The sequence below is a fragment of the Acinonyx jubatus genome, chromosome A3 (genome assembly GCF_027475565.1).
Source record: "Acinonyx jubatus isolate Ajub_Pintada_27869175 chromosome A3, VMU_Ajub_asm_v1.0, whole genome shotgun sequence".
Taxonomy (NCBI): domain Eukaryota; kingdom Metazoa; phylum Chordata; class Mammalia; order Carnivora; family Felidae; genus Acinonyx; species Acinonyx jubatus.
The window spans coordinates 11,992,803-12,127,470 of NC_069388.1; the positions used below are offsets into that span (position 1 = coordinate 11,992,803).

At 46.7% G+C, this 134,668-nt stretch overlaps 1 protein-coding gene and 1 long non-coding RNA gene across 2 annotated transcripts; both read left to right on the top strand.

Annotated features, from left to right (window-relative positions):
* Nucleotides 1–11,630: 11,630 nt before the first annotated feature.
* On the top strand, nt 11,631–82,755 carry B4GALT5 (beta-1,4-galactosyltransferase 5). Its single transcript, XM_027046825.2, has 9 exons — nt 11,631–11,925; nt 65,209–65,343; nt 75,067–75,180; nt 75,815–75,939; nt 76,922–77,038; nt 77,630–77,817; nt 78,531–78,653; nt 80,854–80,955; nt 81,911–82,755. Exons 1-9 carry the CDS (start codon nt 11,811–11,813, stop codon nt 82,056–82,058), a joined length of 1,167 nt encoding a protein of 388 aa, XP_026902626.1. The 5' UTR covers nt 11,631–11,810; the 3' UTR covers nt 82,059–82,755.
* On the top strand, nt 65,350–70,654 carry LOC128311100 (uncharacterized). Its single transcript, XR_008289057.1, has 2 exons — nt 65,350–65,977; nt 66,040–70,654. It is a non-coding gene; the product is annotated as an uncharacterized LOC128311100 (long non-coding RNA).
* Nucleotides 82,756–134,668: the final 51,913 nt, after the last annotated feature.

The following is a 134,668-nucleotide window of genomic DNA, read 5'->3' on the forward strand; positions in this document are numbered from 1 at the left end:
ATCTCTTGGGAGAGTCCCAGCCTTGGAATGTCAGTGTCCTGTTCAGGAATGAGGCCGGACAGGGGCAGCAGGTGGCTTGGAGAGTCCTCTGACCTTCCCACATGAACTTTCCAGCCCCTTCCAAGTCTAGGGCCATTTTAGGATCTTCCTGGGCTTCTGTCTTGAGTTTTTAAGGCCCACCCATGTCCTATTAAGCATAAGAAAATGTACCCCAATGGCCCACTAGATACATGAGATGTAATCACGTGAGTTCAGAGGCCGTTGATTAGTTGATTTACTATTTTGTAGACATTTTAATTAAACATCAATTAATTTCAACTTTTGGAGCTTCCTTTTTATATTCTGGAGTCAATATTGTTTTTTAGGTCTAACACGTTTTTATGTGCACTTGAAACAATTGGAGACTCTGGCCTGTGGCCTCTGGCCTCTCGTGTCCTTTGGTAAAACTGCCCAGCCCCCAGCTTTCCTTCATAAGACCAGATGTGCCAAGCCCACTAGAGCCCACAAAATCCCCGAGATTTTGCCAAGCACCCTCCTGTGTATTAAATCATGACCTGCTTCCAAATCATCTTACAGGTAACACCAAGGGATATTTGCAGAGATTCTTGGTCCTCTTGGTAGAGGACCAAATACTCCTTAAGGAGTATTTGCTGGACCCCCTACACCTGTGTAAGATCTGGGACTGTGTTGAGCTCTCTCCTATGTATAGAATCGTAAGAGTTATTTGCAGAATACCATTTTGTTTAGTCATGGCCTATATTCCCTGCCCCTCCTCTGTGTGAAAACAAGAACTCTTTACACAGGGGCACCTGGGTGGCTCAGTCGGTGAAGTGTCCGACTCCTGATTTTGGCTCAGGTCACGATCTCACAGTTTGTGGGTTCGAGCCCCGCATGGGGATCTGCGCTGAAAGCATCAAGACCGCTTGAGATTCTCTCCCTCCTTTTCTCTCTGGCCCTCCCCCTCTTGTTCTCTCTCTCTGTCTCTCTCTCAAAATAAATAAATTTAAAAAAAATTAAAAGAAGAAATATTCACAGAATGCTGTCCTATCTGTACTATCACTAACCGCAGGCAGAGTTTCCTATTGTTTAGGACCATGGAATCTTTATCAACCATAGGAATCTACCTAGAAAGCCTGTTCAGGGAATAAACACTCTCCTCCATGTAGAATTATCGTCTGCAGAGCCCTCTCAAGGGTCGCTAACTATCTGCAAAGCACATTGGAAAATCAAGGAAGATTACAGAGCCTTATTCTCTCTATGGAATTAAGTAATATTTGTAGTCTCCTCCTGGGTAGAAAATCACAAATTGCTTACAGAACACTCCCTGTATATGGAATTTGAAGGTGTTTGAACATCTTTTCCTTCCTGTTTATAAAATTATGAACTGTCTTTGAGGAACACCCTCAGGTCCACAGAACCATGGAATGCTTGCAAAGACACTTGTTGTGGCTTGAATCTTATATTACTTATAGGATGCCTGTCTCTACAAAATCATCAAGTGTTTGCAGAGCCTCTTTGCTAATCATTATGGAATGTCTATAGAGCTTCCTTATCTGTACAGACTTAAGGAATGTTAGCTGAACCCCCTTCTTCTGTGTAGAATCCTGGAATGTTGACTGAGTGCCCTATGGTCTACAGTCATAGAACGTTACTAACCACACTCCCCACTATAAAACTTGAGATGTTTACACCCCCACTTACCTGTTGGAGAGAAGTAAGAGTTGCAAAGGGTCACGACCAGATCGTGGAGGGGTCTTAAAAGTCAAAGGAAGAGTAGCCATTTTCTATAAGCTATAGGGAGCCACTAAAGTTTTTTGATTAATACAGTGACATGATGGAAAGTATGTTCTAGGAAGCTTAATATAGTGAAGGAAGTAAATGGGATAAACTGGAAGGCAGTGGCTTAAAAATAATTTTTTAACGCAAAGCAAAAATCAGGGTACTGATTGATTTTACTAACTGCAATAATCGACAGCGAATATTTCGATAAAATAAAGACTCATTCTCTAGAGCAGGAGTTAGCAAACTACAACCCAAGGGTCAAATCTGGCCCACTGCCTGTCTTTGAAAGTAAAATTCAATTGGAACACAGCCACATTAGCTGTTGTACAATAGCAGAATTAAGTGGTTGCGACCGAGAACGTAAGGCCTGCAAAAACAAAAGCATTTACTATCTGGCTCTTTACTAAAGAAATTTGCTTGGAGAAGAAATACCCTGGAGTCTTTTTTAAATATTTGGATTTTTTTGGGTATTTCAAAGTTTTCTCACAGCAGACTCAGTTGAATTCATAAAGTTTCTTTCTTTCATTCATTCATCATTCATTCGTTCAGCCAATATTTACCAAAGATCTACATTATGCCAGGCCCTGATTTAGGTACTGGGGGTGCAAAGATGGAAAAGAGACAGCTCTTGCCCTCAAGGAAATGTGTTACTTAGCCATAACTGTCATATGATTTATAAGAAACTGGCTGTGTGAGGGGCACATGGGTGGATCAGTAGGTTGAGTGTCCTACTCTTGATTTTGTCTCAGGCCATGATCCCAGGGTTGTGGGATTGAACCCTGCGTCAGACTCCATGATCAGTGTGGAGCCTGCTTGAGATTCTCTCTCTCTGTCTCTCTCTCTCTCTCTCTCTCTCTCTCTGTCTCTCTCTCTCTGTCTCTCTCCCTCTCTCCCTGCTTCTGCCCCTCTTTCTGCTCATGCTCTTGAGCTCTGTCTCTAAAACAAAACAAAATAAAACAAAACAAAAAACCCACCTCTTTATTGATTAAGAAAATTTTTTTTAATGTTTGTATATTTTTGAAAGAGAGAGAGACAGAGTGTGAGCGGGGGAAGGGCAGACAGAAAGGGAGACACAGAATCCGAAGCAGGCTCCAGGCCCTGAGCTGTCAGCACAGAACCCGACACGGGGCTCAAACCCTCAAACCATGAGATCATGACCTGAGCTGAAGTCAGATGCTTAACCCACTGAGCCACCCAGGCACCCCAAAAACCCACCTCTTTAAAAAAAAAAGGAAAGAAAGAAACCAGCTCTGTGACTTTGGTCACGTTCCTTAATCTTTCTAGATTTCAGTTTCTCTGCCAATGAGGATGATTGTACCTCCCTCAAGATGTTTTTGTAAGGTAACTGTGTATAAAGTGCTTAGAACAGTGCCTGACACCGAGTAAGTACTATTTAAGTGCTTCTTTAAATATGTACATACACTTGAACTTACATCCTTGTGCACATATGCACATATGAAGCACTGTGACTAGTGCTCTGCTAGAGGGGTCTACGGTCACCCTATGTAGGAGAGCTATATGTCGGTGATACGCATATGTTTCTGTATTTATGTTATACTTCAGTTAAAACAAAACAGGAAAACCTCAGCAGGTACAAAGTGGGGGTAAAATGATGGCCACCAGGGCTAAGTAGATTCAGGACTCAAATTATGTCATCAGGCTCCAATTTCTCCTTGTTGCTTACATCAGTCTCTTTGCATACACCAGCTTCATTTCCAGGTTTCACATGCTGACAAAATGGCTGCCGTTGCTCCAGGCTTACAACGCTTCATATTAAAGTCTAGTGTGAAAGACATGGTTGGCTTCTCCAAAGGCACAAATTTAAATTTCTGGGAGTTGAGTCTCATTGGTTCTGACCAGTCTGCCCAACTCCAAACCAGTCACTATTACCAGAGGAATACGATGTTATGACTGACCAGGCTGGTTCACATAACAAGTCTGAAGGTAGAAATGGAGTCAGCAACCCCAAAGCACCACCCAGAATGAAAGCAAGAGGTGAAGGCAATCGGAGCTGTTGCAGAAGGTGAATGAATGTTAAGTGACCATAAAAGGTCAATAAATGCCTGGTACCAGGACGACATCATCATCATCATCATCATCATCATCATCATCTTTTCCAGTTAGCATTTATAAAAATGCCTGGCACATAGTTTGGTACTTGATAAATATTTGTTGAATGAGAAAATTACTTCTATCAGCTAATACTCCCTGGCCGCAACCCTGTTATGCCTTTGGCCTACCTGTCCAGGATAGAAAGACAGTGGCAGAATTTTTAAAAGGGATGTTCCTCATATCTTTGTCTCTATAGAGGCGTTTCATGGCCGAGGGACAGAACCTTGGAAAAGTCTGATCATAGCAATTGTGGGTGAGGCAGGAAGTCACGGGAACCCTCATTCACTGCAGCCGGGAGTTTAAATGGGTACACCCATTTTGAAAAGCAATTCAGAAACAGTTAAGCAGATGTGCAAATCCACTCTTGCATGTACGTGCTCTGGAGAAACTCTTGCCCATATGCATAGGATTGCACAGAAGGGTGGCGTTAGAGTTACTGCTGCTGTGTAGCAAACCAGACTTGTGTGTAAATGGTAACTATTTTATTATGCTCATGGATTTGGGAAGGGCACAGTGGGGACAACATGTCGGGGGGCTTCAGCTGAGAAGACCGGAAGGTCACAGACAGGGGCTGGAATATCTAAAGGTTTGCTCTCGGGGCGCCCGGGTGGCTCAGTCGGTTAAGCGTCCGACTTCAGCTCAGGTCATGATCTCGCGGTCTGTGAGTTCGAGCCCCGCGTCGGGCTCTGTGCTGACAGCTTGGAGCCTGGAGCCTGTTTCAGATTCTGTGTCTCCCTCTCTCTCTGACCCTCCCCTGTTCATGCACTGTCTCTCTCTGTCTCAAAAATAAATAAACGCTAAAAAAAAAAAAATTAAAGGTTTGTTCTCTCTCACGTCTGGTGATTGATGCCCGCCGTGGGCTGGGATCCCCACTGGGGCCGTTGACCAGAGCACCCATAGGTGGCCCCTCCGTGTGGCTTCCTCACGCATGGTGGCCAGAGGTTCCAGAGATGTGTGTCCCCACCAACAAGTCAGAAGCTGCATAGTGTCACTTTCCAAGCGTTTTTATTGGCTATAAATGACTCACAACCCCACCCAGCTGCAAAGAAGGGAGGAATGAAGAAAGTTCTAGAAGAGCAGGAGGATGGAAAATATTTTTGAGACCATCTTTGGAAAATGCATTCTGTCGCAGTTGTTCCTTGCAACACTGTGTGAATTGGGTCCACATCCCCTTCCCAAATCCCTCGGGGCCAGATGTGTTTTGAAATTTTGAAAATCACAGAATTTTGAAAGATAATATGAAAATAAAAACGATAATATGAGACATACACTGAATATTTACAGAACACCTCTTGAGAGGGATGGGGGTTACTCTGTAAAGGAAGATCTACATGTTTCCTCAGGGGAACATGCAGATATTCACAGTGAGATAAAGATTATAGACAGCTTTCTGTCTACTGAGGTCAAGTTTTGCCACTAAAGATGTTCAGGTCAGGTCAGGTCTTGCTGCGAAATAAACTATGAAAAAGCTTTTAAGTTTTAGGTTTCTTGGATTTTGAACTTTAGCTAAGAATCTATGGACCAGTAGTAGCAAAAAAGAGGAAACGACCTAAATAGACATCATCAGGAAAAAGGACTTAAAAACAGGCCTCAGTATATGGTGAAATGCTACACAGCCGTGAAAATGAATAAACTCAAGCTACATGCTTCACTGTGGACATGTCTTATAAAAATAATGTTGAGAGAAAGCATGTTGCAGAGAAGTGTATGCGAGCAGGGGAGGGGCAGAGAGAGAGGGCGACACAGAATCCAAAGCAGGCTCCAGGCTCCGAGCTGTCAGCACAGAGCCCGACGCAGGGCTCGAACTCAGGAATCGCAAGATTGTGACCTGAACTGAAGTCAGATGCTTAACTGAGCCCCCCAGGCGCCCCTTATTTCTTGATCATGATGGGGTGAGGGGAGTTTCCTCCTCACTCTGGAAGTCAGCTTGTGGGGCCTCAGCTCTGCAGAACATCGTTCATTATTACGGCAGAGGGAAAAGAGTGGCAAAGGACGCTGGCTCCGTGAGCTGCTGGCAGGAAGTGATAGTCACTTCTGCTCTGAGCCTCAGTTTCTCTGAAAGGGGCTGATTAACTACTGCCTGGCTAAAGCTTACCAGGGTGAGCCACCTAGTCGATGCTCGGCCAATAGGCATCTCTGGCGTCGGAAGGACTCAATGCCAGGGCTCCTTGGACATAGAGAGCAGTTATGCACAAGTCAATGATATTTATCTGCTCATGCCTCTGGGAGTTTGACCTGAGATAGTTTGAAGTGTATGATGTTATCACACTACTGGTGATTATTGTCCATGGATTATGCAATGTCTTCCTCAGGGCGGGTTCCTGGAATCTTTCCCAGTAAAGTATGAGGGGGTAGGAGGGGCATGGTATCTTTCACTTTAGGCTGTGGAGCCTCTTTATGTGTTTGCTTTGGGCAAGCCTGTTAATTAGGTGTTGACGAGCAGACATGAGGGCCAACTTGTGCTTTCTGGGATTTCTCCAGGGGCCTTCCTTTCTTTAGGTCACTCCCCTCCTCCAAAACCTTCAAGGGCTCCCTATGGCCCACAGGAAAAAGTGTGAGAATACCAACAGTGATTGAGTATTGCTACATCCAGACACTTTATAGGTACTATCTCAAATCCTCCCAGAAACCCTGGAAGAAGGAACCAGATGTGGAAATGGAGGTTCAGAGAGGTGAAAAGACTTGCCCAGATCACAGGGAGAGAACAAGGAAGAGGCAGGCCTGGCTGGCCTCCAGGTCTTTTCGATTCAATTCAGGGGCCCCTGCTGAGCCATGGGGTCAAGCCACACCCCTCGTCTTTTCCTTGTCCTTGGACTGAGCGGCTGTTCCAATCAGGCAGGCAGCAAGCCTGTCTCAACTCCCTTTCAAAGACCATCTAGAGGGGCGCCTGGATGGCTCAGTTGGCTGAGTGACCGACTTCGGCTCGGGTCATGATCTCATGGTCCGTGAGTTCGAGCCCCACATTGGGCTCTGTGATGACAGCTCAGAGCCTGGAGCCTGCTTGGGATTCTGTGTCTCCCTCTCTCTCTGCCCCTCCCCTGCTCATGCTCTGTCTCTCAAAAATAAATAAAATGTTAAAAAAAAAAAAAAAAAGACCATCTAGAATCTCACAGAACAGCTCCCCTGACTGCTAGCCCAGGGGTCCTGTCCTTACACCTCATACCGGTTACCCAGTTTCCTGTCAGTGCTGCCCCTGGGCTGCAAAAACCCCTGGATACCTGCCCATCATGCTTAGTGCACACCTGCTATTCCTTCACCTTTCCTCCAACAATTATTGAGCACCTGCTGGATGCGGGGCACCATGCTAGATGCAAGGATGTAGCAGAGAATGAAACAGAATCTCTGAGATCACAGAGCTTATGTTCTGATAGGGGAGGCAGAAAATGAACGAACACACACACACGTGTATAATGTAATGTCGGGAATGAAAAGTACTATGAAGAGAAATAGAGCTGGGTAAGGGGAGAGAGAGTCCTGGGGTGGGGAAGAAGATATTTTAGAGGGAAGGTCTCTTAGAAGAGGTGACATTTGAGCAGAGACCAGAATGCAGTGAGCTTGTTTGAGCGGCTGAATAGGAAATTAATAATGAATGAATGAATGTGTATTTGAGTGAGTTGGAAGCCTAACTCAGAAATGAGAAGGTTGAAACACACACACACGTACATGCACACACAAATACCCCACGGGCGCTTGGGTGGCTCAGTCTGTTAAACTTTAGAATCCTGATTTCTTGATTTTGGTTCAGGCCATGATCTCACGGTTTGTAAGATCGAGCCCCGCGTCTGGCTCAGCGCTGGTGGCGCGAAGCCTGCTTGGGATTCTCTGTCTCCCTCTCTCTCTGCCCCTCCCCTGTGCTCTCCCTTTCTCTCTCTCAAAATAAAGAAATAAACTTAAAAAAGTGTCAAGCTCCAAAAAAAAAAATCAAAGAAAGAAGTTGAAAAAAAAAAACCCAATCTTTTTCAAGATCTTGTTATTTCAGATGGAGTAGTAGGGGTAGAGATTGGTCATCAGAACCTAGGCCAGGGGTAGGGAGGCTTTCCTGTCTCTTTCACAGTGGAACAGCTGAACTCCTTGCCCACCCAGGTGAGGGTGGGGGTGGATGGTAAGGGAATCCAATTGTAGAGACATTTGGTTCAAGCAGGCTGGGTCTCCACCAGCCTTTTCCTAATTGAAGCCCGTTTTGTGTCATCCAAGGGGGTTGGACCCTCTTTCTCCCTGCCGCAGCGTGGTCAGAAGTGCACAAGTTGGCCTACTCACAGGGACAGAGGCACCGAGCGCTCAGCCTCCCGGCTTTGCTCCTCCTACTCCGTCAGCTTGACAGCCTCACTTTCCTACTACTCTGCCCTTTGAAGCGCCCTCAAGCCTTGGCTGTAAGCTGTCCCTCCCTTGCTCAGAACCAGCGGCCCACACACGCTATGGAGGTGTGGATTTCCTCTGCTTTTTTCAGAGCTTTAAGCACCTTTTCATATGCTTATTAGCCATTTAGATACCTTCCTTTATAAAATGCCTGTTCAAGTCTTCCCCCACCCACCCCTATTTGGTTGTCAGTCTTGTTTCTATACATGTGTGGGTTTTTAAAAAATTCTGGGGGCGCCTGGGTGGCTCAGTCGGTTAACTGTCCGACTTCAGCTCAGGTCATGATCTCGTGGTTTGTGAGTTCGAGCCCTGCTTCCGGCTCTGTGCTCACAGCTCAGAGCCTGGAGCCCGCTTCAGATTCTGTGTCTCCATCTCTCCCCCACTCACCCCTGCGTGTGTGTGTGTGTGTGCGTGTGTGTGTGTGTGTGTGTGTGTGTCTGAAAAAATAAATAAACATTAAAACAAATTTTTTTTAATTCTGTATATGAGTTCTCTATAAGCTACGTATTTCTGTTTCTTTTACTGTACTGCCTATCATTTCTCTTACTGGTGTCTTTTGATGAAGAGAATTTTTTATTTTAATGCAGCCTCATTTATCACAATTTTCCCTCCTGGTTGGTGTTTGTGTCCTCTGACACATTTCTGCCCACGTCAAGGACATGAAGATAGTCTTTGTTTTCATCTAAAAGCTTTTTTGTGATCGTTCACATTTAGATTTACAATCCATCTTGAACTGATTTTGTGGATAGTGTGAAGTAGGAGTGAAGAGTCTTTTTTCCCCCCATGGAAATCCAACGGATCCAGCACTGGTTCGGTTAAACAAAACGTTGCATGGTAATATCTGGGTGTTTCCTGTATCATTTGCTCAACTTCCCTATAGGTTTAAAAATGTTTTAAATAAAATATTGGGAGAAATGATGAAAAAAGGTACAGAGACGGTTGTAGGTAAGTAAGTACATACTATGGAAATAATTCCAAATGCGATCTGTAAGTCTTGATTTGATGCTGTTGAAAAAAATAACAGCTATAAAAGACATTCCTTAAACAATTGGGGAAATTTGGGAAATTTGGGAATGTACTGGCTATTACAGCATATTACAGTATGATTGTTCACTTTCTTTTAAAAAATTTTAAAGTTTATTTATTTATTTTGAGAGAGAGAGAGAAAGAGAAAGAGAGCACAGGCAGGGTAGGGGCAGAGAGAGAGACGGAGAGAGAGAATCCCAAGGAGGCTCTGCGCTGACAGAGCAGAGCCCGATGCAGGCTCCAACCCTTGAACCGTGAGGTCACCACCTGAGCCAAAGGCAGATGCCCAACCGACTGAGCCACCCAGGTGCCCCGATTGTTCATTTTTTTTTATGTCTATTTATTTTTGAGAGAGAGACAGAGTGAGAGTGGGAAGGGACAGAAAGAGAGAGAGAGAGAGAGAGAGAGAGAGAGAGAGAGGGAGACACAGAATCCGAAGTAGGTTCCAAGCTCTGAGCTGTCAGCCCAGAGCCCTATGTGGGGCTCGAACTCACAAACTGCGAGATCATGGTGGGGCAGGGGCCGTGGTGTGGGCCAAACAAAAAGGAGTTACAGGTCAGATTATTCCAGCCAGTTTGAGATTTCTGGTCTAAGGCCTCAGCTCATCTCTCACTTACTCTGAATCACGTCCCTGTAGAGGTGGGCAACACTGGGTCCATTTTGTAGGCAATGAATAGAATCTGAGGGGTAAACGACTTGTTTATGGTCACACAGCTAGCTGAGACCAAGCCAAGATTTGAACCCAAATCCGAGTCAAAATTCCCTGCCGAGAAAAGCAGAGAAATTTTGTTGTTTAAGCTTCTTCTGCCCCATCCCATTTTCCAGGGGTGTTGGTTAGGTGAGAGCTGTGTGCATTTACCACGTGCCTGGTTTGGCATGGATTACTCAAATCCTCGCAACAACTGGTGCAATTGTTACTAATAATATCTGCCATTTTACTGAGAGGCACAGAGAGGTTAAGCAACTTGCCTGAAGTCACTCAGCTAAGAATGGAAGAGATAGGAGCCATGGAACCTAGACAGTCTTGCTCTAGAGCCCTCACTTACAGGCTCAGACACTGCAAAAAGTATAAATTACCTTAGGAATAGAAAGTGGGATTATTGTTGACTCTCAAAGAATCCCTCCTGATTGCTTCTGGCATTCCAAGACAGCCTCACAGTTCCTGGGAGATGTATCTACACCAGGAAGGCTTTCCTCTCCAATTCAGCTGGAAGGCTCTTGAAGCTGGGCTGGTTCTTCTGACCTGGGGCTGATCTTAAAGCATTCTTTTGGTTATGGTCACACACACTATCCTACGGAGTAGGATACCAACTTGCAGGGTGCGAATTAGTAGCCAGATGTAATGTTGAGGTAAGTTACCACCTAGTGGTCACAGGTCTGCCTTGGGAGACAGGTCAGTTTTGATTTGAACCCTTACTGCAAGGCTTGGGGGAATTGCTTCCCCTAGGAGCCTCAGTTTCCTCATTTGTGTAATAGCAATAATGAGAGCACAGACTGCAGGGCTGCGGGGGCAGTTTAACGACATAAGTAAAGCCCAGCGTCTCTCAACCCAAGTCCTCACGTTGATAATTGTTATCATTACACTCCTTATGATTCTGTGGGATGTGGACCCTGCCTAGAGATCTAACCTTTATCCTGGGTTTGGATAACCTGGGGAGAGAGGAAGCTTTCTGACCTCAGGGCCTTTGTGCCTGCTGTTCACCCTTTTATGTCTCATCCCACGTCACCTGGTCAATGAGGCCTTCCTTAACCACACTAGCCTGCCGCCAATACGTTCTCGTGTTTTATTCTGTTCATATCATTTATCAGTACCCGATACTACGAACTGATTTGTCTCCTTTTCTCCTCGCTTTCGAGCCTGAGTTCACGAAGACAGATTTTGTCTGTTTTGTTCTCTGTAGCGTGCCCAACACCAACAACAGCGTCTGGCCTATGGCCTATGTCTGGCTTTTAATAAATGGTGAGGTGAATTAATGAATGAATGAGTGAAGGTGTATGCCGAGCCCTTATGCCTATAATCCCCGCTCCACTGTCGCAGTAGGCGACCAGCAGCGTCAGACATTGCAGACGGCCCCTTGGCTCCCGGGCTAGGGGCGCCCTTGCGCGGAGCCCACCGGCACTTGAGCGACGCTCCCCGAAAGCCTGGGCGGTGGCCGCGCCAGGAGAGGGGCTGTCGCCATTTAGCGACGTTCCCTGCGGGCCGCCGCTCCGCCGCGGGAGCCGAACCGGGGGGTCGGGCGGCGAGGGAGCGCGCGCCGGTCTTTTGCGACGGTGCCCGGCGGCGCTGGCCCCGCCCCCGGCCCGCCTCCCGCGGCCCGCCCCGCCCCGTCTCCGCCGCTGCGCTCGCTCCGGGCCGCTCAGGCCCCCGCCCGCTCTATGTGGCCCGGCCCGCGGCGGCCGGCGGCTGGGAGCGGCGAGGCGGCGGCGGCGAGCGGCGGCCCGCGAGGCCCGGGAGGTGGTGGCCGAGGCCCAGGCGGCGGCGGCAGCCCAGGAGGCGGCGGACGGGGAGCGGCGGGAGCAGGCTCGGCTGCAGAATGCGCGTCCGCCGGGGGCTGCTGCGGCTGCCGCGCCGCTCGCTGCTCGCCGCACTCTTCTTCTTCTCGCTGTCGTCCTCCCTGCTCTACTTCGTCTATGTGGCGCCCGGCATAGGTAGGAAGGAAGCCTGGGGTCCTGGGGGGGGGGGGGGAGGCGCCGCTCCGGCCTCGGGGAGCGGGGGAAAATCTCGGGAACCCCTCGCCCCACCCTGACGGCGCGCCGACCCTTGGAAGACCCCGGCCAGAGGCCGCCCGGAGCCTGGCCGCGGAAGATTGCGGGGACCCCGGCCCGACCCTCGGGAGACCCCACGCCCGGCCTTCGGGGGACGCCAGGACGTTCCCGCCCTCTGCACCCCGACGGGCCCCGGAACCCACTGCCCCCGCCTGCCTCCCGCGCACCCCCGGCCCTCCTTACTCCATCCCCTGGCGAGCCCGACGATACCTTCGCCCCCAGCCCCCGGGCCGGGACGCCCCCTTTCCCGCCCTTGCCTCTCTCGAGCCCCCCCCTTCCCGCCGCTCGGCTCGAGAACTCCCGCTCCTCCTCCCCCGGGGTCTCCCGAGGCCCCGGTTCCCGGCATTCCGCGGACCCCGAACCCTTTCGGCCCTCCCGCCCCTCCTAGCCGAGCCTCGGTGGTGGGGTCTCGAGGCGCCCCACCTTCCCGGTTCCCATCCATCCTTCCCCTCTCTCCTCCCGGGTGAGTCCACCGTTTCCTGCTCCCCCTCCCTACCCTTTCTTCCCTCCACTTTCCTGTTATATCCACCTCCAGGTTCTCCTCCCCAGCGCACACATTCTCCTCCTCCAAGTGACCCCTTTCCTCTCCGGGTGGCACCCCCCCCCCCCCACCTTATGGCGGTCCACCCCCCCCCCCCATTCAATCTGTTAAACCCCGAGCGTCCCACGCCTCCTCCCTGTCTCCATCTCCCCACCCCCCACCCCCAAGGGCACACCCTTGTTACTCCGCCCCGTACCTCTTTTCCTTCCCCAAATTCCCCCCCCCCCTCCGGTCCTCGGCCGCAGTTTCTTCCTGAATGAAGACTTAGGCAGAGGGGCTGTCTGGACCCTTCCACCCTTTTACTTCTCTCTCGTAGCCTTGAGGGTAGAAGGTGGCCCTTCAGTATCCTGTGGTGCCTGCTCAGGGACCGAGAGGACACGTAAATTGGCCCTAGAGGAGGAGATGTGATAAGAGCCTTGGGGGAAATGGTGCCAGGTGGGAAGGAGGAGCATGGAGAAAAAATGGAATGGGTACTCATTCTTCTGGAAGGCATGTCCTTTAAAGGCAAGACAGCCCCAGGAGAAACTGAACACTGCCCAAGCATAGACTTTGTAAGACCACAGAGCAGACAGACATAAAGGACATGAAGAAAGAGATTGGAAGGAAATACAGCATGAGGGTTAAGGTCAGAGGACACCGAGGTCGGACTCGAATTCAAATCCCTGCCCTTTATGACCTTGGGCAAGTTACTGAGCCTCAGCTTTTCTCCTCTGTAAAATGGGAGTACTAAACCTAGCCTCATAGGGTTTTAAGGATGGAAGTAGATACATTCTTTTTTAAAGCACTTACCATGCACAGGGAGTTTTTGTACGTGTTTTTTTAAAAAACAGTTACATGCAACTTTGGAGAAAGAAGGGAGTAGATGGAAGGTTTAAAGAATGTATTTGACTGACAGGGTGTCACCACACGCTCCAGAGAAAACTTTAGTTCAGGGTGAAAAATGACCAGAAGATGCTGTTGGGGCTGGGGCAAGGAGAGTAGATTCTGCTATAAAAAGTCTGGGTCATTTGGATGTTAGGAAAGGGTTGATGGGTTCACTATAGGGGCATGCCCTTTAGGACTGTAGTAATGCCTAGTGCCATTCTCTGTTGACCTGTCAACACTGAACTAGCTGAATAGAGAAATTTCCAGATAGAGCAGGAGATTCTCTCCTGATTTTTTTTTTTTTTTAAGAGCGTATTTCACTTGCTGGTTAATATTGATGCTGTATACTATAAATGAAACCTGGAAAGATAGAACAGGCACCATCTGATTGTCCTACCAGTTTATGAAGTATCTTAGGGAAAAAACATCCCTCTGGGAGAGTATAGTATGTGGTCTGATGGATCAGATTAGGAGAGAGGAATTTTGGCAGAATGAGAACAGGTGAGTAATTAGTGGAATTAATTGAGAAAAGAGGTCATTAGCATATTAGTTATTAGACTTACTAACAATGGGTGTGAGATGATAGATTTAGACCTAGATGTATTCTTGCAGCCATAACCGCTTTCCGTGACAGGTTATTTCTGTTGTTTGTACATAAATCAACCATATCCAAATAGCAGAATAATCCCACTGGGATGGTGATCACCCTTGAGATTAGAAAGGTTAGAAGGCACATTCTCCAGCAGAACTCACCAACTCAGTTAGAATTCCTCAACAATAAATTTTTAGGTCAGTGGAACCCCAGTGTAAAATGATGAACATTTACCATGCTTAGATTCCTGTATCATTGAAAACTGAAAAAGATGCGGTGCACTTACATTTTCACTAGTTTTTTCTTAAATGGAAGTCTTCTAAAGGGCCGATCTTCTCAGGATTCAACTTCTGTTAGTGGAGAATGTGAACTGCACAAAAGATGTGGAATGGCTTTAGGGTTCTTGTAGGCACAGTTATATTCAGCTGTTTGGTGGGATTTTTGGTCTCGTTTTTGTTTTTGTTTTGTTTTGTTTTTTAAATCTTGGCTTTCCTGTTAATACACTTAATTTCTCAAATGGCCAGCTTTGGACAGTGGGGTGGCAAATCTTTCCAAAGGTTAAGGCAATCTAGAGAAATAGAAGGTTTTATGTGCCTTGGGTTGTCAACACCTTAATTTGAGACAGTTATTAAAATGAGCTTAGAAAATAACATTAGGTTGAACCATATGAAATTTCTGTTTTTGCAGGTCAAAAACAGTTGTATGTTGGCAGTGTGATAATAGCTTAACCTGATTCATTTCCAAATAATGACATTTCTCACTTCTGGCATAATGGAAAGTGTTAGTGACTTACATTTCCTTCCGGGTTTAATTTTTTCCAGTCCTGCTTTTGATTTGCTTTATATACCCAGTGATCACGTTTTGCTCAAAGGCCTACAGAGAAATCATCAGTTCAAAAAGTGTGTTACAACTATATTCAGAAATAAGTAGACTTGAATTGAAATTGAGGTAAGAGAAAATTAATGTTAGTTATAAATATTTTAAAGTTGTTCATATATGATAGAATCCAGCCACAATTTTAGCCTGCCCACTAACTTAGTATTTTTGAGTTCTCATGCCAGCTTTTAATATTGGTGACCTATCGTCCGAGAGCAAAGGGCAATATCCTGGACTTGAGGATCATCTGAAATAGGGGTAATGGCACCATTCGACTCGGAAAATTGGATGTGAGGACTGTTGCTTGCTAGATATGAGTACACTGTGCTTGTAATAAGTACAAAGAGTTCCCAGCTGCTTTAATACCCCTATCCCAGTCCAGTTAGTGATTTCAAAATATGGCTTCACTGCATATTACATTTTTGTTATTAATTCAAAGGTAGTGTTTTATATCAGCAGGTTGAAAGTAGAAATGAAAAGGATGGGGCAGAAAATGTGATGAAGATGGTGGGTTTGAAATGTCTGAAGCAGCAGCTGATCTGGTGATAAAAATGTGTAGGAGCCTCTCTAGCCCTGCCCCAGCCCCAGCCTGACCGATTCTTGTGTATTTAATCGCTGCTTCACCCGTCCTGGTGAAATATCCCTATTCCTTTCAGAGTTCTGAAGAAAACTTTGAACTTATTTATGATCCTTTAACTTCAAGAAAAAAAAATCTAACAGCTCAGAGTACATCTATATATTGCAGTCTGACCAGATCTTTTAGAAGATAAGAGAAGTGAACTATTTATAGATGTACATAGGAAAGGCTGATTTAAAAGCATCTTAGTAAGTTTATGGGGCTGTTAGATGGGAAGGTTGTATAGAGGTTACTGACCTTTGCAAATTGGTAAAATAGTTACTAATTTTGAGAGAGGTGCCGTGCATGGTTGGAGGTAATAATCTATGTATTGACGAAACTTTATTAATTGAAGTTCTGCCATTGAAACTAATTTTTCTTTTGTCCTTGGGTTACCGAGGAGAGGAAATGGGGAATGATTTTTCCCTTTTGGCTTGCTTAGTTTCAAGAAAAGTTTGATTTTTGGTTGGCTTTTGGAAGGCAGGAACCAGTAATGCTAATCCCACCTGATTTGACCAAATGACCTTGAGCAAGTCACTTGATTCTCTCTGATCTTATACTTGACAAAACCCCAAAGCTGTTTGAAAAACCAGAACTTCATCTTAACCAACTTTTTTTTTTTAAATTTTTTTTTTTAACGTTTATTTTTGAGACAGAGAGAGACAGAGCATGAACAGGGGAGGGTCAGAGAGAGGGGGACACAGAATCTGAAACAGGCTCCAGGCTCTGAGCTGTCAGCACAGAGCCCGATGCAGGGCTCGCACTCACGGACCGTGAGATCATAACCTGAGCCGAAGTCGCCGCTTAACTGACTGAGCCCCCCAGGCGCCCCAGTTATTCCTTAGTTTCTAATGCCAGCTAAGTAAGCGTGCTTGCCTTTGCACAGTAGGTGTATTTTTGTAGAAATATGTGAGAAAATGAAAGGAATTTAAGATCCATGGGTCAGTAATGAGTATTTCAGTATCTACCTTGTTATGTTACCAGCTGTGGGAGATATTTGAATTCTAAGCTTCTTTTTAAACATTTTTAAATACAAAAGATGTTTTATTTTAGAGAGAGTGTGCGCACGCTTGAGAAGGATAGAGGGACAGAGGGAGGGAGAGAGAGAATCCCCAGCAGCTTCCACGCTGAGTGTGGATCCACACAAGGCTTGATCCCACGACCCTGGGATCATGACCTGAGCCGAAATCAAGAGTCAGATGCTCCTCCAGCTAAGCCACCCAGGCACCCCTGAATTCCAGACCGACTGCTTCTTTCACTTTCTAGATGATTGTATAAGCCCAAGTTGAGTCATTAACTTGCCCAAAGTGAGAATTATAAGATATCCCTGAGGCACATGCAGGATGGTTGAAAAGATAAGATTAATCACAAGAAACAACTAGGGAAAAGTAGAATAAAGGCGTTCATTCCTTTATGCAACTGGTGGTTCCTTTGAGAGCCTCCTCTGGTCTGATGCTCTTTTGGGTATTGGGTAGTCTAGAAATGAATAAGGCAGAACGTTTTGCCATCTTGGCGCTTTTATTTCAGTGAGAGGTTTTTGCCCTTATGGTGCTTTTATCCTAATAAGGAGACAACCAATGTACAAGAAGATTTCAGATAGCTGTAGGAGTGACGGAGTATCTGTTGTATTTTATTTGTTTATTTTTTTAAGTTTAGCTATTTTTTTTTTAATTTTTAAAAATTTTTTTAATGTTTATTTATTTTCGAGAGAGACAGAGACAGAATGTGAGTGGGTTAGGGGCAGAGAGAGAGGGAGACACAGAATCCCAAGCAGGCTCCAGGCTCCGAGCTGTCCGCACAGAGCCCAACGTGGGGCTCGAACTCACGGACTGCGAGATCATGACCTGAGCCGAAGTTGGATGCCCAACTGACTGAGCCCCCCGGGGGGCCCGACTGGATTTTTTTAAGTGATGGGAGAGTGGTAGGAGATGAATTCAGAAATATAGGAGGGGTCAGGCTGTGTAGGACCCTGTAGCTGTGGTAAGGACTGGAGAATAGGACTGAACGTTAGCTTAGAAGTCAGCCAGACCTAGGTTTTGAATCAACACACTGAATGTGCACATTGTTTCTTCCCTCCCTCCCTCTCCTCCCCTCCTCTCCCCTCCCTCCCTCCCTCCCTCCCTCCCTCCCTTCCCTCCTTTTCCTCCTTGCTCAGAGCGGGGCTCTAACTCACAGTCCTGAGATCAAGAGTCACAAGCTCTATGCAATGAGCCAGCCAGGTCCCCCGGGCAAATTATTTTCAATTTTCTTATCTACCAAGTGGAAGATACTATCTTTCTCATGGTTGTGGTGGGAATTAAGTAGAGCATGTATGTAAAAGGGCTTAGCACAGAGCTTGACACCAAGCTCCCTAGGTTTGTAACGATTATTTGTAAGTGGGAGACGTCCTCCAGGGTCTGATGCTAGCACCACACGGAGCTGGAAGGACCGCGGCTCTAGTTGGGCATCACCAGTGACTAGACAGGAAGCGTTATTCAGTCTTCACGTCTGTAAACTGAGGGCACGGATGGTGGTACAGAGTCTAGGGATGCTGTCAGATCTGAGGTTACAGGATTCTGGGCGAGTGTGGATGGCACCCTGATGTGGAAGAAGGAATAATGGCTTGTGTTGCGTAAAGGCACCCATCTTTTAAAATTTGGGTTTCCCGCTTCTTAACCCTCGGTGAGGTGCTGAGCCGTGGCTTCTGTGGCACTGCTGGGGTGGCGAAGTGTTTGCGCAGGTTCCCCCTTTGGGGTGATGGAGAAGTTCACTGTGTGCAGTGCTGTTGTGTTCGGACAGTTTTTGCCCTAAAAAGAAGAATTTTTGCACTCAAGTCTGTATCTTTGAAATTACTATGACAAGGAAAAGAAAAAACATTTGTGTGTTGTCTTGGGCAAGGGAAAAAACTAAAACGAATTTTATGGGGAATATCTTGGGGATGTGAAAACCTCCCCGCCCCCCCCCCCCCCCCCGCTCTTTTTTTTTTTTTTTTTTGTCCTTGGGGAAATCCTTTTAAGTTTTAATCTGCTAAATCAGTCCTTTCCCTAGTATCGCACTTTTGCTTTCAAGCGTGAGATAGCCCCGGACCCATTAGCTCCTGCTCGGTCCTCCGTCCTCTAGGTAATTGGATGCTAAATGAAAATGAATATTGCATTTTGACCCAGTAAATTCTTTTTTATGTTGTGGCTTTATCCTGAAGAACATTCATACCTCCTGCCGATCCCCTGAATTCAGTGTTTTCCCAGGCACGGGAGTCACCCTGAATCATTTAAAGTGCTGTCTCCTCTCCAGTGTCCCTCCCTCCCCTCCCTTTGCTGGTTTGAGTAAGCAATTATTAGACGGTAGGCATTGTTCCTGCTCCTTCCCAGGTTACAGATACCCAGGTAGTTTGCAGCGACTAGAAGGCAACCTGGTCGTTGTTTCTGAGTTACCTTAGTTACCGTCATCAATTATGAACAGTTCTCTGAGGCGATTAGTGGCCTAATTATGGTGATGAAAATGCTGTGGAGCGTCAGGTACCAGCAGGCGTGGGTCGTAGGACAGCTCAGTGTTGTGCTTTAAAACTTAAATTAATCTAGGCTATGCTAGTGAGCACGACTGTGTATTATTTTTTATTAAAGAGCTGTAAAACATTTAAATATCATAAAGGGGAAACTGTTTTCTTCACCCTCCAGGTGGTCCCAAAACTATGATTCATAGTCATTTAAACCTTTTGCTTAGTTCTCATTGCTGAACAGCCATGCGCTTGGAAAGATGGGAAAACAAGAGTTTTTTTGTTTGTTTGTTTGTTTGTTTTTTTCCCTCATAGAACTGCTAATTATCCCATCTTGAGGAGTTCTGCTTTTAGGCACCACGCCTAAATTATACTCAGGATTGTGATGTATATATATATTTTCCGACTGGTAGCCCATTGGCTTGTGAAGGTCAGAAAATAGTATTTTCTTAAATGCTGTGCTGTGATCATGTTTGGGTTGTTAAGGAAAGGAAAGGAAAGGAAGGAAGGAAGGAAGGAAGGAAGGAAAGAAAGAAAGAAAGAAAGAAAGAAAGAAAGAAAGAAAGAAAGAAAGAAAGAAGGAAAGGTCCTTTATTCCAGTTTAGAAAGTGACAAATTGGCAACTTCAATTAAACCACGTGGGCCAAAGATGGTAACAGACTGGTTTTAGGAGTTTTGATGTACTTATTTTGAAACTGTGTATTTTAAATAAAAGCATTTAATCTTTTAACTTGTTAAGAAAAACTCACTTTATCCATATCATCATAATCTGTAGAGTCCTGATCGGGAAGTTTTCTGGATTGTGATTTTTTTGGGGGGTCTAGGATAGTGCCTAGCACGTTGTATGCACTTCAGCATTTGATGGCATGAATGAAGAAACTGTCATCCGGGTAAATCAGCCTTTCGTTGTGGGATTGCATTCACTCTGGGGGAAGGACTGCTTCTTCCGTTAATCCTGGTTTTGAAGTGGCTTTGCATTCATTTTGCCCCAAACTACTTTGTACTTGTTTTCTTTGGGGTAGAAAAATATATATCATAAAGTTTGCCTTGTATTTTAGTAATTTAAATGTGTAATTCTGTGGCTTTCATTACCTTCACAAGTTTTGCACCCATCACCGTTTCCAAAAATGTCATCACCTCAAGCAGAAACTCTGTTCCCAGTAAACAGTAATTCCTCATTCTCCTCTTTCCTCAGCCCCAGGTACCATCTAATCTCTCTGTCTCTATGAATTTGCCTTTTCTAGATGCTTCACATAAGTGGAATCCTAGAATACTGTCTTTTTGTACCTGGTTTGTTTCAGCTCATGTAGTGGTTTCAAGGCTCATCCATGTGATGGCATGATCAGAAGTTTGTTCCTTTTATGACTGAAGAATATTCCACTGTATGTATTCACCACATTTGGTTTTTTCATCTTTGACGAGCACTTGAATTATTTCCACCTTTTGGGTATGTGAATAATGCCACTGGGAACTTTAGTGTACAAATATCTGCTTGAGTCTCTGTTTTTAATTCTTTGAGGTATATGTTTAGGATTGGAATTGCTGAGCGATGTGGTCATTCTAGTTAATTTTTTGAGGAACGGCCAGACTTTTCCACGGTGGGTGCAGCATTTTACATTCCTACCAGCGGTGTATGAGGGTTCCAGTTTGCCACATCCTGGCGGCCCTTCTTATTCTCCATTTTTGGGTGGTTTTTTTTTTTTTTTTTTTTTTTGAGTATAAACGTCTTAGGTGTGAAATGATGGCTCATTGTGGTTTTGCTTTGTATTTCCTTAATGATGAATAATGAGCATCTTTTCATGGGTTTATTGGCCGTTTGTGTATCTTGTTTGGAGAAATGTCTGTTCTGGTCCTTTGCCCATTTTTTAATTGGATTGTCTGTTGAGTTGTGAGAAGCTCTCTCTATTTTCTGAATATTAAGCTGTTATCAGATCTGTGGTTTGCAAATATCTTCTCCCATTCTGTGGGCTGCTTTTCACTCTTGATAGCAACCTTTGGTGTGCAAAAGTTTTTAATTTTAATGAGGTTCAATTTGTCTCTTTTTTTTCTTTTGTTTGCACTTTAAAAAAATGTACTGCTAACTTTTGCTCTCTTCAGCGTGCCCATTCCTTTTTCTGCCTGTGAAGGTCTGATAGGCGTTTGTAATGCTTAAGTTACCAGAAGGCATTTCGTGCATTTCCTGCACAAGCTACTACTGGTCTGGTTACTGAGAAAGGAGGAGTCACAGGTTTTTGGTTTATTTTGCTCTTAACCTCTTTAAATGTGATGCTGCTTGCTTGATTTCTGACTCTGTCTTTAAAATAGTTACTCTTTTTGCTAAACTTGACACACTGTGCGGATTGTGTTAAGTATTTCAAGTGTTAGAAGAGTCCTGTGACTTTTTCTGATGGAAGGGGGACTATCCACGTCTTATTTGATGTTTTTTGTTTATTGGTTATTTTGTCCAGCGGGACTGAAGTATAACTTAAATGTTTTCTGCTTCGAGTCGCCGTTCTTTGAAAGTCCGTGTAAAGGCCAGATGTTGACATTACCACATTTTTGGTGGTGGGGACAATACAGTTTACTGATTGAACATCTGCTACAGAAGAGAAATTTGGAAAATATTATAGATTGGTGAACATAGTTAATGAAACACTGGGCTCATTGTTTTCCATACAGAAATGAAAGGGGCTGATGACTTCTAAGATAGGGAAAAGTAAATTTTACTTGGCATTTGGTTGACCCCAAATCTCCGTTAACCAGCGCCTTATACATTTTGTTATTATTTTTTTTAATGCTTATTTATTTTTGAGAGAGATTGAGAGAGCAGAGTGCGGGAGAGAGGGAGACACAGAATCCAAAGCAGGATCCAGGCTCTGAGCTGTCAGCACGGAGCCTGATGCGGGGCTCAAACCCACCAACCGGGAAATCATGACCTGAGCCAAAGTCAACCGACTGAGCCACCACCCAGAGGCCCCTACATTTGGTTATTTAATAATAGGTGCTGGTGGTTAGAATGAAGACAATGGAGGCGTGGTTTTGAGTTTGGTATGAAATGTGGGGTCTTTTTGTTTGTTTTTGTTTTGTCTTCTGATTCGTTGAAAATTGGTAATTCCTTATTCACCAGAGCGTTCTGTTTCCCCATGCCTCCCGGTCAACGGCACAGGCCAGGCTGGCAGGTGGAGGTGAGGCACACGCTGCCAGGATGGTCCCTGCATGATGAGGAGGGGTGTGGTGTGAACACAGGATTTTTTATTTTTCATCCTGTTTCCTTCGTAACATTATCAGAATATGAACAGAGTCTAAAGAATGAGCAAAAAGGAAAACCTAATATGTAAAACCTGCTGAACTCCTGCACCTCTGACAAGGTGAAATTTGGCAATTTTATTGTTTTGTGCCCGGCTGCAGATGTATTTATCTAAACATGAGTGATAATGGTGGTGATTAAAGACAGGTGGGTCCTTAGAAAATTTTTTTTCTGTAATGAAAGAAAAAGTACATAAACTTGGCTTTTCATTTGCCTACTTTGGCTACTAGAGCTATAACTTCATTAATTTAATCTCCGTGTTGCACCCTTGCAGTGTGCTGGGCTTTGGGGTTCGGTAATGAATGAGGCAGGCACCATAGCTCTGTTACTTTTTTAAGTATTCGGCTAGGGACTACAGCTCCCCTGTAGTAAAAATTTTCAGTTTTGAGTGATTTGATACTCCTGGATGGATGTGTTTAATTGAAGATCAGTTTCAACTGCTGTTCAGTTGGTGTTAACATTCCTTAATTGCCAGAAATAATAGTGCATATAATTTAAGACATTTAAGACCGTGGTATTTAAGGCAGCAGAAAAGTTAAATTCTTGAAAACACATTTGATTTCCTACCCCACTGGGCTCATTGGTTGTGCCTGGTTTTGGTTGGTGGTCACATTTACAGGGAATGTGGCTGCTGTGTGTCTCCTGAATGGAGTCATGGTGATGGTGGTAAGCAATGACTTGATGTGTCTTAATAAGAACAGTGCTCTCTGGACCAGTGGAGGAGGGACGCATTTACATGCCGAGGCCTCTTCTCTTCCACCTGGAAGAGTGTCGGTTTCAGAATACAAGTCTGGCACCGAGTAGGTGCTCAGGAGGCATTTGTCCGACATGATGAATTTGTCTCCTACCCTTCGGTGACTTTGATTACTCTTGGAATAAAGTTGAGACTCCCTATCGTAACTTGTAAGGCCCTCTGTCTTACCTGATTCTACCTCCCTCTCCAGCCTCATTTATGCCACTCTTCTTCTGTCCCTCCAGCATAGACTAGACTCTTTCCTTTTCCTTTTCACTGGCTGACTTCTGTGCTCCTGCCCATCTTCAGACCTTTCTCTCATTCAGAGTTAAATGGATGGGACTTACCTTTCTTGTTCATTGTTGTATTCCTGCCTACAACACTGTCTTGTCACACAGAAGGTGTGCAGTCAATATGTATTTATGTTTTTTTAATGTTTATTTTTTTGAGAGAGACAGAGAGAGACAGAGAGAGAGATAGAGGGAGAATGAGCAGGGGAGGAACAGAGAGAGAGGGAAACACAGAATCCGAAGTAGGCTCTGTGCTGACAGCTTAGAGCCTGACATGGAGCTCGAACTCACGAACTGCGAGATCATGACCTGAGCTGAAGTCGGAGGCTTCACCCAGCCACCCAGGCACCCCACTATTTATTTGTTAAGTTAGGGAAGTAAAGGAGAGGTGGACAGATCTGAGGTGCTGAAAAGTACAACTAGCTAGTTCCCTGCTCATATGGGAATGTTAAAGGTTGCCGTGCTAACCAAGAAAACTTCAGGGTGAGGAACTAAAAGAATCAAATAAAAACATGATGGATTTGTTAAAATGTTCATTATAATTGAACTATGACACAGAGCACGGTTTTATATTAATTATGCCCAGAAAAGTTAGATGTTTGGTTTTATGTGGGCCTGGTGTGTGGGCAGCTCACAAGTGGTAGTTTTAGGTTTTGCCCATTTTGTATTCAATAAGGATTTTAACCCTTGTAAGCATTTTGTGTCTTACCTAGTCTGTGTGTGATAATGCTTTGAAATTGGAAGTCGCAGATGAATTTATTAATGGTTTGTCTTGTGCGTAAACTTGACATGTCGATGAAAAACAGTCCTGATTGATTTAGGATGGGGCAGCTACGATGATTCTCATATATTGCTAGGAACATTGTTTCTAATTTTTTTTTAAGTTTATTCATTTTGAGAGAGTGCAAGAACAAGAGTGGGGGAGGGGCAGAGAGAGGGAGGGAGAGAGAGAGAGATGAAGAGAGAGAGAGAGGGAGAGAGAGAATTCCATTTAGGCTCTGTGCTGTCAGCGCAGAGCCTGATGTAAGGCTTGATGTCATGTACCGTGAGATTGTGACTTGAGCCGAAATCAAGAGTTGGATGCTCAACTGACAGAACCACCCAGGCGCCCCATTTCTAATTTTTTAATTAGAAAAGTATCTAGGTTAATGACTTTGGTGTTTTTAAACTTACAAAAGTTATGCCTTTATGTCTTGGCTCTGCTTGCCAGTCTTTCATTTTGAGAGGTAGTTTTTGCGTAGGAAATGAGAAACTGTTTTGTATTTTACTTGATCCAAGGAGAGATGAGGACGAAGTGTCTTCTGAGACTGGACCATACGGATGGCATGAAGCACAAGTCTGTGATTGAGAAGTAGCTAGTCTCTTGTGCTCTGTGCATGGAAAGCGGGAATAACCTTGCCTCTGTTGCTAAGGTTATGCTTTCGATAAAAACTTGAGCTGATTGTGCTAGGCTGGCACCCATCATTTGCTTTGTCTGGAAGGGGCAACTGGAATCCTTCATTCTTTTTTTCTTTTTTAAAAAAATTTTTCTTTAATGTTTATTTATTTTTGAAGGAAAGAGACAGAGCGTGAGCAGGGGAGGAGCAGAGAGAGAGGGAGACACAGAATCTGAAACAGGCTCCAGGCTTGGAGCTGTCAGCACAGAGCCTGATGCAGGGCTCGAACTCATGGACTGTGAGATCATGACCTGAGCCGAAGTCGGATGCCCAAGTGACTGAGCCACCCAGGCGCCCCTGGAATCCTTCATTCTTCTGTGTGTGTGTGTGTGTGTGTGTGTGTGTGTGTGTGTGTGTGTGTGTGTGTGTCAGAGAGAGAGAGAGAGAGAGAGAGAGAGAGAGAGAGAGAGAATGTATGTGGCACAGGGCAAGTGAGATGTTTTGTTTTGGTGTTGGCCTGATTTTCTTTTTTATTGTTGACTTGGCTTATCTTCATTCTGGTTTTAAGTATTGAGAAATCTTAAGATTTGTGTGGGTTAGAAGATTGGCATTTATTCAAACTTCATTTGGCAGTTAACTGTAGGTAAGAAGCTACTTTTTTGGTTGCTTTATGTTTGAGATAGTTTTTTCCCCTTAATTATTTGATTGCAGAAAATTTCAAACCTATACAAAAGCAGTGTGAATAGTATACTGGACCGCCATGAACAAAGGTAATTTTTTGATGTGACCTTTGTATTTCTGAAAACTATAAAGGTAAAAGGGCCCAAAGACTCCAAAAAACAAAAACAAACAACCAAAACAAAACATAAGGACAGGCTGATTTTTAAAGCTTTTGGATAATTCGATTTCATTTTTGTTTAGATGTCTTGCTGATCCAGGTGCCCAAATGAGTGTTTCTTAATATGTAAAAACGGGAGATGAGCGGTACATAAATGCAGGATTATTGTGACGATAAAGGAGGGATATCATCACATGTTTGCAAGTCTTGGTACCAGTTAGGTGTTCAACAAATCACTGTTCCCACCTCTTCCCCAGCCCCTTGATCACAGTGCTCTATTGGAGTAGAGAGGGGAAGGGAAAGTGGGGAACTTCCTGCTAGGGTTACCAATTCCCGTGAAGGGGTACGTAGTAGACCAGGGCTGAAGCAGTTGGTTGCAGCAAAGTTTCCGGAGGGTCTCATTTTTTCTGTTACCCAGTTCTTATTTGAACCCTCAGAATTTAAAGCTAGAAGGACAAGGGTCACTACGTTTGCAAAGGATAAATCTTTTCATCCTGTGATGTTGTCTGGAAGGTTCTGCTGAGCTTGAGAAGCAGGTGCTATGGCTGAGGATGATGAAGGCCCCTAGGGTCCCCTGGGAGCACACCATTAACTGCTAGCCTGTCTTCCACCTGTGTTCTCTTGGTTCGGTGGCCTTATTTTCTGAGGCTGTGTTGCTGATTTCTGTAGCTATTTATGTCAGCTTTGACCAAGGCGAAGTACCAAGCTTACAAGGGAAAGTGGGAAAAATACCTCTTTTAGGACTAGTTTTGGCATAGGTTTTGTGGTTTGCGTTCAGTAACATTCCCCAGTATCCACAAATTAAACATCACTGCCACCAATTTAATTTTAATATTATTTTATTAATTTAATTGTTCTATAAATAAAATAGTAAAACAGTGTGCATAGATGGAAGCTACAGTTTGGGGTTGTTTTGTATGTGTGAAAAACAGACTCTCTTCATTGTGATATCTGAATAAACGTACCAGTAGATTATTTATGTAAGTTTGTGTCACCGGAAACATTCCAGAATGAATCATATTTAATTAGGGTCTCACAAATGTTACCACCCTTGTGCTGTTGAACAACACTTTTAAACTATTAAACCCACTTGAACAATGCAGGAAGGAAATTACAATAATTTATTCATAATCTTTTCCTCACAAATGTTTTCATCTCTTGGTTTTCTTTCTCATCTTTATACACACAGATATTTGAAAATTTTGCACCTTAGGAGTTGTTAGTCTGAGAGAATTGATTGTAGAGAAGGGTAGCAATTCAGTAAATGCTATTTTGTGCTGGATTACCCTTCTGCAGTTTCTTTGCTGGAACATCTTTTCCTGGTTAGTTCTGTCTCTCCCTCACTCTAACTAAATGTAACGTCTCGCTATAAGATTGTTTCTGGGGGTGCCTGGGTGGCTCAGTCGGTTGAGCATCGGTTAAGCGCCCGACTTTGTTCGGCTCAGGTCATGATCTCACAGTCATGAGTTCAAGCCCCACATCAGGCTCTGTGCTGACAGCTCCGAGCCTGGAGCCTGCTTGGGATTCTGTTTCTGCCCCTCCCCCACTCGTGCTCTCTCTTTCTCTCTCAAAAATAAACAAACATTAAAAAAAAAAAAGATCTTTTTCTGGCAAGGAGTTCTTAAAAGGAGAGCTATAAAGAAAATATACTCGCTGTGTTTACTGATATACGGAAAACCAGATAGGAAATTGTAGCCCCTTTGGTGTCAGGTTGATTTAATCTCATTCCTAAATATTACGAATAAAAATTAAGCGGAAGAATTTTATATTTCATTAACTCATATACCAGTGTGGCTAATTTAATGCGAAAGTGTAGCATTCAATCTGGCTCCTACTTTGATGGGATTCTACAAAGCAGAAAGAAAGGCTTTCTCAGAAAGCTGTTGTACTTAGTGATTATTTTTCTCCGGCCTGGTATTGTTTTCTCCAGCTTGTCAGGAGTAACTAAACTTGAAATGATCGAGAAGGCACTCAAAGGTAGGTCAGAGCGGCTTAAAACGAAGGGGGTAGGGTGGGTTGCTGCGATCACATTAAACATTCACATACTTTACTGCCGTTATTTCCTTTGTTTTTTCAAATGTAGTTTTGTGACACAGCGTGCCCTCTAAATCTGTAGTTAAAGGAATTAGGTATGTAGTTAAAGTTAACTTGTGTGGCCTTCTCTAGGCTGACCGGGCTTCCCTAGCCTGTTGGAAGATCCCATGTGGAACCATTAGACAGCATGAAAACCCAGGATATTCCTTTGCTTCCGAGTTGTTGGAAATTTAGGTTGCAACTAAACGGCATGTTTTCTTTTTCCATCCTCTTTGTTTCTTTTTAACGTCAATAGGTACAGAATAGGGATACCATTGATGTCATGCAATTTATTCTTCTTTGTTAAGGTGGTTATATTAAATACAGTTAGTTCTGCTATAACATGACTTAAGCGTTCCTAAAAAACACAATGCTACACAAAATTGTTGAATAAAAGCCATAGAACTTATGGGGAAAAAAATGAAGTTAGGTACACAACAATCAAAAACTGTTGGGGGCGCCTGGGTGGCTCATTCAGTTAAGCGTCTGACTTCGGCTTGGGTCATGATCTCACGGTTTGTGGGTTCGAACCCCGCGTCGTGCTCTGTGCTGACAGCTCAGAGCCTGGGAGCCTGCTTGGGATTCTGTCTCCTTCTCTCTCTGCCCCTTCCCCACTTGCGGTGTGTCTGTCTCTCTCTCAAAAATAAATAAGCATTAAAAAAAAATTGACATTGATACTTCATGGCCATCTAATCCCTCAGTTCCCATCAGAGTGTTGCCAGTTGCCCCAATAATGTCTTTTATATAAAAATAATTAACAGTTCAGTTCATGGGGTGCCTGGGTGGCTCAGTCGATTACGTGTTCGACTTCGGCTCAGGCCATGATCTCTGGGTTTGTGGGTTCGAGCCCCGCGTCGGGCTCTGTGCTGGCAGCTCGGAGCCTGGAGCCTGCTTCGGATTCCGTGTCTCCTTCTCTCTCTACCCCTCCCCTGCTCACACTCTGTCCTCTCTCTCTCTTTCTCTCTCTCTCAAAAATAAATAAACATAAAAAATTAAAAAAATAGTTCAGCTCAGAATCACTGCTTTTACTTTCTGGCATGACAACATGTTCTAGGCACATTTGTGCCTTCCTTATCCCAGATCTGGAATCAGCTCTTTCCCCAAAGAATCCTGATTCTTTTTGGTGGAGGATGGATATGTAGAAGCGAAGATCCAGGTCCTTTGTGCCCTCACTGCTATTGGAGTGTCCAGGCTTCTTGCCTCAGTGCATAAATCGATGGGATATATGTATGTGGATACATACCCACATTGACATCTGTATTTCTACATGCATGTAAATGGAAAGTTGTGACTTCACATCACTACCTGCCATTTAAAGCTAACACCTCAGGGTTCATTCTAGTTTTCTCCCTCTCCATATTTGTAATTCCTTCCTTTGGCAGTGAGAATCCCAGCTCCCGTTTTTCTTAATATATTTACTTAATTGATCAATTCTTTGTATGTACCTTGCTGCTTTATCCCCAGTCCCTGTTTGGACATCCTTCTTACCCCAAACAGTTCAGTTCTCTTTGCTGGGCTTTCCTCCTCCGTCCTTATCCCACTTAAGCTCTCATGCTCTGGACCAGCCTCTCTGCCAGCATGGATGCCCTCTTTGTCCCACGTGGGTTCTGACACCGTGGACTAGACTGCTTGCTCCTCCCTGGGCAGACACTCCTCTCAGCCCTGCTTGGGCTGTGGCACCCCAACTCTGGCATCCCCCTCTTTCTGCTGAGTGCCCTCTTCACCCTTCCTGGTTCTGACACTGCATTCAGGACAGCCCTCGTCCCGCAGTGCTCAGGCCTCCATCTGTGGCCCGTTGTGTTCCCCTCACCCCCAGACACCTCAGCACAGACCCCTCCCTAGCTCAGACCCACCTAACGGCTTTAGGACTGAAGTGTTTTGGAAGAAAAGGATTGAATTGTTTCAGAAGGGGTCTATATAAAACTTTTTGCTAAGTAAATTCACATTTTGGGGGGAAAATTGTTCACCCAGGGCCATGTCACCTAGATTATATTCTGTGTCTCTCGGTGCACAGGATCATTCTTGATTTCTTCCTACGGGCTGCCCGTTTTTAACTAACCAGAGGGTGAAGTCTGTAGCCCACGTAATTCTGATGAGTCTTTTTTTTTTTTTTTCCTCCCCTCTTCAGACTTCCCCGTGATATAGATGGGGACTGTGGTGTTTGAGAAAGCCTGCTTTTGCAGAAGTGACGGTCTTGTTGCGTAGTTCGCATTTCTGTGTCTCCCCTTCTAGCTCAGTGGCCCATCCTCCCCTCTCCCACCATGACAGTGGCAGCAGGTGCTGTCCCCTTTGGCTGAGCCCTCTCTGTAGGTGTTTTGCATGTGTTACCCTATTAAAACACCCTACCTCTGTGAGATGTACGGGTTTTACAGGTGAGGAAACCAAGGCTGGGAGGGGTTAAATAATTTGTTCAAGGTCACATAACTTGTAAGAGGTTAGCGGTATAATTTGAATCCAAGCCTGCTTTCTTCCTAGAGCCTGTCCTCGTGACCGTGTGATGCTGCCTCTGTAGGATTAGGATAAATTTGAGGAGGCTGAATTTTTCAATCCCTGTTTTTGATTCCTTTTGAGTGAGGAAGAGGAAGCATAAGCTCTTGAGAGTTATAGTTGGAAGAAGAAAAATAGACGCCATTAGCTGCCTGGAAACAGTGCCACTTAAACGCTGGCGTTCCTGGAATGGGCCGAAGAGAGTGGTAGGTGTGAACCCCGGATAAGCCTGCTTCTTCTCTGATCTGGCCACAGCTCCGTGCTCTTCGCGCAGAGGGGCACTTCGAAGAATGAGGATCGCAGCTTTTCTAACTTCTCTTTGGAAACGAATGTGAATATTAAGGTCCTTTACAAAGACCTGATGCTTTTAAGGAAGAGCAGCTTAGAGGTTACTCAGTTTATCAGCCCATCTCAGTCTTGTTATTATCCTGTGAGTGGAGTGATGTGGCTCATCGTTAATAACAGTTGAAAGTGGGTGTCTGTCATGTGGCTTTGAATTATTTTCTAGGTGCAGGGATGAATTGTTTTGTGCCTTTGTCCCCCATCGTGACAGCTCTCCCTTGTGACTGGTGTCAGGCCTTTGTGAGGTAGCTGTTTGGGGACCGGGAGCTTCCCCCAGGCTACTCCTTACGCACAGAGTTGTTCTTTATGAAAAGCTGCAGGCCTGCCCTGGAGTCGAATTGGCACCGTAACCTCATTTGCACTGCTCTCTAACCGTGGAGCTGAGCTAATCGTATCTGAGAATAAACATACTGTCAGCCAGGCTTCTTGAAAGTGGTGAGGAAAAGTAAGCTTGTTTTTTAATGACGTGTAACCATGAGAATAGTAAGGATATTTATACTCACTTCCTAGACTCCTTGAAACAGAGATGTAGAAAGCTAGCTAGCTAGCTTTCTCTCTCTCTCTACTCTCCTTATGTATCTGTTTGTCGGTCTCCCAATCATCTGGCTTGCAGACCTTCAGAGACACCCAAGTTACCCACGTACTGTGTCTGCTTTGTTCAGGATGGAGGGAATTTGCCTGCACGTAGGAGATAAAAACTGCGTGGAGCTCCAGAGCCACACCTTCTGAGCTCATGTCCCAACTCTGCAATTTGCTGGAGTTGTGACTTGGGGCAAATTCCCGAACTATTCACTATTCTGTTCGTGTGTGCATCAGCATTCTCACGGGATGGTAATAGTTCCTACCTCATAGTGAAGTCCTTAGCAAGGTTCCTGCCAGTGGTGTACCCAGTGAATGTTGGCTACAACTGTGATTGGTAGTCTGCATTTTGGGAGATTCTGATCTTAGATGTGTTTTTCGGACCAGGCTACATATACAGAACATAACAGGATGGAAGAATTACAACATAAAAGAGTGGGAGAGGATATTCAAGATTACAGGAATGACCCCTGTATGTTACAGGTGGGGAAATGGAATTTTAGAGATGGTGAAGGATTTATGCAGTCTCCCAGGCAATACCAAGACTAGAAGTCATTTCTTGTCCAGTTATTGAACCAAGGATTTTCATAAAGGTGGCATTGGATGATGATGATATGACAATAGCAGGATTTTTTTTTTTTTTTTTTTTTGGTGGGGGCGAGGCTGAGAGAGGCTTGTGTATAAATAGAAAAAGCACACTCAACACACCTATTGTTTTTATAGTGCAGACTACAGTGAATAAGTTTAAAAAAAAAAAAAACTTGGCAGATGGGAATACACCGAAGATAGTGAGAAAGCATGATTGTAGGGGCATAGGTTTAAAACAGTTCAAGTACCATGTGCCGTCCTTACGGACATGGGGTATGTGGGATGTCAGGGTGTTTTGCTGTTATGAAAACCAGTTATGTGCATCTTTGGGGGGAGCGGCAGAGATAAAACAGGTACAAAGGGCATTGTAGCTCCATAATCAGAATAGGATGGGGATCGTTACAGGTTAGTTACTGCTAGGGTTTTGGGGTTTTTCCCCAGTAGTTCTTATTTACTTTGGATTTTAAAAGTAATGCACTGAAAGTATAAAATTTGGAAAATACAGCCAAGCATAAAGACAAGAAAGACAGCACAAAATCTCATAACCCAAAGTTAATTTACTATTCACATTTTGGGGCTTGTCTTATCTCTCTCTTTTTTTTTTTTTTTTTTTTTTTTTGGTATGTGTGTAATTGTTCAGAAACATAATTGAGCTCATATTGTATGTATGATTTTATATATTAACTTAAAATGTTAAAGTATAATTTGGAGGCAGAGTGTCAGGTTTTCAGTCCCGTATGAAAATGTGGACTTTGTCATATGCCATGGAAGGACATTTTTGGTATGTTTTTATATAGTAGTAATGTCTGAAGCTACACCTTGGTTTTATCAGAATGGCTCATATTTCCTCATCTGTAAATAGTCTCAGAAGTTGAAATAATAAATTAATCCTCAAAGAAGTTTTGCCTGACTCAGCAAGCCCTGTTTTGATCAGTTATAGCTCTTACCTGCTGTTAAATAATATTCTAGGACCAGAGCACAAGCAGTCTGCAAATGTATGTTAAATTAACTGGTTGCTGGATAAGGCCAGGTAACTATAGTTCACAGCAGAGAGAACAATCCATTCTTGCCAAGCAAGATTTGTTTTGGTCATATGCAGAGAGGAAATCCAAGTATTCAAGGAATGTAAATTATGGATAAAATTGAAACCCGTGGCTGAGGATTCTTCCCTAGACTATTTTGTGCTTCCATGAATTAATAAAAATAGAATTTCAGCAAACAAGAATAGTTGTTAAATAAAGGCTACATATGTTGGCATACCAATCAGTGTGCCTTCTTGGGAGCTAAATATTATTACATTGAAAGATACTGGCAGCAACTTGGCTGTTAGATTAATATCACTTAACATGGAATTTAAAGGTATTTAAATGTAAAGGAATTACAGGAATTTAGAGAGGTTACTTTTTCCTAACTTTACATATATAAGCATATAAATTTACTTCAGGAATGTGCTTTCATCTAATATTTTATCATTAAAATGGCGTTTTTAAACATTGCTTTTCTAAGATTGATTCCTCACCCCATAGACTTGAAGATTGTTCAAAATACATTTCTGAAAAAGGATGGGTTAGAAATAACACTTGTTCCAGAAGGGGGAAATGGACATTGGGATTGACCAGAAAGGAACTAGGAAACTTTGAGAGGTGATGGTATGTTTCCTATCTTGATAGGGATTTGGATTACACAGGTGTGCATTCATAAAAACTCAGCAAATGGACACTCATTTCATGAAACTTTATATCCAAAGGGGAAAAATTATGCAAATATTGAACTCTTACTAATGACACCCTCAAGTATTTAGAGAGCAGTTTGCTGATCTCTGCAATTTACTGGGAAATACATGGAAAAAATAAGATGAATTGATGGATGGCTAGATGGATATATTTGGTAAGAAAGGTAATAGAATCAAGATGGTGAGAAATGGGTTTACATATAAAATTCTTTCGATTTTGCTGTATTGTTTGAAATTTTTCATAATAAAATGTTGGTTTTAAAGATGTTGTAAGAGGGGCGCCTGGGTGGCTCAGTCGGTTAAGCGGCCGACTTCGGCTCAGGTCACGATCTCGCGGTCCGTGAGTTCGAGCCCCGCATCGGGCTCTGGGCTGATGGCTCGGAGCCTGGAGCCTGCTTCCGATTCTGTGTCCCCCTCTCTGTCTGCCCCTCCCCCGTTCATGCTCTGTCTCTCTCTGTCTCAAAAATAAATAAACGTTAAAAAAAAAAATTAAAAAAAAAATAAAGATGTTGTAAGATTCTGGTCACCATGGGGCAGAAATGGAGCCATTTGAATCTGACCACTGCCTTGATGTTTTTCACGTTGAGATTGATAGCGAAGAAAGAATCGTTGAATTCTTCATCTTTACTATGTTAGGGGTCCCTCAGTGTCTTTCTTCATTGAGTACAAAGATTACTGTTCTGGTTATTTTACTGTTCTAGAGATGACCAAGTAATGTAAGCCCTGTATAATCATCACAGTTAGCATCTGTGTTCATTTCTACATACCACATCCAACGGATACGTGTGTTTTGCCAAGACACTTTCTAAGGCTAACGCTCAGTACAAAGCTGTATGTTCCTCTTCTCTCCTATTCTCCAGACTTGAGTTTGGATATTTTTTATGCCCTGACTTCTAGTTCACTAATTTTCCTGTTTCGCTGCATCGAATCCGATGTTAAACCCATCTGTTAACTCCTTAATTTCAGTTGCTGTATTTCTTAGTTCTAGAATGTTTACTTGATACTTTTTTTGTAGATTCCAATTTTATGATGAAATTCTCCATTTTCTTCACATCTTTATTCTCTATTTTTTCTGTTTTCTTGAATGTAGTTTTTTTTTTTTTTTTTTTTAAGTTTATTTTGAGAGAGAGCATGCACACATACGCGTGTGTGCAGGAGGGACAGAGAAAGGGGGGAGAGAGAATCCCAAGCAGGATCCACGCTGTCAGCACCGAGCTGGACATGCGGCTTGATCACACGAACCTGTGAGATCGTGACCTGAGCCGAAACCCAAGAGTCAGACACTTAACTGACTGAGCCACGAGGCACCCCAGATGTAGTTATTGTTAAAGCCCAAGAGTAATTAACTCCAATATTTGTATCGCCTGTGGATCTTTTCCTGTTGTCTGGTTCTTCTTCTGTTATTCAGTCATTTGATCCTGTCTTTTGGCATGCTTGGTAATTTTGATTGAAAACTGGATGTTGTATATAAAAAATTACAGTGGTCCTGTGTGGTTTCATCATCCTCTAGAGTGGGCTCACTCCATTTGCCAGGCAAATAGTGTGGGGTCTGATCCCATTTCTCCTCTGAGGGCATGAGCCATCAAAGGCAGGGTGTGGCTTTGGGAAGGCTCAGTTTACCTCTGGTTTGCCTGTACTCTCAGGGAGTAGCCCTGCAGGCACTTTTGGTGCTTTGGGCTGGATAATCAATCCTTTGCTGTTGGGGGTTTTCCTGCCCCCCTGCAGATCGTCTAGCAGCGTCCCTGGCTTTTTACCCACTCGTCCCTGAGCTGTGACCACCAAAAATGTCTCCAAGTACTGCAACGTGTCCCCTGGGGATCAGAATCACCCCTGGTTGAAAAGCACTGACCTAAGAGGAGGGAGTCGTTTTCCTAATCGTGTATAGTGCCAGAGAAGTGGAGTGAACTCTGAGTTACTCAGGTCACTGTCTTTCATCATCGGATGGCTTTCCAGCCTCGCTCTTGCCTGATCATTTGATGGTAGATCCTGGGCTCTTCAAATGGCACTAAGAGTACGTGGGTTTGTTCACCACTCGCTTACCTGCTGTGAATGGAGAGTTTAGGTCACTGGTGCACCTGTCCTTGAGTTGAGAGGACAGATTCTCGATTTCTAGGTGGTGGGGACCGTCCCAGCCTATGTGTGGCATCTCCTCGGGCTTCTGCAGAGCAGAAGGTTGCAATCTCTTCTCACGGTGATCTGACGTAGCCGACAGGAGCAAATTAACACCGAGAAATCTGCCCAGAGAATATAAATAACCGTTTGGAGTTCAAGGTAGGAAGGACATAAAGGGATCCAAATTAGGGCTCCAGCTAAGGGTTACAAGAGAAAGAGCCTGCTTAAGAAGAGAACTGACTTGGAGTGGACATTTCTGAATGGTATGACACTCCCAAAAGCGATTTGAACTGCTGGCTACTCTTTCTTTACGCTGCAGACATTTTCCTGTTTTCCAAATGACTCTGCTTTAATGCCGAAGCTCGAATTAATAATGCATGGCTTTTTGTGGTGCTCCCTTCCCATGGTGCTTTTTAGGTGCTGAGTCAGAGAGGGTTCACCCCAGCGTCGGTGAAGAGCAGAAAAAGCCCTCCGCAGTGCTCAAACACAGCCGTTTTCCTTGCACCTGCATCTTGTAGCAAGCATTTCACACGAATTGCTTTAACGCTTCAATTCAGAGGATGCTTTCTTCTTACTCTTAAAGAACAAGGCTTTAAAAACTATCCAGCGAGGTCTATGACAGGAAGCTTTGGAGAGCTCTTCAAAGTGAGTCTACAAAAAGAAGAAAAAAAGTGGGTCTGAATGTCAGCGCCAATTGTGTTCGATTTCTGGGACAATAGCTGTTATTTTCCCACTTTTGTAGCTACTGTCTTGATATGTCTCTCCTGAGTCTGTAATTTCTATGTTGTAAAATATAAAATGATATTTTCACATTACCTTTATGATAGGCATCTGCTAGGAGTCAAACAGATATGAAGGAAAGGACCTGGTAATTAATTGTTCAGTGAACGCTGGGATCCAGGCTCAGATCCAACATTTTTCTCCCCTACCTTTGCCAGCCCACAGCACTCTGGATGGTCTGACCTTTGGGAGCCCAGTCACTGTTATCCCTGCCGCTTTCAAATACAGGCCTGTCTGGGCCATAGAGTTTTTCCTTTTCTGGTTGGTTAGGAAATACTGTGTTGTGATGGGCCCCGCGGGGCATATGAGGAGCTTTGGAAGCCACTGGCTTTGTGGCGTTAGCTGAGATACCCACCCCTCCATACCTGCGAAGCTCCTGTGGGAGTTGGTAGCCTGGGTAAGGTGTTGCTAGATCTGTGATGAGCATCGTAGCCTCTTACACACATCTGCCTTGAAACACATCTTATGATACATCTAAACATACTTGTTAAATCAGTCCGCTGATGTGGTCTGGTGTATTTATTTAAAGTGCTTAAATCAGAATTTTCCCAGAGTGTCAGTCTTCATTGCTGTCATTGGTTTTAAAAGTAGCATAGAGATGATTTCTGTGCCTATGATCAGAATAACAATGTGGATAGAAGTAATCATTGGGAACGCGTTGTAATGTAATCCTCTATTTGTGTAAATCTAAAGTTACTCTAAAATAGAAGGCATATGAAAAGAATAATAACTGTGACTTCCTGAAGGTCTACTCTATTCTAATCACTAACTTAGGGGTCTGACATCTGTTATTTCTAACCTCATGAGACTGTAAGAAGTTCAGGACCACGGGGTCCTGACTCAGACCTTCCTCTGAGCTGAGGGAAAGACTAATCACACCCCATTTAGCTTCCTGTCTGTCTCCTGGGGTGTAATTGTTTGAACAGGTGGCTCTTGAGCGTGGCGCTCAGGCCTGTACATATGCCTCGATTTCTGTTGTGGCACCAATAACAGTGCGTGGCACATACTGATGGTTACACTTCTGTTCTTCCTACGTGGCCTCCGTCAGTTCAGGGACCAGCTTGTTCTTTCTCTTCTTTCTTTCTTTTTTTTTCCTTCTTGATTTTTAAAAAGCTTTTACCTTTAAATTCCAGTTAGGTAACACGCAGCATAATACTAGTTTCAGGTGTGTAATTTAGTGATTTCTTTCCTTTCAGTCCATCTTGAACTAACACGAGTGTTAATCATATCCAAGGGCCTGTCTTGGCGCTTTGTATGTCTTCCTAGCCCAGGGAGATAGGTGTTATTATTCGCTTTGTTTTTTAGGTGAGGAAATTGAGGTACAGAGACTCTAAGTAACTTGACCACCAGGTTTACACAGTTAATATGTGGCGCAGCTTGCACTCGAGTCCACATAGTTTATTTGGGAGACTAGTTCTTACCCACTGAGCTGTGCTCCTGTTTTACTGCCGTTGGATCCTCCATTGCTTCATCGTAGACACTTCCATGTTGAAGGATGGTTAGTGTGGTGTCCGATGCGGGGTGACCCGGTCGGGGGGGAAGCCAGTGGTGATGGCAGTGAAAGGATTCACCTGAGGCCGAACAAAGGCGAGAGAAGTTTATTGAACACACTGCAAGGAAGCCACGGGCAGTACTGCTCAGCAAAGACTGTAAGGAGGCGGTGGCCAGGGGCTGTATTCCAAGCGGGAAGGGGAGCAGGTATGAGGGCATATGGAATATCCCCTTTTGGGAGCTGTGCCTGGATGTGTCCATTGGTCCTAGGGCCTATGGGTATTTTGGGGTGGGTCACCTGATGGACCAGTTTGTATTCAGTCAGGAGTCAACCGTGGGCCCTTTTGCCTCGATCAAGTTTCCATTGCTCAAGCCTGTTGCCTAAAAGCGGCCTCTACACTTATGTTAAGAAATGACTATGAAAGTAACTCCTTGGGGCGCCTGGGTAGCTCAGTCGGTTGAGCGTCCGACTTTGGCTCAGGTCATGATCTCACAGTTTGTGGGTTCAAGCCCTGTGTCAGGTGCTTGCTCAGAGCCTGGAGCCTGCTTCGGATTCTGTGTCTCCTTCTCTCTCTCTGCACTACCCCCCCGCTCATGCTTTGTCTCACTCTGTTTCTCAAAAGTAAATAAATGTAAAAAAAAAAAAATTTAAAAAAAACGAAAGTAACTCCTTGGAGGGTAGAAGCCATGAAATTCTGATTTTATAAAGTATTTTCCTTTTTCAGTCTAGATCAAAGGGCATAAATGGGGGATTAGGGCCAACTGAAAAGATTGTATTCTGTTAAAAGGAGACAGCCACTGGGCTCCTCAGCACCTGATGATTGATTGCATCAGGGAGGCAAGGTGGGAATTACATGCTTGTTTTTGCCAGATCTTCCAATATTTCAAGAGACTCTAGAAATCTGGCTTTCTAGATGAATAATAATAACAGCGAACATTGAAATAAATGTAGTCCTTATTATGTTCTAGGCTTTCTTCTTAGTGTTTTGCAAATATTACCTCATTTAATCCTAAATGAGGTACAAATATTGTTACCCCTATTTTTATGGGTAAAGAAACTGAGGCACGGAATGGTTAAGTAATTTGCCCAGGGTCCTTTGGCCAGCTAGGATTTAACCACAGGTAGTTTACATACAAAGTTGATACTGTTATGTATGTTATGTTATGTTATGTTATGTTAGAGGGAGTGAGTAGGGGAGAGGGGCAGAAGGGGAGAGAGAGAGAGAGAGAGAGAGAGAGAGAGAGAGCGAGCGAGAATCCCAAACAGGATTCTTGTGGAGCTTGATCCCACCACGACCCTGGGACCATGCCCTGAGCTGAAATCAAAAGTTGGGACACTCAACCCACTGAGCCATCCAGGCGCCCCCAAAGTTAATACTTTGAACCACCAAATTATTTATCTGGCAGCTAAGTCACAGTTTAAAGATGAAAGGAAACCGGAAGACACCTAATAGGCCGAACAGAACACCTTTGTGTGCAGCTACTATGTAGCTTCTCATCTGAACATTAACTATTTGTGAGATCAAAACAGTTTATTTGTAACATAACTGCTTCATTAATCATTGCTAGCTGGGAATTTTTATCTGCTGTATACAAGCTTCTTTCAGTCTTCTGTATTATTTCTATCTTTATTTTTCTCTTACAAAAGCATATGAAGGTATAGAAAATTAAAACATTACAGAAATGCCTAATCTTGGAAAATCAAAAGCCCTTCACAATCCCACCTACTCCTCCAAGTAAGTGCTGTTAAGCAGCCTGGTGCATATTCTTCTAAGCTTTTCTCTGAACATAAGCTAACGTATTATTAGTTTTTGGGTTCATTTCGGGTGTATTATTCTTGCTCTAAATATCAACATGGTATTTATTAAGCTATCTGTCCATAAGGCCAATTTCTTAACAGATTTCCTTGATGTTGTTGATTGTGGGACAAAGAATTTACTACCATTCTCCATCTTTCACTTTTTTTGCATGATCCGTTTTTCTTCTTTTAAATATTGCTCATAAAAACTAGAGTTGTCAGTTTTCTCAGCGCCGGGTTGGTTTGTGTAATTTGCTAACACCCCTCATCTTTAACCTCCTTCATCCAAACAGGATTTCCCCCCGCCCCCTAGTTCTGGTCATTTCGGCTCAGAAGGTGAAAGGCAAAGCAGTGTTAACAGGACATCGGAATAGAAGGATAGGATATGTATCAATGAAGATGTGGACTTTGAAGATTAAAAATACAGCTCAGTAGGAAATGAGTAAGTTGGAGAGGTAGAGCTTGAAACAGGTTTCAAATTATGAGCACATATGGTATTTATTACTTAATTGCAACTCTAGACTGGTGTTTGATTTTTTTTTTTTTTTGAGAAGTTTATCTTTAATTTTAGAGGTGTTTGTCTATATTTGGAAGGTAGCATAAGCCAAAATCGTGTCTTCAGATTCTTTTTAAGTACGAATCCTAGTTTTTCCCCTCTTCTGTTAATCATTTGACCCCTCCCCCCACTAGATAGAAATCATGAATTTTTGCCTTAGGCTTGCTAACTATACCACATGCTGTTTCAGCTATGAGTGTTTATTTATTTTGAGAGACGGACAGAGCGAGCACTTGCGCATGAGCAGGGGAGGGGCAGAGAGAGAGGGGGACAGAGAGAGTCCCAAGCGGTTCTGCACCGTCAGCGAGCAGCCCAACACGGGGCTCGATCTCTCGAATCGAGAGATCATGACCTGAGCGGAAATCAAGTCAGAGGCTCAAAACTGAGGTGCCACCCAGGTGCCCCGAGGGTTGCAATTTTAAACATTGTGTGGCCTGGGAGGGTCTCCGTGAGGTGACAACTGAATACTTTCAGAAGTGAAAAGTTGCGCCTGGAGGGTGGGTGGTTGTGGGGGGGGGGGGAGCCCCTTGGGCAGTGGCCTTGAGGTGGGCGCTTGCACAGGGTGTCTGGGAGCAGCAACATGACCCGTGTGGCTAGAGCAAAGTGAGTGAGTTGGAGAGGAAACGGAGCTGCCCTCAGAGGGGAGGCAGAGGCACAGATTTGTGGAGCCGGGCTGGGCAGACTCGACTGTTCCAGGCTGTGCAGTCCGTGCTGGCAACTACTTTACCTTGTAGCTTGGTGGTGGACGCAGCCCTGGACAACGCAGAATGCACGGGCGTGGCAGTGTTCCGATAATAGCATGTTACAAAAACAGGTGGGGGGCAGGATTTGGGCCCCCAAGTTTGCCGACTCTTGATGTAGGAGACCGGCTGTGGCCCAGAGTTGGACTTTACTCCCAGAGAAAATGAGGATTCATTGGAGGTTTTCGAATAGAGAGGGTTGAGATCAGTTGACTTAAAGGATGTGTCTTAAGGATGCCGCGGGGCGCCTGGTTGAGAATGGCTGTTGAGGGATGAGGTGACGGTACGGTTACCCTTAAACCAGGACAGGAAGGCGGGAGTAGGCAGAGCAGGTGGTAGGTGAGGACGGTGAGTTGCTTTTGGACAAGCTTGGGAAGACTGTCAGGCATCCAGGTGGGGCTGTCAAGGGGCAGTTGGCCTACAAGACCGGTCGGTGCCCAGGAGAGGTCAAGGCTGATCTCAGTCTGGGAGCCTTCAGTGTGCAAATGGCATTCAGGGTCATGAGACTGGATGGAGAAAGTAGGAGCCACTGTAGCTCTGTCTGGACTGCGTCACTACACTTGGAGTGGTGGTTCTTTTCATCCTGAAATGGATTTTAAGGATAGAACCTCCGTGCCCCTTGGGGTAGACATACTATCTGCCACCTCTAATCTCACTAACTCTAGTTCTCACATAGAGCTTTTTTCAGAAATTGTCATGAAATATACACAGCGTACAATTCACCGTTGTACACATGGTAAGCGTAGAGTCAAGTGGCATTAAATTCACTGAGAATGTTGTGCAGCCGTCACCATTGTCCGTCCCCGGAACTTTTTTCTCATCCCGAACAAAAACTCTGCACCTGTTCAACAGTTCCCTGCTCCTCCTTTCTTCTGGCCCTTGGTAATCCCATTTCTTCTTTCTGTCTCAATGAATTTGCCTGTTCTAGGTCCCTCATATGAGTGGAATCCTACAATATTTGCATTTATATCTGGCTTATTTCACTTAGCTTAAAAGGTCCTCAAGGTTCATCTATGTTGTAGCCTATCAGGGCCTTCATTCTTTTTTTTTTTTTTTTTTAACTCTTTTGAATAATTAACATAAACTTTTTGTTTGAGTCCTATTTCGAAAAGGGGTTCGAGAGGTCTCAATGACTCAGCCTTGTGTTCCAGAGCACTCCGGGTCTGTGGGTCTGGAAAGCTGTGCCCCATTGGCCCATGCAACCTCATTCTTATTGGTGCAGCTAGTAAGATAGTGACAGTGGTATCAAGTAGCTGGATGATTTATCCTCTAACTTGACTGGATGAATTTTTTGATATTATGTGGCATTTTTATTTTTACTTCATTTTTATTTTAAAAGTTGTTTTGTGTTTATTTATTTTTGAGAGACAGAGAGAGACAGAGCATGAGCAGGGGAGGGGCAGAGAGAGAAGGAGACACAGAATCCAAAGCAGGCTCCAGGCTCTGAGCTGTCAGCACAGAGCCCAACGCAGGGCTTGAACTCACAAATTGCGAGATCATGACCTGAGCTGAAGTCAGATGCTTAACCGACTGAGCCACTCAGGCGCCCCTTATGTGGCATTTTTAATCAAAGGATAAGCTTGTCTCATTTGAAATAGAAAACCTCAAAAAGTGACAGCTTAAAGGTAGCAATCATGGCAGAATAGATCCTTCTGGAACTGGGATGAGAAGTATTTTGGAGACCATAACTTTACAAGTTGCTCATTTAACAAATTGCTAAGATTGCGGGCAAGTCCTGTAATGTTCACCTGTTGCTTCCGGGCGTTTGTGGTGTTATTTGCCATATCCTAAATAACCTCTTGGCTCTGTGCTAGATAACAGCCGTATTCATGGCAGGGAGTGCATTGAGGGAGAACCTGGCCCTCCTTTGGGGTTCAGGAGTTAAGTCCACTGAAAGCTCAGTTGACGTGTTGAACAAGGCGTTGTTTGTTTAACCAACATTCAGTCTCCTAGACAAGGCTCAGTAATGTTCTTCCCTCTGGTGGCAAAGAATGATGGGGGGGGGTGGGGAGTGAAAATTAATTTCTAGCTTCACTTGCAGCCTGGCAATTGCAAAAAAAAAAAAAAAATCTTTGTGTGAAAAAAAAAATGAGAAGAAAATTAGAGGCAAGCGGTTGTTTTGAGGACACAGTCCTGGTTTAGTTGTTTCCGGTACAGCTTTCAGGTCATTTCCCAAAGCTCATCGAGTCAAGGAGTTGAAAAGGAAGATCAAAGTAGCCGTTGTTCTCTCCTTTTGAATTGTGGTTAGTCTTCGGGCTGGCCCTAGGTTTTACAATTTTTCTTTTCTTTTTTTATGGAATCATCTAGCGGGCAAGGAATGAAATTAATGTATCTGGGAGATTGGAGGGGACTTTGCTTTGGGCGCCATGAACCGTGAGAACTTTTCATTTTTGCCCGTTAGCTGTAATAGCAGTGACAATCTGTGTTGAAGTACTTCCGAAGGCCAAGGATCGCCATGGTCTTAGAGCAAGCTTAGGGGGAGCTTTTAGGCCGCATCAAAGCAATCATTGACTCTCAGCTGTTTTCCTATAAAATTAGGAAATCCTAATACTTCATTGAAATGAAATGAAACCCCTTAACTCTTAATTTGCTTCTTGATTAAGGCTTGAGCAAGGAGAAGTTTGAAAAGAACATGTCCTTGTTACCTGTCTGCCTCACTTTGTCCTCCCAGAGCCCTGGTGTGCCCCTGGATGGCTTCCAGGGCTCAGTGATCATGTATCTTATCAAGCATGCATTGCTAGACTTTTTCAAAACCTCATGACCAGCTGATAATAAGTCTTGCCTTTCAGAGCCAGTGTCCACACCATTGAGTGTGTCTGCTTAAGGACTCACGGCTGGTGCCCAGCTTGTGGCTACCATAGGAAGGCACCTACATTCTTTGAACAGTAGGTGAGTCAACTCAGGAAAAGGCCTAAACTCTTGTCCAGCCAAATTATTATCTACTTATTCTGGACTATAAATAATGCTTTGACATGCATTTAATTCTGTTTGAGTTCAGGGTTGCTTCTGGTTTTCTCTCTTGGTTCCCTTGGGCTGTTTCTGGGAAATTAGTAACCAAGTTGACCTTCATCTTTTAATTTAGCTCAGGAGCCCTAGGCTGTATCTGATTGGTGTTTCAGGAGCGGTGAGATCTAGGCTCACTTCCAATGTCATCTGATTCTCTACCTTGTCATTTTCCTTTGCTCTAAAGAAATAAAATTTGTTGACTCTGCCATAAGGTGGAAAAATAGCTTTAAAAACATTTGTTTATTTATTTGTTTTAATGTTTATTTATTTTTGAGAGCAAGAGACAGAGCGTGAGCAGGGGAGGAACAGAGAGAGAGGGAGGCACAGAATCCGAAGCAGGCTCCAGGCTCCGAGCCATCAGCACAGAGCCCGACGCGGGGCTCGAACTCACAAACCGCGAGATCATGACCTGAGCCGAAGTCAGATGCTTAACTGACTGAGCTGCCCAGGCGCCCCAGATGTTTATTCATTTATTTTTAAGTAATGTCTACTACATCCACTGTGGGACTTGAACTCACGACCCTGAGATTAAGAGTTGCATGCTCCTTCAGCTGAGCCAGCCAGGCTCCCTGTGATAGAAAATATCTTTTAGAGCACATGCTAACATATGACTTAGAAGATATTTCACTTATCACATTAACCAAATCTGTATGTAATTTTGGAGGGCGTAACTCTTACGCTGTATTGCGTTCTGCTTATATTTAAGCTTTGTTTCATCCGTTCAGCTGCATAATAAAACAGCACTCTCCCCTCTTTCCCTACGCAGACCGTTCCACTTTAGAAGTGAGAAAAAGATAGGATCAAAGAAGCCTCACTTTAACAGAATGCCAATAAGTGTATGGAGCTATAGCATTTGGGATCAGTGATCAGTGTTCACAGTGTAACTGGTGTGAAAGGGGATTAGAAAGTAGAAATAATAGTACACGTCGGCCACGGTTGAAGTTGCAGTGTCTTAAAGGGCGATGCTGTCCCGGAAGTGCTGCTTTGGAAAACCGGAGTGAGGTGCAGTGCCGGGGGGAGGGGGGGACGGGTGGAAGGAGGTGGCGCGCACTTTACCAGACTGTGCGTCTGTGGTGTTATCTTGGGGCCAGACTTTGGGGAGGGAGGTCACTTTAAGACTTCTCGTACTCAGGCAGAGCTAGCACTTGACTTGAGTGGGGGTCGTCTTCCCATGACAGCTGGTGTGGTTCTGATCATCTTTGAAGCCCTGTGGCTTTCTAGCCCATGCTCCCCACGTAACATCAGAAGGTTGCAGTGCCCTCTGGCCAGCACTCTAAGTTGCTTCCGAAAAGGCTGCACAAGGACCCCAGGGAGCAAAGAAGTCAGCACAGCTATGGCACCTCTTAGAAGAAAGGCACACACACTTCTTGGGAGGGGGTGTATTCAAATGCCCCAGTCCCATAACACAGAAGTAATTCTCTGCTCCTCAGAATGACTCCCCTTCATTACTCACCACATTGCTCACCAGAAGGCAGCAGGTCTAGTCATCGTAAACATGGAGTATGAATGCCGTTTAACCCTGTTCTTCTGAAGACTGAGACACTTGCTGGGCAGGGTTTTCCTTTTCCTCCCGCAAAACGGGCCAGGACAGCTGTTCACTGTCTTCTATCCAGTCGTGCCTCTCCTCCCTTCAGCCAGCTTCTTAGCGGTTTTGTTGAATGCCTGCGGTAGCCCTCCTACCGTAGGACCTCCGCAGACCTCACAGTCAAGGCACATCTGTCTGCCAGGTGCAAACCGTGTTGCCTGTAAGAGCAACGGGACCTCAGAGGGAGTTGATCATTTGGCAGCTACATCATGCTGGGTCTTAAGGTGCTCCTTTCATCCTCCTCTCTCCCTCTCTGTCTCTGTCTCTGTCTCTCTCTGTCTGACAAGGTTAGTATCTTCAGTCGATAGCTTAACTTGATCTCTGCTTATTACTGCTCCCAGAATAAGTTATTTGCACAGACACAGATATAATCTCATAAAATTACTTGGTATTAGTGGCCTGCTGTGAGCATCATTTTCTTGAGTTTGTTGTGCTCTCACCACGAATTAGCAAAAGACACTCCAAGAGAATCTTTTTGTGGATCCATTGAGAGGAGTCATTTGGGTAGAAGGTTGTAGTTGGGGTTATTTGATCATTTTTGTATCCTTCTAGGTGAATTTTCCGTCTATTCTTTAGTTCACAGCTTTCTTAGAACTTCTTGTTCTTGTTTTTGCTTTTTAGTTTTGCTTTTCACCTGGTATTATTTTTAACCCCTCAAAAATTTTGCAGTTACCCCATCAGTGGACTGGTCTTTTTATGAGCAGGGATCCAGAAAGTATGAAGCTTTGTTTGGGGAGCTGAATTTGGGGTTGGGGGAGCCTTCTCCAACCAGAAGACTCAGGACCTGCAGTTGTTTAAGAATTGGGTTTTTTTAGGGTGGCCTCATAGTACAGTGACCCCACTCTAAAGATGGAATCATTCACTTACCCCCTTAATGATTTGCCAGATTGTTGAAATAAAGTCTGGACTGAAGATTTTGTTCTTTTTTAACAGCGATCTAATTGTGAAAAGCACAGATGGCTACTGACAATTTATGAATGTTAGGCATTTGATGATTTTCAAAATAACTGTGGGAAAGAAAAATCCAAGGTGAGAAGAGAGACTAAAAGTCAACTAGCCACATTATTGGGTTTTGGGGTCTTCAGACAGCAAAAGAAGCAAAACAGAGTACAGGCACACGAAATCGGCTCACAAGGTTGTGATAGTTCAGGTTTGGGCTTCCTGTTCGTTGAGCCCCTAGAGCATCGATTGCAGTAGGTTATTGGTCAGAGGCCTCTGCAGAAAAACCCACAGGGCCCTAAAGCCGCTTTGAACGCCTAGGTGTTGGGCGTGGTGGGAAATGTTAATTGGCCTCTGAGTGAACTAGGATTCTTATCCCTGGATAAACTTACTCCCTCCGGCAGTCTTGTTAATATTTAAAAATAAAGTGCTGAATCTATTACAAAGCCCTGTAATTTAATTTTTCTGGCATTTCAGTGCTCTGTGGTTGTTAGCAGAGGGTCGTTTTTATAAAGTCTTTGGGCATACTGAGTTTTAATTCTTAACCGATAAAGTTTTTTTTTTTTTTTAAAGTTTATTTATTTTGAAAGAGGGAGACACAGCGGGGGAAGAGCAGAGAGAGAGGGAGAGATAGAATCCTGCTGCCAGCTTAGAGCCCGATGTGAGGCTCAAACTCACGAACCGTGAGATCATGACATGACATAAGCTGAAATCAAGAGTCAGATGCTTAATCAACTGAGCCACCCAGGCTTAAAATTTTTTTTTTTCTTTTTTGATTGTAGGGTGTGTAGTCCTAGGAATTTTTGCCTGAGAGTTAGGCCAACCTCAGGAATTAGTCACTTTTCTTTCTGTAAACCTGCAAATGTAATTTTGAAAAGGAGCTACAAACAAGCCAACTCGGGAATACTACTTGCAAAGAGTGAGGGAAGCACATCTGGGTTTGGTGTTCACTGGACTCTTCATTCCCCTTCCCTTCTCCTGAGCACTTGCTTTTGTTGTGATGGTTGGTTTGTCCTGGGAATTTTTGCTTTGTCTTCATCTTGGGTTTTGTGTCTCTGAGTTCTGGGCAAAAGGAGGGAGCGGCATTATCTGAGATCTTGGTTGGTTCCAGAGAGTCGCTGATGTCCGTCAAGGGTGGGATTGGGGAGTGGCAAGGGCTGAAATTGCAGACAGAGGCCAAGTTTCATGGATTCTCCTAAGTCATGCAATGCATGAGGAATCTGAACTTGACCTTGGAGGCAGTGGAAAGCCATTCAAATATAAATAGAGGAAGCAACAGGAAAATTTATTTGTAATTTCTCCTCAGCTCTCCTATGAAGTTATAGGTAAAGAGTAAATGCAATTATTGGTTTCAAAGACAAAATAAAGAATATTTTTTTTTTGTATAGAATAGATGCTGAATGTTTTCACTTCTTACATGAGCGTTACTTAGGTGTTTACCCCCTGTATTATAATTTTTTATCCATTTACAGGATTCTTCATATAGTATTAATATACTTTAATTTAGATCTTGTTGGCAATTTAGATATGTCCAGAATCAAACACCCCCCCCAAGCTTTTTATTCTGAAAAAATTAATACCTACAGAAAAATTAAAAGAATAATACAGTGAGGGGTGACTGGGTGGCTCGGTTGGTTAAGTGTCCAGCTTTGGCTCAGGTCCTGATCTCACGGTTCGTGAGTTTGAGCCCTGTGTCGGGCTCTGTGCTGACCGCTCAGAGCCTGGAGCCTGCTTTGGATTCTGATTCTCCCTCTCTCTCTGCCCCTCCTCTGCTCACGCCCTGTCTCTTTCTGTCTCTTTCAAAAATAAATAAACATTAAAAAAAATTTTTTTTTTTAAAGAATAATACAATGTATACATTACCCTTCATCTGGGGTCAACAGTTATTACCTTTTGTTTTATTTATTTTAACTCTGGCTTTTTTCTTTTTCCCTGAGCCCTGTGAAATTAAACTGTAGCTACATCAAGACATTTAACCTCTACATGCATCAGCATGGATCTCTTAAAAATGATAAGGATAGGGGTGCCTAGCTGGTTCAGTGGGTGGAGCATGTGACTCGATCTTGGGGCTGTAGGTTCAAGCCCCACGTTGGGTGTAGAGATTGTTTAAAAATCAAATCTTTAAAAAAATGATATTTTCAGGGTGCCTGGGTGGCTCAGTCGGTTGAGCTTCCAAATTCAGCTCGGGTCATGATTTCGCAGTTTGCAAGTTGGAGCCTTGCATCACAGCTCGGAGCCTGGAGCCTGTTTCAGATTCTGTGTCTCCCTCTGTCTCTGCCTTTCCCCCACTCATGCTCTGTGTCTGTCTCTGTCTCTCTCTCTCAAAAATAAAAGTATTTTTTTAAATAATATGTTCCTGTATACTATTATTTTCCTGTATATTTTTATTGCAATTAAGAAAATTAACAATACTTTGATAATATCTTTTGATATCCAGACCATATCCAGATTTCCCCAGTGGTGCTCAATTTATAGCCACCCTTCTTCAAATTGCATACTATATTTGATTATGTCTCTTTGGTCTCAGTCTGTAGCCGTCCCACCCCTCCCCATATCCCTTATTATAGTAACTTTGAAGAGTCCAGGCCACTGGTTTATAGAATGTTCTACATTCTGGAGTTGCTTGGTGTCCGTTTGATGTGTTTTTTAACCCCCTGATTTTTGTAAGCTGGAAGATAGTTCTGAAAGCTTGATTAGTTTTAGGTTATGAGTTTCTGCCAAGAATATTCTGAAGGTAATGTTGGCTTGTTCCAATGTTAGTAATGCCCGTTTCGATCCCTTGGTCAGGTGGTCCCTGTCTGAACTCTCCATTGTAGATGTACCTTTTGCCCTTTGTAATCAAGTAGTCTGTGGGAAGAATTTTTTAATGTTCCGGAGTAGTCTTACAAGTTTTGACCATGCATTCCTCTTTCCAGAGTATTCTTGGTTGGCCCTTCCATTTCTTTGGACTTTGTAGGTCTTGCATTGCTTAAGCACGTGAGCATCACTTACAGAAAGAAGTGCTAATGTCTGATCATTCTGGGTCAAGTGAAAGATAAAACAATATAATAGATGAGAGACCTGAGCCCAGCATTCTGCATGGCTCAGAGGACCCCTTTCTAGGACTACAATTTGATGTCTGCTAAAGACCGCCATCTGGTCTGGAGGAAGGTATCATACCCACAGGGTGTTAAGGGAAGATCTTTCTTTGCTAAGTGTTTATGCCTAGAGTCCAGACATTTTCAAGTGCTTTCTATGGTAATTTTTGCCTTTCTATGGAAATCATGGCTCTGACTTCATGTGTCTGACAATGTGAGTGTTAATGTCAGCTAGAATGATGCCTTTTGGAAACACTTAAATTCCTAAAGAGTGGGTAACCCTATTAGTCTGTTATAATCTTCCAGGCTAACAGTAATATGATTGTAATATATTATCCCCATAGGACATGGAGAATAATCTCCTTTCCAAAAGAGGATCAGGAGTGAGACCAAAGAAGAGTATGTGAAGAATACTTTGGGATTGTAGACTGAGTAGAAGAAGCTTGCTTGGTGAAGTTATAACTAGAAGGATCAGAAATTTTAGGATAATTAGGAATCACATGGGTGTAGGTGAAGGTGGAATAATGGTTTGGGGTTGGAGAAATCATTTGGGTCTGGAGCAGTAAAGAGAGGGGAGCAAAAGCTCAGCTGTGTTTTTGTGTCCCCTTTTCCCCATATTAAAATGCATGATTGTTTTTAAAAAACAATCACCTAGGTGCTTGTGGCTCAGTTGGTTAAGCGTTTGACTCTTGGTTTCAGCTCAGGTCATGATCTCAATGGTTCGTGGGTTCAAGCCCCTCATCGGGCTCTTTGCTGACAGCACAGAGCCTGCTTGGGGTTCATTCTCTCTCTCTCTCTCTCTCTCTCTCTCTCTCTCTCTCTCTCTCTCTCTCAAAATCAATAGATAAGAAAGAAAGAAAGAAAGAAAGAAAGAAAGAAAGAAAGAAAGAAACCACGTTCAAAGGCAGCATTCCTAGTGTGTTCATAGATATTCAATAGGTGCTATGTGAAAAAGACATTCTTCCTAATGAGAAGAAAAGCTAGTAAAAACAAGGTAAAAGGGGCCAGCCAGATGTCCACGGCGGATACTCCCTTGCATGCTTTTGGCTTCTGTAATCTTGCTTGCCTCCTGCCTGTACCACCCACCTGCATAGCACCACTGATAAGTGCCCCCTCCCCTTATTCTTTTGTCTCTCAACCCCCTACCATCCCAGCCATAGGAGAAGGCCAGTGCCGAGGTTCGGGCTCAGCCTTTGGAGGTGACACCACTCGGCTGGCACAGGTGTGAAATAAACCGTCTTTTCTGATTCCCCGCTTGTCTCTTCCTGGGTGCTGAGTATTTGCTGTAGCAGTAACTCTGGAAAACTTGAAATTTGCGGTCAAACAGATTTGGTTGCTGCAAGAACTTTCCCTGTTGGGGCAGAGAACTTCTTTGTTATATGAGGGTTTTTCTGACAGCCATGGGAATGCTGCATGGTGACAGAGAAAGGAAAGTGCTGATGACCCATAATTCTACTGAGCAGAGATGACACTGTGAACATTTGATGCGCAAATTGTAACACTGTTTTATGCATGTATTTTCCTGTGTTTCTTTTTCTTTAATACAAATGTGGTATCCTGCATACACTGTCCCACGGTATGATTGTTTAGGTGAAATAATGATTGCTCAGTTTTCCATGGCGTTGACTTGGCCATAATTTTTGTCCCCAGTCCCTTTTGTTGCACATTTAGGTAGGTTTGTGGTTTTGTTTTTATAGATAATACTGAGATAAATATCCTTGAACACACCTATTTGTCCAGTTTCTTATTTGCAAAAGGATAGAGGAAACTTAGGTGTAGGCAGATAGCATTTCAGAGGTGAAGAAATTCAATTCTTTGCTCTAGAATTGCATTCTTATAAATCACAACTAAAATATAATTTTTCAGTGTGGTAAGAAAGGGAGAAGAGAGAGAGAGAGAGAGAGAGAGAGAGAATTAGAAGCCCTTTTATGACCTTGTTCATTGTAGATAGCTCCAGTATAATTTCCTGACCTGTGTGTATGGGGAAGGAGGTGGCCCTGGGAATGTGCTTTCCCATCCGGTCGAGCACCCTCTCCAGCTTTACCATGAAGGGGGCTGAAGCACAATGTTCTGGAAATGAAGGCCAACAGTGTAGGACAGTCAAACCCTAACCAGCTCTGGGAAGGAAGAGGAGAGAAGGCAGAAAATGTAAGTCTGAGGTGTATGTGGGCCAGTTTTTCCAAAGTGAAGAAAGAAAACAACACACTTAACCATCGTGAGATTTGAAGGGTAAGGAGACTTAGCAGTTCAATGATTCTCAAGGTCCCAAGGGAAGGGAGAAGAATCAGAATTTCTCAGTATTATATAATTCCGTATTTTGAATGCATTTACTATAATTGTATCTGCATTTCTCCTGTGTATCAGTGATGGGGGTCGTGGCCTGGTTGGAAAGAGATTGAGAAAACTTCATACAGTTCAATACGAACATGATACAGATGGGACAGCCAAGGTCCAGAAAGCACAGAGCCAGCCAGGGACAGGACTCAAACCAGGATCCCCCAGTTCAGGAACTTCCCCTCCAGCTTTTCCGTTAGAAGGAAGATATTTATGAGGGGTTTCTAACCTTTCCCGTGATATCTGTTATTTGTGTGGTACACATATGCTGTACTCCCCAAAGACAGAAAGGTAGAACTCCTTGTCAGTATGTAAATTCTTGGTTTCTGCAGACATTTCTGGTTCTAAGAAGTTCTTCTGGGCTTCAAGGTAGGGAGCACTTGAGCAGCCGTGATTAACAACCTTTCTAGAACAGAATGTTGATATGGGGGTAATTCAATTATGACAGCTACATACTTTGTATGCTTGCTTCTCCACCCACCCCCCCCCCCCCCGCTCCCGCCAGCCTGACAACTAAAGAATGAAATTGTGTATATTTTGTTTATTAACGTCTCTTGTCAGATAAATTCACTCTGGCTGGAGGAATCCTTGATTTTTCCCCCCCATATTACACACACACACACACACGTTGTAGAGAAAAGTTGTAAAAATAGAAGGAAAAAATCAAATCACATACTGTTTACACCTAAGCCTGTTAGTAAAGTTGCTTTTAATCTTCTTTTGCCTCATGCATGTGCTCGTTCCTCAGCAGTAGTTACCTAATATAACAGAACTTTGTTTCATGTTAAGGGTGATAGTCTATGTTAGGTGTTCTACATTTGTTCTGCGTATAAGGTTTCATAGTTTGTACTTGTAAAGTTATAGGTTCTGCCAAGAGTACGTATCACAATTAACGTATCTGTTATTTTATTGTTGCTTTTGAGTTGTTTTCTAAGTTTTGCTTGGAGAAATAATTCAATAAAAGACTCTGTGTGTAGAATGCCCTCAGGTTTGGAATAGTTTGCTTGAAATTGCTAGAGCAGAGGATGGGAGCATTTTTATGGCTCTTCGTTGAGTCTGCAAATAGTTTTTCCAAAGGCTTATACCAATTTACACTTAAACCAGCAAAGTTAGTCAAGGATAAGTTTCACTGTGCCCTTTTCTGGCCGAATCTTTCTAGTGTGGCTGCAAAAAAAACAGCGTACATCTAGCTTTAGAAAACAGGTCACCTCCACCAAATGGCCATAACAGCATGCTCTGTGCCAAGCTGTAATTCATCAATTTAATAAATAGTGAAGTGTCTACTGTTTGTCAGACATTATAGATGGGAGGGGGTGGGAAGAGTAACACATACCCACAGCCTGCTGGAAGAGCCATGCTCACAGGTATGGGGTCATGGATAAGAGTTTATGTATCACTTGGGAAAGAGCCAAGACCATTCTAATCCTGGGGGTGGAATGATATCAGGAAACACTGTGAAAAGGGTCATTAAAGCTTAGTGTCACCAGAGCACATTCAGACAGGAGAGGTGGCAGCCTCAGCAGGAGGTGGAGTTCTGCCTGATCATCGGGGAGGTTAGGCCCAAGAGGTGGGCGGAGCCTTTGTCTGGCTGGAGTCAGCTGCTGACAGCAGTGTTGCTCTGTCGGTCCCCCCCCCCCCCCCCCCACCGCAGTGACATCTCCACCTTCTCTGCAACTTAACTCCCCAGGCAGAGCCAGGGTAGATGCAGGCATTCGATGGGAACAGTGCCAGATAGGTAATTTATAGTTTTCTCTGACCCAGGGTTCTGTGCAGGTTACACAGTGCAGGACTGGGGCTTCTGTGTTTGCTGAGCCCCTCTTGTGGGTCTGTACTTCTGAAGGTTGGTAATCGTGCTATTAGGAATTTGGGGGGAACAAAGCTGAAGCTTAAGTGATTGCCTTAGGCAGCTTGGCTAGTTAATATCTGTTTAGGCAGCATTTTCATTTCTAATCTCATGTACAGTTTAATAATTTAACAGCTAATACACTAGCAGGTCAGTGGAAACGTTAACAGAGTATTTCATAGTTGTTAATTTTTACCACTTGGGTTTTTTTTTTGCTCTTTTTTTTAATTGCTGGGAATAATAACCAGGGAGGGTGAAAAACGGAACTTATGATTGACTTGGTGGTTTTTCTGCCTCACATGGGAAGAACTAGGAAAGCAAAAGATTTGTGGACTGAAATTTTTCCTCCATAATTTTGGGGATTCCTAACTCTCTTAATGCTCCCCTCCCATAACACCCAGTTTTCTTTAAATACTTTTTGTGTGAAAATTGCCACACAGTTGCTCTGGAGCAGTAGAACAGATGTACCAAAGACTAAATTTATTTTCAAGAAATTCCTTGCATCTTAAAAAAAAAGTTTATATTTTCTTTCTTAGATATGTGCCACAGCGTACTTAGCCACCTTGGATCTTTCTGTCTCTCAATGTCTACTATAAGCCTTCAGTATTTAAGTAGATCTGAAACGCAAAGATTCAGGATTCACATTAGAGCCTCAAACTTAGTACATTCTTATAAAGCTTAATAAAATTTTAGGGACGTACCACACCATATCATGAGCACGGACACCCACTACTGAAGTGTAATATTGGGAGCCGATCAGGTGTAAGATATTGACCCTACGGATCCAGATGAAAGGAATCTGTAAGCAAAGCGTGGGAACAGTAAGTGTGCATTCAAGAGATTTCTAGGCATTTGAGAACTGGACAAAATGGAACATAGTATTTGTTAAAAGCTTGGACTCTGGCGACAGAGAAATCTTGGCTGCACACAGTTGAGTTACTTTTCCCAGCCTGAGTCCCCTTCAGTCTATAAAATGAGGGTAGTAACCGACCTTGGTTTAGTGTGAGGTGGAAATGAGGTGACAGACACAGGTATCCAGGAAAGTGCTGGCACACGGGCTCAACAAATGCTTGACTTTTCCTAGGAATCCATCTCTTTGCAAGGGCTTGTGTGTGTGTGTGTGTGTGTGTGTGTGTGTGTATTATATGGATATTATAACCAGAATAAGCGGGGGCGCCTGGGTGGCTCAGTTGGTTAAGTGTCTGACTTTGGCTCAGGTCATGATCTCACAGTTCGTGAGTTCAAGCCCCACCTCAGGCTCTGTGCTGACAGCTCGGAGCCTGGAGCCTGCCTTGGATTCTGTCTCCCTCTCTCTCTGCCCTCCCCCACTCGTGCTCTGTCTCTCTCAAAAATAAGTAAACATTAAAAACATTTTTAAAAAAGGAGAATAAGTGAATGCATTCTTTTACAGAACTCCTCTGTGCGGAGCAGTGAACCCTGGTAATCTCTGTTTTTGGTGGTAGAGATCAGTTATTTTTCAGGTTCTGGTTTTTCTCAGAAAATATTGGTCCAAAAAGGTGGCGCAGGTTTTGCGGATACTCTGGCAAAACTCAAAGTCCAAACTTCCTATGACACCTCTCTGTTCTTTGTTTCCCCTTAATTTTCACTGTTATCTTGTGTGTGTTGCTTACATATGGGGGAAGGGAAAGGAAGTGAGCAACCTTCCTGTTTTCCTGTCTTTAATTCCTTTTCTGCTTCTGTTCCCTTTCCCCAGCCTTCGTTTTATATTGAGAGCGTGGGCATCTGAGTGGGGTATAACCCTATTGGGGTTAGTGGGGTATAATCTGTTCATAGATTTGTCACCGTGTTTTCCTGGAATGTCCTTGACACTGTTATAAGTCACACATTTGTGTGGTCTGTAGGGTGGTCAGAGCAGAGATGCCCGGTGTGGGTAAATCCAGGGAAAGAACACGTGGTCCGACAGCCTGCTCCAGTGGGAAGTGGCACCTTTGCCTGTCAGGTGCCCGCCCCCCACGCCAGCTCTCCCTGGCTGTGGTTAGTGTTAGCAGTCCCCAGCTTTCCATCCTGACATCTTCACTCCATCTGCTGGCTTCCCAGATTTTGGCAGACAGGACATTCCCCCCGCTGCTTCACGTAGAGCAAAAATATGGCCTTTGGTAAGATTTAGACACCCAACTTTTTTTAGTTTTTTCAATGTTTATTTTTGAGAGAGAGAGAGAGAGCGTGCGCGCAAAGGAGGGTCAGAGAGAGAGGGAGACACAGAATCCGAAACAGGCTCCAGGCTCCAGGCTCCAGGCCCTGAGCTATCAGCACAGAGCCCGACGTGGGGCTCGAACCCACGAACCGTGAGATCATGACCGGAGCCAGAGTCGGACGCTTAACTGATTGAGTCACCCAGGTGCTCCTGGACACCCAGCTTTTAATAACCAAGTGGGATTCTGCACACAGAGCCCTAGTCAGTTCATCCAAAGAATTTCCTTCCTTTGATTAAGGAACTTAGGTTGTAGATGCTAAAAATACGAGTCCTTTTTCTGGAGCCATGAGTGAGTAAGGGCTAATTTATATGTTTGGATTTATACCTGCCAGTTGGCCCACCCGAAATCTGACCCTAGACCATTTCTTCAATGTCAAGCCCCTAAATATAGCACATAAAAAAGCCCTTTGTGATTTCACCCCCTTTGTTTTTCTGGCCTCCTCGCACGTTTTGCCATACACACCCTTCATTCCAGCCATACTGAGCTGCTCTTTGATCCTCAAACATATTTCTCCCCTGGTGCCCGTTCGTCCTCATGGGCCTCTTCCTGGCCTAGACCTATGCAGTGCTCTTCCAGACTCTCCTCTTCTTGAGACTGTTTTCCTGACCCTGCCCTCACAGAGGGATTTAGTGGCTGCTCTCCTGTCCCTTGGAAACGGGACTAGTTACAGGTTTCCTTGCCTGGGTCCTGCATTGCAGACAGTGACAAGGACTGTATCTTATTTATGGTGATCTGTTTATCTGCAGAGTGGAGGGCAGTTCTTGGCACATGATAGGTGTATAATGGCTTCCGTTTCATGTGTTTCTTTCTATAAAAATGTTAAGTGTATAAGTTTTACCTTATTACTTAAACAATCAGAAACAATCACACATGTGCACATGTGTATGCTGTTACTTCTCTTTGCTTTTTTTTTTTTTTTAATTTATTTAACAGGATATCCTGAAATTCAGTTCACGGATTGTCTTCATTCTTTTTTTTGGGGGGGGCGGGTACATTTAATGAAATCCACAAATAAGTGAAGCAATATAAGTGAACAGCTTGATAAAGTTTCACAAAATGAACACAGTATGTAAACAGTACCCAGGTCAAGAAATTAAAAAGTTACCAGAAGCCCCGTTCCAACCACACTGCCCACTCCAAGGATACCTGTTCTCCTGACTTCTTACTCAGTAGACTAGTCGTGCCTGTTTTTGACTTTGTACTTCACGTGCATGGAATGATATGTACGTTCTTTGGTTTCTCTGCTCCACGTGACGTATGAGAGACCCATCTGTGTGGTCGCACATAATTGTAGTTCATTCTGGTTGCTGTATAGATTCTGATTCAGATGAGCTACAGATTTTTAATCTGTTCTACTGCAGATAGACCTGTGGGTTCTTTCCAGTTTGGGGCTATTTTTAATGGTTCCTCACTCTTCTTTATGGCCTCCTAGTACTCCATCCACATAGGTGTATGGTCATGTATTCAACCAGTCTTTTTTGGATGCACATTTAGGTTCTTCCCAATGTTTTTCTATTACAAATAATGTATAAGGTTTTGATTAACTCGTGCGTTATATTAGGAGCATGAAAAAAATACCCAACTTCATGAGGAAGGAGAGTCCCAGAGAACGTTTTTGGGGGGAAGAACTAATCAATTTGGCAGCTCTGCTCAGTTGGTGAAAAGGAATTGCGGAACTTTTCCTAGGAACAGGTTAGTTTGGGGAACATTTTGGGTTTCTCTCATAAAGGAGTAAGGGCTAATATAAGAGAAGGGCTGAGAATCCCGTATGTGTACCTCCTTGGGCACAGCCTCATTCAGAAGATTCCTCTGTTTGTTGTCCTCATTTATTCACTTATTTACATTATTTGTTGTGCACCTTCCTTGTTCGAGACACGTTGTTCTAGCTAACCAGGGGCATAGCTCCCTGCCCTCAGGGAGCTCACGTTCTAGTGAGGGAAGTAGCCTAGACAAGACAAAGAAGAAAATGTGTAGTGTGTCAAGTAGGAAAATAAAGCTGGGAAGGCAGATTGGGCTGTGGGTGTGCACGTGTGTGTGTGTGTGTGTGTGTGTGTGTGTGTGTGTTGGGGTGTTTGGGTATTGGGGGTAAGACACAGGTTTCCAAGAGCGGTCAGGAAAAGAATGGCTTGCTTTTTCTACTTCTAGCTTACCAAGCCAGATGTAACCAACATTAAGGACACACATGTTTAGCCTAAAAAAATTATGAACTCTCTAAATGTGTAGAATTCTGTTATTTTGTCTTTTCCTTAAATTATTTTGCTCCTAATCTGGAATTTCAGATCTTGTAAGGAATTTTTATGAGTCACAGTCACTTATTAATGTGTGTGTTCAAGTGAAAATCATTTACCTGATTCATAAGGATGTGGAGGCTGATTGGAATTCTAATGGAGAGGAGAGAGTATGTCTTCCGGTTTAGGAGACCCAGTGCTTTGCTTCCGGAAACGCTCTAGTTAAAGCCATGGCCCAAGGCTGCTTACACTGGCATGGGGATGGAAATTTCCAATTGTGTGCACCCGAATGGGGCTCATTTTTCTCAACTGCTTTATGGTCATAAGAGATCCCTTAACCTAGATACTGGGGCTGGATGATAATTAGGGTTTCTTGTGAAAGTGTAAAAAAGTTAACAGTATGCCTGAATTTGTAGTAAATGTTATTTTGACATTTATCACACTGCATTATAATTGTTTAATTGTGTCTGTACCTTACTCTGTGTTGTCTTACTCATGCTTGGCCCCCAGTGACCTAGTACCGCCTGTCAAAAGCACCCAGGAAAGCAGGCGCTCAGTAGATACTTGTTAACACAATGGAGGACTCAACAACAGAGTGCCAGTTTAAATCAGGTTAAAAAAACAATACCAATAAATAAATTCATTTGTTTTTTGTTTGTTTGTTTCGTTTTGTTTTTAGTTGTGATTCAGCCGCTGTTGATCAAGGCCATATTATTGGGAAGGACTGTTTTCCCAAAAGCTTATCAAAATGTTACAGAATACCTAACCTCACCTGTCTCTGTTTTTTACTTCACTGATTGTATGACCTTGGGTAAATGACTTCTGGACGACTTGACTTCCTTATCTAAAATAAAAAATCAGGATGATATCTACTTCACGAAGATGTGAATTTTACCAGTGGGTAAAAGTGATTCGGAAACATTTTGGACCCAACTCAAAGCAGGATTTTCTTTGAAGATGGCTCTGTTTTACATACTGATTCAGTCTTCTTGGAAGGCACAGTTTTTGGGTTGGTGTGGAAGTATTAAGTGGTCTTGAAGAGTGTTTTTCTTTTCTTTTTTTTTTATAATTTTATTTTTTAAATTTACCTCCAAATTAGTTAGCATATAGTGCAACAATGATTTCAGGAGTAGATACCCTAATGCCCCCTACCCAATTAGCCCATCCTTCCTCCCACAACCCCTCCAGTAACCTCTCTTTGCTCTCCATATTTAAGAGTCTCCTATGTTTTGTCCCCCTCCCTGTTTTTAGATTATTTTTGCTTCCCTTCCCTTGTGTTCATCTGTTTTGTCTCTTAAAGTCCTCAAATGAGTGAAGTCCTATGATATTTGTCTTTCTCTGACTAATTTCGCATAATACCCTCTAGTTCCATCCATGTAGTTGCAAATGGCAAGATTTCATTCTTTTTGATTGCTGAGTAATACTCCATTGTATATATATACCACATCTTCTTTATACATTCATCCATCGATGGACATTTGGGCTCTTTCCATACTTTGGCTATTGTTGATAGTGCTGCCGTAAACATGGGGGTGCACGTGCCCCTTCAAAACAGCACACCTGTATCCCTTGGATAAATACCTAGTAGTGCAATTGCTGAGTTGTAGGTAGTTCCATTTTCAATTTTTTGAGGAACCTCCAGACTGTTTTCCAGAGTGGCTGCACCAGTGTGCATTCCCACCAACAGTGCAAAAGAGATCCTCTTTCTCTGCATCCTCGCCAACATCTGTTGTTGCCTGAGTTGTTCATGTTAGCCATTCTGACAGGTGTCAGGTGGTATCTCGTGGTTTTGATTTGTATTTCCCTGATGATAAGTGATGTTGAGCATTTTTTCATGTGTCAGTTGGCCATCTGGATGTCTTTGGAGAAGCTTCTATTCATGTCTTTTGCCCATTTCTTCACTAGATGATTTGTTTTTTGGGTGTTGAGTTTGATAAGTTCTTTATAGATTTTGGATACTAACCCTTTATCTGATATGTCGTTTGCAAATATCTTCTCCCATTCTGTCGATTGTCTTTTAGTTTTGCTGATGGTTTCCTTCACTGTGCAGAAATAGTTCATTTTGGCTTTTGTTTCCCTTGCCTCCAGAGATGTGTTGAGTTAAGAAGTTGCTGTGGGCAAGATCAAAGAGGTTTTTGCCAGCTTTCTTCTCCTCAAGGATTTTGATGGCTTCCAGTCTTACATTGAGGTCTTTCATCCATTTTGAGTTTATTTTTGTGTATGGTGTAAGAATGTGGTCCAGGTTCATTCTTCTGCATGTCGCTGTCCAGTTTTCCCAGCACCACTTGCTGAAGAGACTGTCTTTATTCCATTGGATACTCTTTCCTGCTTTGTCAAAGATTAGTTGGCCGTACGTTTGTGGGTCCATTTCTGGGTTCTCTGTTCGGTTCCATTGATCTGAGAGTCTGTTCTTATGCCAGTAGCATACTGTCTTGATGATTATAGCTTTGTAGTGTAGCTTGAAGTCTGGGATTGTGATGCCTCCTGCTTTGGTTTTCTTTTTCAAGATTGCTTTGGCTATTAGGGGTCTTTTCTGGTTCCATACAAATTTTAGGATTATTTGTTCTAGCTTTGTGAGGAATGCTGGTGTTACTTTGATAGGGATTGCATTGAATATGTAGATTGCTTGGGTAGCATGGACATTTTAACAATATTTGTTCTTCCTCTCCAGGAGAATGGAATCTTTTTCCATTTTTTGTGTCTTCTTCAATTTCTTTCATAAGCTTTCTCAGTGTATAGTTCTCAGTGTATAGATTTTTCACCTCTTTGGTTAGATTTATTCCTAGGTATTTTATGGTTTTTGGTGCAATTATAAATGGGATCGATTCCTTGATTTCTCTTTCTGTTGTTTCATTGTTGGTGTATAGGAATGCAACCGATTTCTATGCACTGATTTTATATACTGCCACTTTGCTGAATTCATAAGTCAGTTCTAGCAATTTTTTGGTGGAATTTTTGGGTTTTCCATATAGAGTATCATGTCATCTGCGAACAGTGAAAGGTTGACCTCCTCCTGGCAGATTTGGATGCCTTTTATTTCTTTGTGTTGTCTGATTGCTGAGGCTAAGACTTCCAATACTATGTTGAATAACAGTGGCGAGAGTGGACATCCCTGTCTTGTTCCTGACCTTAGGGGGAAAGCTCTCAGTTTTTCCCCATTGAGGATGATATTAGTGTTGGGTCTTTCGTATATGGCTTTTATGATCTCAAGGTATGCTCCTTCTATCCTTACTTTCTTGAGGGTTTTTATCAAGCAAGGATGCTGTATTTTGTCAAATGCTTTCTTTGCATCTATTGAGAGGATCGTATGGTTCTTGTCCTTTCTTTTATTGATGTGATGAATCACGTTAATTGTTTTGTGGATATTGAATCAGCTTTGCATCCCAGTTATAAATCCCACTTGGTCGTGGTGAATAATTTTTTTAATGTATTGGATCCGGTTGGCTATTATCTTGTTGAAGATTACTGCATCCATGTTCATTAGGGAAATTGGTCTATAGTTCTCCTTTTTAGTGGGGTCTCTTGTCTGGTTTTGGAATCAAGGTAATGCTGGCTTCATAGAAAGAGTTTGGAAGTTTTCCTTCCATTTCTATTTTTTAGAACAGCTTCAAGAGAATAGGTGTTAACTCTTCCTTAAATGTTTGGTAGAATTCCCTTGGAAAACCTCTGGCCCTGGACTCTTGTTTTTTGGGAGATTTTTGATTACTAATTCAATTTCTTTACTGGTTATGGGTCTGTTCAAATTTTCTATTTCTTCCTGTTTCAGTTTTGGTAGTTTGTGAGTTTCTAGGAATTTGTCCATTTCTTCCAGATTGCCCATTTTATTGGCATATAATCGCTCATAATATTCTCTTGTTATTGTTTTATTTCTGCTGTGTTGGTTGTGATCTCTCCTCTGTCATTCTTGATTTTATTTATTTGGGTCCTTTCCTTTTTCTTTTTGATCAAACTGGCTAGTGGTTTATCAATTTTGTTAATTCTTTCAAAGAACCAGCTTCTGGTTTCATTGATTGAGGAGTGTTTTTCAAAATCTCATCCAATCTTGAGTCTGTGAATTCGTGTTTATTTTCTTTTGTTTGGCAAAATGTATCTCCTCAGTCTTGTTTTTTTTCCCCCCAGCATTGTGCTAATTCCTGTAGATAATTAGAAAAAGCCTTAATAGGTGGTTTGAGTAAATTTGTTATTTGAATGGGAAGACCAACACATGAGACAGTTGTTAGGAAACTTAAGACGAAATATAAACAAAGGGCAGATTTTTGATAATCTGTAACAGTACCACAGAAATTCGAGGAGGACTAAAGAAGTGTGTAACTGGGAATTGAAGGATTAATGAGATTTGCATGGTAGACAGGAGCGCCAAAGCCCCCGGATGGAAGGCTTTTGAGCAGGAGCAGTGTGGATAAATCTGTAATTAAGAAAGATCCATCTGGCAGCTTTGTGTAGGAGATAAAGACTGGAAAGCCAGCTCCTTAACAGGAATCGTGTAAGCCACGTGGGTACCTGCAATCTTTGAGGGAGAGGTGTTGGCTAGAGCAAAGTCCTAAAGCTCAGTCCTCTGAGCATGGGTGCACCTGTGCGGGTCCGTGGCTCAGCTGACCTTGGTGAAGCTGCATAGAGAACCTGAAGTCTAGAAACTGACTGTAAGTTGAATAGTTCTTACTTGCCTCTTAGGATAATTATGAGGATTAAATGAGATAAAGAATTATGTAATGAAGTGCTCAGTGAATGCAACTTAACTATTTATTATGTAGCTGCACTTCCCTAGAGCCCTGGTTCTGGAAATGTCCTCAGACCCCCACACTGGTATCGCCTGTGAGGTTGCTACAAGTGCAAATTCATGGGCCCCACTCAGGCTCCAAGTAGCTCTGCAAGGTGGTGGGCAGGGAAAAGTTTGAGAACTGCCCCAGAGGAATCCTGCCCTTGGGATTCCAGAACAAAAAAGGGGAGAGAATTTAAAAGAGGGGCCAAGAACAGTGTCCTTTGCAGTGTAGGAGATAACAGGCACCGAGAAGATTGTGGAATTTAGGGAGAGGAAAGCAGTGATTTTTTGCAGTGCCCACGAACTAACAGCTTTACACACAAAGTTTAATTAATATTTGTTTCTATGTTATTGAAGACAGCTGGTTTAGTACTATGTTGGGGATGGAAGGAAGATTTCAGGGCAGTTATATATAATATGTATAATGTACATATTATAATCATAAAAGATACCATGAAACTACATTAGAAATTTATTACTGGATGGATTTTACATCTTCTGTTTAGGGATATTTCTAGACTCCCTACCTCCTGTGACTGGGCATTGTGCTGTCTACCTGCTGTAAAAAGAAAGTGGGATGTGACTCTTGCTTTCAGAGGCTTCACGGAATCACACTTTTTAAAGGATTTGAAGGCATCTTTTGCCGTAACTCCTCTGACTATAGAGAATAAACACTCTGATCTCCTCTCTGCTGATGCCAGAAGTTAACGTGTGGTTGTCTTCCTGTCGGTGCAAGGCCTACATTGAAACTACCTAATTTCTCCCGAAAGCATTCTGAACATCGACTTTATTTTTAATTTGTTTATTATTTTCTGGCTCCGGATATACCTTCGGGATCATTGAAATCTTTTGCAGTGTTTTATGTCCCTGTTTAACACGGGCCACCTGGGGTTTTTCATGGAGAGCTGTGCCCGATGGTCCGTCCCCATCCCCACCCCTGTCACCAGTGCAAGCAGCGAACACAGTAGCCTGAAATACAATAAATTGACTTCTCCGCTTCATCCATTTAGCCCTTATTTACGGCCCATTGTGTGCAGGACACTGAGATGATAATGGTGAAGCAGTGTCAACAAAACACGTCTAGTTTGAGAGCCAGGACAGAGAGCCAGGACAGCCCGAGGCCACGTGCATCGAGGCTGGCCGAGTGGCCCAGAAGTAGGGGACCTGCCTGGGGCTTGGTGGGAGGGCAGCCACGTGTTCAGAGGGTCTCCAGCGCAGGCCGGAGTTCAGATTTGCAAATGTGTGTCTTGAAACCTTACCATTTCTTGGAAACGGATGACTTGGTAGTTGAGATTGCACAGGGAATGCCGGCGCTGTGCTCGCGCGTAATTGTGACTCCCCAGTTTGACATCTCAGAGACACTTGCAGAAAACACAAGTGGAGCTCACTCCCCAGAGATGACGATGATTGGACAGTTAATGCGAATGATCGTGTGTCACGATTATGTTTTCTGCTTTGGTTTGGTCTTATTGAGGGTCATTGACATACGTGTCTCGGGCGTGCCGCACCGTAGCTCAGTACTCGTGTATAATACGAAGGGAGTGCGTTTCCTTTGCACGCGGACCAAGCAGCCTGCTTGTTTCCCATTTGCTTTGGACTTCGGGGCTGGGGTGGGTGGGTAGTCAGGCTGCTGGCAGTCTTTCACTGTCTTCTGTTTCTCTCCAAATCCCCCCAGAGAAAAGTAGCTGGACCTTAGTACACCACTTTCAGAAGGTTGCCAAGACCAGACCTGGACCTAAGTGTTTGCAGTAGGCAGAGCGGTCAGTGGTTTCCTTTCATAGCCAGTGAGCGTTGAGAAGGTGAACTTAAAGCGAGATGAGATCTTCTTTAAATTGAAGGTTTTGTGATCATCACAGCGCTAGAATACCGATTGGCTGTTTGAAGACCTGGTGGAATGTAATTTTTGTAATTTATGTGTTTGGGTTTTTTTCCTCAAGCTGCTGAATATTGACAGAAATGCCCCCTTAGTCCTACTCAGCTACCCAAGGAATGTTGGTGTCTTAGGAACATAGAGCCCAGGATGAAAAATAGAGTTAAGGCATTTGGGGGTTTCAGAGCTGAAAAAAGTGGTTTTTTTTTAATGTTTATTTGTTTATTTGTTTTTTTGTTGTTTTTTTTGAGAGAGAGATAGAGAGCGAGCAGGGGAGGGACAGAGAGAGAGGGAGACAGAATCCCAAGCAGGCTCTGTGCTGTCAGCACAGAGCCCGATGTGGGGCCCAAACCCATGAACCATGAAATCATGACCTGAGCTGAAAGCAAGAGTTGGATGCTTAACCAACTGAGCCACCCAGGCGCCCCTGAAAAAACTTTTTTAAAGAAGGAAAGCAAGTGAGCCAAAGTATGTGTGTTTATTTTGTTTTGTTTTCATGATGGCTTTTGAATTCACCTCTTTTCCCCTTCTCTTCTGTTTTCTGCAGTGAACACCTACCTCTTCATGATGCAGGCTCAAGGCATTCTGATCCGGGACAACATGAGAACCATCGGAGCTCAGGTTTATGAGCAGGTGGTTCGGAGTGCTTATGCCAAGAGGAACAGCAGCGTGAATGACTCAGGTATATTTTTAGTCAAGAGATGGTCTGATTAGAATGTCTCCTCCCCAGAGAGGTAAATTTGGTTCGAATAATTATTTTTGATGAGAAAAAGTGCATTGTAAAAGAGAGAAGGTTTGGCTGAGCCTTCCCTTCTTCCTAAAAAAGAGGTTCTTGCAAAATGAATCCTTGTTCGTGTTGCCAACACTATACTCAAGGTGACTGGATGACTCCAGTTTTGCTCCTGATACTTTTCAAGGTTGGGGGTGGGGGGGTAAAGAATATCTTTTAAGACCCCTTTTTTCAGCCTCTAAGAGGGGACTAAAATTAAGCTTATGTTTAGGACACCAGCAAAACAGTTGTTTCTGGAAAGAATTTGATTTCAAAAAATGTTCCATACAGCCAACGAGGAAAAACAGAACTTGGTTGGACTTCCTTACACTTGCTTATTTTATGGCTCAACGTTGTGGGGTTGGTTCGTTGGTTGGTTGGTTGGTGGGTTGGTTTTGTCTCGTTAGTTGCACGTAGTGGTGGTCCATGGTATTTTCAAAGTAAATCTGGCCGTGGTTGCCCAACAGGAAGGGTTGCTCCAACTCTGTTCTTCCTGTTGGACTGCGCTTGAATTTCGCCAGCCCCATAGGACTTGCTTACCTCGTTGGTTATGAGTGCTTTAATTGAGACTTAACAGATTTCCATTTCATAATAATCACGTCATCTGAGACAGCCTCCGCAAATTAACAGCCACTTCTGGAAGAAATGTTCAATAGTTTGCCTGGTTTATCTTCCCTAGTCAGGTGTGGTTTTCATCCTGTGGTTTAATTCCAGCTACGTGGCTGAGTTTGGCAGTCAGAATCCTTCAGCTTTGCAGAAAGCTTTTGAGACTATTCAGCTAAAGATAGCAGTGATGGACGCAAGAGTGAACATTTCTGCCTTCTCAATCTTTTGGAACTTTTACCTGTGGCTTTTATTATCTTACAAGCACTAATTATATAAAGAGGAAAAAAGAACACAGAGGTTAGATGGCTTGCCTAACATTATATGAAAAGAGCTTGTTCCTGAATCATGGTTTTGACTCTAACTATTTTTATAAAGGCTATACACAGCAAGTTCTTCACCTTTGAAAGCTGTCTTTTTGGTCTCTCTTTTTAACTCCTCCAAAAATTGAACATAGAAAGTATTTCCAGATGGTTAAATGGGACGGTCGTGAGGCGTCTCTTGCCTGGCCAGGGATGTATTTTATTTAAAAAATAGACACCCCCGAGATTTTATTTTGCTAAGCATTTATGATTTGCCTTTGTATTTCTTTAACTGAGACCCAGTGTGCTTTCCTGTGGCTTTGTTACCAATTTCACTCAAGCCTAGTGCAGTATCATAAAATGAGTATAGTTGAAGAAATATTCTTGCCTCTAAATCAGCCTTCTCTAAGTTCTGAGATTGTCCAGAGCTCACTGTAGAATGTGAAGTTGCTTTGCAAACACTGCAAATGAAAATTCTGTGGTGCTTGGGATCTCGGGAGAAAGCATTGCCTCTCAAAGGGAAGTGAAATCCTTAAAAGAATTGACCACATCCTTGTTTATCATCAGTCTGGACTACTGGCCAACTTAGCAACAAAGGACTACAGTTAGCAAACCAAAGCTTTAATACTTCCTTTCTTCTTGTTTGCAAAGAGCAAGTGATTGGCTTTTCAGGGCTTTTCGGCCAAATTGTGGTTTCATTAAACAATTGGCCTGAGCCCTGAACCAGATCTGGAAGAGGAATCCATACAGTTTTCTAAAGGCATGAGAGAAGGCTGAGCACACTTTCCTAATTCATCGTGTATGACATTAGATTTTGCAAATAATCTGCTCACACATCATCACCCTTGACTCAAGCATGGTCCTCTCAGGTGGACAGGATTTTATGTTACTTCCATTTTGCACAGGTAGCACAAATAATCTTGGAAGCGTTGGAGTGACTTGTTCAGGTGACTTTGCCCGAACCCTGCCCCAAACCTGCTTTTCGTTGTGTGATGAAACTAGGGAGTCCTTTGACTACTCATCAGCCTTCCCCCTGATGAATCAGTCAGGAAAAAAGGAACATTTGTACTGTCATGACATTTATCCAGTCCAAGTCTCCATGTCTCTCCAAAGTTAGATGATAGTGGGACGTCCATCTGGGCATTTGGTGAGTTAGTCTGTTCTCTCTCAGAAGTTAGAGGGCCACAGGCAGCTGCCCTCCCTACAAGCACAGGATCTCACTAATCACCCTAGGGGTGATTGTCCTTGAAAACCAAGTTGTGGCCTCGGAAGACGTATCCAGGGACCCATTGTGATTTGACTTTGCGTGTGTTTATTTTCAAATTGTCATAGACCAAAATAATTCTTCCCAGCATCCCTCTGGTGGGAATAATCACCCATTTTGTGTCCATGGTGTCTGTTTCCCTTAAAGATTGGAAGTCTTTAGCTGTCAGGGGCTGTGTTACTATGCGCTCAACACTTCACTTGCACTGCCTCATGGACTCGTCATAGGAACTCAGTAAGGCGACTGCCGTGTTCCCACTTTAGGGATGAGAAGGTAAAATACAGGGCTCGGTGTGGCTGTGGGGTAGGGCTTGCCGACCTCCGGATGCTGGCAGCCTTCGCGGCCTCTCTGGTCTGGTAGCCCCAGCACGCTGCACACCGCCTAGCACACAGAAGGCCCTCAGGAAGTGGTTTTTGAGTGTGTGAGTGAATAGATTTATTAACAAGAAGACATTTTAAGTGTTGTAACCTAATTCTGAGATTACCATCTTAATTGGCTTCCATGTTCCTGGCACATCCTTGGGGAGTGAGTATTAAAGAGGAAATATCATTTCATTGGAAAGGTATCCAGTGAAAACCCACCATTTTTATTCATTTCAAAGCAGTGCCAGGCAGAGAGGGCACTCTCGACCTGATCCTGCTGAGATAGTGGGTGACTGTCATTTCTGACCCGAACACTCCCACCACGGGCTTGACAAGGGTAGCAGGACGGAGGTGGCCCACGAGCTCCACTGCCCCACCCTGGACACAGTGCTGGGGCCCATGCCCATCTTCAAAGGCTTTCATTAGTCCAAGAAGTGTAGCTAAAAAGCTTAGTGTGGCATTTAAATAATGCTGGCTTTATCCTTGAAAGCCAAAGTGGTGATTGTCCAATAAGAATGCACTTGTCAGGGGCGCCTGGGTGGCTCAGTCGGTTGAGCGTCTGACTTTGGCTCAGGTCATGATCTCACAGCTTGTGAGTTCGAGCCCCACGTCAGGCTCTATGCTGACAGCTCAGGGCCTGGAGCCTGCTTCAGATTCTGTGTCCCCCTCTCTCTCCGCCCCAACCCACTCGCATTCTGTCTCTGTCTCTCTCAAAAATGAATAAGCATTAAAAAAAAAAAAATTAAAAAAAAAAAGAATGCACTTGTCAGGATCAGGACTGTGAGCCAGGAGATACACCTGAAGTAATAATAACCTGGAGAGGAGGCTTCTCGGTGCCATGTGTGTGTGTGACCTCAGGAATCCTGCAGAATTTACTGTGAGCAGTAGGGGAGATGCTCAGAGAACATTGACATCAGAATGGGTCATCTGGGTTCATCTCTTCTAGCCACTTAGGATTTTTTTTAAGTTTATTTATTACTTTTTTAGTGATCTCTATGCCCAATATGGGGGCTTAAACCCATGACTCTGAGATCAAGAGTCACACACTCCTCTGACTGAGTCAGCCAGGGTGTCCCCACCCTCTTAGTTTTATAAATGAGGCGAGTGGTTGGGGGACCAGGCCTTTCTCATCCTTAAATATGAGTTTGCAGGTGCCATTCTACTTAGTAACTTTTACCCAGAGGGAGATTTCTTGCCTCTGTACACGCGTGTGTCCGCACATGCACGCAAACCTTCCCACACTTACAGCCCCAATCCCTTTATAGTCATGTGCTCAGAAAAATGTTCTCTTGTCCACATCCTTGGAAACAGGTCTGTTGCCATAGGCAAATAAAGTGAATAAAGTCATTGCCAGGGCACTGTGTAATAGATTCAGTGAGCTAGATATCCTTAACCTCTTTGTCTCTGGTTGTTGTTTTTCTTTATTTTTTATGAAAAGAAAATTTTTTTAAGTTTGTTTATTTTGAGAGAGAGAGTGCACGCGCTCATGCGAGCAGGGGAGGGGCAGAGAGAGAACGAGAGAGAGAATCGCATGCAGGCTCCACACTGTCAGCATGGAGCCTGATGCGGGGCTCGAACTCATGAACCACGAGATAATGACCTGAGCTGAAATCAAGAGTCAGACGCTTAACCACCTGAGCCACCCAGGTGCCCCTCTTTCTGTCTGGGTTTTGGGTGCTCAGTCCATGGTCTTCCTTGTGTCTACTCACCCAGCAGGTGCAAGGTCATCCTTAGGCCTGTTAACTCGTGAAAAATGCTAATTCTTTGTATTTTACAGATATTTGTTCTGATGACATCTTTCTAGTATATACACATTTCCACATTTTTCAAGCAGAGAGGGAAGTGTTTGGTCTTTTCTCAAATGGAAGGGGAAAGTGGTGGTTCTTCCTGGAATCTCTTGGTCAGCGTTTCCCAGTCCCAGCTCAACTGGATTTGGCAAGATAAGGGAGAAGGCAGATGTTTGCCCCTCCTAAACACTGGGGTAGCCATGCCGACCTGAGTGCACATTGGAAACTCCCAGGGGTGACCAGTGCCTGCACCCCTCCCCCAGAGGTTCTTACTTCATCAGTCTGGGAAATAGCCCGTGTGTTATTAGGGTTTTTACAAGCTTCGTAGACGATTCTCATGTGCAGGCGTGGCTGCCGAAGCCCTGGTGGAAAGCAAAGTTGAGTAAGCAGGCCGTCTGAATTTGTAGGTACGAAGGCTATCTGCTGTTTTCCCGTCTTATAAATGCAAAACCAGTACCTTCTTTGCCTTTCTGTCTGCTTTGCTGGAAGAATGTGTCCTGATTTAAAACAGATTCGACTTAAAACACAAAGCCTCGGCCAGAGAGAGTCAGCCAGCTTGTTTTCCCGCCCAGCTGCTCCCTCCCTCATCCAGCAGAGAGGAAGAGGAAGAGGAAGAGGAAGGGGCTCCTGGCTGGCCCAGTCAGCACCGTGCGACCCTTCATCTCGGGGTTGTGAGTTCCAGCCCCACGTTGGGTGTAGAGGTCACTTAAAAATAAAGTCTTCAAAAAAAGAGAGAAAGAGGAAGAAGCTGTCATTTGGAAGCACCCGTTTCTGGGCAGCTGGAGAGGAGGACTGGGCACCCACGGTAACTACATAGTTTCACCAGGTCACGAGCAGCTAATTTCCTCTGCCTCTTCCACTTCTTTGAAAGGTTTCTACCGGTGAGAAAGCAAATTTTACTTAAATGTTTATGTAAAAAATTTAAAGTTAGAAATGAGGAAATGAAGGTTTTTGTGGGCCTTTTTTCCCCTCACGGTGTAGGGCAAGGTTACTTCTACTTAGGAGTTGTTTATTTGTGGGGGTTAAAAAAAATAGTTGATTAATATAGTAATCAGAAGGGAAAAAATGAGTGATGTTGATTTGGTCTTGTTTGTTTCATGCTCGTTGCCACTGGGTTTATTAGTGTTTGCAGAGAGTAGGAGGGGCTTTATAGGATCATTAGGTTTAGAAAGTGTCTTGTCTCTTCTCCTACATCATGGTAAGTTTTATCTTTTTTCTTCTTATTTCCTGTTTAGGCTGTAGTTCTAAAGCTTGGTTCTGTCATTGCCCAGAATTATTATTCTCTTCTGTGTGTGTGTTTTATTACTATTATTTGCTTATGAAAATGCTATTATGTTGCCCCTGGGAATTTCTTCTCCTTCAGAGAGGCAAATGTAATTACTGTGATGCTGTTTTGAAGAAGCTTCTCCCTCTGCACATGTCCATATCACAAAATACACATTTTCTAGTACACATGAAAACTTTTCTTAAAGAGAATCGTTTATAGATTTAAACACACACACGTATATCTACATATATCTACATGTATATACATGTAGATATATGTAGATATATATACATGATTAAGAAGTAAAACCAGGATTATCCAGAGTAATGATTAGTATTGGAGGTGCTTGACAGAGCTTTTTGAAATGTTAATACTTTCAAAAAGGATCAGTTTAGGACAGGTGTACATGTATGAGCTGAGGACTTTTGAACTCATTTCTGTTGTAAATGTGATTTTGCCTTTAGGGTTCGTGCTGGCTTTGTTTTTGGTGATATGATGCAGGCTTGGTGTTTTTCAGGAAAGCTGCTAGTGAAAAGGACAGAAAGCATTTTGTTCCTTTCCTCCCCTATTAAGAAATTTAATTCTCTTCAAGTCAACGCTCACTGAGTTGTGTCCTGTGAGCGCTTATGGAGTACATAGCCCTGTGCCTGTATGAAAGGATTCCCTGTACTTACTCACTGTTTGATTCTTGGAAACCATCTCACAGTGTTTTTAAAAAAAATATGAGTAGAAGATTGTATAATTCTCGGGTACAAAAGTGAGTTTGAGTAGAAAGTTTTAATTTCGTAGAAGCTGCATGAATCCCCAAGGATCGGTAAGAGAGATTTTAATACTCTGAAAAAATAGTACAGTGTAATGGAAGGATCACTAAGCCAGAGTTACCCATGTACTGGCCAGGTCTCCTTGTACCAGTTGTGTAGACACGGTTTCTTTTTCTGTAAAAAAAAAAATAAGAAGTTGGAGGGCCCCCTTCATACAGATCCCCAGGAAAGAGGCATCAACTCCACACTCCTAAAGCCTCACTAAAATGACAGTAAAGTGTGTGTGTGTGTGTGTGTGTGTGTGTGTGTGTGTGTGTGTGTGTGTGTGTGGAATGGCATAAACCCTGAAGAATGAGGAGAACAAGAAGGGAGACCACAGCAAAAAATTTTGGAAGTTGGAAAGCAGACAGACCAGTGATAAAGGGCTCAAAAGACCCAAGAAAACTGATAATGCGGCTGCAGGGAAAGCCGATAACGACCCCAGAATCCCCCAGAAGCTCAGGAATTAGCAATATTAAGTACTTTTGCAGATAAGACTAAAAGTGGCAGCCTAGGTAAAGATAGATTGAAAGCTATTTAAAAAGCAGTCAGAAACCCAGATTCTCCCCTATCCTGGCAAAGAACTAGAGACTTGATAACCCTCAGAGGTGGTAAGACAGAGGCCCCCCAACTTGAGGGCACCTGGCTTGGCTTAGGTGCCCTATTCTCCTCCTCAGTCCCAGTGTGCCTGTGGCAGGGACTGCGCCATTCTGCCAGGAGGTTAGCAGAGTCCTCTAGGGACACCTGGCTGGCTCAGTTGGTAAGTGTGTGCAACGCTTGATCTCAGGGTTGTGAGTTCGAGCCCCATGTTGGATATAGAGGTTGCTTTAAAAAAAATCTTTATAAAAGAACAGAGTTCTCTGGGGAATCTGATTGGACCAAGAAGAAAGCCCCTAAGGAACTGACACTGGAGGCTTCCAAACCAGACTTCTTGCCAGAACATTCTGCAACGCAGAAGCTCAGTCCAGGCCCTGCCAGGTAGCTGGTTAGTGCCCTCTGAAATACTAGCGGATAACCAAGGAAGACTGTGTTAGGAATCAAAACGGACAAGCAGCAGCAAATCAGGAGAAAACAGGCCATGCTGGGAGAAGAAAACTCAGAACACCTATCACATACGTTCTCCAGGGTGTGGGGAAAGGGATTGCAAACATGAAAAGAAGTATATTGTAAGAAATGGACATTCAGAAGTAAAAAGGACTTGTTAAAATAAGAAATAGCAGGAATGATAATTAAAAAGAAAGGTTGGGTAAAACGAGGAAACCTTTTAGAAGGCAGAGCAGAAAAGTGGCAAGATGGTGAGTTAGAAGAGTTGAGAGGGACACCCGGGGGGCTCAGTCGGTTAAGTGTCCAACTCCTGATTTCAGCTCAGGTCTTGATGTCACAGGTCATGGGTTCAAGCCCTGCATCAGGCTCTGATCTGACAGGGCAGAGCCTGCTTGGAATTCTCTCTCTCCTTCTCTCTGTCCCTCCCCCACTCACACATGCTCTCTAAGTAAATAAATAAACATTAAAAGGCCGGGGTGGGGGGTGCGGGGCACGTCTGGGTGGCTCAGTCTGTTAAGCATCTGACTTCAGCTCAGGTCACGACCTCGTGGTCCTTGAGTTTGAGCCCCGCGTCGGGCTCTGGGCTGATGGCTCAGAGCCTGGAGCCTGTTTCAGATTCTGTGTCTCCCTCTCTCTCTGCCCCTCCCCTGTTCATGCTCTGTCTCTCTCTGTCTCAAAAATAAATAAATGTTAAAAAAAAAAATACTAGTCTTCCTGCCCCCAAATTCTAGAACTGGAGGACATGAATTTCTACACGGTAAAGGTCCACCAAATGGTCAACACAGCGGGTGAGAATAGACCCCAAAATAGAAATGTAACATTTCCTGACCCCAGAGGAAGTTCATCACACTCTGGGAAAGCAATTCCCGGTCACCTTTCCAGGGACCCGGAATTGGAATGGCTCCAGGTTCAGCAGGGGGCGTGGAGTCGAGCACCTGCCCGGTTCCCCGGGAGTATTGTGTCCAGCCCGGAATTCTGTAAGCCCGGCCCGCCTATGGATCAAGGGAGAGAGACGAGAAACAGATGTACTTCCATCCCCCTGCTTAGGAAGCCAGAGGGAGATGTGTTCCAGCGAGAAAGAGGGAGAAATCGAGCCGAGGAAAAGTGAGGTTTCACACCTGCTGAGAGGGGAGGGGAGACCCCAGGCGGCATCTGCACAGCGGGCACAGCGGGAGCCAGTCCAGACTGGCCGGAAGGCGCAGGACCTCTTTGGGATGACAGAGTTGAGGGAGGACGTGAGGCTTGTGAATGTCTTAAGCAGGAATGTGGTGGCAAAGGGCATGGTGTCGGCTTAGTCGTGACATCACATGAAACTAAGCAAACGGGCACCTGGCAGCTCGGTTGGTTGGCTGTCCGACTCTGGCTCAGGTCATGATCTCACGGTTCATGAGTTCGAGCCCCAAGTCCAGCTCTGTGCTGACAGTGCAGAGCCTGCTTGGGATTCTCTCTCTCTCTCTCTCTCTCTCTCTCTCTCTCTCTCTCTCTCTCTCTCTTTCTGCCCCTCCCCCACTCACTTGCTCTCTCTGTCCCTCTCTTGAAATAAATAAACTTAAAAAAAAAAAAAACAAAAAAAAACAACAACTAAGCAAACAGAAACAGTCACTCCAGGAAAAAATTATACAGGAAAAGAAAAGGAATCCTAACCTTCCACATTTCTCAGCTACAAATAGTATCTGAGGAATAAATCCTTCCGTGTAAATACTAAGGATTTTGTGAACCACAGTGATCATATATGTTGGGGGATGGGAGGGTGAAAGAGTGTGTGTGTCGTGGGGGCAGGGAGGGAAGAGAGCAAAACCCACAGACCTAAAACAGAAGCTCCTGGAACAGCTGTCAGTGGAAGTGAATACCACAGTAGTTGTCTGAAAGAAGTGAAAATAGTTCCTGTAGAGAATAAGACATGGGAGGGGGACACTGTCATTTCTTTCTTTCTTTTTTTTTTTTTTTTTTAAATTATGTTCTAGAATTCTTTGGACACTGAGGTGCACATAAAACTGTAGTAACAATAAGAATAGAAACACCGGTTGGCAGAAGATTGTCTGTTAACCTGTTTATTGACGTGTTCGCATTTTTAGCTGCGGTAAACAGCTAGCCCAGAGTCCCAATTCTGCAAAACAAAAAAATGCTGTCTAAGAAAAATACTTCTCTGGTAGGCCTCTGAGAATTGCAGAATTGAGGACATGTGCCTTTTTTTCTTACCTCTCTAGATTATCCTCTTGACTTGAACCACAGCGAAACCTTCCTACAAACCACAACGTTTCTTCCCGAAGACTTCACCTACTTTGCAAACCATACCTGCCCTGAGAGGCTCCCTTCCATGAGTGAGTAGAGCCACCCTGGCTTTGCAGACTGACGGGTCTTTTTATCTGATTAAAATAAGAATGAGAGGTTTTTTTTTTTCCCCTAATGTTTTATTTTTGAGAGAGTGCAAGTGGGGGAGGGGCAGAGAGAGGGGGCTGCAGAGGATTGGACGATGTGGGGCTTGAACTCAGGAACCGAGAGATCACGACCTGAGCAGAAGATGAATGTTTTGAGTTTGGGCATGATCACTTGGGATCACCGATCGGTGGTGGGGCCGTGCGTGGGTGCTCGCCTCGGGAGCCCTCAGAGAGGCTTCAAGCACAGCCACTTTCCTCCTTCCTCTTTGAGACGTTCAGCTGCCATTCACTCAGTCTCAATTTCTTTCCACTCCATTGGCAGAGCCAAAGCTCTAAAGTCTTAACTTCTTGACTTACTGCTTTGCCCAGTAATAGTGATGAAGTGAAATACAGGGGGTTGCAAAGCAGAGGAAGGGCCTCCCAGCACTGTGAAAGACGGCAGTCAGCTGAAAAAGCATTGAACCTCCCTAGAGAGTGAAACCCTGGACATGGGGGGAGACTTCTGTCATTTTCTGGCCTCTTAATTCTGGCCTCTTAATTCTTTTTCTTCCCCCCCCCCACCCCTTTCTCTGTTCAGAGGGCCCAATAGACATAAACATGAGTGAAATCGCAATGGACGACATCCATGAAATCTTCTCCAAAGACCCAGCCATCAAGCTCGGAGGTCACTGGAAGCCTTCGGATTGCATGCCTCGATGGAAGGTAGGCTGTGAAGTCAGACCAGATGCTAGGAGGCCCACCTGGACTTGCCATCATCCCAGGTCGCCGTGGGATTCACGGACTGTGATAATCTGTGCTTTGCACCCTACTGCCCGATGCAAAGTATCTGCAGTTCATGGAAACGCTTCAGAGGTGTGGGTTTCCCTAAGGACAGGCTGCAGCCCCGGAAGTGTGTGTCGTCCGCATGGCTGAGCGGGACCCTTTGGTCTTCTTTATAGGCGTCTTGGCTAAGCAAGGGTTGGTAGGTCTGTTGCGCCATGTTAGCAAAAGCCGTCTTCACCAATCTGGGGCTGCGTGTGCCTCATTCGGCATCGTTACTCTGAGCTTAGTGCGACCAAGAGCGGAGTTCTCCAGCCTGACACTGAGAATTTCTGGTTGTTTCTCTGCATGACTGTAGTTAGGAGGCATCCGTGTGTGGATCTGGCTCATGACACCGGCCTAAGTCCAGTGTCTCAACAAGTATTTATTCAAGTGCTGTTTCTGTGCTGGTCCTGCAAGGAACAAGGCAGATCTGGAATAGATGGGCATTTCTAGCCCATCACTGGGCGTATGACCAGCACTAAGAGATGAGATAGATGTATATCTATCTATCTCAGCGTGCGCTGCACGCTCTAAGGGGAAGTACTGTTTTGTGGAGCGTGTTTTAGTTGTATGCCTCTGTATCCATGGACGTGTTTGTGGGACAGGTCTTGGTGGAGGATGAACGTCTTCCTCTGGGTTGTGGCCTAGAAAGAACTCACTCAGCAGGTGCACTATGTACACAGCATGGTGTGTGTGAGGACAGAGTCCCCTCACTTCCGAGGGTCCACCTGCCAACATAGCCGCTCCTTCAGCAGAGGCTGCGGACAAGGCAGCCTTCCAGAATAGCCCAAGAGCCGGTCCCCCGATTCTGCAGCAGCCTCGTGCCACAGAGCAGAAGTCGGGGGGACTCACGGGGCGGCTTCTCTCGTGTGACCCTCTCCAGGTGGCGATCCTCATCCCTTTCCGGAACCGCCACGAGCACCTCCCAGTCCTGCTCAGACACCTGATTCCCATGCTGCAGCGCCAGCGTCTGTGGTTTGCGTTTTATGTGGTTGAACAGGCGAGTGGCCCTTCCTTCCCTCTTCTCTCTGTTCCGAGGCAGCAGTTCAGATCCACCTTTGGAGTGCAGAGCCAGGGAAACAGAAATCTGATGATCGAGCCACCCAGAGGTGAAAGGGAGGGCAGAGAGAGCAGTTTGGGTTTGAGGTGTTACTCGAGACGGGCAGACCCGAGTCCAGGGTGGACCTGCGTGTGCCCTTCGACAAAGGCCCCTTGTGTGGGGGTTGAGTCAGAGCTGCCTTGGGTGGTGTCTTCAGTCTCCAGACCCAGGAAACTCCCCTTAAGATAAGGATAAGGAGCCGTGAGTAGAAGTGGCTGTATTGTTCTTTTCCTCCCTTTATGGGGCTTCCAAATGCTGTTATGGGCCGAATGTCTGCCTTTAGGACAGTCTTGGGAGAGAGTCACCACCCCTCTTATTTCTAAGGAGATCGGGGCGAGATGTCAAGTGGCTTGCGAGGCAGTGATGAGCGTGCTGGCCCGGCCCCCAGGGGTCCCTCCCCGTCGGGTTCAGTCAGCGCTCCTTTAGGCAGGGCTGGGACAGCAAAGAGTTTGCTCCGGGAGCAAAAGAAAAATAAAGTTCTGCTTCTTTTAGGTCGGCACGCAGCCTTTTAATCGAGCCATGCTTTTCAACGTCGGTTTTCAAGAAGCAATGAAGGATCTGGACTGGGACTGTCTTATTTTTCATGATGTGGATCACATACCAGAAAGCGATCGGAACTACTATGGATGCGGGCAGATGCCGAGACACTTTGCAACCAAGTTGGACAAGTATATGTACCTGTGAGTATCACGTCCCCGGGAAGAGGTCAAATCTGAAAGGATGCTGAGAGATGCAAAGGTGGCCAAAGCCAGTTAGCTCCACCCAGCGCGCATCGGCTGGCGAAGGGATGAACAAAATGGAGCACAGCCACAGCACGGTACGCTGTTAGGCAGCAAACAGGAAGGGAGTCCTGACACGCTGGCCGGTGGGTGAACCCTGAAAGCATTGGTGCGAGGCAGGAGCTACTTACCAGAGGCCATGTGTTGGCCTGATCGTATTTCCATGACTTGCCCAGAATTCGGCAAAGCCGCAGACACAGAAAGGACAGTGATGGTTAGGGTTGAGGGGAGGAGGGGGAACGGACAGTGGCCACTGATGGGTACAAGGCTTCTTTTTTGGGGTGATGAAAGGTGTTAGAATGGATTGGGGTCGTGGTGGCACGACTCCGTGAATATCCCAAAAACGACGAAGTTGTGTACTTTAAATGCGTGAATTATATGGAACGTCAGTTATGTGTCAATAAAGCTGTTATGAAAAAGACAATTAGAGAAGGATGCAGTTAGCTACGGAGGGCGACGTGCCTCAGCACAAGGAAACGGTAGCAGATGGGTCAGGACAGCAGTGCGGAGAGCGCTGTTTCACGTTGTGCTGTTCTCTGGTGAGATGGCGGCCTGTCCTGGGGACAAACCACCCTTGGACGCACAGATGACTGAAGCTGTACGTCTCCTTCCAGGCTTCCTTACACCGAGTTCTTTGGTGGAGTGAGCGGCTTAACGGTGGAACAGTTCCGGAAGATCAATGGCTTCCCAAACGCTTTCTGGGGTTGGGGCGGAGAAGATGATGACTTATGGAACAGGTACCCCCTTTTCCAGTTTCCGGTGCCTTCTAGAAACACTGCCTTAGGCTCCCCCAGATAAGCGCCACGCAGGAGGGATAGGGTGCAAGCCACGGAGGTAATGTGAAGTGTTCTAGCAGCCACGTTTAAAAAGGTTAAAAAAGAAAAAGATGGGAAATTAATTTCACTGTATTTTATTAATAAAACATGTTAACAGTGTATTTATCATAATATGTCAGAAATAATATCCTTCCAACGTATAATCAGGATAAAATGTTGACAGGATCCTTCACATTCATCTTTTTTTCCCCTTCTATCTTTGAAATCTGGTATTTATTTTACACTCCTAGCACATTTTTCACTGAAACTTCCCCAAACCAGAGGTCACATATTAGTGATGTGTACGCGCATTTATCCGTACCATCAGATAAGGCTTGCGTTGTACAACGTTGGGTTGAGTAGCGTCAACTAGTCTTTTTACAGAGTAAGTGAATAGTAACCTAATAAGGAACAAATAAGCAAAAGAATTTCTACCTTGTATCTGTTTACTTTCTAAATTGGCTTTAGAAAAGAAAGCTACGCGTTGCTTTTTAATTACAGAGTAATACTTGCCGGTAAAAATTCACATAATACAAAGGTGCATAAACCAGAGCGTAATTCTTAATCCCCCACGGCTATCCTATTTCATTCCTAGGAAGTAGCGATTTCGAACAGGCTGTTTCTTTCCCCACTTTTTTCTGTTCCTACGTAAATAACCCAGGCCCATCCCTTCTCCAACCACGTTAATACAGAGAGAGCCGCTTCCTTAGTTTTAACAACGGCATGGTATTCCTTTACGTGGATACACGAGAATTTATTTTAATCCTCTCCTGTCGATGAACATTGTTGTTTGCAGTTTTGAATATCCTTGTTCACGTGTGCAGATATTTCCGTAGCTTAAATTCCTTCTTGTGGAACGGCAGAGTCAAGTAAGTTGCTCTTTTGAATTTGGATAGTAATCGCCAGGATTTTCTTCCAGAAGAGATTGCAGAAAGAGTCCAAGCCATGGTGCATCACCGTTCCATCACGGCCAACATTGGCTATAAACAACCTTTTTCATTTTGCCACATTTCGGCCCTTCAGCAGCTGCGTGTGGCCCGGGGCTGCTATACTGGATAGGGGAGCTCCAGACAATTCTTTCTCAGTCTGAGAGATAAAAATGGCATCTCATCCTTTTAATTAATTTGGGTTTCTTAGGAACCCGGTGAGGATGAATGGCTTCACCACAAACCTACTGGTTGACTGGTCCTTGAGTCCAGTCAAACTCCAATTCAGGACATCTGTCGAAATTCTCCGCTGGCACTGTCCCCAGGTCAGCAGGAACCCCCTTGGGTGCAGGATCTGGGGCTGTTTCCCCCCAGTGTGCTGCACAATTCCAGGCACACAGTAGGCATCCTATATGTGTTTATCAACTCAGAGCAAGAACACACTTTCCTGTATCAAAAGGAGAGTGTAATTTGGAGTCAAGAGGAGGATGTTGAAATAATATTCTCCCGCAGTGTTGACATATGAAGACAACCGTAAATTTTACACAGCTCTCCAAAGTCTGCCTCCGTGTGTTCACAGTTTCTTACAGTCCCATCAAGTTTCCAGTAAACCCAGCTTCAAAATCCTATCTTTTTCATACTAAGGATAAATAACCGAATACCTCCTTAAATGCTGCTGTCCCCATAGTGTTGTGAAGTTTTACATCTAGATCAGAGCATGTCCTACAAATGAGTTCACCTCCATGGTGACGGGGGAGTTGGGCAGAGTAATTAAGTTCACAACCAGGAAAGCACAGTGCAACTCTGACTTTCCTGACTTGCGTTATAGCAGGTGGTGGAAAGGAAAAGTGTTTTGTCCACCAGTGAGAAAAATATTTTTGATAGGATCCGAACAAGCCGGCCGAGAGGGCGTGTGCACTCACCCCCTGGGGGACGCTCACCGATGTACCTGTCCCTGGGGACCTGGCGGCACACCTCACTCTCGAGAATTTTAAGTTTCTTTTCTTTCTCAAAACTTTTTTTGTATTGTAGACCTCTTGTCTGCAACCACGCGCTTGCCCAGAGGGTAGGCAATTGAATATTTAGGTGCAGAAGTTCTGTTGTTCACCTTGGGGTTTCTCAGCCTCGGCATAGATGTGGACACCTGCACTGCTAGATCATTTGGTCTAAAAGCCCATTCTCTTTGTCTCGGACAGAGTACAGAACGCAGGCTACTCCGTGAGCCGGCCAGAAGGCGACACCGGGAAATACAAATCTATTCCTCATCACCATCGAGGAGAAGTCCAGTTTCTTGGAAGGTTGGTGCAATGTGTTTATCCTTCTCACAAATACCCTCTGTACTTTGCATTTGCAGATGTCCCAGAGCATGTGGCAACCCCTTGTCTTCCTCCCTACCTCCTCTCTAAGGTCCGGTTCTGGTGGCTGTTGAATAGTTCCTGGAGAGATGTTCATTTGCCTGTGAGGCAGGCGCTTGTGTGAAATCAGATTATCGGTGCAAAACTTGATCATAGATCTTTTAAGGAAATCGGTCACTTGGCAGCTTAAGTAAGCTTCATGGTCTCTTCTGTAGTCTTCAGGGAGTTGGAGAAAAATCCACTCCCGTTAAAGGTCTCTGTGTAACCTACGGCCACACCACAAAGCAGACTGGCGCCCTTCCTGCGAGCTCCGGTTCCAGAAGCGTGGCCCCTGAAATTCCGTTTGTACTTGCTTTGTTATCACCTTTGCTTCTGATAAGGAGCTTCCATACTGGACTGATTGGGGCATACAGATGGAGGGACATCTCTGCCTTTCCAGGAGTAGCTTTTTGTCTCGGTAACTGGGAGGAGGCCTGTTCTCCAGACCATCAGTTCTGATCGCATGCATTCTGTTGTCATGGGAGTAGGAAGGCACCGAATGCCGACCCTGGCCTTCTCATCTGATGGGTTTTTAGTATCTTACCTGCCGCTCCCCTGCCCCCTGCCCTTACCTTCGGCAAGTCATTTAACATCATGAGCCCTGGCTTCTTCATTTGCTACGGGGCAGGGACGTTAACTGAAATGATGTCATAAGGAAAGCACCTGGCGTGAAGTAGGAGGTGTTTCCCATGATAGCATCTGGCCTAGAGCGGCTGCGCGGGTGGGCCAGTCACCCGCCAGGGGACGCAGCGTTGCTGCCCTGAGTTGTGTCCCCTCCCGTGTCTGCCCCGCCCCATCCCCTGCCAGGAGGACGTGAGTCCCTCACTCAGAGCCACCCCTCTGATCTCTGCTTCAACAGGTATGCTCTGCTGAGGAAGTCCAAAGAACGGCAAGGGCTGGACGGCCTCAACAACTTGAACTACTTTGCAAACATCACATACGACGCCTTGTATAAAAACATTACTGTCAACTTGACACCCGAGCTGGCTCAGGTGAGCGAGTACTGAGAGGAGGAGAGGATGTACGTGCTTTACCCGCCGCCACCCAGAAGGCAGCCTGGTGTGATGCCTGGGGGCTCCACACAGGAAGAGAGTAGAAAGACAGTGTCTGATGAAGGATCACAGGGCTCGAGGGGGAAAAAAAAATGTGAACAGTGTCCACGCACAAAACGCCTTCACTGTGGCTTGGGAACTCCCTTCATGAGGACTGGCTTTCTATTTTCACAAGACGACGTCTGTCCTGCTGCTCTGCTCCCCCGGTCTCCTGCCCCAGCGTCCAGTCTCAGCCAGGATCTCTACACCCGGAACCGACATCCACCACGGTCCCACCGCCGAGCCCGTTCCTACGAACGGCCTTTGGAGCAAAGAGGCAGCCCCACCCCAGGGCAGCGCAAATGAAACTCCACCCACCATTCTTCTCCATCTCTGGTGTTCTCTTCGGTTTCATTTTTTTAAAGGAAAACAATAGATAAATAAATCACCTGCTTTGGGTGGGGATTGAGGGTGGGGGGGAGGGATTGGGGAAGATAAATAGACATATAACAATCACTTCTTGAAGAAGTATAATTGTAAATAAGCCATGTAAAATGCCTTTTTTAAATTTAATGTTATAGCTGGCTCCAATTCGAACCGAGGATTTCTACATTAGCTCACTTATTTGGTTGGCAAATGCAGGAACTCCGTTAAAAACGCAGGGGAAGTGGAAGAATGTCCCCTCCCAAATTGCTGTCACTTTGGAAGGGAGAGGATGCAGGGCATGTCACCTACAGAACGAGCCGGTCCAGTCTGTCACTGGTAGCTAACTCCTGCCCCCTCCCATCCTCCTCTTCCGAAAGTCTTTGCTCTTGACTTTTGCCGTGGACGCGCTCTCCCGAGTTGGGCACGCACGCCCTCATCCAGCCACCTGCTAGACAGGAGCCCTCGGGGGCCTCCCTGTGCACACGCCCCTGGATTTCTGGACTCAAGTGTTTATCCTTTCATCACTGAGCGAGGTGGGGGTGGGGTGGGGTGGATGGGTTTTCTGCCTCTTTTCTCCTTTTTTTTTTTTTCTTTGTTTTTGTTTTTTTGTTTTTGCTCTTGTGGAACTTGGCCACAATTCCTGAAATCTGTGCCTAAATTACTAACTAGCTTCAGTGATTCCTCTGAATATTTCCCTGTTTGGGTTTCTGGAAAGATTGTTTGTCAACATTATGAACTAGTACATAGAAATAATGAGCGATGGAATGAAGAATTCAGCTGGGGAGCAGGTGAGACTTGTGTGCCGTGGGTTAGCTAGGGTCCTGGTTAGCCCCGATCAGAGCTTTGCAAAGCAGACTGATAAAGCTCCAGGATGCAAGGACCCAAGCCCATGCGCTGTGTTCACACCCCATGCACTTCTTGAAGTTAGATTCCAAATTGCCCTCGAAGTTGTGCCTCTCTGTTTTTCCCTGAGCCAAATCCCTCAAGTTATAGTTCCTGTTGGCTTCTGCAGGACGCCGACAAATGCCAGTCTTTTTCCTCTCCTTTTCCGTAAAACATATTTATATATCGTGATTAGGAGTACTTCCTGAAAAGTACTTCATATTTTTTTTAATTGCCTTGTTTGCCTTCAACTTCCTTAATTTTCATGGTTTACATGAATGTGTGTGTAGGGGGTATATTTGTGTATTCGTGTGCGGGTTGGGGGTTTTCTCCGTTGCATGTGTTGGTTCCATGGACTTATGACCCCCACAAGCTGTGGGAGTGATTGGCCGGGCCTTGTTTTTTGTTCTTTTGAAGAATAGACTGGTATATATAGAAAATAGCATTACAAAGCTCTTATCAGCTCATATGAGAAGGCAGGTTGTTGCCCTTGAAAATGCTGGTAAGTTGTATCCTAGGTTTTAAAAGAATGTTGAGCATCTCATGCTTTGAAAGACCTTCACGGGGGAACATTACACCCAGGAGCTCACTTGGTTTTCCTTCTTGAAGTCTGGTGCATAGAGCAATAAAGATTTCTCCGCCCTCCCCTCCCCCCAGGCCTGTGTGCTGGCCTTGACGCTTCTGGTCCTTCTCCCGTCCTCCTCCGTCACTGAAGGCCGTGAGCCGCTTTCAGTGGGACACAACTGTATGATGTCATTTGGAAGAATTTGCTGGGATACACCGGTCCTTGGTTGAGGACGATGTGCGTGTACCCAGCAGTGTCGTAAAATGGTCTCGTTCGAAGCTTTTCACGAACATCTTTGCCACCGAGAACAAAATGTTGGCAAGAGGTGAAACACCTGATTTTAAAAAGAAAATGCTGATTTGAGGACAAGAGGAAAGGTCTCTTTTCACTGCTTGAAGTAAGGTCACTGAAACTATCTTTGCGATCACATGTGAGTTTGTTCTCTTAGTGTGAAATTGCGTGAAATCGCTTTACCGTGTGCTGCTGAGTCATTTACCCACCAAGTTGGGAGTGTCGTGCGGGAAATATAAAAGGCAAAATATACAACCAGGCCCGTGAGCTGTTAATGGTGTAAGAGTCTCATGTTAAAAAAAAGAAAAAAAAAAAAAACAATAAGAACCAAATGTGACCTTGTGAGCATTTTGGCAGCTGAAATTCTTTAAGGCTACTGATGGGCGACCCCTTAAATCAGTCTCGTCTTGATTGCTGCGTGCAGGGAAAGGTTTCTCGTTTCACGCGGTTTTTCTGGGGGGGAGGAGTTATTGCAAAAATATTTCTTTTGACATTACAGGGAGTGTTTTGTTGCAGCTCCTTTACCACAGACATTAATAGCTGAGCAACAGCCACATGTACTGATTGTGTCCACTCACCATTGACGATGGCATTAAACGTAGCTAGCTAGCATCCTTCCATCACTACATTTTTTTTTTTTTTTGAGCTTGCTCTTATGTTTTAAGAGGTGCCAGGGGTACATTTTTGCACTGAAATCTAAAGATGTTTTAAAAACACTTTTCACAAAAATAGTCCTTTGTCATTACATTATTTACTCATGTGTTTGTACATTTTTGTATGTTAATTTATGAATGATTTTTTCAGTAAAAAATACATATTCAAGAACCAAACCTTGGTGGTCATCTGTCTTTACCTAGAACCGTTTGGCTCCTCGGGGGCCTTTCTTCTCCTTTCCTCATGGGAACTCAGCTCCTGTGTGCTCCTTCAAGCAGCTTGACTTCCACACGCTGCTCCACCGACCTCTGGGTACTCCCGAGAGAAAACCTGCCCGCCCGACCCCCGAGACCAGACCAGTGAGTGAGAAACTCAGCCGTTGGAGCAAAAGCACCGAACCCCACTGTGCTGCCCAGGCATCCTCCCACAATGTCTTTCCAGAATTGGCCCAGGTGATGCCCATCGAGTCGAGCAAGACACCTGGGTACGGAGAGGATGAAAGTTGATGCAGTCCAGATCGAAGGTCCTCTGGGGCCAGTCCACACTTTGCTGCCTGCCTGGTTCCGCTTGGAGATTGTAATCATAGCTTCTGTCTGTTCAGTGTTTACCACTCACTGATCTTTATGGAGTATAAAGTTCTGTGCCCAGGTGCTAGGAATACAATGATTAGCAAAAAGGACAGGGTCAGTGGCCTCCTAAAGCTTACTGTCCTCTTGCCTCACACGCCCCCCCCCCCCCCCCCCCGTGGAGGGTATGATTGAAATGACTGAAATTAAAAACCACACGAGTGTTACAAAGGACATGAGCACAAGGTGTGGAAGGCGTTCCCGAGGGGATGTTGATGAGCTGAGAGGAGACAAGTGGGGTCACCCAGTAGACTGCAGGAACAGAAAAGCATCAGGCTGGTGCAGACGGTAAAGGGCTGCCCTGGGGACTGCTAGGCTGGAAGGTGGATGAAGCCAGAATGCCTTTCGGGGCCTCGTGCGCCGAGGTAAGGAGATTGGGTTTTATCCTTAGAGCAATGGCCTCAAGGCTTCCCAGCAGATAGAGCTGTGTGGGATGTCATTAGTAGTTTTATTTTATCTTGTTTTTTTAAAGTTTGAGAGCGAGAGAAAGCATGAGCGGGGGAGGGGCAGGGAGCGAGGAAAGAGCGAGAATCTCCAGCAGGCTCCGTGCTGCCAGTGTGGAGCTCGAGGCCGGGCTGGACCTCAAGAACCATGAGATCATGCCCTGGGCTGGAGCCAGATGCTTAACTGAGCTGCCCAGGCATCCCTCAGTAGTAATTGTGATAGATGGTTCTGGGTGCAGGGAAAATGGGTGATGTAGAGAAGCAAAGGAGAAGGAGGGGGATCGGGTAAGTGCACACAGTCGCGCGGGGACAGTGTGGAGGAGAGGGGCTGGGGGGCAGCTGGGGGAACGTGACCTGGCCTCCGGCGTCCCCACTTGGGTAGACGGCAAGGCTATTCCCTGGGACGAGGGCACTGGAACTGGACCAGGTTCACGGGAAAGACCACAAGATCAGTTGTGAGCATGCTGAGTTCGGGGGGGTTTTGAGACCCCCAAGCCGAAATGGCCAGCAAGCAGTTGGACGTGTTCCAGCCTGGGGACTGCAAAGCGCAGGATGGATCAGGAGTCTCCCGTGTGGGAGATGAGTGCGGGTCTAGGAGGGGAACCAGCTGGTTCGGTGCTGAGTAGAGCAGGAGCGGGCCCAAGCGTTGAAGAGCTCCATTTATACCGGTTGAGAAGAAGAAGGTGAGTGAGCAGGGCAGACAGACTGGTCGGAGGAGCCAGCAGCGGGTTGGATGGGAAAGTCAAGGGAAGAGATGTATGAGGGCGCGTGGTCAACAGAGACCTGATGTACGATGAGGCCTGAAACTCATGGGGAGCAAGGAGGAGGCCGGCGATGGATGTCCCACAGGGGGCGGGCCGAGAAAGGAGGCGAGGCGGCAGTGGGTGCAGGCATCTCTCAGATCCCATGTGAAGGGGTGAAAAGAGAAGGCTGGTAGCTGAGGGAAGCGTGTGACGCTCGAGGAGGGTTTTATTTTGGTTTTCCAACAAGAGACCTGAGTATGTTTTCGAACCGCAGGGAGACGCCGACCGGAGAAAGAGAGCTGAGTATCCGAGGCACAAGGGCTAATTTAGCAGGAATGTACCTGGGCTGCTGGCGGGGGAGGGGGGAGACTCAACAAAACCCAAGAGGAATTAGGACCCCTTCCTAGTCATTTCTACCTGGCAGACACTGACACCCTGTGAAGATCCTTACAGCTGTTCAAAAAAAAACAAGGTTCCTTTTCAGTGAGTCACCAGAATTGGAATTAGGCAGAGTTGATTCCTGGTGACTACACTTCCTCCCCACTCATGATTTTTTTTTAATTTGGGGGAAGTACAGTCCTAAAAATGGTAGTTCCCATTTATTGATGCTTGTCCTGTGCCAGGGGCTGTGCTAACGCAGCACATTGTACACAATTAGTCCTCAGCCCTGTAGGGGAGACTGTCCCTCTTTCTAGAGCAAGGTTTCTCAACCCTCGGCTCTTAACATTTGGGGCGGGATCCTTCTTTGTACAGGCAACGGTGTCGGGGGCGGCCGTGGCTGTGCTCTGTGCACTGCAGAGAATTTAGCTGCACCCTTGGCCTCTACCCTCTACCGGCCAGTAGCAGCACCCCGTCCTCCCCAGTTGTGACAACCAAAATTGTCACCAGACATTGCCAAATGACCCTGGGGAGAGCAAAATCCCTTGGCTGTCCTAGTGCTGGGGAACAGAAGCCACCAAAGCCACTGCTCACTTGAGGTCCCAAAACTAGCACCCGGAGACAGCCGGGATTTGAACACGGAGTCATTTTTGCCCCCAAGGTAAATGCTCTGAACCCCTATGCTACTTCTGGTCCGACTTCTTTTTTGTATATGTGCTCTTAATAGCTTTTGTTTAAGACACAGTTCATATATATATATTTTAATTTTTTAATGTTTTTAAATTTATTTTTGAGAGAGAGAGAGTGCAAGCAGGGAAGAGGCAGAGAGAGAGGGAGACACAGAATCTGAAGCAGGATCCAGGCTCTGAGCTGTCAGCACAGAGCCCGATGTGGGGCTTGAACCCATGAACCGTGAGATCATGACCTGAGCTAAAGTCCGACGCTTAGACGACTGAGCCACCCAGGCGCCCCTAAATATTTTTATTAATAAAAGTAATACATGAGTATGTGCTCACTGAAAAAGTATTAAATCTCTCCCCCTTGAATGGTAGCAGTTTGGCTGGCGTCTATATTGATGCCTGTCTGCCTACACGTATGTATGGGGAGGTAAAGACATGTATGCTTAGAAAAACAACATAAGTTGTCTTGTAATAACTTTTGTTTTTTTATCCTACTATTTTTTTAAATGTTTATTTATTTTTGAGACAGAGTGCAAGTGGGGGAGGGGCAGAGAGCGAGGGAGACACAGAATCCGAAGCAGGCTCCAGGCTCTGAGCTGTCAGCACAGAGCCCGACACGGGGCTCGAACCCACGAACTGTGAGATCGTGACCTGAGCCGAAGTCGGACGCTTAACTGACGGAGCGCCCCCAGGCGTCCCATCCTACTATTTTTTGGAGATACCTTCTCTGTGATTGAAAGGCTTCCTCCAATAAAGCGCAGTGTCCCTTCCTCGGAGAGGTATTGTGTGAGCACCACGCTAAAATGGTTCATTCCCTAGTCTCCTTTATTTTCTTCCACAAGACTTCTTACCCTGAATCCCATATTTTTCTTGGTTCTTTGCTCATTGACTGTCAACCCACTAAAACGTAGTCCCTGTCAAGTAGAGTGCGTGCTTTGTTCTTGCTCTATCCCTAGTGCCAAGAACTGGCCCAGGCACATAGTAGGTGCTCATTAAATCTTTGTTGAACGTAGCTGTCTTCTTCCTTTGAATGGCCACATGGAGTAACCGCTGTGTGGACTGATGTCATTTATTTAGTCCTTTCCCTCAGAAAGGACATGGAATTTGTTTTCAGTTTTCCACTGTCACATTATATGCCCCACAGTGAACACGGCTGCGTGTAAATCCATGTGCACGGACATAAGCAGGTCACCTTGAGTCTCAGAAGTGAGGGGGAGTGGTGTTCGATGATAGTACGATGCCATTTTTGCAAGATGAAGTGGAAATTGGCCGCACACCCTGTGAATATACCTCGTGCTACTGAACTAGACACAGTGTAAAAATGGTTAAGATTTACTTTTACGTTATGCATGTTTTTACCACAATTTAAAAAATGATAAAATTCTACTTATTAACCTCATCCAATAGGAACTTCCATTACCTCCACTTTTTTTTATGTTTATTTTTGAGAGAGAGAGAGAGAGAGAGAGAGAGTGCAAGCAGGGGAGGGGCAGAGAGAGAGGGAGACACACAATCCGAAGCAGGCTGCAGGCTCTGAGCCATCAGTACAGAGCCCGATGCGGGGCTCTAACCCACGAACTGTGAGAACATGACATGGGCCGAAGTCGGATGCTTAACCGACTGAGCCAGCCAGGCGCCCCTTAAGTGGTACATTTTTAAAAAATCTATTTTGCCTCGACGCTGGTTTTGGTCATTGGTTCGGGCAGACACCACAGAAGTCATGTCCCTCATTGCCCTAAATCTCCAGTAGCTCTCTCTTCAGCCACGTGCCAGGATCAAAGAAGCTACAGTTCCATGTTCTAATGGGCACGTCCTTCCTGCGGTGTGACCTTTCTTCCCCCGTCAGCCTGGCTTTTCCGTGTTTCTGTGTAACCTGTCACTCTTCTCTGTCACTCCCTTTTCCCTTGCGTTGCCAGAGCCTCAATTGTCTTCTTCTCTTGCCGGGTGGTTCAGTTTCCTTCCACGGTACCGCTATTGCATGCTACGCGGTGATAAACCAGCCAGTGCACATCGTTGGGTTTATTTTCCCTGGACTCCTTCCTTGTTCTGTGATCCCTCCTTCACCGCTCACTTTTCTGTATGTTTTTAGCCTAACTCAGGGGTTAGCAAACTATGGCCAGCCGGCTGCCTGTCTTTGTGAATAAACTTTTGACTAAAACACAGCCATGCCCGTCTGTTTACGAGTTGTCCGTGGCTACCTCAAGGGAGGGCGGCAGAACAGGGCAGTTGTGACAGACTACGTATGGCCCCCATACCTAAAATAGTCACTATTGGGGCGCCTGGGTGGCTCTAGCGGTTAAGTGTCAGACTTCACTCAGGTCGCGATCTTGCCGTTCGTGAGTTCAAGCCCCTGCATCGGGCTCCCTGCTGTCAGCACGGAGCCCACTTCAGATCCTCTGTCCCCTTCTCTCTCTCTTTGCTCCTCTCCCACTTTTTCCCTCTGCAAAAATAAATAAGCATTTAAACATAAAATGTTTACCCTCTGGCCCTTGACAGTTTCTTGTGCCAGTTTCTTGCCTAACTGATTCATTTCCTGTACAAAGTATTAAATTTTGTACGTGAGCCCGACGCTTCGTGTGCAGGGTGGCAGGGAAAGAATTGGAATGCATTTAGAGCTGACGTTGGGACATGAGCCTCCAGGGGGTTTCCCCGTGCTTCTCCCTCTGCTGGGAGCACTTCTTTGATTTCAGAAATGATAGATGTCTTCCCGGAACACCCAGTCTGAAACAGCTGACCGTCCCAGTCCTGGCTAGTTTTTCTTCACACCACATCATTAGAAGAAGTTCCTTGTTCATTTGGTTGTTCACTGGTTTATTCGCTGCCTTCCCCCTCGACGCTGTAAACTTCTGGACGACAAAGAAGCTGCACTCCCCACCACCCACAGCTCCGTGTGCCAGTACATGGGGTGAAAATATCTGTAGAATGGGGCGCCTGGGTGGCTCAGTCGGTTAGGCCTCAGACTCTTGATCTCGGCTCAGGTCATGCATGACCTCTCGGTTCGTGGGCTCAAGCCCCACATCGGGCTGCGTGCTGGAGCCTGCTTGAGATCCTCTCTCTCCCTCTCTCTCTGCCCCTCCCCTGCTCACGCTTGCACACACACACTCTCTCGAATTAAATAAATAAACTCTAAAAAAATGTGTTGAATGAGAGAGAAACCGAAAGAGAGACAGGAGGTATGTGTAGGAGAGGGGGATGGGATGGGATGGCCATCTACCCAGATTCCTAGACTTTTCAATTTGTCCTTCTTTTTTTTTTTTAATTTTTTTTTTCAACGTTTATTTATTTTTGGGACAGAGAGAGACAGAGCATGAACGGAGGAGGGGCAGAGAGAGAGGGAGACACAGAATCAGAAACAGGCTCCAGGCTCTGAGCCATCAGCCCAGAGCCCGACGCGGGGCTCGAACTCACGGACTGCGAGATCGTGACCGGGCTGAAGTCGGACGCTTAACCGACTGCGCCACCCAGGCGCCCCTGGCTATCAAACATCTTTCCACATCGCTGCTCTTTCTAGAATTAAGAGCAAGAGATTTACTCCCCGACCTCCCCTCCTCCTACCTCTAGGCTCTCCACAAAGCAGGGACCTCTTTCCTATTAGGCTACTTCCCTAAGCCACCCACCGGTGTTCTGGAAATAAAGCACACCGCTTCTGTCGGTGCCTGGCCAGCAGTAGTGGGGAGTGGAGGGGCAGGGCCAGGTGGCAGAGAGGAAAGGCCCGCCTTTAGGGGTGAGAGAAAAGGGCGGAAGGCTGTGCTCATAAGGGAGCCACACGGTTCATACCCTCCCCGGCAATTTTCTGCCCGCAACAAGGAGAATTCATTGCATACGTGGCATAAACTGACCTTAAGAGTTTGTCCTCACAGCAAATTCGCACATGATGGTAAATATGAATCATTAGTCAGCGATCACGGTCATTAGGGGAACAGACTACGTATGGCTGCGGTATTATGGGTGCCAGGTTATGGGGAGCCTTTGTGTCTGTCCCACACCAGGAGCCTCAAAGCAGGTCTGGGGGATGGGGTCCTCCTTCTCCTGGTGGTCAGTGGTGACGTCCGGGGCAGCTCAGGGCTGTAGGGAGGGGACATGGCAGATTGAAGGGTGTGGAATCAGCCATGGGAGATCTGAAGGAGCCTCAGGCAGAGGGAACAGCAGGTGCAAAGGGCCTGACAAACAAGGCCCGCGTGCAAACCTGTCTCTGAGTCTGCCTTCCAGTGAACCCAGCCAAAGATAGGGACTGAGCCAAAGAGCAATAAAAAAGGACAAAGCCGCTCTGTGGGGCAGGTCCGTTCTCCAGAGCTGGTGACTCAGAGGAGGCCAGGCCGCACCCGCGGTCACCCAGCTGCCTGCCCTCCATCACAGCACTGCTCCCGCCCCACCCGGGGACCAAAGAATTGAGTCTGAAAGGCTTAGAGGCATGCAAAGACAGAAAGCGAGTCCACAAGACCTTCCAGAAGCCTCAAGAACCTCTGCTCCCGGTGCTGCAGTGTGTTTTTCTGAACCAGCGCCGCCGGGGTCTTATAATCGGAGTTGTTAGTCAAATCATCCCCTCCCGAGAGAGTGAGGAGACCCTGCCTGCCTCATTTCTGGCAGGCTTCAAAGTTTCCCTGTCACCACACTTTCCAGCTTTATACACTTTGAAACCCCGACCAGGAGCAGTCACCTGAAACGGCGAAACGACTCCCATATTCTAAATTTGAAAAGGTCATCTGTCTGGGTCTGAAGCTTCTGTTTCTGAGCCTTCCTACTTGCTGGCTTCTAGGGTCACTACGGGTTCTTTCACTCACTCACTCACTCACTCACTCACTCGATTCTTGTGTTTATTCATCAAACTTCTGATGTTGCTGGCCAGGGGCTACGTGCTGAGATACAGAGATGCAGAGTACTAAGACCCTGCTCTCAAATGGCTCCTGGACAGGTGGGGAAGGCAGATCTACTCCCTAATGGCTTAGTATGCATGAATTGTTTATCTTCTGGGCTAACTGATCCACTCCCTAAGGGCTTAGTATAAATGAATCGTTTATCTTCTGAGCTAAGTGATCCACTTCCTAAGGGCTTAGTATAAATGAATCGTTTATCTTCTGAGCTAACTGATCCACTTCCTAAGGGCTTAGTATAAATGAATAATTTATCTTCTGAGCTAAGTGATCCACTCCCTAAGGGCTTAGTATGGATGAATTATCTTCTGAGCTAACTGATCCACTCCCTAATGGCTTAGTATGGGTGAATCGTTTGTCTTCTGAGCTAAGTGATCCACTTCCTAAGGGCTTAGTATGGATGAATCGTTTATCTTCTGAGCTAACTGATCCACTCCCTAATGGCTTAGTATGGGTGAATCGTTTATCTTCTGAGCTAACTGATCCACTCCCTAAGGGCTTAGTATGGGTGAATCATTTATCTTCTGAGCTAAGTGATCCACTTCCTAAGGGCTTAGTATAAATGAATAGTTTACCTTCTGAGCTAAGTGATCCACTCCCTAAGGGCTTAGTATGGATGAATCGTTTATCTTCTGAGCTAACTGATCCACTTCCTAATGGTTAAGTATGAATGGATCATTTATCTTCTGAGGGTGCAGTAACCATCCTATCTGGAAACAATTCAGAAAGCGTTGAATGCACAAAGAATCTGTTGTTCATTCTATAGACAGTAAGGAGCCAAAGAATGTTCTTGAGCGGGAGAGTGGCATGAATAAAGGTGTAGTTGAGGTTCACTTACTTGGTTGCATATCCATCCATCCATGTAGCCATCCTTGCATCCAACAGATATTAAATGAGCATGTACTATGTGCCAGATACTGTGCTGTACTCCTGGTTTCCACCTCTGGCAGTGAACAAGACAGTTCAAACAGTCTGGGAGGAGGGGTAGATAGACAATATAGAAGTATAAGTGGGTTCCAGACACGCTAAAAGCTATGAAGGAAATGAACAGGGTGATGGCATTGACAGTGACCAGGAACAGGGTAAGGCTCCTTTGGTTAGATGGTCAGGGAGGACACCTCTGGGGAGCTAATGATTCAGCTGAGGTTTATAAAAGAAATGAGGTGGTTATGGCAAGAAAAGTGAAGAGAGTTACAGGATGAGGAAGGGTAAATGCAAAGGCCCTGAGGCAGGAAAGAATCTGGCTTGTTGGAGAAAATGAAAGGAAGCCAGGAAGCCAGTATGGCTGAAAGGGAGGGGAGGAGGAAAAGGTGGGATCTTGTAGGCTGCGTCCAGAACTTTGGAGCTTTGGGGAGAGCAGCCAGAGGCCACTGCAAAGTTTCAGTGGAGGAATGGCATGTTTTGGCTGCTGTGGGGAGCAAATCCGGCGGCAGAGAACCCAGCAAGGGGGCCGTAGGCAAGCATGTGGTGGCTTGGGCCAGGGTGGTAGCGACAGAGCTGGACAGAAGCAAAAGAAAAACAAAGACTGGAGGCTCAGGGTGGGATGGAGGGAAATACGTGTTTGGGGAAATTAAGATGTCTTTTTAGGATGTTTCAAGTCCAGAGTCCAGGAGAGAGATCAGGATGCTGATGGGAATCTTAGAGTCATCTCTCGCACGCACGCACACACATTTATTTAAAGCAGCGGAATGGGGGAGGTCACCAAGGACATGGAAGGAGGTCCAAAGACAGAGCAGAGCAAGAATGTCTTGAGCACAGGGTGCCACGTTTGGACCTGGTAGCAAGAATTGTGACATCAAGAGCCATTTGGTGACACAGAGGGTGGAAATCTGGTTGGAGGACGCTGAGGAGGGTGGTAGAGTGAGAAGTGGGTCAGAAACCTGACGTGGGACCGAATGGAGGAACGGAGCAGCCAAATTCCGGTGCAGGAGTCTCTCGCTTCTTGGGTCCTGCCATCTGGGTGGGGCCTGAGCCTCGGCCGCTCTCAGAGGCATCTGGGCTTGTGGGGCCGGGGGCGCCTTCCACTGCCTGCATTTATCTGCCCCGCCCTTCTGCCCTCAGCCCAGACCCAGTATCAGCAATCGGCCGGGACTCGAGGTGCAAAGGGAGGGGCATGGTGCACTAGGGTGGGGCCAGGCAGCAGGCACAGGGCAGGCCCAGAGAGGGTGGGGTGCTCGCTCAAGGCCACATGGCAAAAGCAGGGGGGCAGATGGGGTAGCGGCTTGTCACTCAGTCTCCTACAAGGCATTCAGTCCTGGTGTCAGCGACAGGAACTGCCCGGAGAGTAGAAAGGGTGTGGAAACACCTGACAGACCCCTGGCGCATTGTGAGGGACACCTCCCAGGGCAGTTCCTGGCTGCTAGAGGTGAGCCCAGACCCATGACTCAGGAGCCCTGTGGACACAGCAGGCATCTTTTAATCCCTTTCATCCCTGCAGACCCCAGACACAAATAGGCTGGGGTTGCACCCTGGCTCTGCCTCTTAGTAGCTGTGGGACCTACAGTAAATCATGAAAACTCTGGAGCCTCAGTTTTCTCATCTGTAAAATGGGGATAGCAACGATTAAACCCTTAGAAAGGAGGATTTAAAGTGCAGACAAGATCAAGCCATTCATTCCCCTGTACAAAACCTTGCAGAAGTGCCTTCCTATCTCGTCACCCTACGAGGCTCCTCTCCTCTGGTTTTCTCTGCCGAGCCTCCCTGCCCTCCTCGCTGCTCCTCCGTCTCACTGAGCCCATTCCCACCTCAGGACATTTGCCTGTGCCGGTCCCTCTGCCTGATATGCCTTTCCCTCAGCTATTCCTGTGGCTGTGTCCTCAACTCTCTCCTCGCTCCCTCACACGCCCACCCTGCTTCTTCCCAAGCACTGAGCACTCTACCTGAAGGCATCCTACTTGTCGGTTTACCTGTCACTGAACCGTGAGCTCCACCAGTGCTGGGACTAGGTCTGCTTAGTTCTTGGCTCTCGCCAATACCTAGCACATAGGAAATACACAGTAAACCATGCTCTACAAACAGCAGCTACTATAGCTTTTGAAAAACTACCGCTAAGTCCTTCAAGGAACCCCGGGCTATGCGGGTGGAGAAGGGCCAGGGAAGGCTCAGCTTTCCCCCTCCCCCATTAACTCTCATATTCATCCCAAACCATCTCCCCGGGCACCAGCTGTCCCTCAGGCCCCTAGCTGGGCGCTGGAGACGAAGCTGTGAAGTGCGGTCTCCCTCCTCTCTGTGCCAGCTCTCAAGGGCACAACGGTCTGGCTCTCAGTTCCCCAACCTCCCACAGCTCCCCATGGCCACACTCCTGATTTCAGGGTGTCTGCGCTCCCCTTCCTGGGGCCTGCCGACTTTTCTAGCAGGACTTCTCAAGGTGCCCGTGGCCTCAGCCGCTGCCGTGTGGCTTTCTGTTCCCAGGGTCTCAGCTCTTGCGGCTCCCCGAGCCTGAGACGTGCTCAACCACCCTGACCTGCGGTCGAGCTTGTACATCTGTTCACATGCATGTGCAGGGGTCGCCCACCTGCCTCCAGGCCCCGCGCACATCGGCGCTCTCCTCCCGTCTCCGGTGCACCCTGATGCTTTCTCTGTTCTCTGTCACCAGAGGGGGCCTTCAGTCTGGCTGCCTTAGTCATTGTCCCGTGTAAGGCTCTTGTTATCCCTGCCTTACAGATGGGGAAACTGAGGCATGGCCGGGGAGATCATACCTGCCTTCAGCCAGAAAGCAGGAAACCTGAGCCAGACCCAGGTTGGTCCAAACCAGAAACCCGAGTCATGCTCCCCTCTGGTCTTAATGCTTAGAACCATGGGAGCCTACCCCACAAGGGCCACCGCAGCGGACCCCCTGCTGTCAAACACCTCCCGGCTCATGTCTGGTTCCTGCTGCTCCCCCATGTGACCTCCACCATCCTGGTAGTGCCGGGCCTGTTTATCACCCCATTTTGGGGAGGGGGGAACTGAAGCCCACAGAGTGAGAGGGCGTGGCCAAGTCACCCAGCTAGCGAAGGGCGGAGCTGGACCTAGAACGGTGCCATGGGAACTCAGAGCCCTTACACACCTGCCCTGTGTGTCCAAGGGACCAGGCCACCTGTGTTTCTCTCCCTTACTCTGGGAAACACAAATCTACTGAGAAGCTCCAGGCTTTCCGTTGTTCCAGCCAGAGCATCCTGGGAGCTGGCAAGAAGGAGCCACCGCTCGGGCCACCTCAGGCCCTTCCTGTCTGGCTGTCCATAAGCCTCTGTGTGGCCAGGTCTGGCCCAGCCCCTGTCCACGGTATACGGCTTCCTGATGACTTAAGGGCTTTCAAGCCAAAAGTGGGCCTGGCCTGGGAAACCACCACCCAAAAGAGCAGGGCCCGCCTAGATAGAGCCTACTCTGAGGCAGGCTCTGAGGGTTGAGCAGCCCCAGGGCTTTTGCTCTTGCCATTCTTCCTTCCAAGAGACTTTCCTCAGTCTCCCATGACCAGTCCCTTCTCATTCTTCAAGTCACAATTCAAAAGTCACCATTTCAAAGAGGCCCTTCCTGACCATCTGGCTCACTATAATATGAGCTCCAAGAGGGAAGGTGTTTGTCTTTTGTGGGGTGAAAACTGACAATAAAGAAGTTAATATCCCAATAAAATCCTTTCTGCCAGTGATACATGTTGTAAAAATAACCAGTGCCTGGGCTGGGGGGGTCTCTCTGAGGCAGTGACATTTGAGCAGAGACCTGGATGGAAGGGAGGAGCCATGCCAATATCTGGCAGAAAGAGATTTCCAGACAGAGGGAACAGCAAGTGCAAAGGTCCTGAGGCAGGACTATGCCAATGTGTGTGAGGTACAGCAAGGAGGCCAGTGTGTTTGGCACAGAGAGACTGAGCGAAGGATGGTGGGAGATGAAGTCAGGAAGATAAGATTGGTGGGGGAGGGAGGGCAGATCATGCTGGGCTTTACAGGCCATAGGGAGAACATTGCCTTTTACTCTGAGAAGAGTTCCATGGAACATGATCTGCGGTGGGTTTCCACAGCCCCCCTTAAACTGCCTTGTTGATAACGGACTAGATGGGGCCAAAACGGAAGAAGGGAATTTATTCACCCAACCAAATGAAGGCCCTGTTGTGTGCCAGGCACAGTCCTGGCACTGGAGACACGGCAGTGAGTCACTGTAGCAAAAACCTCTGCCCTCAGGGAGCTCACGCGCTTGAGATAGAAGCCTGGGGATAAACCCGAGAAGTGAGTGAATGTAACAGTGTGTCGGGTGTGACGAAGTGGAGAAAACGCGGGCCGGGAAGCGTCTGGGAGCGTCGGGGAGCATGCAGGCACTGGCACAAGCAGGATTCACCCTGCAGATGCCGCGTGTCCAAGCCTGTGGACTCCGGAGGGGGACGGTGGCCTCCCTGCGGCTGGATCCCAGACCCCGGCGTGGGGCTTGGCGCCGAAACGGGCTCCTACTTCATTCTACCTCCGGGGAAATTCGAGAGCTACGGCGCCTTGCCCAGAGTCACGTGGCTAATAGATGGCAACCCCTGGATCGAACCCAGGGCTCCTCTTCCCCACGGGGTGCATGAACTTGACTCCTGGTGTCCCACTGTCTTGAATGTCGGCCTCACCGTGACCTGGGGTCCAGCTGTGTCTGGCCGTGGTCTCTGCTGGGAGCCTACTCTGGGCTTCAAGCTCCAGCCGAGCCCGGGCTCGGGCACACAGTGGGCGCTCTCAGTAAATGGATGCGACGGAGCAGGCGCCAAGGTCTCGGCCCTGATTGCTCCGGGGAATTTTTCCCGCCAGGGGATGCCTGGCAATGTCTGGAGACAGTCTGGGTGTCAGCCGGGGAGGAGGGCGCATGCTGCTGACCCGGGATGAGTGGAGACCAGAGACGCTGCTGAGCGACGCGCAGGGCACAGGAACAGAGCGCTCCCGCCCAAACCGCGCTGGTTGGGAGGCACGCGCGCTCGCGCCACCTGGTGGCTCCGCGGGACAATGCAGCAGCCTCGGGAGAAGCCAAGACTCAGAACCGATCCCTCCAGGGTTCATGTGATGACAAGTATCAATGGTGGCAGGGATCCCGCTTCGCCCCCGGCTGGCTCACGACGTGCGGGGTTAATGCGACGTGTTTCATGCGGAGAAACCCAAGCTCCGCCCCCACGCTAACAGGCAACCGAGAATGGACCCATCAAACTCCCCACCTTCCCTGGCTCAAAGGCAGCTCCATCTGGAGGGAGGCTCAGGGAGTCGTCCCCACTCCTCTCGGTCACCCCCATGTCCCTCCCTGCTCAGAACCCCCCGTGGCTCCCACCTCATTCACAGTGAAAGCCAAAGCCCTGCCCGCTATTTAAAATCGAAACGCATCCCTGCCTGCCTCCTTGCCCTCTGCCCTCTATTTTTTATATACAGCAAGAATCGGCAGTGACATGTTTTGCTTACTTATCTCCCCTCCTGCCCACCCGCTCCTTGTGAACAGCCTCCTGGGGGTCAGGGGTGTGTCTGCTCAGTCACTGCACTCTCCCCAGCATCCAGCTCTGACAACAGGTGCTCAACAAGTATTTGCTGAATGGATCACAGCCTCACACTAGCAATCTGTGGGTTCTAATCTCACCCCCACCACCAAGGCTGTGCCACCTTGGGTAGGCTAGTTAACTCCTCTGGGCCTGAGCTTCCTAAAAGAAGTAACAATAGCACCCACTCATCGTGTTCTGAGACCATTAATCCACAAGCGTTTAGAACCGTATGTGGCACTGTAGACATGCTCAGTAGAGACAGTGCTTCACATCAGTCACCATTCCCAGACTTCTGCCTCCTTCCCTTCCATGCCCTAAGCCCCTGAAGGGGAAGACTTATACCTCAGTCATGTTCTTCAGTCCTTTGCACGTAGTAGGTGCTCATTAAATAGTGGTGTTGCAGGAAGGGAAGTACATAAATGTTTGAGGCATGCCTTCTATTTGTCATGCGCTGTGAGGCAGGCTTTCCTGGTCTACGGGTGAAGAAACCGAGGCTCCCAGGGGCCAGAGGCTGGTGAGGTGCCCTCTTTCCAGAGATCTCTGGCCATGAGGGTGGGAGACCCACGGGAGCAGAAGGAAGAGATGTCATTCTGCAGAGGGGCCAGCAGGGGGCGAACGGAACTCTGGGATGACCATGGCTCGCAGGACCAGCACCGCCACAGGAGTGAGCGCCACCTTAAATTTTGCACCCTTGGCACCTCACTCGCCTCACACTAGCCCAGGCTGTGCTCTGAGAGGCTCTGTCCTACCAGATAGGCGTTCCTCCTGCTCTGCGTAGAGCAAGGGGCTGTGGGCATCCCGCACGTATGAGCTCCTTTCTTGAGGACGACCGGAATGAGGCGGGTACTGTCACTGCCCCCATTATTCAGAGGTGGTAACTGAGGCCGGGCGGGTGAGGTCCCTGGGCAGACACAACGCCCTTCCACGGTGTACGGAGGCAAGTCCCCTGCGAGGAGGGGATGAGCACATCCGCATGCTGACCACAGGGAGGGAGGCAGACACTTGTGCCCAAGAGGGTGGGCTAGGGCAGAGCACAGTCGTTTGTTTAACACACTTGTGGGCCCTCCGTATGGGGGAATCAGGAAGGCTCAGAGAACCGGGGAGCTGGGACGGCCCAGAGAGGGACAGCTTCACCCGGCCTCAGGGGATGCCGCAGGGGAAGGGGGGAAGCCCACTGGGTTTTTCGGGAGGAACAAGTTATCCGTGTGGAAGCCGTGGGACACTTCAGGCTGAGGGGACGGTGCGCACGGAAGCCCCGGGGTGATTCCAGGAGCCCCAATAGCTGAGTCTGCTAAAGTGGCATAAAAAGATGGGAGGGGGCGCCTGGGCGGCTCAGGTCATGATCTCACGGTTGGTGAGTTTGAGCCCCGCGTCGGGCTCTGTGCTGACAGCTCGGAGCCTGGAGCCTTCTTGGGATTCTGTGCCTCCCCTACTCTCTGCCCCTCCCCTGCTCGTGCCCTGCTCGAGTTCTGTCTCTCAAAAATGAATAAACATTAAAAAAAAAAAACTTTTAAAAAAGATGGGAAGAAGGCAGGATGCGGCAGAGAGATTGTGGGGCTGAGTTCTCTGAGCGGCAGAGGCAGGGCCTGGGGTCAGACACAGGACACACAGGGAGACATGGGGTCCCAGAAAATGGCCCTCCACCTCCTTCGGGAACCTCAAGGGGATATCAGCCTCCCCTTTTACAGACAGGGAAGCTGAGGCTCAGAGAGGCGGGTTCAGGTTACCCAGACAACCAGGAAGTGGCTGGGGTTGAACCGGCTCGGCAAACCTCCATGCTTTGCGGCTTCTTTTTTCCTTTAAGTTTTTATTTATTTATTTAGAGAGAGAGAGGAGCACACGTGCATACACATGCACAAACATGAGTGAGCAAGCGGGGGGGGGGGGGGCGGAGAAGGGGGGGGAGTCCCAAGCCCAACGCGGGGCTTGAACTCACCAACTGGGAGATCGTGACCAGAGCCGACTTCCGCCGCTTAACTGGATGAGCCACCCAGCTGCCCCGATGCTTCGCGGCTTCTTGAGGAAATACTATGAACTCAGGAGAGAGGTTCAATGTGCTCTGACTGAATGGATGATTTTATTGAATCTTTCACATCCCCGCTGTGTGGAGTGTTTTTCCAGCGTTGTCTTATCGGATCCTCAGAAATAATTTTATGAGGGAAGTGCTATTATTTTCCTTTCCTTCACAGATACAGAGCCAATGCTCAGAGAGGGCAAGTGATTTGCCCAAGATCACACAGCCCACGAATGTCAGAAGCAGGATTTGAGCCCAGGCACTCAGGCTCTGTAGTCTGCCTTCTAACCCGGGGCACCCAGTTGTCCAATCTCCAGTCAGCTCTGAGTTTCATGCTGTGCTCTGCCTTCTTTAATGTAGATTTTGAATGGACGCCCACCCGCATTTTTTTTTTTGGTCGGTGAATCTGTTTCTGTACAAAGGAAACTATATACCATTAGCAGAAATGGAAATCCTATGTCATTTATCACGAAGATAAAGGTGGGAATAAATACAGTCAGAGCGCAATAATGTCATTACATTCTTGCCAGATACTCTCGCTGGTCCGGCCTGGGAGCAGAGGCCTGCTGGAGCTTTGTCAAAAGGGACATGAGAGGGGTGCCTGGCTGGCTCAGTTTGAGAAACATGTGACTCTCGATCTTGGGGTTGTGGGTTCAAGCCCCACATTGGGTGTAGAGGTTACTTAAAAACAAAACCTTAAAAAGAAAAAGAAAAGAAAGAAGGAAAGAAGGAAAGGAAGGAAGGAAGGAAGGAAGGAAGGAAGGAAGGAAGGAAGGAAGGAAGGAAGGAAGGAAGGACACGAGAGAGGGTTAGTTATCCAGGTGATAAGAACGTGCCAACAGCAAGAGAGCTTTATTCCTTGAGATGCTCAGAGCAGCTATGAGAGAATCCTTGTGGGGAAAACAGTCCCTCTGTGACCTGATGCCCTATGTCACGTAGAACAATCCACAGTCCTCAAGTCTCCCAGCAGCTGAGGAAGCCGCTCGACCCCAGGCCACATGCTTCTCCCCAGCTCGTTCTGGTCCCTGTAGGCCCTGCACCCACGGACCCTGCGTCCGTGCCCAGGTTGGGATGGGGGATCCTGGCAACGGAGGTCACTTTCTGCTTCTCCCTGGCAGAGTCGCTCCGGCAAGGTACAGAGCGGGTGCTGGCCAGGCTTCTAGAACTGGGGATGCAGAGACTCTGTGCTCAGTGTCTCTTTTCTGGTTTTTAATAGAAAAACGTTTCCTGTGCCACTAACTCCTTCCTGGGGAGGGTTTGGAAACCGTTTCCAGATGAGAAATAATTTTAGGGAAGAGAAAGGGCTAAAATTACTGGCCATTCTGTCACCAGCTCCCACTGGGATAAGCCTGCCGACGGTGGGGTGGGCAGGACTCAGAGCTGGGGGCTGTGGAGCCCGGATGTCTGCCCTGGCTGAGCTGCGGTCAGGCCACGTGGGCACCGCAAATAGTCTCGGTTTTCGGGCTGCCCACCCAAGCCAGGCACTGCCTCCACACCCTCATTCCTTGCAAATACCCTGATCAAGCCTCTGGATGCAGCTGCTGTTTTGCAGGAAATGCCAAAGCTGAAACATGTGCAGCACTACCAGCCCCCCTCCCCCGCCCAGCAGCCCCCCAGCCCCCGGGAGAGTCTGCAGATCACAGGGCACAGGGTCTGCAGCAGACAGACGGCAAGGACGAGAAAGGCATGGGGCAGGAAACAGAAAGGGAGAGAGACTTAAAAGACGTGGAGTTTTTTCAAAATGGGCAAGACTGTGTCCTGTCTGGGGACATCCGTAGAGGACTAAGTGTCCTGTCTGGGGACATCCGTAGAGAAAGAAGCAGAAGTGAGCACCCTAAACCAGGGTAGTGGTTCCTGCTGGGAGGGAGGAGGGGCTGGGGGACGGGGCTCCTGCTGGGGCTTCTGGGAGCCAGCCGAGTCCTGTTCTCCACCTGGAGGTGATCTCAAGAAAGTGTATTCTTTTTACCGTAGTTATTAAGGTATCGATTTGTGCCACGTGGTTTTCTGTACTTGTGGTTTGTTTAAAAAACAAAAAGAAAGAAAAAAGAAAAAAGATTTTAAGAAACCTGGAAATATCCTCCTTGCAGAGGGAGAAAGGGAGGTTCCTCTGAGCAAAGAGCTTTCCAGTGGAGAAGTACAGAGCTGCAATTTGAACCCAGCGGTTAACCAGCGGCTGTTCATTCATTCAGCAAATATTCGCCAGAGCACGGAGGGATTCTGGATAAAACGTGACAAGTAGCCTTGTAAGTGGACGGCACTAGAGTAGAAAATGCCGCCTGAGCTGATGACAAGGGAGGGATCCTAGGAACTTGTGAAAAGACTTTTAATTCTGAAATAAATAAAGGTTGCAAGAATATGATGATGCAGAACCCTAAAACCCCTCACCTGGACTCACCAGTTGTTACATCTTGCCATTTCCTTAACAATTCATTCTCTCTCTCTTCGGGATCATTCCCCACCCCACCCCCCACCCTGAATCATTTGAGAATACATTGTAGACGGGATACTCCTTTACCCCTAAATATTTTGGGGTGTTTTCCCTAAGGGTAATGACATTCTCTTGTACAACCACATAGCTATCAAATTCAGCAGCTTTGACACAGATACTATCTAAAATCCATAACCACTCTGCCAACTGTGCCAGTAAAGTCATTCACAGCAAGTTTTTCCCCAATCCCGAGTCTAATTTGGCCATCGTGCCTCTCTGGTCTCTTTGAATCTGAGAGATTCTGTCCTTGATCTGGATACCCTTTGAGCAGACTGTCCCTCCTCTGTGGTCAGCCTGGTGTTTCCTCATGTGTAGACTCAGGTTGTATGCTTTTGTCCGGAGCTGTGGAGTGAATGTCGGAACCTTCTGGGTACATCTTACCAGGCGACACGGGATGCTGGTTATTATTAACAATTGTTGATTTAAAAAAAAGTTTATTTATTTATTTTTGAGAAAGAGTGTGTGTGTGCATGCGGGGGAGGGACAGGGAGACGGATAGAGAGAATCCCAAGCAGGCTCCCCACTGTCAGCACAGAGCCTGATGTGGGACTCGAACTCCTGAACCGTGAGATCATGACCTGAGTGGAAATCAAGAGTTGGATGTTTAACCGGCTGAGCCACCCAGGCGCCCCAACGATTGTTGATTATTATTGCTATCATTTATTGGTGATGTTCACTTTGATCATTTGGATAAGCTGAACAAATTTTTCCTGTAAATACTTTTTCCCTTTTTAATTAATCATTACTTGGGGGCTTTATTTTCATGTCCCCTGCAGGAACGGAGACTTGAACCTTACGGAGTTAGAACCAAGAATCCTGAGAGGGGAAACTTGAAGAGCTTCAAGGGGAATTAGAAAAAAAAAAAATACAACTTCTATGTAAGAACTTGGGCTCTAGGTTGGAAGAAGTAATCATTGATGATGTATAGCCTCTGGCTTGCCTTCACTTGCTTTGAATTTTTACTTACAACTAGGCAAGGACACAGGGATCCAGACTGATGGGCGGAACCCACCTCTGGCTCCAGAAGTCAGTATCCTGTGACCAGAGCAGTTGGCAACTCGTGGAGAGTGACCAAAGCCACGTCAATGAGTATCTTCCCTGGGACCTTTTTGGGTGAGTAGGGAAAGAGTCTGTTTACGAGGGCTGCTGGCCTCGTGCCTTCAAGAGACAGCAGGGGCCCGCTGCAGGGAACTGGGGCGTGGACTGCACTGGTGAGTGCCCAGTGAATACAGGTGGGGGTTCTGACGGCCACCCCCACATCTCCTCTCCACCCCGTCCCCCACCCGGCACAGGATAGCTTCTCGGGGAGCCTGGGGGAGGAGTGCCAGGTGCAGTGGATATATGGGTCTCCCTGGCACCACCTTGGAATCCCACTCCTTCCTTCTGGATGCTTCTGTCAGTGAGACAGTTACAGAAAGAGCCCAGGGCCGAGGGCAAGAGGGGAGAGGGCTGAGGCAGGCCAGGGTACCGGCCCGAGAACCTCTCCCAGACTTTGCTCTGATCTCCATCTCTCCACCCTGAGTTGAAGACTGTGCCTTAGAAGCCCCTTCTGCTGGGAGAGAATGTAAAATGAGGGTCCGTTCCTGCTGTGGTGACTGAGCCTGCTCTGAGCAGAGCCTGTGCAGGGGCCCAGGGAGGCGAGAGGACGCAGAGGAATATAGGACTCACGCTCTGGAAGGTCCCCAGGGAACAGACCCCATGGGGGATCCATGCAGCCAAGAGGTTAATTCTGGCTGTGGGGACCAGGGGGGGGTGACAAGGGGGGGTGGATATCAAGTGAGGAACAGTTGATCATTGAACAGTATTTTATCAGGAGAAAGGTGGAGTGGGTGGGGGGTGGGGGCGGGGTACAGCCTGAGCAAAGGCCCAGAGGTGGGAAGGATGTGGGAGATTCAGGGCACCGGGAGCTGGGCCAGTGGAGAGGAGAAGGGAGGGGGATGGAGACAGAAGCAGGCCAGCAGGTCGGATCAGGAATTCCAAGACCTGCTCAGGACTTTGGACATTTCTAGAAGGCCATGGGGAGCCAGAGAAGGATACAGAATAGCAGGCCCAAGACCAGGACCTGTGAGAAGCCGAGGGTGGGTGAGAAGTTAGGGGGCCTCACTAATGGGGCCGGGCGGGTGCAGGGTCTCACCTGAGGGTAAGGGTCTCCTGAGATTATGTGCCCTTGGCCTTGCCTCACCTGAATCCCCAGCCCTACCAGGGACGAGGCCAAGAGACGAGGAGATTTAAACTTTAGGACTGCCTCTCTGGCTGCTGGGTAGAGGAGGGACCATGGGGGAGGAGGGCAGAAGCCGGGCAGCCGAGGAGAGGGCTGTTGCTGTTGTCCGCGCTGTGGTGGGCTGGAGAGGCAGAGTGAGGAAGGTGGAATTTGGGGCTCTAGGGTGAAGGGACCTCCTTTTTACTCAGCGGTGTGCCCTGAGTGGTGTGCATGTCAACAAGCTGTGTGACCTTAGGCAACTTGCTTTACCCCTCTGCGCCTCGGTTTTCTCATCTGTGAAATGGGGATGACAGCACCTATCTAGAGAATGGTTATGGGGATTAAAAGAGTTAACAGGGACACCTGGGGGGCTTAGTCGGTTGAGCATCTGATTCTGGACTTCGGCTCGGGTTGTAATCCCAGGGTCATGGGATCGAGCCCTGTGTCCACCTCCATGCTGAGCTCCAGAGCCTACTTAAGACTCTCTGTCTCTCCCTCTGTCTTCCCCTCTCCCCCTCTTGCGTGCTCTCTCTCTCTAATTAATTTAAAAATATATATCAAAAAATAAAAATAAGTGAGTTAACATGTATAAAGCACTTGGCTTCTAGTTAGTGCTACAAAGTGTTGGCTATTGTAATTATTATTGTGATCGTTAATATTATTGTCACCACCGTCTCCCTCCAGACTTCACAGCAATGAGTCCAGACTCCAGAACTCCATGTACCCATGGAGTTTCACTCTTGACACTGAGTGCGTCATCCATGGATCTTGCTCTGAGCTTGAGGGTTCCAGACTCTAATATCCGGACCCACGTACCCCTTCCCCGTGCCCCCAGACCCACCATCCCTGAGTTTCTGATCCTGTCTGGGCTCCTATCCGGGACCCTGTACTCAGCCCCATCTGACCAGGACAGGCCTACCAGCCCAGTGTGGACTTGGACGAGGGAGCCTGTGGCCCACCGTCCCTGCTCACCTGCCTGTGCAACTGTCCCTGATGCTTGTCTCCTGAAGCCAGCCACTTTTTGTCTCCACGGCCTGTCCAGGCCACCATTTTCTCTCACCTTTGCCACTACAACAGACTTCTTGCTTATTCTGACTTAAATGGGAAAAGACTTTATGTTTAATTTTGGGTCATGCCCCTGTCATACAAGTTCAAACAATACAGAAGCATGTCAAAATTTGAGATCATTTACTAAATCTGGAAAGCTGTTAATAGTCGTTGTTTCATTGGAGGGGTTAGAGACGATTGGTTTCATATTATCTGCATTTCGCTAAATTTGGGGAGAAATGAGTGTGGCTTTTCTATTTTTTAAAAATTATGCTCAGGGGCACCTGGGTGGCTCAGTCGGTTAAGCGTCCGATCTTGGCTCAGGTCGTGATCTCACGGTTCATGGGATCAAGTCCCACGTCGGGCTGTGCCCTGACAGCATGGAGCCTGCTTGGGATTCTCTCTCTCCCTCTCTCTCTCTCTCTCTCTCTGCCCCTCCCTCCCATAATAAATAAATAAACTTAAAAAAAAAAAGTATGCCCAAAACATTGGTAAGACATGTAAATGGTAAAATATTCAAATGGCACAAGAAAGTATGTAGTGAAAATGAAGTCTTTTCCCCACCCTCAGCCCCCAGCTTTCCCAGCCCCACCCCCAAGTAGGCCTGTGCACAGCTGCCTGTGGGCTCTTCCAGAGAAAGCATAAGCATGCAAATAGACGCGACCGTAGATGGTCTTTATACACAAATAGAAGCATGACATTCCCGCTGTCTAACATCTTGCTTGTTTTCACATGACATATCTTGTTTTGAGAGAGAGAGAGAGCGAGCATGAGCAGGGGAGGGGCAGAAAGAGAAGGAGAGAGAAAATCCCAAGCAGGCTGCACGCTGTGAACACAGAGCCCAACTAGGGGGGGCGGGCGCCGAAACCCAGAGTCAGATGCTGAACCAACTGAGCCACCAGAGGGCGCCCTTGCACGTCTTGGTGATCTTAATTTGTCACCTATGCGGGGGCGTCATCCTTTCTTATCTTACAATTGCGCAGTATTCCACTGTGTGGCGGGACCTTATCCTCCTTAGTCATTCCCTTACTGTTGAACCATTCGGTTATTTCCAGCTTTTTGCCATTTCCAAGCAATACCAGAGTAATTGTCTTTCTCCTTTAACACCTTTGTGCGTGTGCGCGTGCGCGGGTGCGAAGCCCTGTGGGGAAAATCCCTGAGGTCAGATTTTTAGGACAAATTTGTGCATTTGACATTTGAGGTCCATAGGATCAAATTGCACGTGGTAGAGGTCGTAGCAATTTATTCTCCCCCCAACAACGTGTGAGGGTTCCCGTTTCCCCATAAGCTTGCCAACACTGTGTGTTAGGAGCTTTTTGATTTTTTGTTACTCTAATAGATGAAAGCATGTATCTTAATGTAGTTTAAACTTCTCTTTTTATTTACTTTAATTATTTTTTAAAGATCTTTTTAAGTGTTTTTAATTCGTTTTGAGAGAGAGAGTTGGGGGGCGGGCAGGGAGCGTGGGAGAGAGGGAATCCCAAGCAGGCTCTGCTTGTACCCTGAACTGACTGAGCCACCCAGGTGCCCCTAAACTTCTCTTAAAAATTTTTGTTAATGTTTATTTATTTTTGAGAGAGAGACAGAGTGTGAGCAGGGAGGAACAGAGAGAGAGGGAGACACAGAATCCGAAGCAGGTTCCAGGCTCTGAGCTGTCAGCACAGAGCCCGATGCGGGGCTCGAGCCCATGCATGACCTGAGCTGAAGTCGGACGCTCACCGACTGAGCCACCCAGGCGCCCCATAAACTTCTCTTTATAAACTGAGGGTGAAGCGGAACTCTTTTTAGCTGTGGAGTCAAGCCTGTCATTATTGGTTTGTGTCAGGGATTTCCACCGATTTTTATCTTATTTTGTTTGATTTCCCCCTTCATTCTTGATGCCCAGGCCCATGACATGTGTCCCTGGGTGTATACATGTCTTTGTGAAACGAGCAGTATTATTTTCTGCGTGAGTGTTTCTACGTTAAGACAGGTTCTCCTTCTGTTTCTTGCCTCTTTGACTCAACATGCTGTTCCCACGATCTCCACACGTTGCCGCATGTGGCTGAGCATCCCTCCCGGTGCCGAAAAGCCATGTATTTCTGCATCCTTTCCAGCAGCCCAATTGCTCACGTCCTTTGGGGTGGAACATTTTTCAGTCATGAGGAAACCTGGGCCCGAGCCCGTCCTCTCTGAAGTCGGGAAGACAGGCAGGGCTGGGAGGGAGAGAATTTCCCTGCATGACTCATGCAGGGTCCTGTTGCACCCCCCCCCCACCAGCCCCCCCAACCTGCTGCAGCCCCCAGATGGGCAGGCTGGGCCCCGGCAGCTGTCTGCACGCACAGCCTGGCACGGCCTGGGGAGAGAGCTTGAGGTCGTAAGCGGGCGTTTGGAGAGTGGGCTCAGGGCCACGCCTCTCCCCTGTCTGAGCTGCCCAGACCTCAGGCCTTCTCCCTGGGGCTCTCACACGCTGCCCTCAGCCTGTCAGGGGACAAGGAGCTCAGTTCCTTCCTGGAATGGGCAGAGCTAAGCGATAAGCACCCGTGTCCACCCTGTCTTTGTGGGCGCAGGATGACAACATGGGCACGCTCTGGCTGGCGTAGGAAGGCCAGAGGCTAAGTCAGAGCTGCCTCACCTTTGGCATATTGGGTCCTTCTGAGCCAAGGTCTCCTCATGAGTCAGATAGGGGTAGTTTTGGGGTGTCCGAATCTCCTCACGCCTCTCTTTCCTTCAGCCACCACAGTATAATCCATCCACCCATCCATCGCCTGGTGTTTATTGAGCACCCACTAAGCACCAGGCACTGGCTTAGTATAGACCAGATGGACAATAACCTGTGTGTTCCTGGAGCCAATTTGGGGTGTGTGTGTGTTAGGCAGAATACTGTGAGACCCCACCCCACAACGTCCACAGCCTGATCTCTGGAACCTGAGAATGAATACACTAGGTGACACGGCAAGGGGGGATCAAAGATGCTAATCAACGTACCTTGAGCTGGGAGATGATCCTCGACCATCCTGTGGGCCCAGTGGAATCATAAAGGTCCCTCTAAGTCCAAGAGGGAGGCAGCACGCGAGAGACCAGACTCACCACTGCTGGCTTTGATGATGGAAGACAGGGCTAAGGAAGGCAGGTGGCCTGTAGCCAGCTGAAAAGGAAAAGAAGCAGATTTTCTGAGTCTCCAGAATGAGCTCACTCCTGCCCCTTAAGCTTCGCCTAATGAGACCCAGCTTGAGCTTCCGATCGCCACAACTATGAGATAATAAGCTTGCACGGTTGTAAGCTACCAAGTTGCAGTGATTTGTACCAGCTGCAACAGGAAACCAATATACAAATAAACACGTGTAGCGTATAAGATGTTAGTGAGACGTCCTATGGGGAAAAACAAAGCCAGATGGGGAACGGGGATGTTGGGATGGTTTGTGATTTTCAACCGGGTGAACAGGCTGGGAGGGCCTCACTGAGAAGGTCACCTTTCACAGAGGCCTGAAGGAGGTGAGGACATGAGCCATGTGGACAATGGGGGGAAGTATACCAGGTGGAGGCAACAGCAAGTGCAAAGGCCCTGAGGTGGGGGCATGTCTGGACTAGCTGTTGTGACTGGGGCAGATGTGGGGGAGATGGAGAGAGGAGGTCAGGGAGGGTGTAGGGGTCAAATGAGCTCTGGTGAGACGGGCCTGGTACAGGTATCGCCCCACAAGATCTGTAAAGGTGGTGCTGGGCTTGGGGGGTGGGGGGGTCCAGTTTCGGAAGCAGAGCACACTTCTCCAAGCAGGAGTTGAACCAAGATCTGTCCCTTTCCCAGCTCTGCTGAAGTGAGGAAGGAATGTGCCCACCCCCCAGCCCACCCCAGCTCTTGCTTCTTAGGCCAGCCTGTTGCTTAGAACTATTCTCTGGATCTCAGTGCCTGACACGGCCTGGTCTAGGTGGGGTGGGCAGAAATGTGGTAACCTCTCGTCCCAGGACGGCCTCCCCTGGGACTGTGGCCAAGTAGTCCAGCCTGTGCCCTGAGCCTGGGCAGCTGGGCTGAGGCCTGGGGAGAAAGATGGCCACTTTCCCTCCAGTTCCTGTACTCTGTGACCTGGGGCTGCTGGCTCACCCTCTCTGGGCTCCAGTCCCCACCTCTGAGCCGCAGCAGTTGGCCTTTGGGGAGGCTCAAACCAACAGCCTGCAACGACATCCTGCTCACAGATGTGTCTAAGTGTCATAAATTAGTTGTCACCACTTAAAAGTCAGGAAAGTTCTCGTAAGACTGTATTTACGGCTGCCCTTGAGAAACCAGGAGATCCGGTGGCTGGTGACTGGAGCTGACTCGGCTCACCTGGTCACTTATGACTCTCGTCCTGTGATGTCGGGATGATTGAGTTCACAGCCCTGGACTCTCATGGCCCCTCCGGCTCGGAGTCCATTCACTCACTCAATAGCTCGTCCTTGAGTGTTAATATGTGTAGGACCTAAGAGCCAAGTCTTAAAATGCCCACTTACAGATGCGGAAAGGGAGGCTCGGGGAGGGGCCGTGGCCGGCCGGGGTCACAGAGTCAGTGGTGGGGGCTGCCTCTGAGCCACAGTGGACTGGTCAACGGACAATTGGCCAAAAGCTACTGAGTATTGACCATGGGCCCGACGCCAGGCCAAGGCCCTGAACCAGACAGACAAGATCTTGCCTTCATGGGCTGATACTGTGGTTTCTAGAGCCAGATTGCCCATCTGTTTCTCTCTGTCTCTTACTCTCTTTCTCTCCCCATCTTTCTCATGCACGCTTGCCCTGAGCCCCTCAGCCAAAGGTGCCCCCATCCCAGTCACCCCTCCAGTCCCTTGCACCCACGGAGTGCCTGACCTTGAGGCACACGGAGAGGACAACATGGTCCTCTGGAGCTGCTGGTCAAGTGGGGGGACAAACAGGGACCCAGACAGTCCCTCCACACAGAAGCCAGTGTTGGGAAGGGGGAAGAAAGCCCAGAGGCTGTGGGAGCCCGGGGGTAGGGAGACATCTGCCCCTGGAGAGGGATTGAGGGTGGGCTTCCTGGGAGAGGCAGGGTCTGAGCTGAGACATGCAGGATGTGCAGGGGGAGGAGGAGGGGAAGGGTTCCGGGCAGAGGGCACAGCCTGGGCCAAGTCCCAAAAGCCGGGGAGAGATGGCGGCCTGGTCAGTGAGGCGCTGGGGTGTGAAGGGAGAGGGGCAGGAGGGAGTCTGGGAGGGGCCAGGGCACAAGCTGGGGTGAGGGGAGGTTGGGCTTGTCCTGAGGTTCATGGGGGTCCCGGGAGGGCTGAGACCAGGAGGGACAGGACCCAGGGCACCACCTCACAATCCGTGGAGATTCACCTCTCTTCCTTGTCTCAGCCTCTCCCCTTCTCCGTCCCCTCTCCCAGATCTATTTCTACGTCCAGCTGTCCTCCTGAGTCTTTCTCTCCCTGACCGGCTCTGTCTCTCAGTCTCAGTCAGCCTCTACTCCCCCTCCCCCATCTGGTGATACAAGTACTCCCTGCCCCTCCTCCCCCGTCTATCCCCCTACTTCTTCCCGCTCCCGTTGGAAAGCTCCCAGGGGAAATGTCACCACCAGCCACTTTTGGCGCTCCAGGAGCCCAGCCCCAGCCCCAGGCTCCCTGGCCTCCGGCCCTGGAGGGAAACCACAGGTTTTTACTTTTTTCTACATGGTGGGAAGGGCCTGGATCTCTCCTCAGAGAGGCCACCCCTAGTTCTGCTCCTAGTCCCTGGATGTCTTTGTCCCCTGATGTCCCAGGAGAGGGATTTTCCCCAGAAGGAGAGACTGGAAGCAGGAATGAAGGAGGCTCGGGGTCGAGAGAGGCCTGTCTAGTCAGTAGGCCCTTGGTGAGTGTTTGATGAATGGGCCAGTGGCTGGTGGTTGGGAGTCAATCTTGAGAACACTGATCTTGAAGGGAAATTACTGGGTCATCTGGTCCCAACCTCAGTCACCCAGGCCACCTCTACCTCCCTCCCTCCTGGCCTTCTCCCATCCCAGGATCTCCAGGGAGAGGGGTGTCCTCCTTCAGAGACATCTGTGTGTGTCTCAGTTCAGAGACGGGCCGTGTGATGCCCCGACTTCCATGTGGGTTGTAATCCCCCACAATGCCTAGCACATTTGTGCCTATGGCATGCTGAGTCAACAGACAGGTGTGGAGGCCCGTGAGGCCTCTTCACAGTATCTCTGGTGTCCCAGGTGCTACACAGTCAGGGTGACATCAAACCACAGCAAGGCTGTGGGGGGTAAGATTATTGTCACTCTACAGGTGAGGGAGGTTGAGGCTCAAGGGAGGTCATTGCTAGGAAGGGGCGGGGGGGGGGGGGGGGGGTGGCGCTGAGCCAGAGCCGATGTCCTCCGACTCCCAGGTCAGAGTCTTGTCAGCCACATCTGCTGGTCTCAGAATGGCCTCAGCGAGGTCTGCTCTTTCAGATGAGGGAGAAGGGGAGAATAAGCAATGATAATGGCACAAGTATTTCTTGAGCATTTACCATATGCTAGACCTTTTTTTTTTTAATGTTTATTTTTATTTATTTTTTTTTAATTTTTTTTAATGTTTATTTATTTTTGAGAGAGAGAGAGAGACAGAACATGAGCAGGGGAGGGACAAAGAGTGAAAGAGGGAGCCATAGATTCTGAAGCAGGCTCCAGTCCCTGAGCTGTCAGCACAGAGCCCGACACGGGGCTCGAACCCACGAGCTGCGAGATCACGACCTGAACCGAAGTCGGACGCTCAACCGACTGAGCCACCCAGGCACCCCGTGTTTATTTTTATTTTTGACAAAGAGAGAGACAGAGCACGAGCAGGGGAGGGGCAGAGAGACAGGGAGACACAGAATCCCAAGCAGGCTCCAGGCTCTGAGCTGTCAGCACAGAGCCCGACGCGGGACTCGAACTCACAGACTGCGAGATCATGACCTGAGCCGAAGTCAGACGCCTTAACCAACTGAGCAACCCGGGCGCCCCTGTGCCAGACCTTCTAAGTATTATCTTATTTATCCTTCCTGAGTCAGTCAAGGTTCTGCCAAAGAAGCAGATCCAGGATTGAGAGAGAGACAGAGAGAGAGAGAGGGGTCGACTCTAAGGGCTTGGCTTATGTGGTGGCAGTCTGGTTAAGCATGTCCAAAGCGAGGCAGGACATCAGGAAGGGCAGGCTGGAGGTTCAGGTAGGAGCAGACATAGCAGATACAGGTCCACAGGTGGAATTTCTTCTTCCTTAGGGAAACCTCAGACCTACTCTGAAGGCCTTTCAACTGATTGGACCAGGCCCACCCAATGATCCAGGATAATCTCCTCTCCATACAGGGAACGATTATGGATGCCAGTGACATCCACAAAACACCTTCACAGCAGCCCCATCTGTGCCCGTGTTTGACTAACTGGGCACCAGAGTCTCGAACCGACCATCACACTCCCAAGAAGCCTCAAGGCAGGTCCTGAGGCTGCTTCCGTGTAGGGTGGGAGAGCGGAGGCTCGCTGAGGGGAAGTGGCCTGGCTCTTGGCCCTGCAGCTGGTAGGGAAAGAACCAGGTTCACAGCAGGGCTGGGCACCTCCAGATCCTCACTTCTGTCCGCCTCGCAGTTACCCTTGGAGCCCTGCTTCGTCCTACAGCAGGGGCGCCGGGACCTGCCCGACTCAGAGGTCAGAAAGTTGATAGTCCACTTGGGATCAGAGGTCGTGCTTTCTACAGAATGGGCCAAGAACTTGGGATGTGAATTGAGTGGTTCGAATCCTGGCTCTACCTTCTGCTGGCTGTGTGACTGGCTCCGGTGAGTGTCAGCCTCCCCAGCTGTAAAAGGGGGAAGGAACCGCTTTCATAAAGTAACGCGCGATAGCACGGCCTTCCCTGAGGTTCGAAAGCCACCGCTGTGGTAGGCGGGCTGAGGCCGTCCATGGATTTGACTTCGCATGATGGTAAGTCGTGCAGTGAGGGTGCCAGTTCCACTCCAGTTCTCCTTCGGAGAAAGCCGCAGACTGGGGCCACCCTGTCTCCAGTGCCTCTCTGATACTTGCCAGTCTCCTTTTTAGCAGAACGGAGGCGCCTGGGTGGCTCAGCCGGTGAAGCATCTGACTTCAGCTCAGGTCATGATCTCGCGGTCGGTGGGTTCGAGCCGTGCGTGGGGCTCCGTGCTGACCGCTCAGAGCCTGGAGCCTGCTTCCGATTCTGGGTCCCCCTCTTCCTCTGCCCCTCCCCTGCTCATGCTCTCTCTCTCTCTCTCAAAAATAAAATAAACACTAAAAAAATTTAAAAAACAGCAACAGAGTACTCCTGGCTTAGCACCTGCAATAGCAAATGTCCAGCATGTGATGATGTTATTGTGTCTTCATGGAATTTATTTGTGCCATTTTGCTGCTATTTATAGAAAGTATATGGTGATTCTCCCCCCTAAAGGGTGTTATTGTCAAGATGCCTTTCTATCAGTTTCTTTAAATCAAGGAATTGATCTGAAGAAAAATGCTAAGCAATAATAGTACAGAGAGTACACAGATATGGCAAAGCAATGACAAAAAGAACCCAGAGTTAACGGAGGAAGGTTTACTCAGCATACGATAGGCAGTCATCGTACTTGTGATGACGCTTGTTTCTTCATTCATCCATTCACTCATATGCTGATGAGTATTTATTGAACACCTACTATGTGCCAGGCACTTGTTCGGATGCCTTATCAAGAGATAAGATTCTTTTCTTATGGGACAGGCATGCTAGTGGAAAACACCAACAATAACCGTCCAGCAAATAATCAAACCGAATCATGTCATCAAGTAACAAGTCCAATGAAGGCAGCGTGCCTGGGAAGAGGGCCGTGGAAAGAGATTTGGAGGACTGGGGTGGTCAGAGGAGGCCTCTCTGGGGAGGTGATATCCGAACCAAGACTTGGTTAACAAGAACCAGTAGGTCATGGGAAGATCGTGGGGAAGGCAGCCCAGGCAACAGGAAACAGCAAGTGCAAAGGCCCAGAGGCAGGGCCAAGCTCGATTATTCAAGGAGCAGAAGGAAAGTTAGCATGGCTGGATCCTCGTGAGTCAGAGGGAAAGTGGGGGATGAAGTCAGAGGGGTAGGAGGGACCAGACATTCAGGGCCCCAAGGAGCATTAGTATTATTTTTATAGCACCATGAGGTCTCCATGTGTCTGGCCGGCCTGACAGCCGTCATCTACAGCTGAGGGTATCTGTCAGGTTTCTTGCCCAAAGTTGGGAGGATGTGGGGAAGGAAGGAGGCGCTGGGCCAGCTGCTTCTCAGGCATGGCAGTGCAATCCCACGAAGGCTGTCACATCTGCCGGGAGCCAGGCCCACCCAGTCTTTAAAGAATCTAAAACCAGGCGACACATGGAAATATTTTTCTTCTAAGAAATTAAACCATTATACTGAGGCTGTAAAGTCCCCACCGTGGCCTGAGCCCCCCCACCCCAGCCCTTTCCCTGCCTAATTTTTCTTCCAAGCAATTAGCCCCATCTTACGTATTCAGGTTTTACTCACTTATTTCTTGTCTGTCTCTCCCACAAGAATGTCAGATCCACAAAGGCAGGGATTTTTGTTCGTTTTCTTCCCTGCTGCATCCCTAGTGCTTAGCACACTGCCTGGCACATAGTAGGTGCTTAACAAATATGTGTGAAATAGATAAACGAATGGAATCAGTAATGAATGAAGACGTTCTATCACCATCGCAGTCCTTCCCATCCTCCCAGATGTAACTGATTTTCTCTCTTCAAAACAGTCCCTTTCCATCTTACTCCAGGGGTTCTAAAACAGGGCGATTTTGTCCCCAGGGCACATTTGGCAACATCTGGTGACATTTTTGTTGTCGTAGCCAGGAGAGAGGTACCACCAGCACCTAATGGGTAGAGGCTGAGGCTGAGGATACACATTCTACAAAGAAGAACAGTCCCAACAACAGAGAATGATCCTGCCCCAAATGTCAACAGTGCTGACGCTGAGAAATCCTGCCTCAGTCTGTGTGGCCGCACAAAGGTACGCCTGTAGAAAATATAAAGATCTTTTTGATGTGTTTTATCATGTTCGTGCTTTTCTGTCTTTCTAATGAATGTTGGAGATTTTTCAGGTTAGCCTAGGCAAACCTTCCCATCCTTTTTAACAGCAACATAGCATTCCAGAATATAAGGCAGCAATGGTTTCCCTGGTTGGTCCCTCCTGATTGACATTAGATTGTTTGCTGTTTTTTGATGATCACAAATGTTGCTTTAATATTTTGGGCATTCATTTACATGAGCTATTAACAGTAATTATTATCATAATTATTTTGCTTCAGCCAGGTTGAGCAGGGATTTTAGCTCTTGTCACTAAAGCTTCAGGGAACTCTGAAGAGAGATGAATTGTCTCCAAGATTCTTCTGGCTCAGACATCCCCTCGGTCTGTAAACGGAACAGGCACGCTCTGGAGAAGGTAAGGGGCTCACAGAGAGGCTTAGCAGAGGGGGAGGGCATGCCAGATGGCAGAGATGGCCGGGCGAAGGCCTAGAGGCAGGCACGTGACTTCATGCTAAGGCCCGGCTGCTGTAGACGTGATCCCCAGACCTGGGCGTGGCTCGGATAAGCGGAATCTCAGGCCCCACCCCAGATCTATGGAGTCAGAATCTGCTTTTTTTTTTTTCTTCAACGTTTTTATTTATTTTTGGGACAGAGAGAGACAGAGCATGAACGGGGGAGGGGCAGAGAGAGAGGGAGACACAGGATCGGAAACAGGCTCCAGGCTCCGAGCCATCAGCCCAGAGCCTGACGCGGGGCTCGAACTCCCGGACCGCGAGATCGTGACCTGGCTGAAGTCGGACGCTCCACCGACTGCGCCACCCAGGCGCCCCAGAATCTGCTTTTTAATAAGATACCCAGGTGTTCTAGATGCACGTGGGAGATGAAACCGGTCTCATTCTAGAAACATCCAGGAAGGTATTACTATCCCCCAAGAGGGGAAGAGTGGATTGAAGGGCTGTTACCGTCTGTTTTTCATCTCTCAGACACCTTTGGACGCTTTCGCTGTGGTGGAATTATGAAGGAGGACAAGAGAATGCAGGCACAGGTGCCCTATGCGCTTGCACGAAACACACACACACACACAGCACTGGACGTGCCATTCGCCATTGCAGTGACAGCTAAGAGGCACCTATTTCCCCCATGAAGGCATTTCCTACTGAAACGGGTCACACCGCATGCAGAGCTCCCACCAAGATCTGCAGGCCTGGGGGTCACCCCAGCCCAGGGGTTAGAGGTGACACTTCAGACACTTGAAGGCCAGCAGTAAAGCTGGTAACTCGAGGGCCTTATCCTTGTTCGTGGCCGGGGAGAAGAACCCATCAGGGCCTGTCTGGTCTGGTGGGAGCGGAGCCACGCGGCTGTCCTGTTGGGGCCTCACGCTGACTCAACCAGAGGCCCCTTTGGTGTAAATCCGCCTCCTTTAAGGGCTCAGAGGCAGGCCTTTCATAGAAGCCATCTGTATAAACAAAGTATTTCGGGGTCTAAAAAAGTGGTTTCTTCTCTGGGCAAGACCTTTTGAATTAACTGTCCCCTCACTCCAGCTCCCTCCTGTGCTGAAAAAGATCAAGACTGGGCAAAAAGAAACATGTCATTTTAGCCCACATTTCTTAAGAAAACAAAAACACATTTGAATTCCTCTCCTCCCTGTGGGAGGAGACTGTTGGCCCTGTGCCTGGCTCTGGAAGGCTCTGGATCTCAAGCTGAGGGGACGGCCTCCTCCTGACCTCTGACCTCTGACCTCCAGCTTTGACCTTTCCTGTTTCCCTGCATCCTGACTCCCCACATCTCCTGGGCCCGTCTCCGAGCCTCCGTCTGGTCCACGCAGGAAGGCAACAAAGTTCACAGCATAAATATTCAGCTTAAAGATCTTGGGGAGCGTTTGGGGGAGGCTCCTGGCTGTGGGGTTCCAGGCACAGCTGACCCCTCAGCTCTTCCAACAGCATCATCCTGCTCCCGCCTGCCTGTCCTCCACGACCACCTCCCTCAGGCCCACAATCCAGGGCAGCCGACAGTGGTGCCTAGAGGGGGCTCAGTGGGGAGGCTCCCCCACAGTGGCTGCCATCCCTCCCCAAAGCACCCCGGTAAACACACAATCTAGGCCGGTGCCAGTGCAGCTGGCCTTAGTAGGCTGCCCCTTCAGACCAGACCGCTGGCCCCCAGCTCCTCCCACAGAGACCATCCGGGCCCACCATGTAAAGCTCCGGCCTCGTTCGCAACAAAGGTTAACATCCGGGGATCTGAGCCAGACTTGAGTTTGAAATCTGCCGATTCTGACTTACCTGGATGGCCAACGCATAAGGTGCTTTGGTTCTTTGAGCCTCTCATTTCCTCCCTGTAAAATGAGGTAACGTCAGTGGTTCTCAACTGAGGGTGATTGGCCCCCCTGGGAAGCATTTGGAAAAGCCTGGAGACATTTTTGTCTGTCACAACTTGGAGGTGGGGGGTGCTGCTATTGGCATCTGGTGGGTAGAGGCCGGGACACTGCTAAATCGCCTGCACAGCAGAGAATGATCCAGCACAGACATCGACGGTGTCGAGGCTGAGGGACGCTTGGGGAAAGAGATCCCCACACGGCAGGGTTGCTAGGGAAGACCAAGTTCACCAAGCAGCTAATACAGGGTCTGGCCCGTGCTAAATACCCAGTCCTGCCAGTGTAGTTAATATTATAATGGGGCGCCTGGGGGGCTCAGTCGGTGAAGCGTCCGGCTTCGGCTCAGGTCATGATCTCACGGTTGTGAGTTCGAGCCTCGCATCAGGCTCTGTGCTGACAGCTCAGAGCCTGGAGCCTGCTTCGGATTCTGTGTCTCCTTCTCTCTCCGACCCTCCCCCGTGCATGCTCTGTCTCTCTCTGTCTCAAAAATAAATAAACATTAAAAGAAATTTTAAAAAATATATCATCGTCTTGTCTGTTGACCCCTTCCTTCTCTCTCCAGCCTCAGCACTACACCAAGGGGTACCTTTCACAGTGCGGTGAGTACCTGTCCTTCCCCGTTTCCACATTCCAACCACAGGCCTCTTGCCCGGATTCCCATAGCCGCCTGCTCACTGGGCTCCTGACCTCCATGTTTGCCCCACTCTGTCACCTCCTCCATACCCCCACCACTGCGAATCCCTAATAACCAGTGTTTTCTGAGTGCTAAAAATGTTCTAGATCTACACTGAGCACTTTATGTGTATTATGTTACTCAATTCTTGGAAGAACTGGGTGGGGGGGGGGGTGGCAGATACTAAGATTGTCCCCATTTTAGAGAAGGGCAAACTGAGGCTCAGTGTAGTAACCAGCCCAGGGTCACATAACAAGTAAGTGGCAGAGCTGGGATTTGAGACCAAGTTTGGCTGAGTCCTGATCTTTTCACTGGAATGGTACCCAGCATCTCTGTACTCACGAAAGCACAATGCGTGTGCTTCAAAGTCACCCCAAGGAGGGGACTGGTCTGTTGAAATGGAGGACCATCTAGTGTGGACCCAGGAATCTGCACCACCACAATGTCCCCTCCACCCCCACTGTAGGTGATTCTGACGCTGATGGTCTATGCACCACACTTGGAAAAAGACTCTCAGATTCTGTTGTTCCTCTTCTTAAAACCATCAATGAGTCTGTTTTCCCTCAGAATGGAGTCTAAAGCCCTGGGCCCTCTTTTTCTCATCCACCCTAGGTTTTGAGTTGGTGTCCTGCCTGTCACCCCCGGGCATTTGCACAGGCTGCAGCCCTGCTCTCAGCCTTCCCTCTCCCTTTGCCTGGGTGGTGCCCGCAGGTGCTGGGCTGGGATTTAGGACTTCTGGGTCTTAGCCTCATCTGGCAGCCGGCACGGTATGACTTTGGGCATGTCTTCACTCCGTTTCTCCACCTGAGCCACGAGGATTTGGCTAAATACTGGCCGTGGGAGCCAGGATGGCCAGAGCAGGCTCTAACCTGAGCCGACCCGCTTGGTTGTGGGTCAGCAGCCTGTTTTCCTGGCAGGTGCTGAGCGCTAAGTCCTGTTGCCTCCAGGAAGTCCGGCCCCAGCGCCTTGGCTGAAGCTGCTTTGGCCACATCAGTGGTTCCCCACCTTATCTCCAACAGACTTGCTCATAATATTTAGACATTTGGTCTTAAGTCTAGAAATCTGGTGACTCAGAGAGAAAGCAGCTGTGGCTGGCCCCTGATCCCGGAGCCTTCCACCCCTAATCGGGACACACCCTTCCAGACAGCGAAATGTACTTTCTCCAGCAGCAACTCTTCATGGAGGAAGGAGAAACCGAGGCCCAGAGAGGAAATTTCCTAATTCCCTAAAGGCACACAGCCAGCCAGGGGCACGCGCGCATTAAATATTTACTGAGCACCTACGATGTGCAAGCCTCTGTGGCAGCTACTGGGAAGACAGTGGTGAACAGGCCAGAGGAGGGCACTGTCCTTGTGGGCATTTCAGCCAGGGCCAAAGACTCTCCAGTGGGTTAGAAGCCAACACAAACACAGCTCTTATTATGTGCTGGTCACCCTTTCAAGTACTTGATGAGATTATTTTATTTCACCCTCCTAATAGCCCACTGAGGCAGTTGCTGTCATTTTCCAGTAAGGAAACCGAGGCACAGTGGGGTTAGGGCACTTGCCAAGGTCACACAGCTGGTGCGATGGGCTACAGAGCGGACCTCCAAGATACCAGGCCACAATTCCTGGCACCCGTGAATGTTGCCGTATACGGCAGTCTTTGTAGATGTGACCAAGTCAAGGATTGCGAGAGGAGATTAACTTGGATTATCCAGCTGGCCTCTAAATGCCACCACATCCATCATCGTAAGAGGGAGAGTAGATGGTCGTATGGCAGAGGAGGCCGTGGGAAGACGGAGACAGGGCTGGGGCTGTGAGGATTTGAGGACCTCATGCACCTGCACCTGCTTAGTGCAGCGGGGACGCTCACTAAATGGCACTTGGGAGCCTCAACTTTTCTCTTTGGAGCTCAGTTTCCCTGTGACCAAGGCGGGGTGCCGGCAGATGCCATCGTGGGGAGAAGCAGGGGAGGGAAGGAAACCGAGCAACCACACTCGTCCCTGAAGCACCCAGGTAAAACCCACCTGACCTGAGCAAACAGTTTAAATTATCGCCCTGGCTTAGGATTCTGTATTTCTTCCCACAGGAAGGCTCGTGACAAGATCAGGCCAGGAACCCGAGCAGAACTTTTGTGGCACTTACTGTATGCCAGATGCTGGTTATATGTGTCCCCCCAAGGAAACTGCCGCCCAGAGAGGTTAAGTGACTTGCCTGAGGTCACACAGTAAGTGGCAGAGCTGGGATTTGAAGCCAGGTCCTCCGGCTCCATCATATCCCTCACTCCTAATCACTGCACTAGATGACCTGTAAGGAAAGTATAAAAGGCTATTTTCTTTGCGTATCCAAATTCAAAGTAAGGAAATGTGCAATAGTGCAACCCTAGGAGTGTGAGCCCTAGTCGTACGGCCTCAGTGTCTGCGTGCACAAAGGAGCGTTCCAGGATTTACAGGAGGGCTGTCCTTAGTCTGTCTCCAGACTGGACAAATTTTGTTGGATCCCTGCAGTATTTTGCATCTTGAAAAAATGAGCCTTCCTCCCCACCCCCTGCTTCTCTTAAAAAAAAACATGGGGCTGGAGCTGAGGGGCAAGGCTGGATTTGAGGGGGGGGGGTCTGTTCACTGCGGGAGGAGAGAGCTGGGGAGGCCTCGCCCCCGGAATACAGGTCGGTCTGAGGTGGTTTCCCGTGCCCAAGAGGTCTCGTCTGGGTCAGGCACATCCCCGGGAGCCAGCCATTCATTCCGGCCAGGAGCACAACGCTCCCATTTTCCCCTGACAGCCCAGAGCCCGGAGGGGCAAGAGAGCAAAGGGTCTCTCTCCTCAGAGCCCAGACTCCACCATCCCAGGGCTCTGGGGCCTTGCTGATTCCCATCCCTCTCTGGGCTTCCCTTTCCTCATCTGTAATGTGGGCACGTGGTCATCCCCGCCCGACATCCTGCCTTCCCACTCCACTTTCCAGTCTGCCTTCAGGGACCTACTCCTCAGGTCTTGTTTGGCTACCCATCAAGGGCAGCTGGATGGTCACATGACACAAACTCAGCCAATCAGATCCTGTCTTGGAAGAGCAGCCCCTAAGGGGAATTAATGCTAAGAGGGGGAACAGTTAGTGCCCTGAAGACCTGGCCCTTTGGTTCCTGCTCCCCACAGTCCTGGCTCCTACTTCCCATGTCCCTGGAGCTGACCTGTCACTGCCCTTTCCAAGTCCCAGCTGGTCAACTTCTCCTTCCATAACCCTCTTTTCTGCTTTTTGGCTTAAATCAGCCAGGGCTGGCTTCTGCTGCTTCTAAAGTTGGTGTGAGGGCCACATTATAGACACTAAACTGTAAAGTGCCACCCAGACATGGGGAATTATTGGGGCCCTGGCACATAGATCTTATTAACTTGGGCCTTGGAATCAGAATTTGATTCCCGGTTTTAACCCTTTCTTGCTGTGTGACCTTGGACCACTTCCATGCCCCTGTCTTGAGCACCAAATATGGAACAGATATTTTCATACACTATTTCGTTTAGTCCTCAGAATAGGGAACTTTTTATGATTACGAGTGACAGAAACCCAACCCAAACTGGCTTCAGCAAAAAAGAGAATCGAATGGTTCCTGTGGTCAGGAACGTCCTGGGGCACGGCTGGATCCAGAGGTTCAGATTATGCCAAAAGAAATCAGTTTTTCTCCGTCTCTTGGCTCGACTTCCCTGCGAGTTGGTTTCATTCGCCAGAGAGGCTCTCTTCAGGAAAAGCAAATGGTCCCAGTATCCTGCCAGCTTAGAAATCGTTCTGGTCCCCGAGGAAGGAGACATCTTCCTTCACCGAAGTGAGGGAAATGGCCGTAAGTCTCCCTTTATTCCTCTTCTGAGTTTTTTATTAATGGAAGAAGGTTGAAAGGCTGTGATAAGCATGCTGAGTATGGGTGGGATAAGGATGCGATAAGAGGCTACATTTATCCACTGCTCCCAAAACTTCCAGATACGAACTCTTTCATCCTCCCAATCACCCTATGATGTAGGTTCTAGGACATTCCCCATTTGATACATGGGGGAAATGCGGCACAGAGAGGTGATGAAACTTGCCTGGGGCCACACAGCTTTTTAGTGGAGGTGCCAGGGTTTGAGTCCACTCAGTCTGGCTCTGGAGCTCAAGCGTTTACACTGCAGCACCTCTATGGAAGCAGACTCATAGACATTTGGGCTACATGATGGCCCTTTGCATCAGAATTTGGAGCTGTGGACCACAGGCATGGCTGAACAGCTGCCCAAAGGCTTTCTAATTTTTATTTTTTTTAATTTTTTTTACATTTATTGATTTTTTGAGAGACATAGAGAGACAGAGCACAAGTTGGGGAGGGGCAGAGAGAGAGGGAGACACAGAATCAGAAGCAGGCTCCAGGCTCTGAGCTGTCAGCCCAGAGCCCGACGTGGGGCTCGAACTCACGGACCGCGAGATCGTGACCTGAGCCGAAGTCAGACGCTTAACCGACTGCGCCACCCAGGCGCCCCTGAAGCATTTTTTTTTTAAATTTTTTTCCAACATTTATTTATTTTTGGGACAGAGAGAGACAGAGCATGAACGGGGGAGGGGCAGAGAGAGAGGGAGACACAGAATCAGAAGCAGGCTCCAGGCTCTGAGCCATCAGCCCAGAGCCCGACGCGGGGCTCGACATCATGGACCGCGAGATCGTGACCTGAGCCGAAGTCGGACGCTCAACCGACTGAGCCACCCAGGCACCCCAAGGCTTTCTAATTTTTAAAAAAGCAGTGAGTTTTTTTTTAGATGTGATCTTATATGAATGTAAAATAAACCAATGAACCAATGCATATGGATGTGGGGCTGAAGAGTCATGGCCCGGTCTGGCTGCCCCAACTCTCCCTCCCTCCCTGGAGGTTCCAGAAGCCAGAGGCCCCAGGAGCAGTTTGGAAACTATAAGATCTCATGATTTCTAAGGACTTTGTTATGATTAGATATCTTCTCTGAAGGTTCGGAAAAGAAAATCAACCCCCGACAAACTTCTGCGTTTGAATGTATGTGTCCTTGTCTCAGTTCCCAACCCGTTTAGAGCCCAAAGTTGAGAAACCCAGAAATAATTATAACACAAAAATCAAAAAATATATAGTAGTTTATAACATACAAAGTGCTAAAGCTAACTTTTAAAAATTTTTAAACAGTTCAAAAAATCTTTATTATTTCTGCATTACCTTAATAGAACCAGTTCATTGCAGAAAAAGTAAAAAACAGAGAAAGACAAAATAATAATTATACTCATCTTTCGCTCAGAGATGTCCATTGGACACATGTGTGGTCTTTTATCCCAGAGTTATGTCCATGTAACAAGTCTGGAAGCAAATAGATATAACTACAGGGGTTTGCCTATCATTTCTTTTTGGGAAAATGAGTTCATATCATATCATACGTATTCCTTTCATTTCATAGTGTAGACTGCACCACGTTTAATTTCATTTTTACACATCACTTGTAATGGACACGACATGAAGAGAGAGACCATACAGAGGCCATCCAACCCTAGCAAACCAGCTGCCACATCACTGAAACTGTGCAAGAGACCCCAAGCAAGACCAGCAGAGAAACCAACCATCCAGCTGAACCAAGCCAACCCAGAGAATCTTGAGTTATAAGAAATGGCCATTATTTAGAGCCACTCAACCTTCAGGAGGTTTATCATCCAACAATATGCGAGCAAAACACTGGTCTTGTTCTTATTGATTTCTAGGAGCTCTTTATATATGATAAAACACATTATATAATATTGATTTTTTTGTCTGTTGTGAATATTTTTGCCAGCTTATAATTTGTTATGATAACTTTGGCCAGACACAGTTTTTTATCTTTGTGTGGCCAAATATGTCAATTTTTTCTTTTATGGCTAGAAAGTTATTTCCAATTATAAACAAGATGTTCTTTCATGTTTTACCCTAGTATGTTAAATGTTCTGATCCAATTGCATTTATTTTAGTGTAGGTGTGAAGCATGCAACTTTCATTAATTTATTCCTGACAACTATTTGGTTATCCAACACCATTTATAGAATAACTCACCGCTGATTTGAGATGTTAACTGTTCCGGCTATCTATTGCTGCATAAAAGTTATCTCAAAAGTAGCTTAAAAAATAATTTCATGAATCGGTCTTCAATATGAGTAGGGATCTGTAGGGAAGACCGTGCTCTACACAATGTCCCCTGGGCTGGGTCCACCAAGGACTGGAGGATCCGCTTTCAAGATGACTCACAAACATGGCTGGCAAGTTGGCGCTGGCTGTTGGCTAAGAGCTCAGCTGGGATTAAAGATTTGGGGACCTTGCTTCTTCTCCACCCAGGCCTCTCCATGTGCCCAGGGTTTCCTCACAACCGGGAGGCTGGCATCCAAAGGCAAGCATCTCCACATACAGGGAGAAAGCCAGGCAGAGTTGGCATTGCCTTTATGACAAAGTCTCTGGGGTTAAATAGCATCACTTCTACTGTAGCTCATCAATTAAGGCGGTCACAAAGGCCTGCCCTGGCTCAAGAGAGGGGCAGGAGTATGTGGCTGTTTCTAGAAAGTACAACCTCCCACATTGGCTTTGTCACACACTAAATTCCTAAGCAGATTTCGATTATTTCGGGTTTTGTTCGTTTAATCTGTCTGTTGCTATATACGCGTACCATAGTGTTTTAACTGTTGAGACTTTATAATATGGTCTTCTCTCCTCATTACTTTTTGCTTGTTTTTATTCTTTTTTCGTACTACTAATTTTAAAATTAGCTTGTCTGATTAAGAAGCTGTTGGTACTTGTATTGTGATAACATTGAACTTATAAAGTAATTTAAGGAACACGGACACTGCTTTAATGACGGAACTTCCCATCCAAAATCATGGTATACCTTTGTTCAAGTATTTGAAATGTATAATAAATACATTTGTTCAAGGTTGTGTGTGTGTGTCCTTCAATAGTGATTTCAAGTTTTCTTCGTGTAGGTCTTACACATCTTTTGTTAAATGTATTCCTAGGCATTTATTTGATATTGATTTTGTTATTGGAAGTGGACATTTTTCTTTCATTATATCTTCCACTTGCCGGTTGTTTGAATATAGGAAAGCTGTTGGTTGATGCATGCTAATTTTGTATCTTGACACCTTACCGAGTTATCCTGGGTTTCCTACCTCCGGAATCGTTACATACGCATAATACCTGCAAATTTACCTTCATCCATTCAGTTTTTATGTCTTTCTATCCCTTTTGCCATCTAATTTGGCACTAACAAGTATTATCTTCAATATCCACTTCTGTGTTAAATTATAGTAGTGAAAATAGACATTTTTTTGTCTTGGTCCTTTGGTGGACATGCCCCTAGGTTTTCTCCAATAAGCATGATGTACTCAGATGTATTTTATTATGTGAAAGAGGCAATATCTATTTCTAGTTTACAGAGTACCCATGCATTTTTTTCTTTGTTCTTTTTCTTTTTTTTTCCCATGTAGTCTTATTTATTGGATGCACGTGTGTGTGTTTTCATCAAGAATGGATGTTGGAACTTTCTCAAATGTCTTTTTAGCGCCTGAAAAGAATCATGGCTTTTCTCCTCAGATGTATTCATATCATAAATTACATTAACAGATTTCCCAATACTGAAGCTTTGCATTCCTAGATTAAAAACCACTTGGTCATGATGTATTCTTTTTTTTTTTTTTTTTTTAGATTTTATTGTTAAGCGATCTGTACAATCAGAGTGGGGCTTGAACTCACAACCCCAAATCAAGAGTTGCGCACTCCCCTGACTAAGCCAGCCAGGCGCCCCAAGATGTATTACTTTTTGTGATTTACTTTTTATAATTTTTAATAATTTATATGTTGAAATACATAATATTTTTATATATTTATAATGTTATAATTTTTATAATCATATTTATTGTGCTTCTGGTTCTGTTTGCTAACATGTTATTTAGAATTTTTGCATGGAAGGTTACAAGTGGAAGTTGTTACTTTCTTCGTGCCTGCCAAAGTTTCAATATCAACCTCACATCTGCCATATAAAAATAATTTCAAAGCTTTCTTTCTTTGTCTATGCTCTGAAATAACTGAAATGCTTTTGGATGGTTAATCTTTTTAAAAAATGTTTTTTCAATGTTTATTTTTGAGAGACAAAGAGTGGGTAGGGAAAAGGCAGAGAAAGAGAGAGAGAGAGAGAGAGAGAGAGAGAGCAGGGGAGGGGCAGAGAGAGAGGGAGACAGAGAATCCGAAACAGGCTCCAGGCTCTGAGCTCTCAGCACAGAGCCCTACGCAGAGCTCGAACCCACAAACTGTTGAGTTCGTGACCTGAGCCACCTAGGCACCCCTGGATGGTTTACTCTTTCAAAGTTTCATAGGATTTCCCTGTGAGGCTACCTAAGTTAGTCTTTTTTTTTTTTTTTTTTTTTTTGGTGAGGGAAGTACAGACCTTCTACAACTTTCTCTATTTCTCCCATGACATTTACCCTCCTCCTGATGCAGCAGCAGCATCTGGGAACTTTACAGAATTGAGGGTTTGGGGCAAAATCCCAGAACCAGAATCTGAATTTTTATAAGATCTTCATATGGTCCGTGTGTTCATGAGAGAAGCATTTCTATGGGAATCGGTCTATTTTTTCCTCTGTTCTGAAGCCAAATATGGTAAATTATATTTTATCGGAGAGTTCTTCTTTTCATCCAGATTTTCCATTTAAATTATAGAGAGGTGAACAAAGTAGACCCTTGTGATCCTTTTAATTTTCTTTTTCTGTGGCTAATTCTCCCCTTGTTTCTTATTATACATACTTAGACTGTCTCCATTTTTTTCTGGGTCATATTAACTAGTGGTTTATCCATCTTACTTGTTGGTGACCCCTCTCTGCCATCATCAAAATAACCAGCTTTGGGGATTTATTTATTAGTCTTCTTTTCTCCCCCCATCCCCCATGCCCCGCATCCTATTTTCAAAGATTTTTAAAAATTAGTTTCTTAGGATCCTTTTATCTTGCATTTTATTTTATTCTATTCTGTTTTTTAGAGAGAACACACGAGCCAGGGAGAGGGGCAGAGGGAGAGAAAGAGAGAGAATTTTAAGCCCAAGGCAGGGCTCGATGTGGGGCTCACTCGATCTCATGATCATACGATCATGACCTGAGCCGAAATCAAGAGTCAGATGCTTAACCGACGGAGCCACCCAGGCACATCCCCCTTTCCTTGTTGCTATCATCTCTGTTCCTTCCTGCGTTTTCCACAAGGTCTGTTCTCCTTCATGTTTCTCCCAAGTGTGTCTTACTTTCTGTGGTTTTTCTTCCCCCTTCTATTTCTTTCCCGAGCTCTGCTGGTTCATGATCATTACCTTCTGTGGACCATCTTCTTGCTGAGCTCTTCAAGCACTTCTGCTTTATTGTTTGCTCATTCAAATTTTTTTTTAATTCATGCCAAAATTATTTGGATGCAATTTTCATCCTGGGTTGACATTTTTCATCTGTTGCTAGACTTTTATGCTCTCTTCTGCAGCATTTTATCACGATGTCTTTGTATCGCAGCTTTAACATTCATTTTGTGAAACTTGCGACTGGAAGGGCTTGATTGTCCCGGGTCACCTCCCTGCTAACTGTTCCTGTGGGTGTGGGGAAGAAGGAGGAGAGTCGCCTGGCTTTATGACTGAAAGGTTCTCCCTTTCACCGCCAGAGACACGGGCTGCTTCCTGCACATGTCTTCTCTCCGTGTCTTTGTTACACTTTGTTTCTCTAAATCCAAGAGGGCTCCTGCTGCCCACACCACTCACCCCAGGTCCTACACTCACTTTGATAAAGAAGGAGAAGCTTTTTACCTCAGGGCGAGTGCTCACCCCCAGGAAGTGCATTTTTGCTGTTTGTTGCTTTCTGAGATCTGCCACCACTGGGCCCGCTCACTGCATCCTGTGTGGCCTCTGCCCTGCTGTCCTTGGAAAATTGTACGCACCCCATGAAGTTTATGGGTTACATCCTTCTCCTGGTTTTGCTGAAAGTGGAGTTTGTGAGGTTGATTTTGTTGTTGTTGTTTTCGGTTTTTGTTTCTTGGGTTTTTGGGTTTTCTTTTTGTTTGTTTGTTTTTAGCTCTCCTTGATGCTTTGCTGTAATTTCAAAAAGGCGAAGGGGAAACTCTTGCCATATGCAGTCATTTTTCCTACCCCGTTATCTTACTGGGTTCTCTTCAGCTACTCTGAGACATAACCAAACAGCTGATTGCTGTCCCCGTGTTTCCGCACGAGAAAACAGAGGTGGCCCGGCTCTCAGGGTGCCACAGGGCGGCCAGTGTTGGGACTCTGCCCTGGGGATAGGATCGACACGGGTGTGTTTTCTCCTTGTCCTCTGGGACAGGCTAGCGCTCAGGCAGGACTGTGAGGAGTGGAGGAGATTGAGGTCTGGTGGCATCATTTTTTCCACTGCAGAGTGCCAAGGCAGCTGGTTGGGAGCCATGGCACTGCCTGTACTCCCGTCCCGCGGAAGTCGAAGGAGGGGAGGCTTGCTGGGGCCCCTGTCCCCCAGCACCCACCCGCTCCGGCAGATAGCCGGCACGGCAGGACAAGACCACACCTGAGCATCATATCCCAGCCCAGGAACAAGCCTGCGAAAGCTGTGCAGAAGGCTGCCCCGCTCAGCCCTGCTTGCCCACGGGTAGCTGCCCCCGGCCTCTGGGCGCTTTGCCGACTACATTCCCTGCATAATCCTGGCTGGCCCGGGGAGGATCCTGGAGGTCAGCTTCATTGCAGCCGAAAACCTTGTGCGTTAGACAACCTCCAATCTCCTACCCCACGGACATGCCCCCATCATACAGGCAGTCAGCAGCAAGGCCTGGATGTCAGAAAACAGGTCATTTCCTCCATCCCTCTGCGTCGGATCCAGACATGTTTTTCCTACTCCTGTACGAAAATGTCCAAATAGGGGAGGTTGGCCTTCTTTTCTACTTCCTCCAAAATTCTTGATAAAGAGGCTAACGCAGTCCTGCCAAATAAATACTCGGCGAGTGTTACACTTCATCCCTTTTATTAAGCACTTACTGTATGTGTTACAGACATACTCTTCTCGAGTCCTTCCAACCACCCTGGGAAGGAGACCCTGTCACTACCCCCTGTACAGATGATAAAAACCAAGTTTCCAAGCATAAACAGGAGCCTATCCTGTGTCCGATACAAGCGACATCTAACCAAATTGACTCAAAAAGGTTCAGAGACAAGGCATACGTTGAGTCTGTTTTTGCTGGTAACGATAGCCTCAGAATCTCCATGATTTATAATAGCACATCTTCGTTTTTCTTACTCATGGGTCTGGTCAGCTGGGACAGTCCTGCTTCGGGCTTCAGGTTGAGTTCAGCTTTGCTCCGTATGTCATGATGAATGGCAGAAACCAAGAAGGTCAAGTGGAAATGCATGATTCCTCTCGAGATCTGTACTCAGAACTGGCACACCATTCTACTGGTAAAAGCACATCACCCCCCCAAGTCCACCATCATGGTTGGGAGATATTCTCTGCCCACGGTGAGAGGTACTGCAGGCGTGTGGCAAAGGGTGTGAAGGTCTGATTCCAATACGGGGAAGGGTAAGAATCAGACACCATGGGGGGCGCCCGGGTGGCTCAGTCGGTTGAGCGTCCGACTTCGGCTCAGGTCACGATCTCACGGTCCGTGAGTTCGAGCCCCGCGTCGGGCTCTGGGCTGACAGCCCGGAGCCTGGAGCTGCTTCGGATTCTGTGTCTCCCTCTCTCTCTCTCTGCCCCTCCCCCGCTCATGTTCAGTCTCTCTCTGTCTCTCCAAAAGTGAATAAACGTTGACAATAAATAAATAAATAAATAAATAAAATATTGAAGAATTGGACGCCATGGTCTAATCTACAACAGGACAGTTCCAAGGTGGCCAACGAGGCGTATGCCTCGTTGACACTGACTCTCCTCAGGGACTAAGATGGCTGCCACAGCTCGCAACCAATCTCCATCAGTCTCACCCACTCACTCACTGCTGTGTGTTGATGTGCCTCGATACTCTGACCTGGTTGTCCGGGACTGAGGGAGTTCCTGGGACGCGGTGCTTTCAGCACGAAAACCGGGGAAGTCTAGATAAAGCAGGATGAGTTGGGTGACCCTGTGTGTTGCAGCAGATTATTCCTGAACGTTTGGGGGCAACTTGGGGTGACACGGTAGTGTGTGGGAACGTGTGCACAAGTGTTGCTTAGCCCCGCACAGCAAACAAACAAATACTCAGTATTACATGTCTCCAATCGCAATGGTTGCTTGACCACTCCTAATTCCACGGGGAATTTCACTTGGCAGATTTTCTGTATTGACGGCCAACCTGCCCTCATGTCAGCCTGACTGTCACCTCCTCTCTCTCAGGCTTCCCCCTAAACCTCCATTATTCTTCTTTAACACTACAGGACAATTTAGTTCAATATCTCAACTCCAGAGCTGTTTTGCATGCCCCAAATGGCTTAGCCACTGGCCTCTGTCGTAGCCGAACTCCAGGGCCCAAATCAGGTGGCAGATGTGTGTCGTTGACCTACAGGGTGTTTTGAAATCATGTGAGCTATCATTTCTGGCTTCTCTTGAATCTGAGGACCTGGCCACACGGGCACGTTGTTCTTCACGGCCATAGCTGGCTGAACTGAGTAGAGACGGCTTCCTTTGGGATGGGGCAGTGCTCTGGGGTTTCCACTGTCCGCTCCCCACCCCCGCCCTGCATTCAATGGTCATTCATTGACCACACTTGCTGGGAGACTTGAGTCTGCTACCCTCTCTTTAGCAGCATGAGAACAGTAGAAACTTTGCAGCTTTGGTCTCTCCTTCCCCTCCCTCCACCTCTCAACCTGCCCCTGTGTCTGTAAATAGAAGAATGTATTGTTGCACTGATACGATTCATGCCTCTAGAGTGTATATAATCAGCTTAAAAATGTTTTGTTGTTGTTGTTTTTTAGATGACAGGTGTACTTCCTCAACTCAGCAGCCATGGAAATCACCTCTTATGTCTCCTGTGTGGAGCCTAATTGACGGATGGACCCTGGATTCATCCTAACAGCTGAGCCAAAGACCACACTTCCCAGGGGCTGCTCCCAGTTAATCACCGAAGGAGGCAGGGATTCCGAGGAAACGTTCCCAGGAGACACAGTGTTCCTCTGGAAGCACAGGGACTTTGGTCAGCCTTCCAGAACTTTCTTAGAATGATACTGCAGTCTACAACCACCCAGTTTCCCTCCCTCTCTTCCTTCCTTCCTCCCAGCCTCTTCTGTCTCCCTTCTCACTTTCCCCAATACATCTCTTGGATATTTCATCCCACCTTGGATCTCAGAGGACCCCGACTAATGTCCCTTCCCATCACAGATTTGGATAAATCGAAAGGAAGAGAGAGGGAGGGCAGGTAAACAGCATGAATAAAAGTGTAGAGGTAGGAAAGTCCAGGCTATGTTCACACCACATGGGAAAGTGAGTCTGTCCTACGAAGGCACTAAATCCCCACGCTACAGCCTATCAAAAGAAGTGCTGGGGTGGGGGGGGGGGGACGGGGGGGCAGCTGGGTGGCTGAGTTGGTTAAGCGCCCAACTTTGGCTCAGGTCATGATCTCACGGTTTGTGGGTTCGAGCCCTGCATCACACTCTGTGCTGAAAGCTTGGAGCCTAGAGCCTGCTTCAGATTCTGTGTCCCCCCACCTCTCTCTCTGCCCCTCCCCAGCTTGCACTCTGTCTCTGTCTCTCAAAAATGAATAAACATTAAAAAAATTAACAACAGCAAAAAGGAAGTGCTGTGTGACTTTGGGTAACTTACTGAGCCTCTCTGGGCCTTGGTTTCACCATTTGCAAGCTGGGAATACTAACAGTGCCCATTTTACAGGGTCCAGTGGGGATTAGATGGGTTAATATGAAAAAGTATTTTGAATGGGCTCAATCACCAACTAAAGTTAGAGTCATCATTAGAAAAACATTTAAAACTGGCCTTCTCTGATGGGGCTGGGTTTTAGCTTTGAAGAAGGCAATACGCATATTTTCCTTTCCAAACACAATTTGTTTATAGTCTTTGGGATGCAGACACAAACCAGACTTGGTCCCTGGAAGAGAAAAAGCAGGGTTGTGGGGCGGCAAGGACTGTCCTTTCCAGGCAGAGCTCCCCATTTTCTGGAGTTGGGTCTTGACATTATCCTCATGACCCTACTGCAACCAGACAAGAGAGCAGAGGTTGGGCGGGGGGCACCTGGGTGGCTCAGTCAGTCGAGCATCTGACTCTTGGTTTCAGCTCAGGTCATGATCTAGCGGTTTTGTGGGTTCGAGTCCCGCATTGAACTGTAAGTGAGAAGCCTGCTTGGGATTCCCTGTCTCCTCCTCTCTCTGCCCCTCCCCGACTCGTGCTGTCTCTGTCTCACCCAAAATAAATTAAAAAAAAAAAAAAGAGAGAGAGAGAGCGAGCAGAAGTTGGGCAGATCAGAGAGTTGCCCAGATGTCTTATCTTTACTGGACAGTGGACATCTGGACACAAGACTCGTACGGGAGAATGTGTGGATGCTTGTCCCTGGGTGACAGCCTCTGGGAGAGGCGGAAGGAAGAAGGAATTTCCTGACACTCCATCTGACATGTAGGCTTTACTTTCCTATGAAGATTTGGATGCCAGGGTTGGAACCCTGCTGGTCGACTCCCTGCCATCACCACTACCAGCAACATGCCCATTATACAGATAAAGTAGTTGAGGCTCAGCAAGATGAACCTTGCTTAGGGTCATGTGGCAAGTGAGTGGCCATGCTGGGATCTGAACTTAGCTCTCAAGCCTTGTATGTTCCAACCCTTCCACCATGGCGTGCAGGGGTGGCTTTTGGCGAAGTTTTCCCTCACCTTCAGTCTTGAGGCCATATGAGCC

What these genes read in the sequence shown, in the direction of transcription:
- B4GALT5 (XM_027046825.2), top strand. Translation starts at nt 11,811, where the DNA reads ATGCGCGTCCGCCGGGGGCTGCTGCGGCTGCCGCGCCGCTCGCTGCTC. An exon ending in CGTTTTATGTGGTTGAACAG is followed by an intron (nt 77,039 to 77,629) that starts GCGAGTGGCCCT and finishes TGCTTCTTTTAG; the next exon opens with GTCGGCACGCAGCCTTTTAA. An exon ending in GATGATGACTTATGGAACAG is followed by an intron (nt 78,654 to 80,853) that starts GTACCCCCTTTT and finishes TGTCTCGGACAG; the next exon opens with AGTACAGAACGCAGGCTACT.